This window comes from Ptiloglossa arizonensis, chromosome 1, assembly GCF_051014685.1.
Source record: "Ptiloglossa arizonensis isolate GNS036 chromosome 1, iyPtiAriz1_principal, whole genome shotgun sequence".
Classification (NCBI taxonomy): Eukaryota; Metazoa; Arthropoda; class Insecta; order Hymenoptera; family Colletidae; genus Ptiloglossa; species Ptiloglossa arizonensis.
In genome coordinates this window covers 6,244,268-6,363,914 of record NC_135048.1, presented here as the reverse complement: position 1 = coordinate 6,363,914, position 119,647 = coordinate 6,244,268, and the positions used below count along the sequence as shown (strand labels likewise).

General features: G+C 33.4%; 5 protein-coding genes across 10 annotated transcripts; 3 read left to right on the top strand and 2 right to left on the bottom strand.

Annotated features, from left to right (window-relative positions):
• Positions 1 to 4,852: 4,852 nt before the first annotated feature.
• Positions 4,853 to 19,864, top strand: Jeb (low-density lipoprotein receptor domain-containing jelly belly protein). The gene is made up of 4 exons (XM_076308729.1): positions 4,853 to 5,656; positions 6,531 to 7,865; positions 16,819 to 16,979; positions 19,183 to 19,864. Exons 2-4 carry the CDS (start codon positions 7,010 to 7,012, stop codon positions 19,240 to 19,242), a joined length of 1,077 nt encoding a protein of 358 aa, XP_076164844.1. The 5' UTR covers positions 4,853 to 5,656; positions 6,531 to 7,009; the 3' UTR covers positions 19,243 to 19,864.
• Positions 19,865 to 37,212: 17,348 nt separating this feature from the next.
• Positions 37,213 to 51,761, bottom strand: LOC143143798 (uncharacterized). The gene is made up of 11 exons (XM_076305506.1): positions 51,480 to 51,761; positions 49,880 to 50,038; positions 48,867 to 49,031; positions 48,348 to 48,518; positions 45,429 to 45,537; positions 44,631 to 44,787; positions 43,684 to 43,819; positions 41,925 to 42,077; positions 39,729 to 40,076; positions 38,059 to 38,323; positions 37,213 to 37,706 (listed from the first exon to the last, which is right to left on the bottom strand). Exons 1-11 carry the CDS (start codon positions 51,553 to 51,555, stop codon positions 37,670 to 37,672), a joined length of 1,776 nt encoding a protein of 591 aa, XP_076161621.1. The 5' UTR covers positions 51,556 to 51,761; the 3' UTR covers positions 37,213 to 37,669.
• Positions 51,762 to 55,028: 3,267 nt separating this feature from the next.
• Positions 55,029 to 60,157, bottom strand: Mus304 (mutagen-sensitive 304). Of its 4 annotated transcripts, none has more exons than XM_076307434.1 (14): positions 59,760 to 60,157; positions 59,477 to 59,679; positions 59,101 to 59,392; positions 58,769 to 59,013; positions 58,546 to 58,676; positions 58,379 to 58,479; positions 58,147 to 58,287; positions 57,928 to 58,073; positions 57,442 to 57,849; positions 57,221 to 57,309; positions 57,010 to 57,146; positions 56,740 to 56,787; positions 56,039 to 56,596; positions 55,029 to 55,444 (listed from the first exon to the last, which is right to left on the bottom strand). In XM_076307434.1, the coding sequence occupies exons 2-14, from the start codon at positions 59,576 to 59,578 to the stop codon at positions 55,230 to 55,232; spliced, it is 2,613 nt and encodes an 870-aa protein (XP_076163549.1). In that variant the 5' UTR covers positions 59,579 to 59,679; positions 59,760 to 60,157; the 3' UTR covers positions 55,029 to 55,229. The 4 variants fall into 4 exon arrangements, with proteins under 4 accessions (XP_076163549.1, XP_076163539.1, XP_076163557.1 ...); XM_076307424.1 differs by having other exon boundaries at positions 59,477 to 59,716; positions 59,818 to 60,157; XM_076307442.1 differs by having other exon boundaries at positions 59,818 to 60,157.
• Positions 60,158 to 71,457: 11,300 nt separating this feature from the next.
• LOC143149404 (uncharacterized) lies at positions 71,458 to 106,579 on the top strand. The gene is made up of 3 exons (XM_076316744.1): positions 71,458 to 71,655; positions 105,115 to 105,377; positions 106,213 to 106,579. The coding sequence occupies exons 1-3, from the start codon at positions 71,556 to 71,558 to the stop codon at positions 106,264 to 106,266; spliced, it is 417 nt and encodes a 138-aa protein (XP_076172859.1). The 5' UTR covers positions 71,458 to 71,555; the 3' UTR covers positions 106,267 to 106,579.
• Positions 106,580 to 109,674: 3,095 nt separating this feature from the next.
• LOC143149415 (uncharacterized) lies at positions 109,675 to 111,198 on the top strand. 3 transcript variants are annotated; one of them, XM_076316758.1, is made up of 3 exons: positions 109,675 to 109,988; positions 110,213 to 110,418; positions 110,500 to 111,198. In XM_076316758.1, the coding sequence occupies exons 2-3, from the start codon at positions 110,358 to 110,360 to the stop codon at positions 110,844 to 110,846; spliced, it is 408 nt and encodes a 135-aa protein (XP_076172873.1). In that variant the 5' UTR covers positions 109,675 to 109,988; positions 110,213 to 110,357; the 3' UTR covers positions 110,847 to 111,198. The 3 variants fall into 3 exon arrangements, with proteins under 3 accessions (XP_076172873.1, XP_076172867.1, XP_076172882.1); XM_076316752.1 differs by having other exon boundaries at positions 110,111 to 110,418; XM_076316767.1 differs by having other exon boundaries at positions 109,675 to 110,218; positions 110,294 to 110,418.
• The last annotated feature ends 8,449 nt before the right edge of the window (positions 111,199 to 119,647 follow it).

Below are 119,647 nucleotides of genomic sequence, written 5' to 3'. Positions count from 1 at the left end.
AAATTTCACGCGTTTCTGGTTGCACATGGTTAATTAATAAGTGTACGTGCATTCTGTGATAAAAGTTGCGCGTTTACAATGCAGTGTGATTTTTACATTTACGTTTGATAAATGGTGTAAAAATGGTATCTGAGGATACTACGATTGCCATAAACCCGACCATTTGATCCTAACGATGTGATCTAAAAGTGATAGGGTGCTTCTGGTTCGGAAGATAGTCACCACACGCGTATAAATTTCAAAGACAACGAATCAGTTTATCCAGATGATTAGAAATGTGTCGAATCACCACTGTCATTCGACAAAAAATGTCAAAACATGATACGCATGGCTCTAGCTCGGAATATATTAAAGATAATTATTTGTGACTATTTTTACAATCACTTGAAACACGACTACGAATCTGAACCAAATTTTAATGTATTCAATATTTTCTTTTCTGTTAATTAGTGAAAATAGTCACAGAGAGGACAATCTAGACTAAAATGCCGTTTTAATTTAGAGAAATGTTATTTTCATTCAGTAACGACAGTGGAGGTAGCTGTCAGGGAGTTGGGACATCGTAAAACAACGTTGATTACGTCATTGATGTCGTCGCTTCTTCCTTGAACGTCATTTTTGAGGTCGCGTAGGATGTTTACAGCATGGTTACTCGTAATTGGCACCCAAGACATTAGGAGGCTTGGATCTTGTCCAATTTCTTTCCCGGAGAGTATTACCTTAAAGATATGAAAGGTGTATACGAATCTGGAAATTCTCAGGTTTATTTGCGAAATTAAATACTTGTCCGATTTAAAGGTAGGTTATTTCTTTTAAAATTCTTTTTCTCAGTGGTGGATGTTTTAACTCCAATGATTCAGAATGAACGTCTAAAAATAACAAGAGTTATGGACGATGTAATTTCTTTTTAACAAAATAATCGAAGAGAACACCACGAATCTGGGCGCCCTTAAATTAATTAATAGACTTAGTCTGTTTCGTCTCGTACCACATTTTCGTGAAATGTTTGAATCTCACCGATGTTGAGTAAATTTATTTGAACTACAAGGAAGTTATTTGAACTTGATTAAAGCTCTTGAGTCTCGTATGAACTTGGTCAAAATTTGTCTGAACTTGTTTGCAACTGCTGCAAGTTGTCTGACCTTGCTTGAAACTGTTACAAGTTGTCTGAACTTGTGTAAAGTTGTTTGAAACTGCATGGAATTATTCGTTGAAATTGTTTGCATTCATTTAAAGTTTTTTCCCTGAATTCAAAGAAAGTATCCAGGCAATCAAAATATGTAATTTAAATAATAGTATTAAATAGTTGTGGTTGCCTCTTGAATTGAAGTCTGTGTTAAATGTTATTCAAATGTATTAATGTAAAACTAATGATTTTTAATTTTAGAAAGTTGTAAAGTTTAAAATCACATTTTTATTACTCCACGCAAAAATTAACAATTACTTTAAACATATTCTGTTAAATGGTTCGCGAGATAATTCACGTCGTTCAAATTTTTGCGCAAATTTTCCAGTCGTTCCTTTCTTTGTTTAACGTCAAGGAAAACCATCATTACTTTTCCTATGAATTTACGAGCAAAGTTAATTAAACTCCTGCCGCGCGAATTAAAATAGTTGAATACATAGTGTGCGGAAATATTTTGTGTAAAAATGGTGGACAAGCGGAATTTGCGTAAAATATGAATATTCCACAAATAAAATTTTAAAAAGTTACCAACGAATTTATAATTGTATAGTTAATATAATAATTTTCTGTCAAACAAGAAATATATTTACTTTATGTATAAGGTTGAACGTAATATAATATCATTATAAATCTGTACTAGATTCTCAAAGTTTACGTGCATTTCCTAGAAAAGGAGTTTTACTATATTTCTCCTACATTTTTATTAAAAATAAACGTCTTCGTTAAGCAAATGTAGAATATCGAATACAGAAAATAAATAAAAAGTACGGGAGTGTGCGAAAGGCGTGATTTAGCAGCAATGTCACTGTTATTAAAGTCTAATTTTATGTTCTAACGTATAATCAAATTGGTTACCAATACGCCAGAAAAAACAATATTTTACCGAATGGAGGTTACACATGAAATTTTAGGTGCAATATTGATGACTGATACACGCCCCACAGTGCCCGGGCCTGGGTTTGGTTTTCCCACCTAATCTTGAATCAAAAAACACCCCCAAAGCATGTAAATACACATTAGTCTGTACATACAGCATGTATATATATATATATACACTGTGTATCGAGAGAAACGAAACATCGAAATATGTATTTTTTGTATCTTGAATTTGAAGATAGAAAAAAATCTACAAAATAAAATTTGTAAACGTAATTTGATCACTTGTACATTAAAGTTCATATCAAGACGATTACAATTGTATACCGTAACACGAACTTGAAAGAACCTTGAACGTAGAAATTTTGAACGAGTCAAGGAGATAAGAAATCATAAAGTGGCAAACGTTCAACATAATTTTACTAAAATCATTTATATTTATTTACTTCGTATTTTCATTCATTTCGTTTGAGTCACTTATGACAACTTTTCTGTTCATGTACTACCTTCGAAAGATTACCTTAACGATAAGTGAACCTTCCACGTAGACTCCATATTGGTAAACATCGCCAAGTACTATTGCATCCTCACGAACGAAGTCTGAAAACGCGCGAAACAAAATTAATTTCACTCTTGAAAGTTTTTACAATTAAAATTCGTTCACAGTCATAATATGGTAACATTACTCATAGTGTGCAAGTGGTTAAGATACGCAGCATCGTTAGAAATAAACTCGAAACAAATGTTCTTAAGAAGAAAACGTCACGTTCGTTAAATTCTCACTTCGTCTCGTGCATTTTTTTCTACGTACGAAAATATATTTACATTCCAATTTTTAGTGTTTCTCCCTGTGCATGCAATCGGAAAATTGAAAGAAATATTCTTCAAAGAAAAGAATCTCGTTTCGTCTAGCGACAAATTGCTAAATAAGAGAATAATTCGCGCAATCCTCGTATTAAGTGCGACGCCAGGTTCAAAAACCATGAGAAAGCACAATGTAGTCCCTAGTAGTTACGTTCGTTAAATTCTCACGTCGGAACAAATAAATCTAGTCTCGTGATTTTCTTCTACGTACGAAAATAAATTTACTTTTAATTTTTAGCGTTTCTCCCTGTGCACGCAATCGGAAAATTGAAAGAAATATTCTTCGAAGAAAAGAATCTCGTGTCGTCTAGCGACAAATTGCTAAATAAGAGAATAATTCGCGCAATCCTCGTATTAAGTGCGACGCCAGGTTCAAAAACCATGAGAAAGCACAATGTAGTCCCTGGTAGTTACTTTCGTTAAATTCTCACGTCGGAACAAATAAATCTAGTCTCGTGATTTTCTTCTACGTACGAAAATAAATTTACTTTCAATTTTTAGTGTTTCTTCCTGTGCATACAATCGGAAAATTTCAAGAAATATTCTTCGAAGAAAAGAATCTCGTTTCGTCTAGCGACAAATTGCTAAATAAGAGAATAATTCGCGCAATCCTCGTATTAACTGCGACGCCAGGTTCAAAAACCACGAGAAAGCACAATGTAGTCCCTGGTAGTTACTTTCGTTAAATTCTCACGTCGGAACAAATAAATCTAGTCTCGTGATTTTCTTCTACGTACGAAAATAAATTTACTTTCAATTTTTAGCGTTTCTCCCTGTGCACGCAATCGGAAAATTGAAAGAAATATTCTTCGAAGAAAAGAATCTCGTGTCGTCTAGCGACAAATTGCTAAATAAGAGAATAATTCGCGCAATCCTCGTATTAAGTGCGACGCCAGGTTCAAAAACCATGAGAAAGCACAATGTAGTCCCTGGTAGTTACTTTCGTTAAATTCTCACGTCGGAACAAATAAATCTAGTCTCGTGATTTTCTTCTACGTACGAAAATAAATTTACTTTCAATTTTTAGCGTTTCTCCCTGTGCACGCAATCGGAAAATTGAAAGAAATATTCTTCGAAGAAAAGAATCTCGTGTCGTCTAGCGACAAATTGCTAAATAAGAGAATAATTCGCGCAATCCTCGTATTAAGTGCGACACCAGGTTCAAAAACCATGAGAAAGCACAATGTAGTCCCTGGTAGTTACTTTCGTTAAATTCTCACGTCGGAACAAATAAATCTAGTCTCGTGATTTTCTTCTACGTACGAAAATAAATTTACTTTCAATTTTTAGCGTTTCTCCCTGTGCACGCAATCGGAAAATTGAAAGAAATATTCTTCGAAGAAAAGAATCTCGTGTCGTCTAGCGACAAATTGCTAAATAAGAGAATAATTCGCGCAATCCTCGTATTAAGTGCGACGCCAGGTTCAAAAACCATGAGAAAGCACAATGTAGTCCCTGGTAGTTACTTTCGTTAAATTCTCACGTCGGAACAAATAAATCTAGTCTCGTGATTTTCTTCTACGTACGAAAATAAATTTACTTTTAATTTTTAGCGTTTCTCCCTGTGCACGCAATCGGAAAATTGAAAGAAATATTCTTCGAAGAAAAGAATCTCGTGTCGTCTAGCGACAAATTGCTAAATAAGAGAATAATTCGCGCAATCCTCGTATTAAGTGCGACGCCAGGTTCAAAAACCATGAGAAAGCACAATGTAGTCCCTGGTAGTGTACGTGTGAGATCCGATGCGGAAAGCGTGCGATGCAGGGGGTGGCCGGGGTCAGGTTAGCAGCAGCGACCGCGGGGCTGGAGGGGTTGAGAAAGGGAAAACGCCGGCTGAGTGGGGAGGGGAATGCGCGGTGTATTAAACCCGGTGACTCTTGCCGCGCAGCGTGGGAGTTAGTTCTGGTGAGGGCGCCAGCCAGCTCACTCGCTAAACTAACCCACCGTCCCAACCCTTCGATCCTCCATCCCTCGACCTTCGGCCAACAAAGCAACATCCACGGCCGCAACCTCCTTTCGCCGACTACGCTGTTTTACGCGACTTCCTGCCTGCGAAACGGAACGGTACGAGCCGCGGCGTACGTGTTGCGATCGCGTCGCCTCCATTCTGCCGGTTCGCGTCATCCGGAGTACACCTTTCTCGAACGAGCATGCGAGAATACGAGAGGGAACCCAGCTCGACGTAAGTGATCGCCGTCGCGCTCCGACACTCGAACGAAGACGCTGAACAAGGCCGAACCGTCGTCGATCGACGACGCTGCAACACGTCCGCCCTGTACGAGGTTCACGAGTAACCATAAAAACCATCGTCCGGATGACTGACATCAGGAGGCCGCCAGCAGCATGCTAGCCGACCGTTCGCACCATTTTGTGTTCGCGTGATCGAAAAGACCACGTTCGGTGAAGACTCACCCCCTTCCCCGCCCCTCCCCCCCTCTCCCTATCCCACTGTGCGATGAACATACTTGTCGGAGCAAACACCGCGAGAACCTAGTCCGAGCTAGGCAGCAACCACCGTCCAAAGTTCACCGTTTTGGACGAAGGAGTTTCCCCAGCTGCCCGAAAGAGAGAGAGAGTTTCGACGATACGGACGAAGAGTAGCATGTGCGCCGCGGTACAGGGGATTTGAGCGGCAGGGAAGGTTAACTGTTTAGAGTAGCGCATGAAAAAGGTTCCACGGTGGGAACGAGGAAGAGAAGGCGGAAGGTTTCGCAGCACCCAGACACAGAAGCAAGTATTTTGCACAATACGCACACACGTAAATGTAATCGTTCCGCAAAGTTCTGCACCCGTTTCTCTGTCCACGATCATTTTTCTCTGTATTGTGTATGCACACTGTCCTCAAATCTGTATCCACGCGTGTCGCCTGTGTTGCACATCACCCGCTCCGTCTCTGTATATCGATGTGTACTATTTTCTCCTCTTTCACTTGACTCGAGTTCGCCACACCTCTCCCGATGGCTCGCACTGTCGTCCAACGCCTAATTAATATCTTCCTCCTCCCCCGTCCTCACCTCCTTCCCACCTCCCACCTCGTGGAAGCACGGTTTTGCACATTTTTCGGGCACCTGTTGATCTTTCGTCCTACATAGTCACTTTTCCGCATTCTAAAGTTGTTCAGGGAGTTCGATGTCATCGTTGCACGCCGTGTCACCGCACGTAGAACACGCCTCATAGACACCAGCACCAGCTTCCGTCGGCCTCTGTACGTTACCAATGTCAGAGCCACGAGGACACACGGGGCTAACTGTGCACGATAAATCACCCAATGGTAAAAGTCTGTCACGGGAGCAAACGACTGGTAGCGTTTCTCGCTGAGAAAACCGAGGCGCGACGAGCCATCGGCAAGTGCCACTGCCATGCGGCGAAAGAAAGCAGGGGTAAGCGAAAGAACCAGGAGGCCTCCGGGGAAAGATACTTCGATTAGGAGCACGTAACCGTGACCGATCGATCCGGGTTTCATTGTTGTCCACAATGTCGAGCATCTTGAAAGCATCCACGACGCACCAGCACCAATGCATCGCTACACCCTGATCACATATCTCGAGACACACGTTTCCAGACGACGATCGCGCGCTATTCTTTACTAACCGCCTGATTTCAGAGTACGGTCGTGCCTCTATAACGGAAACGAAGCGTGGCTGAAATGCGAGACTAGCGATCTCGCGGGAGCAACTTGTCCAAAAGGAATTACCGAGGAAGGAACCCGCGCGTTCATTTCCCCGTGAGAAAGTTAGATACCCGATGAGAGGGTAGAGAGGATGATACTGGCCGAACACGTTCGAGATACGTGTTTCCTCGTGTGACGGAAGCCTACACGCGTATCGATTGATCCGTCGGTCATCGCTCATCGTCCGCGTATTTCTTCCCTTGTAGTCGCGCCACCCACCAAGTCGTTCCCTCCCTAACCCCAGCTAACGAAAAGTCGGCCTAAATCCAGAGTTGTGCCTTTCGACTGGCAGCGAAACGTGGAACGCGTAAGATATCGAAAGGTGAAACGTGAGGTAACCGAGAGGGAAGAAAATCGCTCGTGTTCGTCCGTAAACGACCCGCTCAATTCGGCGGATAAAGATTCCCGTATATATGATGGCCGTGTGCATGTTCTGGCTGCTCACGTACGTGGGACAGGGCCTGGACCTCGCCGTAGGGAATCGTCCGGTGATCATTATGCAAGGAGCACAGGAGCAAGACTATCGCCACGGGAGTGGCATCAGAAAGAAGAACGAGCTGAACTCGGTCGGCAATAACCTGTTGCACTTCAGGATATATCCTCCCGAGGCATCTCACCCGGACGACCTGTCCAACTGGCTGCTGCTCAACGACGAGCCACGGATTTCCACGTGGACACCAGCGGGTATATTGATCGACGATATGATCCGAGAACCCAGGGAGCTGCAAACGGTCTTCTTCGCCTTGTCACCGACGATGCTGAACGTACTTTACTCGGAGTACATGACCGCGAACCAACCCGGTGAGCAATTCCCGCACGAGGATCAACCCAGTCACTTAGGACAGCGTGGCAAGAAACTACGAATAGACTGCAGACACTCAAAGAACACCGTCAGCTTGCCCAGCAGGGTGTGCAACGACGCCACCGGCAGGAAGACCCATCACGAAACCAGACAATCGAACTACGACGATCTATTCGAGCAGAAACGGAGCGCTGCTGCGAATCTGAAGACTGATCTGACGCGGGGCGAGAAACCGCGGGACTACCAAAACGCGGATTTCGTCTCGAGGGCGTTCACGCTGGACGCCAACAAGCTTCCTGAAAAGAGGAGCCCGATGCCTACCGGACGCCGCTCCATCGACCTTCCCGGAGACTCTGCCCCGCATCAAGCTCAACCTCCGCCGTCCCTAGGGGCCGGTATCAGCGTGGCTTCTCAACTTATGTTCAGATCTACCAGGGGAAGCATACAATACGACGTCCCGCAAATCGGTGAGTGATACTTGCTTGTATCGTCTTAGAACGAGCACTGGGATGTTGTAGATCGGGGATGGGTTGTACCAACGACCATCAACATTTAGGCGTATTTGCATTTATGGATTTTAGGGTAGACGAGAATTTTTTACCATTATTTTTAGTATATAGAGTAATGTCGTATGTGGAGTAATGACCAGTGGATTCTGGTCTTTCTGAGGTAATTATTGGGAACCTTTGATTTGGTTCGGTAGATAGAGTATACAGTAACGTCGTGGTGAATATTGAGATTTATGCTTCGAGAGACGAGTGAAACTTGGAGACGGTTTCTCTTTGGATTGGGATGTGAACATTGTCTTTAAAGGTATGGTTAATTTTGGGATCAATAGTCTAACAGTACAGCATACTAGGTAAACAGAACTTGAATGTATAGTATCTTTGTAAAGTAGTTTTCAAGCTTTTGAATTGGTAAAAGTAGTCCTAACCATCAAACGGACCTTAGGAAAGTAGGCAAATCAAGTTTCAAATATTTAGACAAATTGTACAAATATTAAGACCCTTCTTTAGGTTCATAGTATCATTTTTTGAGGTTACTTTCAGGATTCGTAAGTGATCAGAGTAGAATGGAGGTCGTTGTTTCGACTGGAAATTGAAATTTAAGAGTATAAGGAGAATGAAAATTTTGTTCTCTTTTAATCAATTTTATCCTAAAGTTATGAAAACATTGTTGCAAGTTGCACTTGTACCAAAGGCAAACAATTCCATAAAAGTCGATTCCTATTTAAAATGATTAACCCTACTTTAGTGCATCAAAGTCTGATACAACTTAACGCAATATTGGAACATTTATATCAACCTTGTACCTAATCTCCTATTAACATTAAAAAGAATATATTTTTTAAGTATAATATATTCTTTAATAATACTATTTTTAAAGCAGTTCATTTCGATGTAGTGTAGTGGGAACTTTGTAAAGTTTCACTACACACTCTGAATCCAAATTATTATTCCGTTTCATCTTCTCTAAATTTGATTTGGTAAACTGTGAGAATTTGGTCTTTTTTACGTTCATTTAATGACGTCCCTGGAAACCAATTTCGAAGCTCGTGTTTCACCTGTTCGTCGAACACGGGTCGTATAAACGCAGTTGTTTTCGTGGCGCATCGTCCGTGACCGTCGTCACAACCCGCCCAACACCCCTTATTATCCCCTTTCCGAACCCAGCCCCTCTCAATCTGTTTACTTTAATTCAGCATACTCATTGCTGAAAGTAACTCCGTGGGATCGCTGGGAAAGTCCTAGAGAGTTTACTCTAAATTTTCCGTCTCGACTTTATTGGTCCAACGTTTCGAACTCGAAATTTCTCTTACAAGTTTCATCGAGGCAACAAATTGACCATTGGAAGGACTCGAATTAGCTCAATGAAACGAACATCTGGTTGCACTCTGAACGATAGAATCGTCGCTATTTGAGTAACTCTCAAATTCGACGAGAAGAAATCATTTCGAGAACTTTTCACTTTGTACTTAAAACGAGGAATTTTGTCGCTTGCGTGATAAATTCGGAGATGAAAAAGAGAGAACGTTGGCAAAAATGGACAACAATTTTTATCAAAGTGCTTCGAGTGTACTTCAGTGTTTCGTTCTTCGGGAATTAATTTCTTTTTATACGTTATCGATGCAAAATATCTTCTGTGCCTCGAATTTCGACACATACGCTATTTTTCCATTTTCCTCTTTCTCGTGCAACCTCGTTCACTTGAAACTGTCAAAAGAAATTTCTATAATTATCGTGTTATTCGTTAACATGATCGAGCAGTCGTAATTTTTTGTATTCGTTAACGTGCATCGATTTTCATACTGCGATAGTCAGCGCGTATTACCCCGATGACTTGAAACTTTCGAAAGAAATTTCTATAATTATTGCATTATTTGTTAACATGATCGAGCAGTCGTAATTTTTTGTATTCGTTAACGTGCATCGATTTTCATGCTGCGATAGTCAGCGCGTATTACCCCGATGACTTGAAACTTTCGAAAGAAATTTCTATAATTATTGCATTATTTGTTAACATGATCGAGCAGTCGTAATTTTTTGTATTCGTTAACGTGCATCGATTTTCATACTGCGATAGTCAGCGCGTATTACCCCGATGACTTGAAACTTTCGAAAGAAATTTCTATAATTATCGCATTATTTGTTAACATGATCGAGCAGTCGTAATTTTTTGTATTCGTTAACGTGCATCGATTTTCATGCTGCGATAGTCAGCGCGTCTTGTTTAATGACTCTTATCGTGCTCGCCGATCGCGATGGCACACCCCCACTGATGCCTGGATGGATTACGGGGAAGTGACAATTTAATCGCAGGGTTTCGTATCAGCATTGCACCGTGGCGTTTTCCACGGAAAAAGAAATGAAGAATGATAAACGCCCGGGGTCACGGAATTAATTTTACTTGAGTGACCTTTACACACGGCAGTGACGGCGGAGGGTAAGAGTGGGTGTGGGGAATTTATCTATCGAATTTCGATTAGTGTGTACATGATCACCTGTGGGACAAACGAAGTGTTGACGATTAAACAATCGTAGATTTTTCTTTCTAACCACTTTCCTTTCTCGTGCGTGTCAATTTTTCCGTGGTAGTTCCAATTGATATGGAAAACGTGTTGTAATATCTCGTAATCGGAGTGCGTGATTTCATTGTATTGCGTTAATACTGTGACGAATTAGTTTTTGTCGTTACGAGTGCTGAGTGGCTTCTTTTTCGTCGAAGGATATTTTACAACGGGACGTATGGTGATTGGATATCGATGATACATTTGAGAGAAATATATGTAGCTAGGAATTGAAATTTGTACGGAAAGATGTAACAACAAATGCTATATCAATTCCTTATTTTACGTAGTATATTATAGGGTACAGAATGATACAATGAACTATAACACTATAATATTATAATCATTGATACCATATTGGTCACACAAAAGTTACAATACATTATAGTATTATATACTTTGGCAGCATTCTTCAATTATTATGTACCTGTACTGAATTTATTATCATTATACTATTTCTATAAAATACCGATATTATGATTGCATTATTTAATGTCGCTACTGTAGCGAAAGATTCTATTGCAAAATTAGAGTATTTTCATATTATAGTGTTACTATAGTAGTATTAACATAAATATCGTGTCATACATCAAATATTATATTATGCCATTCTGTAACATTTTATGACAATAATGTAGCTAATACATTTCCCATAATATTGTTATGAAAGAGTGAGTACGATCGGGTAATTGTTTTGTGTTATTACTGCAGTAAAGTATTATATTTCTAACACAAGTGTCATATCATATTTTAGTTGCATTACGGTATTGCTATCTATGCTTATTGTCTTATTGTACGATATAGCATAAAATAATTCTATAATACTGTTTAATTTCTATACTTTACTAAAGTGATATAAACTACTTTTAATATCAACACCATATACGATTACAGTCATAATATTATCAGTATATGGTATTACAGAATAATCACACAAGAACGTATTATTATTCAGATTATGTTCTAACAGGATGTATTTACTGCATTATAGTGTTACTTCAGAGTAGTAATAGTATAAAATTTCTAATTTACGATTACATTGAAAGTACTCCTATATTATTGCAATATCTCTACAACATGCTACTAAAACTAGTATAATTATAGGTCTATCACGTCACTATAGTACAAAATACTGCAAAAATATCCTATTATAATACTATTATATAATAATACTAGTACATAGCACTGACATTATGGCATGGATTCTTATAGTACTAGTGCATATCATTGCTACAATACCACAGTATAATACTAGCATATAGTGCTACCACAATATTAAGGTGTTGTTGTAATACTAGTATATCGTACTCTTACAATGTTGTGGTAATATTATAATATTAATATACAGTAGTATTATTCACTGTATCATCTGCAGGACGGTAGCACTGTCGAGTACATGAACCTACTATTAACGTTATTACACGATACTTTCTCTTAATCTAACATTTTTATTTCTACGTAATGATGTAAAGCAAAAGAATATGCCTGAGTAATTTCATTTCTGGAGTTAATCCCCCCGAGTACCAAGGCGAAACCAATCAATGAAATAATCACCCCGAGATATTGAAATAATGACAATTACCGTGTTATTATTATCGATAGATAATTGCACCTGTTGCAGATCACACACGAACGCGGTTACGTGTATCATCACGTGATACCAATATCTGTTCCCACGTTTCTCCCGTTAGAAATCGGTACGCGCAGAAATAGAAAACACGCCACTTTGCGTTCGAGGACACGTTCCACTATACACAGGGTTGGAGTGCACAATGTATTACGATCTATTTTTCTAGAATTATTGCAGACACGGCCGAAAGAATTTTTATCGAAATTAAATATACGAACGTGTATTCGTTGTTCGTCGAATAAATTGATAATTAATAATAATTACAATTCTGAATTTACGTTGTAATTATACTCATCTATGTTTTTAAGGTTTTCGTTACGCAAGTATTGGAAAAGAAATACGTAACATAGAGACAGTATGACGAGGTGTAATTATAACGTTGTTGGTTGAATCGAACTCTATTTTTTTCGCGATTTTAGAATTCACTGGGGCCTCGCGCGCGATGCATAAGATAATGAACGAAGTGGCATACAACTTTTACGATTTCGTATTGTTCGCTTGGTAAGAGATAACATTCGTTGAAAACATTTCATGCCAGAGAAAATACGCGAAACATTTTATTTGCTTGAAATTGACGTTCTGCGAACCGTTTCGATCATTAATAATTCAAACGGTGCTGTCGAATCGTCGTTACGAAAATTAATAAATGTTCACGATGTGCACGGATGCCATTTTGAATATTCAATCAAATGAATCGTAACTTAAAACGTACCGGTTTTATATTCACTCCAACGCTCTTCGATTAAAGTTCCTCTTTCGTTATATTGTCTCTGGTGTGTAAAATATTAAAAAACGTTTCAAATGAAAGTTACTTGTTTTTAAAGGAGCTACAATCAACTGCAACAGTTAGTGTCACTTCATTGGTAAACAATAGATTCGTGTCTCATAGATCGCGTAAGAAATATTAAATTCTAAAATATCGAAAAAGTATTTTTTTAGTAATAGGTCCAAAGAAAATAATTTTAGCAATATTTTATGCGATTCACCCGGTATGTTCGAAGATTGTCAATCTCATGAAAAAGTTTCAAGGCGTCATTTTTTCAGACCCCTGTACTATATATTTTCCATTTATTTCCATTCTGTATTCGTTCTCGATTCGTATCGGTACACTTTAAACATTTCATAACGTTGTTACTGCATTGAACGCACCGCGTTACGCAATCATTACACGTGAAATTGACGAAATGAAAATCACCCCATTCGACCGGTTGAGCATTTTATTTTCAACTGGGGAACGATTGATTTTCGAAGAGGAACACGCACAAATTAATACCACTTTTAAATATCGGAACTCGTTTTTCTGCTTTTTCGCAAGTAGAATCGCACGATCCAGGGATTCTCGATTTTCCGTTCAGTGGTTCTCAATCGTTTCGATTGGAAAACTTTCGTAATAAAAAAGAGTAATTTTTCGTACAAATATTCTCTCAAAAAGAGCCCACACGGACTCACATTGAATTTGTCAATTTATCGACAAACATCAGTAACGGAATATAATAATAGAAAAAGTTCGTTAAACGAAAGTTTACACGTCAGAAAAGTCCCTTTAATCACTTCAATTTTCTTTCTACAATCACCTCCGTCTGAATACGATCGCACTCCCATTGATCGCTCGAAAAGTGATAAAAACACGGATTACGTGGCCTTAATCGCCATTGTAAATGCATCAACGATCAAAGGAGCTTTATTCCAATTAAACGAACCGTAGCGGAACGGTGATTTGAATAAAAAGAAAATCACCATTTCGTCGATTCAGAAAGCGTCAACACTATTCCTCCGTCTCTTCGTTCTCGTCTGCGACACCAATCGTTTTTTCATCGTTCACAGCTTCTCCTTAACAAAGAGGAATTAATAAATTCAACGATGAACTAATCGGAAGGGAAACAGTAGAGGGAGAAGAAATCGCAGGTAAAAGAGCGAGAGACAACCTTGTCGGACCGACCAACGATATTTCTGTCGATTCGTTTCGAGTGGACGCCCACACAGGGTGTGGCAATTCAATGCAACATACGAAGTTATCGGAAATAGTCACTCATTGTTAGCACTGTCTGAAGAACATTGCCCAGAATTTGCATTGAAAGACGTTGAAACTATTCTCGGACAGGAGAAGATGCCCTCCCACTTTTTATTCGACTATTGTTCTACATTCAACGAAAACTTCCTTAGAAATCTATCGATCGGGGATGGTGTATTAATGCGAATCTTCTATGCACGTATTCTGTTAGAGTGTTAACAAAGGATCAACTTTTCAAATTGGAGGGAAACTTTCAGAAAGGGGTAAGAATAAAAGGAAATCTACCTGTGTACACCGATATTTCTGGAAAAGAACAAATTAGGACAAAATGTATAGAAAAGTATGGGAAAAGAATGAAGAAAAAATATATAAGGAACAAATTCTTTTAATGATAAAAACAAGAAGCTACATGAGAAATGAATGCAATGTATCAAATGTAAAAATTGGACACATGAAAATTGCACCGACCAAAATTATTTATACATTTTCATATATTATACATAATATCGTATAATAAATGTTTATTATACATAAAAATTATAATAACACTTTCTCCGTCTTCTCATTTTTTTTATCAATAACTTAGATATTATTCGACACACAACGAAATTGCTATGACTCGATAATGTCAGATGTATGATAATATTTTTGTTTAAGATTTTTGATCGTAAATGTAATAATTTGTGCGTAATTGTATCAAACACAAGTATTAAAATCGTCCCGGTCTACCCTACATTAAGCAATTAAGAAAATACGGAAATGACGATATAACGAAATTAAAAACTAACAAAAGAGATAAAGTGCCAACATGAAATATAAAAGTATTGAAATAAGAATACATAAACATAGAAAGATAATTAAAAACGTGTATTGTACCAGAATAGAAGAATGGGAAAATAGGCAAACATTGGAATAGCAGAGTATATTAAAATAGAAAAAAGTTTAAAATAATACGACGCTAGGTAAATGTAAACATAGAAAAATAGCAAAATTGAAAAATATGGTAAATAGAAAAATTGCGAAATAAGAAATATTGGAAGAAGATACTGAAATAGAAGAACATTGATCTGAAAAAGTACAAAAGGGAAACTTATTATGAAAACACTAGAAGAAAATAACATTAAATTGAAAAATACTGAAATAGAAAATATTACGAAAAAAAAATACTGAAACGGAAAAATCGAGGTAAATAAATATCGTAGTCGCGAAATATCTCAAAAAATCGAAATACAAATATTCGAAAATAAAAGAATATGTAAATATAAAAATACGGAAACGAGTACGGAGTAATTTCAATTTTTCTCTTTTATTCGATGGTGGAACTATTCATGGATGGTCAGTTTTACAAAAATTTTGAAAATTGGTGAATTGTTCTCTTTAGTGAACAAAGGGATTCCTTACATTTGTAAAGTGGTTCCTCCTTTTTTATCGACGATGTTCGAGGTTTCGGGGATGATGTCACGTTCAAGGCTGTTCTAACCTAATCGATCTCGGACAAATAAGTTGGTGATGGTTGGAACGACGAGAAACCGAATCAACCGAATGTTTCGAAATAAGGAATAGTGTGTAAAATAGTCCTAATCTTTATTTATTTCACAGAAAATGTTAGCTCTTGATAGAAAATTATACTTTATAGTTTCTAATAAATAAGGATGTATAATATTTTTAAATGTTCGAACATTGAAAATTAAGTATGTCATATTAAAAAGAAGATTCAGAATTTTTCTAATTCAATTTTCTGTAAATAAATTTGAATAGATTTTATTTTTACTTATAGTTAACTAATTATTGGATATTACATTGTGAATATAATAATTCAAGGTTCAGTATGAAAGAGATATATTTTTAATAACGTTTTCTTACTCGGAGGGTGATGTATTTAAATATCCTGAAACTCGATAACATTTCACTCCCTTTCGATGAATCCGCTATAGAGCACGTTAATTATTAATGATACACGGAGTACTGTCAAATGCTTACCGCAAATCGATAGAAAGAAAACATTGATAACAACCTTGGTATTTTTCCAATAACTTTGAATTTCATACGGTGTAGCTTTTAAACTGCAACCTTGCAGGATATTTCGCATAAAGAGACGTTCGTGATCCTTTAGAGTTGCGTCGATTTGCATAAAAATAGTAGCGATCGATAGTGTGAACAATGTAATAGAAAAATTAAAAGTACCGTGACAGAAATTATGTTAAAGTAATGGAAGCGATGATCTGGTGCTCGTTAGATAGAAAATACTAGTTACAACGGGATAAAAGAATGGAAATCGTGAAACGGTACAATAACAAAATTATGAAATAGGAAACAAGTGAAATTGAATAAACAACGAAATGGAAAATTTTCGACTTGACAAAATACGAATAGAGATAAATACTGAATTAGAAAAATATCGATCTAACAATATACGGAAACGGGTAAATAGTGAAAGAAAAAAGGTATCGGTGTAACGAAATACAGGAGTAGTTAAACATGAATACTAAAAGAAAATATTGAAATCGAAAGGTGTCACGATTAGAGACAAATAGATACGAAGAGGAATAAACGTCAATGTAACGAAACAATCTATTAAAGAAATATTAAAGTAAAAGAATTAGTGAATTTTCCTGAAATTTAAACGAGAAGATAGTAGAGTACCAAAATAGAAATGTAATATGAAAAAAGCGTGAGCTCTGGTCTAACCTTTTTGTTGACTTTTTTTTCCAGAGTGTCCAATCTCGGAAGACGGGATGGAAAGGTTCGCGTGCCCTACTGCGGACAGAGTGGGTAGATACCACTGTATCGATGATCACGCCTTGTGCGATGGTTTCGTAGACTGTCCTGCAGGAGAAGACGAGGACAGACAAGCCTGCATGTTTTACAAAACTGTAAGTCTTTAATCAACGAACCTCGTCGCACATTTTAACCGTGCACGAATAACTCAATCAACGTTGCGACGCAACAGCCTATAATTTGCTGCAATTTTGATACGACAGTCTATGCAGCTACGATAGTTAACACTTGTAGAGTATTTCCTGAAAAACCGTCCCGAAATTATTTCCGTTTCCTCGAAGTGGTCCCAATTTCAGTAATTATTTTTTCAATTTATATCAAATACGAGCCTAATTAATTTATTCCATACGATTAATCGTACCTCTAAATTCTACATTCCAATTCGAATAGAAATTTCTTCGTCAATTAACATTTCGGCTGTATTCAAGCTGCGTTTATAATTTAAACGTAGACAATACTTTGTCAAATCAATAATAGTGTTCCATTTCAAATTTGAAAAGTTTTCGGATGTTGCATAAATGATGGTAATGGGAGTCTAACGGTATTTAATCTGCTTTCCTAGTAACTGTAGCCATAAACTATTTTAATTTGAGAATGGCGTCAAATTATAAATTTTTAAAATTTAATAAATTTAAAAAATTGCGGTAAATAGTATCTAGAATTCTATATAATCTGCTTTGTCATCAACTTTGCCAGTTTTGGTTACGTAAAGGCTTCCAGGAATAATCTCCCTTGGAATTTACCTTTCTTCTCTATCCTACGTCCCATTCCACTCTCCGACTCTCCAAAGTCACAGGGAACAAATCTCACCCCGAAAATCTCAATTCATACACTCGCCGGCGTGTCTGGCTTTTGCTTAAATCTCTAAAAAAAGCGTCAGCACCTTAATTTTTCCACTGGATGAAGACCTTTCCCATCGCGCGAAAATAGCATAACGTAGGGGAGAACGAAAGGGGAAAAAACAATTCCTTAGTCGGTTTCCACGAGAACCTCTTACGGTAAGACCGAACCTTCAGACTTGAGCTAAACGCCGAATCGCCTAAAGCCACACTTTCACTTATGAAACGTGCACATTTCAAGCATTTTTACGGATCTTCAATTTTTCAAATCAGATACTATTACTTCGACTGAAGTGTAACGCTGTTAAAGGAACCCTGCAACAATTAAAATGACACGATTATTATATTTACTATTATTTTTATTAAATATCTTTACTATATAGACATATGTGAAAGCCTATATAAATAAGGCATAATCAAAATACATATGTAGGTAAGAGGTGAGATAGAATTAACACAATGACGGTTCACCGAACTACTTGGTTTTTCTTCAATTTAATAGTTAAATGTATCTTTATTCTGAATCTCAAGAAATTACGTTGCATTTTCATCGATTTTTTATACCAAATAAAACGATCCGAAAAATGAACATCTAACATCTATTGGGCTACCTGAACATCACCAAGTAACCAAGTTTTTGACTTATTAAAATTATTACTACATTAAATAGTAAATCAAATAACGAATATATATATATATATATATATATATATATATATATATATATATATATAATATTTACAATTTGTATTTCTAATGGTACAACTTCATTTCTTTGTCACTTTTAGTAAAATATAAAAGTGAGTGCTCGATAAAAGGGTGACGTCACAAATGGTAACTTCCATTTCATTCGAAACCCATTGAGCCTGTCGGTTTATCGTGGACACCAGTGGTATTAAATGGTAGTCGCAGAAATGGGGATTAACCTTTATTTCCCATGCAATCCACTTCGCTCGCTTTATCACCCTCTCGGTCATTACAATGCTTCCCTATCACCCCAAATTTTAATACGAATTACAATAGCTGTACGATCAACGCGGCCATATCTGGCGTTAAATTACAGAGGACGGAAAAAGAAAAAGGGTTTTTAATAAGAACCTACGTGTACTGTTGAAACGTGTAATCGTGAATCTAATTGTGAAATCTGCCATAGGTCAAGTGAAGACAAAACACACGATCGCCTATTGTACACGAAAGGTTGACCGTATCGTATATTCGAATATGCTTCAACGTATCAATTTGAAGCGGAGAATCGTTGCAAAAACTTTGTCGGTTCGGTGAGGAACACTGTTACAAATTACAGACAAGAATAACATCCATAAGGGGGAATGTGGCTTTAAGCGACTCGACTCATCTCGGCTCGACTCGGCTTAGCTTTCGGATCAAATAGTACGCACTCGTAATGGACACACATACTACAACGACAATGCACGAGAAAATGTTATTCTTTCTGTTTCAGACGAAAGCTCACCTTGACATATTGGCAGATGCCATTTTGCGATGGGCAAGAGGACGCTAATTCCTTTGTTGACGATGAACCTCTGACCTATGCATAAAATCATAAGTCTGACGAGTTTACTTCTTTATACATTCATCTATATATAAATACAACCTATAAATATAAATACAAATATAATATATGATATATTCCCGTGTACGTGTACACACAGACAGACACACACAGGCACACAGATACACAGATACACACACACAGTGCACGCACGCGCGTGTACTCGACACGTCTGAAGGGTTTTCGTTTTATTGCTAGCGAGCATTTTTCTTGCAAGTGACAGATGCAACGAGATCAACGAAAGAGGATGCATTTTTCTTGATTTTCGCGGAAAATATGATCGTGTGAATCGAAATTAAAAATGTGAGACGTAATAGGGTAATTGTTTCGAATTTTGATTAGAAGAGGTCGAATCAGATGTGACAACATTTAAAGAATACGAATAATTGGAATTCAATGGGAGTTAAGATATTAAACGTTAACACTGCGCGGATTTTGAAAGCTTTAGACTTCGGATATTTTTGGATTTTTAGAACTTTAAATTCACGATTCTTTTGGCTTCGTGAAATTTAAATAGGTTTAAAGCTGAACTTATTTTTATGAACTTTTGGAATCGGAAGTATTCTTAGACTTTTAAAAGCTGCTCCATCTTTAAGAATCTTAGTCTCAAAATATTTTCGATTTTAAGAACAATTTAACATATTTTTCGTGTTTCAAAATTGCCTAAACTATCGAAACATTGAGCTTAAAATATTTTTGAACTTTTAGGTATTTAAACGTAGAATGAACCGTTATTCAAAAATCTGTTCAGAGGTCTGAAAATTTTTACTCGACAAATGTATCAATTTAAATTTTTTCAAATTTATGATCGTTAAAGCTGTTAAAATTGTTTATTGAAAATATTGATTCTTTAGAAATGAAAAAATAACCTTTTAAGGAACTTAACTAACCAAATCTTTTAACTTTTAATCTACGTTAATAATGGAAATTTTCTATTCAAAATACCTATTTTGTTTTTAGTTTTTCACTTCAAATTTTGTATGTCATTGTATTATAAAAATTGTAACTTGATCCTCTAGACCTTTACAAACTGTTAGCTAAATGTGGTCTTCCACTTTTAAAAATACCTAATACAATTTACTCATATTTTTGGAACATTGTATCTGCCGAATGAAAAAGTCTTTAAAACTTTAAGACGCCACTCGTGTCGAAACGAATTTAATTATTCCCAAAAATTGCAAATCAAATAAACAAAAATGGTATTTAATCTGCAAAAGAAAAGTTTAAGCACTATTTGATTTTAAGAACAATTAAGAATGTTGAATGCTTTAAAATTGACACTGACTTCTCTAACATTCATTGCTGATACTGAAAATAATTTCAAATGACGGAATTCCTCTTTCGTCTTCTTTTTGCAATAACGGCTTGCAAGGATACTATTGGCCGATAAAAAAACGAACACCCTGCTCGTATTCTCCCTGCTCTCCGGTATTGTCTATTTTGCAGAGAGTTTTCCCGTTCTCCCGCGTAACCATAAATACATAGACACAGAAGAGATAAATAGATAGATAGATAGATAGTTAGATAGATAGATAGATAGAGAGATAGTGATAGAGATAGAGATAGAAAGACAGACAGAGAGAGAAAGAGAGAGTGTGAGTGAAACAGAGAAAGAGAAAGAGAGATAGCGATATAAATAGAGATAGAAAGGTAAAGAAAGAGAGAGAGAGTGAGAGAGAGAGTGACGAAGAAAGAGAAATAGAGAGGGGAAGAGAAAGAGGAGGGAGAGAGTAAGAGAGAGAGAGGAGAGAAAGAAAGAAAGAAAGAAAGAAAGAAAGAAGAGAGAGAGAGAGAGAGAGAGAGAGAGAGAGAGAGAGAGAGAGAGAGAGAGATGTTAACGCGCTGTAACCAAACTCAGGGGAATGTAATGAATCGTTTCTCGAGCAGCACTCAGCCCAAAAGCGGCCAATCCCTGTTCGATTCTCGGAAGTGTGTGGATTCTGATGTGAACTCGCGGCAACGCGTTCCTGATGAATCGTATTGAAAAGAAAATCATTTACCGGGGGTAATAACTTGCTATACACTTACCCCAGGGGGATATGTACTTATACATTGGAGGTGACTCCAATATTGACAACGTCTTTCTGATAATTGTGACACTGATCACTGATCTCACGTTACTTGTTCTCATTTATCTTAATTTTCTTACACACACACGTACACACACCACACACACATACATTTAATATTAGAAGAAGAGAATTCAGATAAATAAGAGAAAGTAACACGGTTTTGGACACTGTGGATTTAATGGTCTTGAAATTCAACTGAAATCTGGAGTCAGAGTCTGCATTAGCTAGAGAAGGAGAAATGTTCCAAGCTGTGATAATCAGATCTGTAACAAACTTGGCGATCGAATTTTGCGATTAACACGTATCGTTGGGAGTGATGGGATCAAGTTGAACATACCCTTACAAATCTAAATCAATTTCAATAGTTGATGTACTATTCGTACCCACTAATAATACTACACTCGCTACAATTGCAAAGTGTTCACTCCAGACGAGTCGACAATGACCTCTGGAATGAATATTATCAGGATTCGTAAGCGTGTTTACAACTATTTTAATATTGGAAATCTCTTAGAACTGGTATACGATTTTGAGAGTTAGATCTACATTGAGATTTCACTGTGATCCTACAATGAAGAACCGCATGGATAAAATCAGAGTAATTAACTACTCGTGACTTCGCAAGAATGGTACGAGTGAATTAACGACATCTGCTCGATGAAAACGAGTCCGAACGCGAACCCATTCTACTTCCTATCGGACGTTATTCGAAATTTGGTACCTTCCAATCACGTATAAATAAAACTGATCCGAGCGTAGCCACATTTTGGCTCATCCTTATCGTCCGAACTTTACCAATTTATCGGTACTATTCTCGCAAGGATCTACTGAAAACTATCAAAGTTCCAAATTTCATTATTATCTTACAATCATCCCACGCGAACACCTGAACTTACAGCCTGAAGTTCGCTGTATCCCGTTGACCGAATAATTTCGATCCACTTTGAATCAATTTGCAATACACTTGATCCCATAGCTAGTAGTCGGTGTTCAGTATGATTGTGTTTGAAGTCAGAACTGGGGTCTGTTTATCCAAACCTGTCTCAGCCTTTTACACAGGAACGCGTTGTACGAGGCTCTCCGTCACGGCAACCAGGTATCCTCACGTTAAAGTACAAATTAAGGGTGTCCGAGGTTTCAAGGGGGTGTTTAGGGTGTTTAAGGGTCCGACGATCTCGACCCCGGTTTCAGTTCCCCGCTAGGCGCCGCCGACCGTTCCACGGACACTGTTGCGACCTTAAACAATCGAGCGATTCCCGCGTAATACCCGTGTAAACTCACTTTTAACTTTATTTTCGTACGACACGAACACTACTACAGGACTTTTCAAAGACTGAGAACGAGCTACTCGTTTTAGTTTGGTCCGGGACCGAGCTGGCCGATCCTTTACGGTTCAAGACAGGACACCCGAAGAGTTAGCCGTCTGTTTCTGGACTCTTGGTTGCCAGCCTGGTTCCCGGGCATGACCGTCAAGCCGATCGATGCTTGGGTCGAACAGTAGTAAAACCAGTTTGGAAAGGTCACCAAGGTGTCACCAAGGCATAACGATGACGAAGTTTCCAGGACTCGGTGACCCAAAAGTAACAATCGTGCGTATCGATAGTGATCACGAGTGGGCTGAATCCCTCCCCCTCCTCATTCCCCGGCCTTCTCTTGGTTAGCATTCCAAGATTCTCGCCTACCGGATCGTTATGTTTTTCATCCCTCTACTTCACGGTTCTTTTTCCTCCTCGTTAAAGGAAAATATTAGCTTAACGGTAAATATTTGACAGTGTCTCGAGCGACATCTCCCTTTTTCTGCAAATTGTTCAGAACGAATCGTAGAGGTGGAGTGTTTGAGTGCTCGAACCTTGTCGAAGGGAGAAATATCTCTGCACTCTGATTTCAGGGTTTTGGAGACTTTAATCCATGGGATTAGCCGGGATTGGCTATCGCATCTTCGTGGGAACACCGTCGATGAATCGTGGTCTTTTCTCAATGAAAATGTGTTTCAACGCAAATCCATACTACGACTACTTTCCATCGCGCATTATTCGAATCATTTTTAAGCAACTTTCGATTACGTAGAATTATAAATAGTCCGATCGTAGCCGTATTTGGACACATTTTCATTGGTCAAACATCGTCGATTCATCGATACTACTTCTACGAAGATACGATGAAAAAATAAAAATTCAAAATTTCATTAACGGATGACTCGTTCGCGACAATTTCGAAAGAAAACATTAACCGCGACTCGAAGAATTTGAACTTGTCGATGTAAAAGACCTTTCGAGTACCCAGAAGTCGTCCGAAGACTCCAAAATCCAATCTCGACAATCGATCAAGGTGGAAGCACAAACGTCGATCCTCTCGATTGAACGTTCGGGCTGATCGACGATCGAAACGTCTCGAATGCGAGACCCATGTCTGCTGTACTGCCGTGTGTTTGCTTATTTTAAGTACGACGAATGAGAACGCATGCGGTCCCGAGAGTTGCGCAGCCTTTAGACTCGTTGGAGTTGCTCGTTTCGTCGAATAAGCTGTAAAGTTCTACGATTAATAAAACGACTCTAGGATTAATGAACTATCACTAGGTAAAAAATGAAAATAAGAAAAGAAAAAGAAAAAAAAAGAAAAAAAGATTGGCAGACACCGACGAGGCTCAACTACGCAATACGTATAAGAAGGTGACGAGAGGAAGAGACTCGCGAACACGTCGAGCGAAAATCCCCTTATGCAAGGTCAATTCAGTATTACAGTGTCTAGACTATATACATTTGTAAAGTTTCGTTTCACGGTCGCGACGAGCGAAATCCAAACACGGCACGATGAACTCGTCCGTGGATCCGTGAATTACATTCGCGTCGGTATTCATGTCGACATCTTGAATGTTATCGAATAAGAGAGAAATAATTCAAACGGAGATATGTGTGACTTATTTCTTGAAACGTAAATGCGTTTCCTTTCGTTGAATATGGATGTAAACAATAGATCACCGTACGATCGAAATCACGCAATGGAATCGTGTAATGGTCACGTGTTGCGAGCTCACATAAACGGGGACCCTATTGGTCCACTGTGAATACATGTAACTGTGAACAGAAGTGCATCGTGGATGCACATCAAGTCGAAAGACGGAAGACGCGATGAATGATTGAAAAATAGCGAAGTTGAAATATTGTTGCAAACCCTTCGAAGAACTAACACACACATACACATACACACATAAATGGTAACTTCTCTATCTTTTATTGTATTTATTCAAGAACTGACCTTTGCCTATACGACTCTGGTTACGTGGTTTTATTTATTTGTTCATTATCTTTGAACGGACAATAGTCCTTTGTAACATAAATAATGAAATTGTCCCGGTGATTCAGATATATTTCTTTGTCTCCTAGAATCAACAAATACTTTTCATTGTAAATGTACAACTGAAGTACGTTTCGTTAATATTCAAGTGTTTTAATCTTCCATAGACACGTATTGTAATTTGGTATCGTACATAGATTCACCGATTCGTTTAAAATTGATCGATTCAATGTTAGAAAGAAGGTGTGAAATTTTTTCAAAGTTCCTCGAATTTCTACAAATTCAATTTTATTAATGCAAAGTTTTCGAGTTTTTCCCCAGGGAATTCAATGATCGAAAATCGACTGCTCTTTAGAAGTAATTCATTCAATCGGAACAGCAAATTTTCAATTACAAAATAAATATTTGTACAAACGACTATTTTAAAAAATAACGTTGCAGCATAGTACATACGTGCTTGATGTCAGCTCGACTGTACGTGTCATTCGGTGAGCGACCGAGGTTCGATTCACCCTTAATGTAAAAAGTAACGGAGAGTGAGCAAGATCAAATCAAAACATCACTGTACGAAAGTATGAAATTACTGAAATGCAGCACCGTCGACGTAAATACCAACGCGAGTGTATATGCATACATACGAGTATGTACCTTCGTTTTTAACGACTCGTCAAGTGCCAGATTCGTTCGTAGACGCTTTTCAGTTTGCGTAGTTTGGCATAATTCGAGGAAAAGGAGTACGTTAGTCGACGACTTTGTTTGATCGAATCATCTGAAAACAGGGTTGAATCCTTAACCCTCTGCGACTCATTGCGACTCTCTTGTTTCGTCGGTCGAGTTTAGATAGTTTCGTATTTGTTTCGAAAGTTATAATCGCGTCGTTAACCAGCATTCGATCTTCGGATTCGATGGTGTTGCTAATTTTTGCCTTAATTCGCGAACGAGACTGGGTCACGGAGGGCTAAGCGAACTGAACATATCAGAATCTACGTATTTTTCATCAGAACAGAATATTTTTAATATTCACCGAACGACGCGCGCAAATTTAAAAAGAGAGAGAGAGCGAGAGCGAGAGAGAGAGAGAGAGAGAGAGAGAGAGAGAGAAATAAGAAAAACACTTCCTGTTTGCTCAGAGGTTATTGTCTCTTGAAGTATCACCGACACGCAATTGCGAAATTGTTGTTCAGTGTGCAGATGCTTAAACTAATTGTCATGTTAACGCTTAACTGGCCGCGTCACCGACTCCATTTTTTGCGTCAAAGGTTTCGCGATTTTTCCGAAGGATCCAACGTTCGATTGTCTCCTTCGATAAACTGTAGCGAGATTGTAATTAAATCTACGCGAAGCATCTGTAAAATGATATTTCTTGGCAAATTAACCAGCACTCTGTGGGCAATTGAATATGTTTCGAGGCAAATGAGTACGTTTGTAAATAGGTGAGAATTATATTCCGCTGATGCGATACGGCATTAAGCAAGTTGTAACCGTTTATTGGAAGTAAAACACTTTTCTGACAGAATGGCAATGTTTTTCCATTTATTGCTAAAATCTGAGAGGAGTGAAACATTTTAAGTAAATTTTTGATCAATTTCGAGCGAGAATCTTAATATGTACACTGTTTGGTAAACTTTTTCCCTTGCCAACGCTGAAGTGGTATACTATACGTGACAAGGGCATACAGTAGGTATGTTTTTCCATGAATGATAATGTTTATCTACTTGATGTTACAATCTGAGAGAAATAAAATGTTCCAAAAACTTCTTAATCGATTACCAAGTGAGAATCTTGATACATTGTTCGATAAACTTGTTCCCTCTTCGTATATCAAAATGATACATGTAACAAAGACATATGGTGTATGTGTTGAAAAAATGGTAATATTTTTCTATTCAATGTAAACTTTCTGCAATCGAATCTTTTCGACCAATTTTGTTATTACTGTTACGCATCATACTTTTCCAAAGAATAACATTCTCGATGTTTCTCCACTTGATTTGAAGATTAGAATAAAGAAAAATAGAACCTTGAAAATGCAAAGAAATATGATCAAACAGCTTCCAACCGATTTTCAAACGAAAACCCTAACGTATTAATCTTAAGAATTGATAACACTTTTTCGTGTGACATTGATAGCACTGGATATTCGAAATCTCAGTACGTTAAACATATTTAAAAATCCCTTAAAGTTACATCCTCCTTAACAAAATTTTAAGAATTCTAGTTGTACAAGATTTGAACTCATACACCAAATCACTGAATACCATTTTTTCAAAAAAAAAAGAAAAGAAAAAAAAGAAGGTGAAAAAGCAGTGTCAAAAATAAATCTAAAATAGCGCCAATTCGAACAATTTTTCATCGAACATCGGATTGAATGTTTATGATTGCAAATTTGCGGCCGGTTGAGCGTGAGGGTGTATCAACAAGGCGATGTAACGGAGCGAAAGAGCGTCGAAAACAATCAGAACAATCACGTTAGACGACACTGGCAGTGAGTGATCGCATAGAAGATAAACAAAAATTAAAGATGAAACTATAACCGACAGAAATTAATATAATGCAACACACGCTCGCTACTGACAATGAGAACGTCGCATGGTTCTTAACAACTTCTTTTTGATACGACATCTAGCGTTAATTTCTCGCAGCCCATAAAGAGAAAAGAAGTTGTCCACGTGTGATTGTCACGTGGAACAGCCGTATAGAAAATACGGGCTACGAGGATTTTCAGATCGTGCGTTGCTAACCCGCGTTTTTATTGTCGCCAGCTTCGAAGATATATTTTTTAGACGAAATATCTGTACATACACGAATACACACACGTACACACTGAGTGCATTCTGCGTCAATTCTTCGGCCGGTGACCTTTTTTTTCGCGACGGAACTCGGCTGTCTTTTTCATGCTTCTTAAATAAATGTGCGATGCTTGTTCCATTAAAATGATCGACGATTTTTTACACTTCTTCATCCTCCTGACTGCTGTGGTTTTTTTTTCTCTCCTAGAGTTATTCGTTTTTCTGAATTTATTCGATAGCGCGAAACGAACCTGGCGCTAATTGATCGTCCATCGCGTCGAGGGAAAATAACAACCGCCAGGAATCTTGGGTAAATAATCATTTATCAACGATAGGATCGATCGTCCTTATCTTATCACTGCAGTGGAACTGTTTCAAAATTTACTTCGCTGTGTTTTGCAAATTATTTGTCCTTGTGAAAGTTGCTTACACTGGGAAAGAAAGAATTCCTTGCGTGCGAAATTTAATTGTTTACTTGAAAATTATTCAGCAACAGCAGAGATTCTTACACAGTACGTTATATTAGAGCAATATCAGATAAGGACGATCGATCCTATCGATCTATTGTTCCATTAAAATGATCGACGATTTTTTACACTTCTTCATCCTCCTAACTACTTTTTTTTTCTCTCCTAGAGTTATTCGTTTTTCTGAATTTATTCGATAGCGCGAAACGAATAACTCTAAGAGAGAAAAAAAGCAGTTAGGAGGATGAAGAAGTGTAAAAAATCGTCGATCATTTTAATGGAGCAATAGATCGATCGTCCTTATCTTATTACTGCAGTGGAACTGTTTCAAAATTTACTTCGCTGTGTTTTGCAAATTATTTGTCCTTGTAAAAGTTGCTTACACTGGGAAAGAAAGAATTCCTTGCGTGCGAAATTTAATTGTTTACTTGAAAATTATTCAGCAACAGCAGAGATTCTTACACAGTACGTCATAGTAGAGCAATATAACGCACGTTATATAGAGCACAATAGGAGTTAATAGGATGTTATCTGTGTTATCGTATTCTGTTAAGTATTACATGGAAGATTAAATTAGAGCTACATAGATTTAAGTGAATTTGAAATGATGTGATCTGTCGAAAAATTAGTCAATCCAGAGAATATAAGTTTACACTCAAAGTATATGTTAAAGCAACATACAACTCGATATGAAGTTTCTTGGTTTGTTGAGAACGATGCAAAAACATAAGTTATACGAGAAATTAAAATTATATTCCAGTCACAATGAAATAGTGGACCCTGCTGAGAATAAAGTTTAAGTAAATTCGTGCAGAAGTTAAATTTTTATCGATGAGGCAAAAAAGCGCCAGGTTAGAGCTGTATCTAAATTAAATTGAATTTATAACATTTCTTGATAATAGTGCGAATGTAATAACCAAGAGGGTGAATTTAATGACGCAAAAATGAGTCATCGAGTTAACACAAGAGTTGAGTTTGAGTTACGTAACTTACCGTATCTGGTGCAAGAGAAACTTAGGACAATGCTGCTCAACATAAACTCTAGGAAACACTGAAATAAGGTAAATTCTAACTGATGACGCAAGAATGTATCAAAAGATAGCTAGATCTAGCTCAAGTATATTGAAAATTACCCAGTGGTAAATTAAAGAGAGAAATTGTGATTTCTTATTAATAGAAATTATGAGTTATCGACGACGCGGTATTATTATGCCATTTACGTCATCGATAATGACGTAATCTCCGAATTGAGTTAGATTAATTCGTAACAATTACCAGATGGAAAACCTAAAACTAGGAAGAGTCCTTGTAAAGAATAAACATGATTATTTTCGAGGAAAGAGAATAAAGTAAGCCGCGAGTGTATTGACGAAGGGAAGAAATTAAATAAATTATATTGTAACAACCTTCTCCCTCGTGCTTGTCGGAAATGCATTCGACAAGTGATTAAAAGCATCGTTTTCTCGGCTGCGAATTAAACATTATCATTACATTTAACATTTTACGAAATGAACTGGTAAACAGCGGCTAATTAAGGTTGCCAGTATCGCGTTCCCATCTTAAACTGAATCAACACGAAGGCATTTTGACTGACAATCGGCGTTCATGGAATTCACTGTTACGTTTTAAAACATACTTTGCTAACTGATGTCTCCTGAAAAAGTATTTAACATCTTGGGTCCTGATTTTTAAATATTAATGCATACAAGTCAAGACGTTTAATCAAAATGTACGTAAACTCAGAATATGGATTTGTATAAACTTTTCGAAGCGTATTGAACAATATCAAATTGTAGTGTATAGGTTTCTCTGGAACAACTCAAGTAATACGATTACAAACAGGTCGAATTACACAATAATATTTACTCGAAGTAATGGTACTTGTAGAGTAGTTAAAAAAGTAAGGTACCGAAGAGGTTAATTGTTAACTTTCGCGAGAGTTTCAGCAATACGTGATAAGATCACAGGTGTATCACAATTGAAATTAAGCATTTGAAGGATTTTTAGCAGTATATTATTAGAACATATGTGTACCATTACACTTAAATTGGTTAAAGAGTATTGAGAGAATTATGCACATTGAGAATCACCAATTTTTCAAAGATTGCGTATCAGCATTAAGGCAGATTAACTGTTCTATGAATTAACAACTGTCACGTGAATCGTAATATATTGTGCGAAGTTTTATAAACATCGATATTTTTAATATAACGATAACGAAACAAAATCTAATGTTACAGTACTGTGACTGAATTGTTGATTATTATAACTTGTATGCATGCAAACAGTGAAGAACATTAGACAATTTAAAAAAAAAATGACGAAATATTATATTGAATAATATAGTTTCGAAAATACATGTATTCAGCAATACTCAAGCATCCCGTAATTACATCACGACTGAAATATTAGTTGTTGAAAAATAACAAAAGACCATAAACAATTCTAAACTAAACTCCAAGTCTCCTATAACGGAGCATTGCACACTGATTTGCATTAGTCCCCTCGAAAGACAGTAAGAAACGTTCTCAATCATCCTGACGTAATTCAACAAATCTACTACAGTAATTCTCCCTCTTACGATCCTCCAAAGCCTCCTTTAACATCACAATGAATTCTAAAACCACCCAGAGGTACACAGCCCCAACAGCATACGGACAACTTTCACGAAGTTGTGGTCGTCGTACCGATTTCCAAGCAAAATTGTTCACACCGAGGGACCCTTAAGTGTCGCCCTAAGCCACGAAGTGAAGAAAGAAATCTCGAGTATTTGACGAACAGTCAGCCGAGTTCTCGCGATTCGACAGTTTCTCCTGAATGGACCACGTGGCTGAGAGAACTCCTGCATCTTTAAAATAATCTCGATACTTGGACCAAGTATTGTCCGAATAGCAGGCGTATTTACTATTATCGATTGTTCGTTTCCGCATTACGAGTCACTGTGTGTATTTCGTGGATTTTTCAACGACCACTCAGTTCGAGCGACGCGACGGTCAGAAGGAAACGGACTCGGAAAATGGAGACGGTAAAGTGGGGGAGGGGGGCGTGTCTGGCCAGGACGATCGATTGCATCTGCGCAATGCGTCGTATGATAACGATAGCCAGACCATAGCTGGAACGCGTATGATAGACTGAAACAACGACGGGGTGGGAGAAGGAGCAACTGAGGGAGCCGTGACGCTTTCTGAACGTACTTATACGTACGTTTTAATCGTTTCGACAAGCAATTACATCGTACCTTAGATCGATTTAAGATCGACACTGAACGAACTCGCTACCTTTATTCTGTTTTGTATCATTATTTGCGAGTGAAAACAAACATTTGCATCGAATCGTCGCCGAGACTTATACAATCTCTTGTCTGTAATATTTAGGTTCTTTTTTTTAGAATCTTTATTAGGTTTATTGACATTTAGTTAAATTTTTAAATATATAGGAAAATCGTTGATTTTTTTTTTAAATATAGAGTGGAATAAATGTAGATTTCTTTTTTTTGGTTGGATTGAGTTATAACCTTTCTCTTGTCTCTAATATTTAGGTTCTTTCTTTTTAGAATCTTTTCAATGTTGATTTTCTTGAGCAATTTGACTTTTTATTAGTTTATTAACATTTAGCTAAATTTTTTAATATATAGGAAAATCGTTGATTTTTTTTTTAAATATAGAGTGGAATAAATGTAGATTTCTTTTTTTTGGTTGGATTGAGTTATAACCTTTCTCTTGTCTCTAATATTTAGGTTCTTTTTTTTTAGAATCTTTTCAATGTTTACTTTCTTGAGCGATTTGACTTTTTATCGGTTTATTAACATTTAGGTAAATTTTAAAATATATAGGAAAATCGTTGATTTTTTCTAAAAATATAGAGTGGAATAAATGTAGATTTTTTTTTGGTTGGATCGAGTTATAACCTTTGGCTATAATAATATATAAGCCGTGAGTGTTTTCTTTAAGTTTCTTTCTTTCATGTAACGCGTGTATATTTTAAAGGAAACACTTTGATTCATACTTTTGTTAATTCTAAAATACGATACAAATTTATCCTGGACAAGGTCTTCATCTTTGGCTGAAACATCGAGATCTCGTTGTAAATTTGAAAACCAGTATAAAATGATTTTTCTGTGATACCAGTTTTTATTTCACGCTGTTGGTTAGCTTTCGAAGAATTCGATTGACGACGAATGAGTTGAATCACTATCAAATAATTTCATTTTGTACCGTAATAATTACCTAACAATGATCACGCAAGTCAATGTTATTTTACGATTTTTAATTTTGCAGCACGACTTGCATTTATTTTCAATTTCTCCTGCATCGTAATTTAAACAGACCAGTGAAATCGGTTCACATACCATTGAATTTATTTTAATTAAAAAAAGTTCTGTAACTACAGGACCGAATCGTGATAATATTAAGCTTTAATTGTAATTGCAGGCACACGTTGACCTGATTTTATACCAAGTAGAATATTTCTTTTAATCTGCACTGTAATTTACAGATGGTATTGAGGTTTTCCCCTGAATCACGTTCGGAGCTGTTCAATCTCTCTATTTATTTTTCTTTTTTGAGGATTTCCCGGTTAGAAAATGGTACGAAGAGATTTAGTATCCCGCAATCCTGCAACGTGCGGAATTTCCGGTGCTATTTCGACATCCTGCGAACTAGCTACGTGGAATTCTTGATTAGCTTTAGCGTCTTACAGTTTCCCAACAAGTTCCTCGAATTCTTTACGAAATTTTTCAACGAATTTCGACACCTCGCTTTGCATACATTTTCACGAGAAGTATCTGTACGATATAAAATTTCGAACTTCGTCTTATTAAATTAATTTTAATAACGAGAAATTTTGTAATACCGGGCTGGAATTACGACGACATTAAGGTTTAATTATAAAGAATCGACGCGATGAAAAGAGTGCTTTTATCGCGCCAGATATTATCTTACAAGCTAAGTGAGATATAGCCCTGTAAATAGGAAGATGCAAATTGTTATACAAACTTTCCGCCTTCGACCAGCTCGGTCTTACAAAAAATTAACATTTTCTTCTCCGAGAACGAACGACCGTAATTAAAAAAAGAGCTGGCGTTTTTTTGATAACACGAATACTGTTGGTAAGTGTTAGAAACATAATTGCTGTGCAATGGTGACACTTTTCTCCAAACTGAAAATTAATAAAATAAACTTACGGCTCAGATTAAAAAACAAGTTAGTTTAATTATTAACACTAATATTTTACAGCCTATGAGATTTTAGTTATTGTTTTTTTTAATAATTTGCATATGTTACACTAATATTTATGCCAGTGACCTTGTCTTACAATGTTTTTCTTCTTTTAGTAAGTACAATTTTTATTATTTGGTTTTTTTATTTATTAAACTCTCTTGTTTCGTTTGATAAAAAATTGTTATTAAGTAATAAATTATTTTTTTTTTTAAATTGATGTTTAGTATTTTTTCAGAGTGTCTTTCAGACACAAATGAAAAAAGGGGGATTAGGATTTAAAAAATCCAGAAAGTAACAAATTGTAACATTAAATTGGAAATGTAGGAATGATAATTATTCGTATTGAAAGTTAGGGAAACAGTATCACGATTCTCGTAATTTTTAACACGTGTAGATTTATGTTACTACTACATTATCGTCGCATTCGTTTAATTATCTCGTTACTTTCCTTTTCACTCGCATTTGCACAACAAAAAGGTTAAATAGAAAAATAATAAAATAACAAATAACCATAGAAATAATATATAAATATTAAATTGCCAGAGCTTGAAAAGCTTTTATTCTCATATTCAAGCTCGTATTCTCTAGGTATTGATATTCGAACAATTTGATTTTTATGAAAATTGTCAAAATGACTGCTATTTGTATTCGAGAAGATGAATTTGAACGAAAAATTTCTACGTTTTTTGTTTATATTTTCTGGAATAATTAAAATTTGGAAAAAAATTGCTACGCCATTCCCTGACAAATGTTATAGTAAAGATATCTACAAAATATCAAAGTATAATCGGTTCGATAAATCTCGAGATATCTTGCACACAGTTTCTGAAAACACAGTTTCGAGAAAAACGAATTTAAAATTTCCAAACGACCTGTTATGCGTGGGCTAAGACGTTGCGACACGCGTGTACACGAATTTGTTACGCTCTAAAAATAGATTCTTTTAAAGACTGGAACCTTTAACAATTTATTCTAAATACTTGGTTACGTTAATACGTAGTTACTTAGTAACTACTATTTAAGACGACCAAAAAATCGATTTTTCAAAACTTCAAACCGAACTGCCCCCTTGAAAAAAGAACGAACAAAATGTAACTATTCAATTATAACTGTGTATGTCATCGATAAAAATGATTAATATAAAAAAATGCAAAATTAAAAGACAAAAACGACGTAATGCTACAGGTTAATTAAACAGTCGAATAATTGTGGTATTGCCACAATCGTGTTTCGTACTAATTTGCGTTTTATTGAATACGTGTTGCTTTTGCAGAACCGAAACTTATTACTAATTAAAAGCGTCCTCGGACCGGTTCGTCGAATACGCGTTCAAAGTAAATCCGGGATCACGATCAAGATTAAGGAACCACGATAAAAGCGCGTGTTTATCGCCTGGCATGCTCGTATTACAGGGTTACTCGTTCGAAACGCAACCCTAAATTTAGGGGCTGAAACGGTGCAAATTTTAATTTTAATATCATGCCGCTATTTTAAGCTAATTATCGATCAGCTTGAACTACTCGAGCTAAACTTCGTCTGAAAACTTTCCGTTCATCCCTCTTTCTCCGATTTTTCGTTAAATTTCCTTAGCAATTTTTTAGCCAAACAGGTAGTTAATCAAGACCTTTTTGGAATTTATAATTCATGAGCTTCACGATGACACGAAATGTGTTTTAAATACAAATATTTGCAAAGAATGTTATTCGTCTAAAAATATTTTAGAAAGAAAATTATTCATGTAGAGATATTTTAGAAATAGCGTTATTCGTACGGATATATCTTAGAAAGTGTTACTTCTATAGAAATATTTTAGGAGAAATGTTATTCGAATAGAGATATTTTTAAACAAGTATTATTCGCATAAAAATATTTTAGAAAATGTGTAATTCGTACATAGCACTTATGACAGAAATAAATTGTTTAGAATAAATTGTGGTAGTTTTCAGCGGAAACTGAAAAATTGCTCCAACAAGTATTTGCTATATTTGTAAAATGTACCTCGGTGCGCTTTCGTTTAAAACGAGTTTCATCGTGGCGTTTCATGAAATCATATAACGGTAAAAGTTGTGAAAAACGATAACCATTTCGAGGAAATACAATTTAAATTTTGTTTGCTGGTGGCGGTAAATTACTTGGAATTTCAATTTAGACTCAATCTCGTGTCGTTTATCCTTTATTGAATTCAATACTTAACGAAGCATTACGTGTACTATTTCAAAACCAGATCTAATCTTCGATGTTTCCGTTTTCTACGTGGAAGTAAAATGCTTTTTCTTAGAAATTTTTCTTCTTCTTTTATTTTTTCTTAGTACGTGGCTTGAAATAGACCGACGTATTTAATTTACAAGCTTGAAAATTCTGAGTGTCTTCTTTACAATCTTCTGTGAAATATAAACTGAATCGTAAGAAAACAAAACATCGGAATATCTCGGTTAAATGTAAAAAGAAATACGAAGCAATATAGAAACAAAATTTAATTACTTTTGAAAAACGAACACGAACGCAACTTATTTTCTCAAGATCAATTGTTTCAGAATTTTAAAGATCATCAGTGATTTTTAACAATGGCTGAATATTATAGCTAATGTCGAAATGAATTAAACTGTTTATCGTAATACGACTTTGACATGACCTTGATCGTAGAAATTTACAATTAATATCTACGTAGGTTTACTCGTCATTTAGATAACTTTTATAAGATTGTCATGAAATGTTCAAAGTGAGATACTTAAACTGCTCGAGAAGATTCAATTACAAATTATTTATTTCAACTCGTTCCTCAATTATTCGATTCGTTCGGGAGATAAATTCAACAATTAAATCGAACAAACAAAGTAAAAGTATAAAAAATTCGATACTCGAGGGAGATGTACCACAGAAAAGAAAATTGATTTAGCACACAAGCCAGATAGACCAATGAAAACCAATATTCACAAAGGAAAAAATAAACAAGATCGATTATTTATACAAACAGTACAAATAATTACTTACAGACGCCATAGAAGGATTTAGAGTCGCCTGATTATACAAACTCTCGGTACAAATGATTTCTGTAAGTATGTAACATTTGACATAGACAAACTCTGATAATTATTACTGTCATCCAGGAGTACATGCAGGATTCGTCAAAACACTTTCGTTTCCAGATGCAATCAAGTAATGGAATCACCACCGTTCCGTGAGAATCGATACAATTGTAGGATAAACGAAAAAGAAATTGGCGGATTACGTTTGCAAACGAAACCGTTGGAAAACCACAGTCACGTATCGTTTTACCATCCGAAGCTTAATTACGGGTTTCGAGCAGGCTGGATTGAAGTTTCGCGTTTAACTAACACAGACGTTTCATGCATTAAATATAAGCATAAACGAAACCTCGGTAGCCTCCAAGCTTTATATTTATATATAGTACATATTGAAATAGGGACGCAATTAAAATCTATTCTTACTACGCGAACACGTTCTCATGGGACAGACTGTAACTATGCAGATCTCGGTAGAGATTGAACTCATTGTCAGTCAACTGCTTGAATTTTCCTCGTTGTTAATTACGTCAGATTACTACGTTTACACTACGTCGGTTTCTATGTCTGAGATTTAGGTAAAACGAATTCTTCGTCAATTTAAATATTAAAACACGCGCATGACACGTTGCTTCGATACGATTGCTTTGGATACATGATTTTAGTACAGATTGTTTACGTGATTAGATGTTGGATTATTTTCTACTCGTTTATTCTAGAAACGAGTGAAAGTGTCTTGGAATTATCGTGCATCTGAATAATAGAGAATAGAGTGTTTGGTTGAGTTCTTGAAGCATATTGCAATAGTAAAGGTGTTGAGATATGTCTAAGGAAAATGGTATTTATAAAATATTGAAAAATATTTAAAAACACTGGTACAACATTCAATATCTTTTCCAACAAATTTCGACAATGTATCGATGCACTGTCTGTAGAAAACGTTAAAAAATGATAAATTTACAAGGTCAAATGTATCACTATTCAAATATGTGTGAATATTACAATACTTATAGTATTAAATAGTAAGGTGTTCCCGAAAAAGACGATTGTTAGATTAAATAAAGTCAATATTTATTTTATGCACTTCTCGTTTATACAACTCTTTGGGCATAAAAACATTATTATTATTATTATTACTATATACAATACATTAATTTTAAAATTACTGCTATCATAACTACCATAATTATCGGTAATGTACGTGAATTAAATTTCACCTCGGTATCGTAAACGTTGCTCATAATTTGTTAACCGTACACGAAACGACATATCAGTGGAGCCTGGACCAAGGAATAATTTTTAATTTTAAAGCAGACGAACAATGTATTGTACAATCCCGTTCGGAAACATCACAGAATTCGATCGATCCAATGAACAATAATTGCACAGTTAAATATCAATTGTGTCATTTGCAAATAGGCAACGCTTCCTAGAAAGAGTATGCACGTAGCTGCTGTATTTGAAAATCATTCAATGTACACGTCACCACTGAAATGTGCAAACGAATCGGAATTAAAGATCGTTTAAAGACGTCATTTGATACGTCTTCCTGCAAATGTTGAAACGAATCAGTTACTATGAACCAGCGACGGTGTTTCGCCATTCACGAAAGTCTTGAAAGATTTCAGGGACCCTGCGCGTAAAATACTTATCGGTCGCTCAAGATCGTTTTCCCTACTCTGACGAATCCGGTTGCAAGATACGAGGTCGAGGTACAAGCCAAACAGTATGGTGGGGCGAGCGACGCTGTGACCTCGAGCGGCCAATAGATTTGCTCCGAACCGTTGCATCGAATTGTCCCGAAACTTTCAAGGCTTTCAAAATTCTTTACTTAGCGGTAAACAATCTCTGATAAGTTTTTTTTTTTTTTTGTCGCGGGATGTAAAAAGAACACTGCTTACGTCTCGTCATTGTCGCTGGGTCTAGCCAAAGTGAAGTCCAGAATCTCGTCCGATGTCAGAAACCGGACGTCGCTGTCCTCGGAAAGCGCCGATCCGTTTATGCTTCGCTTGTAAGTTTTCCTCCTTCTTAGGATGATGATCGCAACCATGAGCGTGATCGATGCTCCCGTCAGGGTCCCGACGACCACACCGATAATTCCTGGCAGACTAAATTTCACTGAACCACGATGCACTCTTTCTGGATCTTGTCGGCTGACGTTGGGATCTGCGAGGAAAATATATAATCTCACTTTCTGTTGTCGCGTGTGTCTTACTTCCTGGGCATTCTAATTCTATGGGAGTTCGAGATCGTTAGTTTTAGAAAGATCACGGAGGTACTGTTGCAGCTTTTAGGTTAGGTTCACTTATAAGGGGCGTCCCAAAGTGTTAACTTAGCAGATTTGTGGTACAGTCAGGAGTATTCGGTACGTATTTTTTTGATCGGTGAAGTTACATACCGGAAGATTGAAAACAGCACTTAAAATTGGGAGTGAATGACAAAATCGATCCGAATAATTAAACAATTACTTATATAATAAATTCTAAACTTAGTTTCCGAGATATGGAACTGAATATGTTATTCGTATAACGTATGTTAGCGTATTCGTGTATGTTTTCATCCTTTCAAGATGAGATTGGACCGGTGAAGAAAATGTGCGTTGAATTTTTTTTACTGTTTTAGAAATTTCGTTAAATTTCATTGAAATCTTTGGACTAACACTTTGGAATGGTCCCTTGAGTCAACGTTTAGCTTTTTTTTTCTTTGCGACGATGAGATCTGCTTCGAAAGGTTCGTTTTAATAATAGTTTTTCTAACGTTCTTTTACTTTGTAGTTACAAACAAAGACGTTAGACAGTACAATCTGTCTCTGTATTTTAGAAATTAGTTTCTATTTATTATAAAGGATTAATCAGTTTGGCAATTAGGGTCACATCGATGATCCTATTGCTATAGCTTAACGAGCTACTTGGTAATCATAGCTTTCAACAAGTAACTATTATTAAACAATCATAAGAGTTAATTGTCACAGGTTTAACTCCTTGCCTTCTATAAGTCGGACAACGATTATGACAATTGGGCAACTTCGGATAAAGATCGTGGAACGGAGGATCAATTTCTTCTATTCACGTGTCTAAACTTTCCTTAAATACTTAAGGTTCTCCCCTTCGTCTATGTATTATAACCCACGGTTCACTAATATCAGGAAAAATAATAATTTAACTCTAATCGTTTGGGAAAAGAATCACAACTTATAGATCTGACATTGAATTCTTTCTAAACATCGAAACTTTCCAGAATTTAAAGTCTCAGGCCGGATATTCTCGTTAAATTTCATTGAAATCTTTGGACTAACACTTTGGAATGGTCCCTTGAGTCAACGTTTAGCTTTTTTATTCTTTGCGACGATGAGATCTGCTTCGAAAGGTTCGTTTTAATAATAGTTTTTCTAACGTTCTTTTACTTTGTAGTTACAAACAAAGACGTTAGACAGTACAATCTGTACTGTGTTCGTTAGCGAACTTATCATTTCCTAACACAATGGACAGGCTTTCAATTTGGTCAAAATTTCGAGCGCTCGCGGAACAAAACCGTACGACGAAACTTTGACATCAACGGAAACTCGTGTTACCGGGTTGCCCTTCCGGTTGCATGTATCTCCTGGTGGTCGTCTGGCCGAATGGCGTTTCCTTTGTTTGGATCGCTTTCGTAGTTGCCACGGACGTCGTAGTTGCACGAGTTGTTTTAAACGTTTTCGGCCTAGTTGCGTTAGTAACGGGGCTGACGACAGTGGTGGTTGTCGATGGCTTCAACGTAACGGGATCGATGTCGTCTTTCGGGACTATAGAGATAAACATGCCATCGATCTCTGGCGCGGCGGTCGATACATCGCTACTGTTGTCCTTCTTCGTTGGTGGCACCGTGGCTGTCGTATCGTAGCTCAAGGTCCACATTTCTGAGGTCGCCTCGTCGGTGGAAGCTGAAAATTATGATATATAACGATACAATATAATTATAATATATTACGATACGATATTGTTGTTTTCTTCTTCGGATCACTAGACGAGTGTGATTAGTTATTGATCCTCGTACGAGCCCCCAAATAATTGTTGTACTCGTGCGGTGTATCGATGTATATTTAAGAATATTATAAGCTACAGTGTTATTAGTATTAGACGTGGTGTTGGTGATTAGTTTCGCTTTACACTAAAGGTAGATCGACCGCGTATAAGACTAAGTTTATCGTCTCGATGCCCTGGGCACGCGTCTTTATCGTCTTTGTCGCTTACGTCTTTTACTGGTCTTTCGTCTTAGTGCGTCTTTCTAACTGTCTCGTCTTATTACGTCTTTTTACTCATACCGTCCGCGACGTACTCTCCGGACATACTCTCCGCGTCATACTACGACATACTGTGTCATACTCTCTACGTCATACCGTCTTATACCGTCCCAAACGTTCCTGTCGCACTCTATGTAGGCACGCACATTCATTCTCTTTCATTCTAATCCTCAGTCTCTCTCACTTCAGACATTCGGTCACGTTCGGCCATCCTAATCGTTCGTCTTTTCCAAACACTCTTCATTTTCTCCGAACCACGTGTATTCCATTTCGTCCTCATGCATTTTCACGCTCGGTCGTCTCGCAAGACCCCCTGTAAAGGGATACTTGTGCCTTCCACGAAACCTAGCGAACAAATCGGCGCCAAGTGTTTATCCTAACCCAGGTCTGTCCGCACACGCTATCTCTTCTAGGCCTGCGTTCGAAGCAGGCCCAAGCGGACACGGAAAATCCGATACCACACATATATAAATCGTTCGTTCCGCCAATTTGTCTTTGACCAAGTTCTATAAATTGAATTGAATACACTTATACACTTTACAAGGGAAAGACTTTGCAAGTATACTTTACAAGTATACTTTGCAAGTATAGCTTTCTGTTGGAGAGGTGTAAAACATTAAACGTAGACACTCAATAATTTTAGATACGAATAATAATTAGAGTTCTGTGTATCTTGAATTGTACGATGTATATATTATGCTATTGCAATCGCTGTGTTGCAAATGTAAAATTGAATAATTATTCGGTGAACTGACTAAGCTCTATAAGTTGAATTGAATACACTTATACACTTTACAAGGGAAAGACTTTGCAAGTATACTTTACAAGTATACTTTGCAAGTATAGCTTTCTGTTGGAGAGGTGTAAAACATTAAACGTAGACACTCAATAATTTTAGATACGAATAATAATTAGAGTTCTGTGTATCTTGAATTGTACGATGTATATATTATGCTATTGCAATCGCTGTGTTGCAAATGTAAAATTGAGTAATTATTCGGTGAACTGTACCATACCAAGGAGAAAAAGTTACAAAGGTATTCTTTTGTTTGTAAGAGAAAAATGTACTATTTTGACAAAATTGACCAATATTCACACTGAGCAAGTTACATTGTGTATAACTTTAATTATTTATAATTTTACAATTAATGTTTTACACATCCCACAAAAGCACGTAAAAATAGAAGTGGGACAGGTTGGATTCTTTTGTTAGACTGAGAGTTCAGATTGTTGAAAATATAAGAAAATTGTTTGGTATGAAAGGGAACGCCCGATACTAAGATTGTATGTTCTCTATTCGAATTATTAGTTGTAGAGATTCCAAAGTAATCGTCACCTTCGAGTATTAACAACTTGTAGGTTTAGTAATCAAAGGAGGTTTTGTAATATTATATAATATATTATCTTGTAATATATTATATAATATATAATATTATTAGACGATATAATTTTCTATATTAAAAAAATCGGAAACAAAAGTAGACTTACCCAGGATACAATACTCCGCATAATCCGGGCAGCAATTCGAGCGTTCAGCGCAATCGAGTGTACAAAGACATTCGGCGGACATCAAATTGTGTGACAAATAATTTTTACACTGTCCACGACAAGTCAACTGCGAATTCACTTGTTCGATTTGATCTGTAAAGCATTTCGTCAAATTTTATTTATGACATTGGATGTACGAATAATAACACCGTAGAAGAAAATGTATTAATATATTACACCGTAATCTAATTTAATTTAGTATCTACGACCATCTTTCATCCTTCAGATAGTTCTTCAGTATTTTCAATGCAGGAGCCTATTTTATTTGATATGTCTACTAAATATATATATATATATAATTATAAATATATTGTACATACGTAAGTGCAATATATCTTATAACTATATTGTCCATAGGTGTAATATATCTTATAAATATATTGCACACAGATGAAAATCACTGACAGTTAACTCTGGGAAAATCTCCAATTTAGCAATTTCAAAGTATAGTACGGGCTCAGATATAACGAGGCCGTAAATTAAATTGTCACAACAGTGTAATATGATAGAAATTCAATCTACGCTGGCTGATGTTACGACACATGATGTCAGGATGTAACGTTGAATTCCGCAGCGGAGCTTAGATACTAGTAGTCTTTTATTTCTCGAAGTGGGTACATATGGAACGGTGGAATTCTTGTTAATTGATCTTTCGTGAGTTATATGCATTTCTTACTGTTGTGCAATTTATATCTTCTACAGTGCGCTTTATTTGTTATTTTATAATATAAAGCAAATTAAGAAATTCAAGAAGAAAACATATAAGGAGATAAAGGAGAGTCTGAAAGAAGAGAAAGAAAAGAGAGAGAGAGACTCAAAGCATACAAAAGTCTAGTGAGTATTTACGGAATGAAAAAGGAAAAAGTTATAAACAGACTGGAAAACTAACGGAAGTTTCCATAACCAAAATTTGGACATTAGTCACATATGATGTAAGAAAATGAAGAAACGTAAAAATTATAGATAAAATAAACAATTGAAACGTAAAAATTGTGAGCAAAATAAAAAATTAAGTCTCTTCCTAAAAATCGAATAAAGAAACAGATTTATCTTTCTTACAAAGGAGGTAAAGTAGCTAATTATTTATGAGACATTTCTACAAATATAAAGAAAATTTTCGAGAACGTCGTTAAAAGAATGTTTAAAATACATGGAATTTCGGTTTAAAAAAGTTTGCAAAGGGACAGCAACAATAGATCGCGAAGGAATACAAAATTGGAAATGAAAATAGTTGCAATCAATTACTGAATTTCGGCAACAGAACAAAGCAATATATTACTTAAACGAAACTTGATTCGATACGCACGATAATGCAATAAAAGAATGGAAGATTCACCTTCGAATTTTATTACGAAGATACCAACTGATAAAGGAAGAAGATTTATTATTTTGCATCGCAGTAGCGAAGAAGAATAGGAGCCAGAGAGTCTGTAGGTAAGTGGTGTTAATTTAGACGATTATAGTGTAAATTATCGTAAGGAATGACAAAAATGTATAGAACCTGATGGAAATTATTTCGAAGACTGAAGTGTATGTTAATTGAATTATTTGTTAATAAATATTAAATTTATTTATAAAAAAGTTAAGAGTTTATTTCTACTCTTAATACTAAAGAGATAACCAGATAAATGAACGCATTAACGCAGCCATTGTTCCACCGCGTCGAAAAAATTCAAATTGCAAAAATAAAGGGAATTACCATCGTAGCTCTCGGTCGTCACGGTGTTGTTCTCCGTCTTGGTAGCATTTTGACATTTGTTGCCCTGCAAAATGGCCACGTCGTCAACCGCAATATCACTCACATAGCTGCTGCCTCGTACGCCTTCGATTATAATCTGAAACAAATATCGAGGTAAATATGCTTATGTAGCATAGATACGTTTCATTCTAGATTGAGTTCTAGAATCAGAGCAGAGTGTTGTCAGTGAAGAATTAATTCGCTTTTGTGCAAATGGACGGACAAAATCGTACTACTGGGCTTAAACGAAGAGAATTTGGATGTTCCATAACTAATAGGTTGCTCGATAAGAAACTGAGGTATCAGGTCCATTGTTTTATTTATCTAAAGATGGTACTGCTGTTTGATGAACATGTGTGAAGTTACCCACTACCGTGAGGTCCCCTTGTAAGATATCTTAATCCTAAAGTAATAGAGTGTGGAGAATAGATCGAGTTACGTTATTAATTGTACTATAATTAGTATAATTTCGGCGATTTAAAAATAGAAGAATTATACACGTGCTATAGAATGATTAGTATTCGAGTATTGGTGCGAGAGTACAGTATTCCCTCGCTAATGTTCGCATTTTCTCCCTCGGTATCATTCGCGGACTCATCCCTTCCAATTCCTGGAAGCTCGCTTCTACGCTTCGAAGCGAACGTCCGGGTTATTTATAACTTGTGATATATGATGACGCAACTCACACTCGCTTATGATGCAAGCAAGTAGATGAAAGATAACAGCCGGCAATTCCTGCAACACCTACCACCCTCGTTATTGTTCGAGACGCGGTCCCGGCCATGTAAATATTAGCGAGATAATATTGCAGTTAAATGAGACCGGTTGTGCGCTACTCGGTTTTACTTGTTAATTATAGAATCGTAACATCTCGAAAACGGTGAATATCGTGTATTCAATCCCATCACCTGGAAACCCTCTTCAGTTTTCGGAAGATTAAAAATACCATGCAGCCATACATTCCCTTGATTACCCTCTTTATTGAACATCAGCCGAGGCGTGGTGTCCTTCTCGCTCTTGAAATACACATTCAGGGCACCTATCGTGGCTCCAAACATGTGGTACCTGAAATTTCACGCGAATATAGAAAAAAGTTATCAAACGGAAGGAAAATTGGTAAAATTGGTCGTCGCGGTGTGATTCGAAAATATGAATAAAATAATTATTTCAAATACCGATCACCAAGCGTGAAATATGAACGCTAAGACGCATAACGATATTAATTTTGATCAATACCAATGGCTGTGTACCATAATTATGCAATTAAAACGAATTGGTAATTTTACAGTCTTCGTGTTTTCAATACGTATACGTAATATGTAGGTGTTCCATTCACCGTGAGTGAAATTATACGTAGTTAGGTGATCATCCAGAATACAGTCGTCCTCGATGAACTACCACCAATCAGACCGTAATTGCGTGTCCTAAGATACCAACTAACGCTGAAATAAACCGAAGGAGGGGCGTGTTTTTGCTCAGCGGACCGTGTTGAATTTTCATTAGCCTGCTATTTACAGATTTTCCTTTTTGCTACGTGTGTGTACGCGTTAAAAATAAGAACAACATTTAACGTTTCTCGAGTTCCAGCCCAGTGATCAATTCTTTTCGTTATTAATAGATTTTCAACGACATTGTGAAACTGTGTATCTAGGTACGATTGAGTATATTTGACTCGGAATGGAATTAGATCACGAAAGTGAACTCACCAGAAGGAGAAACAGCCTGCTTCTGTGTACGACGCATTGTAGATAGGGGAAATGATTCTAGCAGAGTCGTTCTCTAATCGGCCGGAAGCCTCGATGTACAGGTAATAGCCTGAAAGAATGAAATTTGAAAATTATTGATTAGAATTTTTCCAATTTTTTCGAATAAAAAAATTTGGATAATGAAATATAGTGGATTGAACAAGTTGTGAAGGTTGTTTAAAATTTATCTACGTAGAATTTTTCAAAATAAGCTTCAATAATTGTAAAGTGTGCGGTGTTCCTTTTGCTACAAAAGTGAACAAACAAATGAAAATGAAAGATAATAAATTACTGTGCGGAAAATGTTTTTATCAAGTATTATTTGTAAATACTATAAGTGAATAACCTGACGAGTGTTGGATCATCGAATACAATAACTATTCTATGAAAAGTATACCTAAAAGTTATTCACAACGTATGTTTGGTTGTAAAAATGTAAATGAACAAAACCTTTTCTTTATTAACAAAGATAACAACACAAATATTCGCTAAGCATCGTATAATTGTCTTTGAACGATCTCTATGTTGTTAACGCCACTTTAATGAAAAATGCATCAACAGGGAAATATAATAGTTTAAAATCTTCAACGATAAATACAGAATCAGAAAAATACTCTATTACCTAATGAAATCGTGTATTCAATTGACAACTTTTGTAATTACAGTGTTCAGGGTAGAGCGAGTCCGTAATATAACATTTTTAGTAACCTTAATAGCATATATATAAAAGATTGGACAAGACTTAAAAAAAATGAATTTTCTGATGTAGTTAATTTTTTTAATAAACAAATAAATAAATATTACTCCACATAGTGACATGAAGAATTATCATATACCATTTTTTAATTCATGGATTATTATTTGGAGACTTTCATTTATCCAAGTCTTCAGATTTATTAACAATCCTGCTTAAAAGTTTTGGAATAGATGCATCTTAAAAGAAATCGTATCTGTTATGTAATTGTTGCAGGAAACAACCAGTTGTATTATTTTGTCCTTAAGAAATATTATTACTAATAGTTTTGTAATCAGTCATTCAAATAACATCGTTCGTGAGATAATAAGGTATGAAACTATATATATAATACCTACATATTTTGTAATTTTTAAACGGAATTCAAGAAAATGAAGATACAATTATAATATAATTTAATCACAATGTGGGATGATAGATTTAATTATTTCAATAAAAGTTCACTCTATAAATGTCAAAGAACAACTACAATAAATGGTTATATAATAAATATATTTGAACCAAATCGATATAAGCTACTACTGTATCCCATACGGATAATTTTCAGTACCTTATGAACACATATTGATTTCAAGGATTTTGTTGAAAGTGAAGATAATTTTATATCAGATAGAGAATTTTTGCGGACTAAGACTCACACTGATTGTGGAAAAAGAAAACCTTCTCTGAAATCATTTTTAAATTACTTGTTCAAAGTAATTCAAAATTCTCATACTTGCATTGAAAAAGGGAACAGAACAATTATCGATAAAAAAAAACAAACTAAAGTAAATTATGCATAAAACAGAGATACGTTGTTAAAAGACTTAATAATTTTTGAAAAAAATTTCGATAACTAAAAAACTTCTTAAAAAGTCTTTATTTGTAGACTTTAAAAGAAAAACTGCAATACATAATGTACATTTTGGATAATTTCACACTGATAGCTATAATCCAGAAACAGCATTAACACTCCTAAAAAATCTATATACAACTCAACATAATTTTTACATTTGTAATTTATCAAAACAAAAATTTAAGGAACTCTTCGTATGATTTTACATTCTAGTTTTTACATTCTAGTTCAAAACAAAAATGAGGTAACCGTAAATACAAATTTTCTTCTTCAAATGCCTGAAAAAAAGAAAACCTTCTCTGAGAATCATTTTTAAAGTTACGAATAAATATAAACTCAATTCTGATTTCAATACATTCTTATTTAATATCTTATTTAGTTTCCTTTATTTTTTGTAACTCTTAATAGCTAGTCAGGAACATTATCAATTAATGTATTTAAATTTGTATTTGGAATATCTGCTCACAGGTTTTTAATAAGGTTTATGAACGAACTCAATCAGTACATAACATGGTAATAACTTAATTTTAAATTCTTAAAGCGACTGTTTGTAGGGGAAGCTGTATTGATAATAGCATTACCCTGCAGGAAAATTGACTTGTCTTCTATTACTATTATGAAAGCCAACAAATGATCGTGTAACATCTATTAATAATCAATAGCATTCAATCTACCATTTATGAAAGCTATTTTACTTTCAATTTTGAAGCGAGTCCAAATCATGACCGATCCACCTCCTTGAGCTCTTTGCGAAATGATTCTACTAGTATTTCCTTTTCTTAAACTGTGACAATAATAATTGAAGCCATGAATTTTTTTATCGTTAAATATTACACATCTCCACGTACTTCTTTTTTGAATGTATTTCTCAGTAAAATTGAATGTGACATTAATTTGACATTTCTATAATTCCTAATTTTCACAAACATTTTTGATGTTTAAATTTACTAGAGCTTTCGAATGTTTATTTACCAGAGTTTTACAATTTCTTTTAAAACGGATTACATCGTAAATTAAACCAACTCGTAATTTTAGACGAATAAACTCCAGTCGTTGATATTTCCCTTAAAACTGTACGTTTTGCAACAGAGGAAAATAACGGTCCTTTCTTAATAAATTTCGCAAACTTAAGTCACCGATGACCTATGAAAGGCACTTCGTTTAAATCAAATTAACGTTTTCCGTATTTTACTACATAAATATCTGCACAAAATGTTGCAGAATTGTACGTATTGAAACAAATATTGTTAAAGATACAATACGTGTATATTAATAAGAACAAAGTGAATACCATCGTTTCCTCGTCCCAATGTATGATCGTGCGAGGGGCCTGTTCCGATGTGATAACTCGGTGTGTCGAAATTTTGTCGTCGCCAATCAAAGTCGTGCTGAGGATCCTGCTCCCACAAACAAAGATCTGGTTTCTCGAAATCGCATTCCGTTGGAGCTGCCGCCCTCGTGTCTAATTAAAAATTAAAAACACTCTTTGAAATAACAGTTTCTTATATCCAGGAACTAAATCTCAGGAAGGTTCATTTTTTTTTTACCCCAAAAGTCAACTTTGATAGTTCAAATATTCAATTTTCACGAATCTAAGATTCTAATTTGTACATAGTGTATCAAGTTTGAAAACTTTCAAGATTTGAATCACGGAGGATCACAAATACTACAATCTGTGAAAAGTAAATGGTTGAGTTTTTATTTTTCTAACATTTTTCAAGATATTTCGTTTCTCCGAATTTTAATATCGTATTTAACATCTGCGTAATTATCTCTAAGGTCGAGTATAATTAAGAAAGATGGAAATTACCTTGACAATAGGGCTTTGTGTCATTCCACTGCTTTCCATTGCAATAAATCTCAGCCGGACCAATCAATACATAGCCAGGCTCGCAAAAATACATTAATATTGCTCCATTGTATTTTGGTACCACTAACGCGTGTTTCGGTGTTGGGAACACAGGACATTCAGCATCTATTTAAGGAACACAGTTAAGCAGGATTGTTAATAAACTCGAAGACTTGGATAAATGAAAGTCTCCAAATAATAATCCATGATTTAAAAAATGGTATATGATAATTCTTCGTGTCACTCTGTAGAGAAATATTTATTTATTCAATCATCAGAAAAAATGTAATCAGAAAAATTGAAATGTTTCAAAAATCATGGACTATTAAAAAACTATTTTGTATAAAATTCGGGAAAGGACAATAATTTTTCTAATTGTTTTCTGTTTGTCAAATCAATTACAATTTTCCATACAATTTATACCAAAGATATATTTGATTTAAATACATTCAAGGGGTACAATTATTTCCAAATTGAATACAACAAAATACAATTTGATTTCTACTGCGAGATTAGGTTGTGCATACACGAATAAAATTATTCGACTACTCCCACATAAATATTAATTGTGTGATTATTAATTCTCGATAAAATTCGAATATTTGCGTTTTCGAATATCGTTACTCGAATATTATTATACAGAAACTTTGATTCAGATACAGGTCAGTATATAAAATATTCGAATACTCTTAGTATATTTAAATATTCGAATACTTCGTATATTGATCAAGTATTCAATTTTAATAGTATTAAAATAGTATTCGTATTATATTTGTTGAATATTTGAATCACTGAAACGACTAAATATTAAAATATAGAAAAATTAAAGTAGTCACAATCTTATTTTAGGCACATGTTTAGAAAATTCTGGGACTTGAAAGTACCAAAAAACATAAGGCGATTAAAGTCGATAAATATTTAATTGGTATCCATTGCAGCAGTATTATCAAGTATAAATAAAAAGTTATTCTTACTGACGCAAACTGGAGCAGGTGTGTCCCACTGGCCTTGAAAACAAGTGGAATACTTGTACCCTACAAGAGTGAAACCATCGTAACAACTATATCTGACGAGTCTTCCTCTGGCTCTAGTTCGAACTCTTCCATTCGCTAGCGTCACCACTGGACATCGGTCTTTGAATTAAAAACATAGATTAAAATATTCGGTATATAATTTCAGTTTTATTAATAACATTTTGCGATAGAAATAAACGATATTCTAACACTACATGAGAGAAGAAATGAAGAAATAAAGAAACAATTATCGTTGCAAAATTAAGTGGGAATGAACTTATATTTTCGAGTAAATGTAAAAGTTACATTAATTATAGAAGAATACTGAAAAAATAACTGTTCGTTTTAATGAATTCCCTGATCGTTTTAATGAAAATAGTTGAAAGAAACGTGATAAAGAAATGAAGAAATACAATTTTAGAGTAAAAAAGATATTTAATAGTAACGGGGGGGGGGGGGGGGGGGATGTAGAAATAATTATCGTTATAATTACAGTAAAAAATATCAGTACAATGTTAAAAGAAGTAAAGTGTTTAAACTATCATTTCATTACTATAATAATTTTGATTGCTCTTTGATAAAGAGAAAATTGAGAAACCATATAAAAAAATACTATCAGTCGAATATTTCCGAGTGAATTTTTCTAATTACTTTAAGGTTATCTCAATACGCATGATTCACTGAATATGTCATGTGCGCCCCTATGTAACACAAACCACACCCCATCAACGAAGAAACTCTTGACGCACCATCTACAGTAGAATTAAATTATAGTTATTTTAATATATTTCAAAGCTGGTTTCCAAAAATATGTCTTCGTTTAAAAATTGTAAATGTGACTTTGAACGATTCCATAATTATTAATTTAAACTTTACACGTATACGTTGTTTATTGAAAGAATGCCCAAAAATTAGCGGATTCACATTGACTTCACCATTACTTAACCATTTGATAAAACTGTGACATTGTAAACGAAAAATTCGATAAAAATTCAGATTCGCTGCCATTAACTATTATTACCGGACGTCTTTGGTTCTTTCTTTATGCTTTCAATACCGAAGCCATGTATTGTTTTTAATAATAAGGAAACACTAGGGAAATTATATTTTCCTTCCACTACATAATATCCTCCATTTTTTCGTCTAGAAACTCCTCCCCCCGTTATTTTTCCAGTCGTTGAATACAATTAAATCCGAGAAAGCGATGAAAATCCTTGAATCGGCCAAGTCTGATCTCTTTTTAGCCACAGTACAAATATAAATCCAGAAACATTTTTAACCGCCTGACAGAATATGATGAAAGCTCCTATCTATTTCATCACCCTTTTCTTTAAATCGCGTTCGAATCGATAGTACACGCGATTATTTTAATTCTTACGAATTACTTAACATTCGGTTCGTCAATGCTAAAAGGAATCGTGACAATTGTCACGGTTTCGTTGAACCGTAATATTTAAAACCAATTAGCGAACGAATACTCCTTGTCACCGGAAAACAAACGACTGTGCTTCCCTATCGTGCAAGAAGTTGACTCTATTCTCAATATCGAAGCGTCACTTACTCAACATCATGGAATAGGCGATGCACTGCGCGAAGAACGCAAGAAGAAGAAGCGGTGCCACGGAAGATATCTTCATCCTGAGAACGAATCGCTTTGTCGAGTCCAGATTACAAATTACGCGCACATAACTCTTGTGAACGACGTTCGGTAAGATACCCCACGGATTAAATTAGCACCAGCATGTCAAAACAAAAGCACCTTTAAAGAGCAGAAAACTACACCCGTAATGGCGGACTACCCGAGAACCGGAGAAGAAACCGACAAGGGCGCAACGCGCTGTACGAGAAGTAAAAATGTCAAATCGGATACCGATCGTTCCGCATCTATGAATGAAGGCGGGAACATCACTTCCGTCGACGCGCCATGCTGCGATAGCCTTCTATCTGCATCCTGCCACGGTTATCGTCGTCGAGCATTACCAGGCCTTGACGAGAATTCCTACAAATTGCATTTTGCGGCGCAGATAAATGAATTCCGAGAGAGAGGAACACTGATAAACGGCCACCAGGCGCCAGGATTCTTTTGTTCGGTCAGCTATTGGAGGTTATCTTCGACCAGCGTGAACGGGGTCTTCTCGATCTCCAGAGAAGGACTCCTGGTCTTGGAACAACGATGCTCGAGCGAATCATCCCAACCCAGACTTGGACTTAGTTTCTGAATGGAACAAACGAACACGTAGAGCCCAAACAACAAATATCGAAATAGCAATTGGTAGCCATTTTCATGAAGGATCACCTCGAGAATTCAACTTTCGAAGTTGATTTCGTTTCTTGTTTAAATTGCGTCGGTGAAAGGAAGAGGCCAAACAACAAATATCGAAATAGCAATGGTAGCCATTTTCATGAAGGATCACCTCGAGAATTCAAATTTCGAAGTTGATTTCGTTTCTTGTTTAAATTGCGTCGGTGAAAGGAAGAGGCCAAACAACAAATATCGAAATAGCAATGGTAGCCATTTTCATGAAGGATCACTTCGAGAATTCAAATTTCGAAGTTGATTTCGTTTCTTGTTTAAATTATGTCGGTGAAAGGAACAACCCAAACAACAAATATAAAAATAGCAATGGTAGCCATTTTCATGAAGGATCACTTCGAGAATTCAAATTTCGAAGTTGATTTCGTTTCTTGTTTAAATTGTGTCGGTGAAAGAAATGAAAAAGACTTACGGTTAACGAAATGGAAAACAGTTGATTTATTGTACGAACTTTATCTCTGAAAGAGATATTCATGATTATTTATATGTTCATTAATAGGGTCACCGTTCCTGGTGCATACAATTTTAAAGGATAAGATTCCAAAGCATGTTTCAAAATTAATTTAATTGGTCATCTTCTTTTAAAAACTGTCCTGTGTCTTATATGTAGTTAATGGTAGCCATTTTCATCAAGGATAGCCTCAAGTATTTAAATTATGAAATCGACTGTGTTTCTTCTTTAAATTGTCTATTGGCGATAGGAATGTGAAAAACTTCTAATTATTATTGAAGACATGGAAAACTCTTAACTCTCTATTATATAAACTAACTGATGCTAAAACTGAAAAATAAGTGGCTGAACCTACAGAAATAGTAGAAACGTTACGAGCAAGTGTCATAAAACATCCTCTGCAAGCTTTACTTAGGGACTAATTTTATTGGTTACTTAATTGGTCTCACTGTGCAATAGAGGATTAAGAAAGTACGAATTAGATGAACAAGTGAGAAAGAAACGAAGCAGGCATTAATAGTGAAACAAATGGAAACAATAAGTTTTATTAATAAAACTGTTACATTAAAAACCCATTAGTTGAAGAGAAAAGAAGAAATGAAGGATCTACTATAAGGGTCAATAGTAGACTAACAAAGTAACCTAAGGGTAACTTCTGAAAGAGGGGCGGGTATTGACGCGGATAGGCTTCTAGCATGACGGTTGGGATTAACATACCGGCACTCGTGTAACTTACGCAGCCGTTTGGGAAGCACACCGGATGTGGTACAGGGGACTCTACCATTACCGACCATCAACATAGGCAAAGACTTGGTCCTGTAGTTGCACCCACACTAATGTGCAGAATCTCCGTCGAATTACGTACCAGTGACGAAACCGATTATGTACTTGACAGAATCGCCTACTAAAGCGCCCACAAGCTGACAACACGACACTGTGACTGAAGATGACCAACTGATCCCTTCAAAACCCCAGGCTGTTGGTGACCTCGGACGAACGGGAGCTACTGACAGACAGAGCCCGGACTTGCACAAACTCGTTTAGATAAAACGGTATGGGGAACCCCCTATCCCTGTATCCAGGGTGTAGGTATGCATATAGTTATTCACAAAATTGAGGGTACACCAATCAATATTTTGTAGCATAACCTTTCGTACCTACAGCGGCTTGTAAATACCGTGACACAGGCGGAATTAAACAAAAAAAGATCAAATACCATTCCATTTTTATTTCAACTTAATCGTGAAATTCTTTACATTTTTTAAATTATAATTACTTTTTCTAGATTTTGTCCCTCCCTAGATATTCTCAAGGGGTATCGAGATCAAGTAACTGGGGAGGTCTTTTTAATCATTTTGGAAAGTTATAGAGCAACCATAGTTGCGCTGTGTATAAAAATAATAAATTCGTGGGATATTCATATTCTCTGCCGAAATTTCAAACATTATTTAATGTATTCGTATACTTTACTTTATTCATTGTTCCATCAATGTATTGTATACTGCGTGTGTCATTGGCACTTAAACAATTCAATAACACGATGGAACCTCCTCCGAGTTACATTGTTAGACATATATTTTTAACTTTGTTTTCTGTATTTTGTTCTCTCAAAACAATTTGTTTACCTTCATCTCGTACAAATAAATTAATTTCACTCTCGTCACTGGAGCATGGAACAAAGATGAACTTCGTTACCAAAATGACAGAATGAATGTTGAAGCGCATAAAAAGTAACAATGGCTAGCCGACGCATTTCGGATGGAATACAAATCCAAATAAATGGACTCAGGCCTTTGCCCAAGGAAATGATGGCTCAGGCCTTTGCCCAACGATTGAGGCTCAATAAAGCTCGGGATAATAGTAACACGTAGAAGAGTCAGCAGTAAGGAGAGAGTCGTGATAGACGTAGCGGGTGTTGTGTGCCTATCCGTTCATTACGAGCTTAATGTTTATTCGGTCGATTCCGATTATACAGAAGGGGAAGAACCCTACAACGATTGAATGCCATCCCCAAAATGGGTTCAATGAGTTTACCGTCAGCATGGAAGAGTACCTGTTAGTCATAGAATCGAGGTGTAGGTGGCGTTGGCTATTCGAGACCAAGCAGACAATCTGAGAAGCGGTAAGTGGAATCCAATCTCGAGTAACACGCTTTATACGAAACCTAAACCTTTATGGTGGTCAGTTCCTAATTGGAGAACCGTTCTCTACTCCCATGACACATTTACTAAGTAACTACTATGGGGATTCACCTAATTTGAAACTAGGGAAAAGAAATGAACTAAAACTGAATCAGAAGGTGTTTAATACGTCACATTGAATGAAAAAGCGATTCGTAATAAAATATTACAAGGTACTTTATTTGTATGATAAAACGATACTTAGCAATTATTATCGAATGGATAGCAGCGTAATATGTACAAAAATTGATAACATTGAAGATATTTCCATTTTTCAGAAACAGAGTAATTTCTGTTACAATAATGGCATAGATAATTTTATAGCATTATGTGCAGTATATTTAATGTTGTAGAAATTCTTAATAATTAGAAATCTCTATTATTGTACAGAGATTTTATCGTGATCAAGAACTTATAATTGTCATTGTTCTTAGAGCTCGTTGATGCAGGTTGAACAGTCCTCTTTTCAAAATTAGTTAGCATGTTCAATTGTTTTGTGTTACCTCTGTCAAATAATTCAATCTCAGATTGAGATGTTTTGTCGAAAATGAATGTTTGTTTTATTCGATTCATAGCTTCCTCTGTAATAAAATAATTTGAATTGATATTATAAGTTAATCTTTGAAGCATTAATTAACAAAACGCTTAGAGTTTTATTATTTTTACTCTTCTGAAGAAAATAAAATTAAGGAACATAATTATCGCATAATTTTCTATTGCATTTATTCTATTGCGTACAAAACGATCACGACACGAGTCTGAGCCTAACTGATAACGTAAGAGAACGGCCAGGCGGAAATATAAAAATTCCCGTGGCTCGTATCGTGAAACGAGTGTAAAAAAAAAACAAAAAAATAAAACGAGCGTATTAATAAGAAGGAAGTTTTAAAATTAGCACGAGCATGCTGCTTGCAGGATAATATACACCCATTTATCAAGCACACCATAAATATCTCTGCTGCTACTGAAGACATATATTCCAATAAGGGAAAATTACAATATAGCATTAAAATTGCCATAAAAATCCCTTACATGGTTATTTAAAGGACAACCTTTTTTATACAGAAATATTTGTTACTGATAATATGACGCTTGAATATTTGTTCATATCTTCAATTACAGCAATAATGTTTAAGGTGCTCGTAACTGATGGGACATCTTTTACACACACTTACGTTCATTTTCACGAAGAACAAAGTCATCGAAGGTACTTATGTTCCTCATGAACAAATGAAACGAATCTTCAATATCCGATAGTCTAATAACGAAGTCGGGATCACATATCGCCATGTGAGACAAGAATCTTATTCCGTTTCTCAATATCTTCATCTGTTTTCTTTTTACAGATGTCCAAGAATTCGCATCTGAAAATTGGTTCTGATAGATCTCGCTTATGCACTTTTTGTTTGTCGCAACATGAGGCGCTGAATGTTTGGTGCAAATACTCTTCAAACAGCAAGAGTCTTTCTGCTTCAGTGGGAAATGATCCAGATCAAAATCTTTAATTGAGCTCAAATTTATTTCTGCACACTTGCATAGGGTTTTGATCGTGAATCGCAGTAATTTCATGCAACAATTACATGACTCCAAGGTCTCAGATCTCAGAGGAATTACGTCCGTTTGTAAAATGTACTGCGCGAACTGTAACAATGCATCTGTAATATCTATTGCGGCTATTATGTCAAAACGATGATTCTCCACCTGCGCCAAAAAGATTTGTAACGGACAAGCATCTGAAATGAAAATAAAATATAAAATATAATGCAAATAGAAAGTTTCTGTTAATAATTAAAGTTTCTTTTTTAAAATTAAAGTCTGATTTGTAGACCTAGTAATAGTTAGGGAACAAATTTATCACAATAAAAGTCATTGGTACCTGGAGTGAAATGTAAGGACCCTTTCCAATTATTCACTGCCATTGACTCTATAAAATACACAATTTCATTACATATAATTCTACAAAAGCTATTAAAAATACAAACTTTAGTAAAGTTATTAGCAATTTAATATAATAATATCACAATTAATTCATTTTAATATTAAGCATTAAGAAATAAATTAATTAATTATACAAAAATATAAAATACGAATGGAGTATAAGATTACATTTGACACAATGTAAATATGTGCTACAAATATTACGTACGTGAATTGATGCAAAGCTTTCGCAAATAAGTAGTAGATTTGGTGAAAATAATCATCATATTAGTTAGTAACGCGTAGCAATACGGTAAAGGCCTAGAGAACACTATTTCCTTAAATATCTGATAAACATATTCTATCCTGAAAGACAGAAATATACAATAAGAAAGTAAATTTTAAACTGATTAACTACTAAACAAAAATTGTTTATATACCCTTGGGAACAATATTCAACTTTTTTATGCACATTGCATATAAGCATCATGATTGCACACAGAAGACCACTAAATTGATAGGATCTTCTCTGAAAACAATAAAATTCTGATGTTAAAAATGTTATTTAAATATGTGACAACTTCTATAGACTACTCAAAATATTTAATGTCTTAAAAAGTATAATACACTATAAAAGTTTGACACTCAATAAAAATATTACCGTAGATCCAACTAAAACAACAAACTGCAAAATCATCTTAAGCATTTCAAATCTTTGATCTTTCTCTGGCCATGTATCGTAGCGTACCATCTGACGCGAGTAATATTTGTAAGATTCATCCCTCTCAGTGAGTAATCGCGTCTTTCCTGCGATATATTTACTAAGGTACATCGATTCTAGAGTCACGTATGACAGTATACCAAAGACTCGTCTGGTTTCAACACCACGTTCGCATTCGTGCCATACGTTTGCATCACATACGGATTTTCCATAGAAATCACAATTTGAATACAAGTCAGAAAAATAAATGTCGTTCATGTCTCGAATATCGTCGTTCCTCATAGCTTGAAAGATTGTTTGAAGAAGGAATATTACATTCAGAATTAACTCCCTTGCGGTAGAAATGAACTAAAACATAAATCATTTATTAATTGCATGTTTGTTTAACAAAGAGATTTAATTTGTGGAAAGTGGATTAATCCTCACTTTATTTATTGTCGATATCGAATTTTCTGACTCAAGCTCCAAGTTAGTCTTTTGCTGAAGGGCAGCTATTTCTGGTAAAATAAATTCCACTGTTAATCTCTTGTCGTTTATTATAGTTGTTACAGGTTTCACTAATTCTGGGTTTTCTGTAATAACGATTATGTGGTTTTAGTTCAATTGTATACAACAGATTAAGTATGTTGAAGTATCAAATTTTACCAAATATTCTGAACATATCTTCTTCTTGCAAAATTGGCAAATTTCTTTGCCCAGTTTTTTCTATCACTTGTATATCTACTATAGATTTTTCTGGCTGTGGTGTATCATATATTAACTTGGAAATCTTTGCAAGAGGATAGTCTGCAATAAGCATCCTCTTATTACGTTGATTGTCATATATTGGCAATTAATTTCACATGCTAATGTCTTATTTAGCTCATAATTTACTTACATGAATTCCAAGTTTTGAGACAGTAACTGCTTTTATTATGCATGTTTGTTTGAACACAAGTTTCCTTTACTTTTACTTGCTTCATGTTTGAAATCGCTGGTCTGCAAATAATAATGTAAATATATATAAAATTCGAGTAATAAGAATTAAATATTTGAAAAACTTACCGTTTTGTGAGTGAATTAAATTTATTTTTATTCGTAGAAACATTTAAATTTATAGAATGTGGTTCTATTAATTTAATACTTCCATTCTCTAGTAATTTACAGCGTTCCATTAAATTTCCTACTTCAAATGTCTATGGAATAAACAGAGAGGAAAGTATTAAGAATTACTGTCATGAACAAAATCTAAAAAAGTCCAATTCAATGTTAATTAAAATATACTAACTTGTAATTCAAGCTGAGTTTTTAAATACTCCTTTTCTTTACAAATGGTATGCATTTCTGTTCTATGTCGATTTTCTTGTTCCTCGATAAACCGAGTTTTCTCCAATCTATCATTCTCTGCACGTAATTGAGTCTGCTGCAATTGATTACGTAAAAAAACAGCTTCTCCTTCTTTAGTTATAAAATCGTTTAACAATTTTTCATTTTCATGTTTTAATTTTTCCAATTCTATTGTGTATTTCGATTCTGAAAATGCAAATTATATATTTCATTAATATATCAAAAATACCATGACAGATTATAAGTTTATTCTGTGATGTCCTGTCACATTACCTGGAACAATAAAATTTTCATCCAACTTAAACGTTGAATTATATTCTTGTTTATTTATTAATTTATCTTCAAACTCCTTGTAGTCTGCAGAAACTACATTACTTATGTTCTTTATATTTTGTGTTTCTTTTTTCTGAGTATTGTATTGCGATATATATATAGGTGATCTTAATATTTTGTTGTTAGTACTATTTACAATTGAAACAGTTTTACTAGTGGATGGCATGCTATAAGATCTTTGCATACACAATGATTTTTGTTCAACATGGGATTGAGTCAGAACATGGTCTTCCTAAAAGAATATAAATATTATAAATAGTCAAGATTAACATAATAAATCCCAATTTATACAGATAACAATTAATATGAATGTCACCTGTAAACAAGCTTGAGTAGCTACAAAATCCATCTCCTCTATATCTTCTTCCGCAAAATCATCACCCCACACATCATCAGATTTTCCTAACTTTTTATGCATCGATTGTCTAACATTTGTGGAAGTGCTCCCCAAAGTTCCTCTCTTTGTATCATATTTTGGCCGCTTAGAAGGCACATGATAGTCACTTTCTCTATTATTTTCTACTCGTTTAAACATTTTACATTCCTTTATATTATACTGTGCAATATATACATATATATATAAATTAATTTAAAGTTACACTTTAAATCCTTCTTAAATGTATTCAGCAAAGTATGGTTACAATTTTCAATATTTACATCATTTATGGAATTCACACTAATATTCCTTTTTTAGCAATAAATTTATCACTACAAATAGCAATTTCTACAAACGTTTCATGTTATGCTCAACCTGCGGCAATTTGACAAATAATTATTGTGAAGTGCCATTTCTTTTTTTGTAGTACAAATTCATTCTCAGCTAGTGATATCTTTACAATATCTGCTTTCAATTAATGACATAATAATCATATGAAAATCTGAAAGAAAAACAATATCATTGCTCTTCATGTTACACGTAAATTTATTATGAAAACTTGTTAGCGCAATTAACATTGAAAACATTCATTTTAATTAAATTGCTTGACAGAAGATTGCTTTCAAAACGTACAACACAAACGTGGTCATCACACTTGCATAGTAACATGAATTTCTGCCACACGAGGGCAGCAAGGTAATTCACCAAATCCGCTACCCCCTCATTGCGGAACGTTTCAAATTGCACGGATGAAACGTTAGATGGTGTTATTTAAATTTTATAACAAATTATTAATCCAATAAACAGATTATTGTTTATTAAATACATATAATTGCATTTTAATCAATTTGAATATATGTAATTTAAATTAAATATTCGAAATGTTGTTTCCATTTATCAGAAACAATTCTTAAAATGTATTGGGTGCAATGTCGCTCTGATGATTGTAAATACTTCGAATTAACGGAGTATATCTGAAGTTATTGTAGAATTATAACTTCAATTAGTTGTTTTTAATTCAGATTAATTAGTTGTTCAAAAAGTTGTAGAATTACGACGAGGTAATTAATACTGAATGTCGGTTTATTTATACGGTGGAAAGAAGAGAGCTTATCACGATTCGGTGGTTTTGTTGTAACTAACTAATTTTGCGTCTGTTGAAAGCTCGGTTGCTTAAATATTTGTGTGATTAGTGGATTCTGTTAGTAGAGATATCGAGGACAGGTATTTTCATAGGAATCGTCACTCATGTTATATATTTAGTAAATAATAGTTTAATATTTGTTTAATTTTAAATATGTATCGTAAAACCGTTTATTGAGTATTGTTCTTATTACGTAGACATTCGTGTTTGGTAAGTCCTGCATATCAGAATTTATTTTCAACACACAATAATACATATTTCTAATACACATTGTGCTTAAATTAATAATCTACAAAACTACTAGGGAATTTATATGACGTTTATATGAATGCTTAGATTTATAGAGAAATAGTTTCCATTTTTGCCGTTAGATGTCACCACCAAACTGAAACTGATATATTTTATAGAAGGGTTAACCAAAAAAGGCAAATGCGCCATCAAATAGAATTTAATTTGTTCAATCTTTATTTACTCAAACAAAGGGACGGAAAGGGAATCTGTGCCAAATTTCAATTTTCATTTGGTTGTCAATAAAGGGCAACAAACGAAAGCCAGATTTTTCTTAAATTTCTTCTGTTCTGTAACTTATGTACTATTGTATTACAAGAAAAATTTTTAAAAAAAGTCACATACAAAATGCCGATTTTATATTACCACAGTCGCAAAACTATGATTATATTTTTATAGTAAGTTTATCGTTGCTATAATTTTTTTGAAATTTATTATTTTTGTGCATTATGATAAAAAGAATCAAAAGTTGACTTTTTCGTCGCTTTTTGCATGACAGAGTAACTTACATATCGAATTTTCGTACAGTATTTATCAAATGAGAATTTTATGCGATTTTCAATGTTTCAGAAAAATAATATAGTAATTAAAGGGACTAAATAAACATAACCAATGAAAAATACGCCGAGCAATTTACATTCTGAAATATCTGCAATATTTTCAATGGCGATGATGGCGGCAGTGCCCAACTACTGATAATAGAAACGGTGACACAAAAAGTGTTTCAAAATTATTTTCATATATATTTCAGGTAAACATTTTTTAAATATTTTTCATTGGTTGTGTTTATTTAGTTTTTTAATTACTTTGCAATTTTTCTGTATGTAAATACATTGCTGACTGCATAAAACTTTTATTTGATAAATATTGTACGAAAGTTCGACGTATAAGTTACTTTGACATGCAAAAAGTAATGAAAAAGTCAATTTTTTTGTTACTACAGCTCACCAAAATAAAACATCTGAAAGAAATTTTATTGCACAATATAGACTTACTGTAAAAGTATGATCGGAGTTCCGCGACTATTTCAATAAAAAATCAGTAATATTCTTGAATTTTTCTTTAACTTGCATTTTCTCTCGAAAGATCTGAAACAGTTCCTTAAAATGTAACCTGATTTTTAAAAAGTAAGAGAATACGACCTTTCTTTTAAAAATGTCCGAATATGCACGAAATTACGAAATTGTGACCAAGTAATACATGGTTAATAATCTTTTATTGTATTCTTTTCTGTGCAAGTTAGTGACAAATTACACACAAACTTATGGATTATCTACATTACACGCAGTTAATAAACTTTTATAGTTTACTTTTTTCCAAGCGAGTTGGTGGACGGTTTGAATAATCAGAAATTACTTCTTCATCACGTGAATGGAACTGATAAACCGATGAACTGTCCAATAAACCGTGAGAATATACCGCGTGTCTTTATAATAATGCTTCGATTCGTTATTACGATGCATATTCCTAGAAGTTCTGCGTATAAAAATACTAATACAAGAAAAATGTCAAATTTCTTTTCGTATTCTCGTTTTACTATTTTACTGTTTTCTTCGATTGAAAGATAAGTTTTTATAAAAGTGAAAATAATTTTAATAAAAATTTCGAAAATATCGTTAAACGAGGGGTGAACGTATTATTTTGAATTTTTCTTTAGTTCTTTATTTATTTAACGGTTTTACTGTACCGTAACAGCATACAGATTCTTGGAAATATATTCAGTAAAGAAGAGAAAACAAAATTGGAATATCGGTTATGACACGGTGAATGGATTACGATTTAGTAAATCTTACTTTGCAATCTGACCTTGGGATTTACAAACATTTAATATTATTGATTTTTTTTCAAGTTGAATTTTCCCACCTCCCGAAACGTACAAATAATCCGTTGAATACGAAATAATTCTACAGAAAAATATCATTGTTAGTAGGTATCATTATTAAATATTTTCTCTATGTACGAACGATATTATTGCAATCTGTATTTTTTATCATCGTTAAATTATTACAAAGATTTAATAATTCGAATTTCACGTAGTTATGAATTGAAGTTAAGTTAATTCTACCCTTTAATTTTAAAAGTTGGTATAGTTTATTCAAGTGTAACGTATTTTAGTTTCAGCACAAGTATCTTGTTCATAATCGATCAATGTGTACCCCACGAAAGAATTCACAATTAGAGGAAACCTACTGTCACAAGTGGAAATTCGTTTCTACTAATGATGCTCATTACAGATCATAATTGACAGGGTGATACTGGAAAATACAGAACAGCCGTGTTCCAAGCGACATATTTATCCAAATGAAAATCCCAAACAGAGATTTTATTTCAAAAGTTCGATCCCATTCGTCCTAGGAATTCTCAGAGGTATATAAAATTATGTAAAATTATATTTATCAACTTTCTTTGTAGTGCGTTGTCCGGAAAGTTCGTGTCGATTTTTAAGGAAAATCGATCAATTTCAATTTCGGTATATATATTTATTGAATTATATAGATACCATTTTGTGTCACAATTTTTCTGCATTTTTCGCGTAACTTGAAGATTCATTCCATCCTTGTAAAACTTTTCGAAAAACTTTTCAATGTGATTTTTTATATCGACAAAAGTATTGAAGTTTTTACCACTAACAGAATTTTGTAAGTACCTAAATAAGAGGAAATCTGAGGGTGCAATGTCTGGTGAGTACAGAGGATGAAGTAGGACGTCCCAACCATGCTTTAACAACTTTTGTCGAGTAGTCAAAGACACATAAGTCCGTGCATTATCCTGATGAAACACGACGCTCTTCCGATTCGCTAGTTCTGAACGTTTTTCTTCAATTGTTGTTTTTAATTCGTTTAATTGCGAGCAATACTTTTTCAAATTTATCCTCTGGTCGTTTTGTAGACATTTATTATGTACGATTTCTCTTCAGTTCCATCGGACACAAAGCATAATTTTTTCGGGCGAAGACCAGCTTTTAGGAACGCTGGTTCATTTCGTTTTCCCCAGAATCATTTCCGCTCGACATTAATAAAAATAATCCATTTTTCATCTCTCGCCGCTACTTCTTTTAAAAATTGTGTCTCCTCGTTGCGTTCACGGATACGAATCGTAAATAGGAATACGGTTCATCTGTTTTTTATTAAATTGTAGAGAACCCAAAAATCAAACGGTTCACGTATCCAAATCTTCACAAAATGCTCGTGGATGGTGGTTTTTTGATGCTTTTAACGTTTCTGCTCGTTCACGTGTCGTGTAAAGTGGATTATTCTCGATCAGTGATTTGATCTGATCGTTATCAGTGATAGAGGATCTACTTAGACATTCTTGATCATCATGGTTGAAATCACCAGCTTTAAACCTAGAAAACTACTTCCACACAGTTCTTTCAGCTACAGTACCTACACCATAAACAGCACATATCCTTTTTGCTGCTTGTGTGATATTTTTGCTTTGCCGGTAAAAGAAAAGCATGAAATGTTTATAATGCACTTCGCTTCCTTCCATATTCGGAAGCGTATGAAACTTACAAAAATTAATGTATTCTGACCAAAGTGTTTTTCCAAAGATACTTGAATTATCACCGTTTAAAATATGTACGCACATCACTTTTGTGTCAATTATTCTAATATATTCAGATCCGTTCTGATTTTGATGGCATAAACCAGATGGTGGTTGAAATTTTGGAAACAGTTTCAAATATACTTATCCTCCAAGATCGTGCACGAGTATTATCATTTCTGTTCAGAATACGTAGATAATTTAGCAAACTAGTGAAGAGTTCGATCGGTTTGTTGAAATAAATGATTTGTTTTTCGTAAATGTCTTTCAATGATCTGGAATATTCCTAGAAACCTTCATTGGTAGGTAAATGAAAAAAATATGTTTATTCGTTCTAAAAAAGTTGGTAACCTTAAAATGTATTCGACACATCCACGAACGTTATTAAATACGACTACGAAGAAAAAGAAATATGAATCTTTTGTTCTAACATAATACAAAAATCGGTGAAAACTTTAGATGTATTGTCATTCATTACAACAGGTGTATACATATAAAGATAGAATTAGGTTAGAATAGAATTAAAGATAGAATTAGGATAGAATTAAAGTTTTTAAAAGACCAATCGTACAAATTTCAAACATTTGTATTAAAATATATCACTTTTTTTTACAATTTACGCTTATAATGTTGTTACATCGTTTCTATATTGATGATAACTTCATTCCCAATATTTTATCATACATGTAACTGCAATACCTGCGCAGTAGTTATAACAACAGAGAAGATTCAGTGCGTTTGTAGCTGATTTATGTATGTATATCCAACTAACTTTTGCATCAGAAAATATGTGAGATCCTTTGTCAGTGCCGAGCGAAGTTCTACATTTGCATTACGAGGTGTTTCGAAAGTAAACTGTGTATAAAAATCGCATTGTGGCGCGATTACGCGATAGCTTGAAATATGTTACCAAAGAGAATTTAATTATTGATTTTGAACGATCCAAAATGAAGAATTCATTGTCTGAAAAAATTTAAGGCATTTAAAGGATTTAAATAATGAAAAGCAGAACAGTTATTGAACTTTTGAGATAAATCAATCTTGTCACTTGAAAGGGAGCATTATTCAACAAAGTAAATGTAACAGAATTTTCTGTTTTGCATTCAGCTGTCTATTTCAGGAAATTAAAGGAGAGCTTTCGTTGAACCAGATATTTTTGGAAATTTTATTACGAATAGTCAGTGTTCAGGAGAGTTCGTTTCTCAGTATTTTAATTAAATATTCGACTTTATGTTCAATGTATCAATAGATCGTTAACCTTAAACCTAGTAGTGTTTCTATAGAAAATGATTGTTTATGTATTTAGAAGATTAGCTTGGATTGTTTAATTTTTCAAATATTTATAGTTTGTTTAGACGATTAAGAAAGTAATGTAACAGTCTATCTGAATTAATGAACTTTTCATATTGAGATTTGTAATCTTTAATAGAAAATATTAATTAAAATTTTTATTGAAACATATCAATTTATGGTTTAAATTAAGCTAATGTCCTCAGCTTTTAAAAGGCAGAACTCTAATGAAAAAAAGAAAATCAAAAAGAATCTGTCTGTACCACACATTAAAAAATATAAGATTAAAATTGGGCACCCAATGTACGTAGTTTTGTAATTTTTCGTTGTAATAATTAAGGATATTGACAATTTCTTGCGTACACGAATACTTTTATACACGATTCTGTGAATGTAATTTCTGATAAATCGATTTCGCAAAATGGGGGTGAATTGATTTAAAAAAATCAGAAATTGATTATACGCAATAGAAACGCAGTTAAAACCTTCAATCAAATTGAATGTCCCAATGAAGTTTTCCAACAGAAAATTCGATACTGTATCAGTGAACAGCCTGAAATAAAAACGTAAATATAGTATGAGACGTAAAAGTAAAAAGTAAAAGGCGGAAAAAGTGACGATTGCAAAAAGTGATCTTATGTATAAATCTATTATTTTTATATATAAACGCAGAGTAAATTACAGTAATATTTATTAATAACTCTTTACGAAAGGAACAAACCAATCTTTTTTATGGATGGCGATTTTGAAAATTAATTTTAAAACATGTTCACTCCAAGTAAATTTATTTTAAGGTATATAATTTACATGGAACGGATAAAAATTCAAATTGTTATAAAATAGAATTTCGGAAAAATGATAAAATATTAAAGGTTGAAAATGTACAATCTAAAAACTTAGAACATTAATAGTATTTGTCAACAATTGTCAAAGATTGACAAGGTTAAATTTCAAAGGTTGATAAGTGTTGTGAAGTAACGAGATCTAGTGGATTTCGATTTACCAGACACACTGTACGTATACGCAATATTTCGTTCCAAATAGCGTACAATAGAAACAATGAGAATAATTTTCTGTGGATATATGTTTGGAGTTTCAATTTAACGAAGGAGCGGCTTATCAAGTAAGTTCTCTACTATGAAAGTTTCGAGTGTCTTCGTCGATGAATTTTCCATCTAATTCATGGCGAAAATAGTGCTCGAACTTGGTTCAATCCTATCGTACAGTTATTTAAACTTCTCTGGATTGACTACTCCGTTGATGGCCAGAATTTACTGTATTAGTTATAGACAGCTTTATACATACGGTTATCACTATCATCATAGTATTTTTTGATACAATATTTTCATCATATATTTAAAAATTTTCTCAACACGAAGATCGATATTACTTTAAATAGGGCTACATATTTTCTTTGTACGGTGTTATAGTTGACATCGAAAAAAATTCAATCATCGTTACATGACCTTCAAATGATCTGCAGTATGAAAATTTGCTAGCGTTTGTGGTATATATTTTTGTCTCTAAGGTCATTTGAAAGTTATACTATGGATCCTTTAATTTGTATATAATTTCTTGTAGTGATAATGTAATTTTAATTTTTAAAAGTATTGGCAACTTTTAAATCTCAAAAAATCTGACCTTCAAATATATAATCTACCGATTACATATGTTTTCTCTCAATAAATAATTTCTTCTTTAAATATTATTTTCATATCGTAAAAAGAAATAAACCTTTTTGGGGTGATAATTATACGTTAAATATTATTACAATTTTCATTGAAATGAATAAACAATGTCAACTGTAGAAAGAACAAATTTATTGAACATTCGCATCTGACATTTCACAAAAATCATTTTGTGTTTATTGTTTAGTAAACAATTTTTTCGCTGTATAAACAATATTACCATAATTTCTAGTTTTATATTATGATAAATGTAAATTTATATTGTATTTATATAATTAAATTGAAGGATTACGCGTGAATTATAGTTTGAAATGCAGATTTCTTTCACTTTCTACGTTTTGTTGCAATGTTTATTTCACAAAATATCGTGAGAGAAAGCAGTACATAAATAGAAATTGTATTCGTTTACATACCGTATGCTATTCTTTATAGTGTTTTACAGGCAAAGAAGTCTATTTTTCACATTAACGAAAACGAACAAAGGAAATTATGCAACATAAAATATACAAGATTCAAATATTGAAAATTTTACTATAAGTATTTATGATAGTATTTTATTATAACGCAAAATGAACTATTATCGTGGAAAAATACTATTTCTACTTTGTCATTTTTTTCAGCTTTTTTTTCTTAGACAGAGGATCTAAATTTACGTAATATGAATACCAGGATTAGTGATCAGCTGTGGACTTTACATTTTTTCTTAGCGATGATAAACAGGGCTAGTGGTTTTGACGTGATAACAGGTCGATTATACAAAATTATATTTAACGTTGAGTTTTATCGGACGAGTAATGTATTTTTTCTTTATTTAGAGAATTTTAAACTTTATTTTTTATGTATATGAATCGTCATTGTATTAAGATCCATTTTTATAATCAATTTAGTTACTATTTTTTGTCATATTTTGTTTACTCAGTTCATACGTGGCCTAGAATTCGATGATTTTAGTTTTGAATTGTTATTTATCTTCCTTGTAAAGATTGGACAAAGAATTTTGTGAAAATCATCACTCTTTGTTGTTTTGGTTTTTCTTTTCTGTATTTTTAAATGAAAATTTCTATTTACAGAATTTAAAGAATAAACTGTAAGAAATAAATGTTCAGATTTGGAGAACAAAATACAAGATAAATAATTAGATAGTAAGTGGTACAAGGAACGTAATATGAATGTTTTTTAGTTCTTGTTCTTTATTGTTGAATAAAATTTTTGTTTCGATAATAATAAAATTACAAATTTATTTTTAAACGTTTTGTGCCTATTCAAAAATGGTTTCTTTTGTGCGATATAATTTTTTAACCTTTTGTGGTTTTTCTTTTTAACTTCATCTTTCACACTTACTGATTGAAACTCTTTTCTTACTATTTCACTATTGCAAATGGGTGTTTATTATAAAAAAATTTGTCTATCAACTTGAAGTTGTCACGATGAAGTAACCCTTCCTATTTGTCAAGATTGTCTTACAGCCTTTATATGTTTTTTTATTAATTAAATATTCAGTTTAGTTTTCAACATTTATCTTTGCAAATCTGTAATCTTTTTCGCAGTTTCTCTAATCAAATAACCTTTATCATAACTAGTGAAAATTATTAACTTTTATTTCAAATTACTTTAATTTACTAATTTTGTGAATTTTAACTAGCATTTAATATTGAACGATATTTCTACAAACTAATAGTTAACAAGTAAAATATTTAATCAAGTGCATAAATAATTTGTCATATTTGAAATATAAATTTTGACAAATATGGTAACGTCAAGCGTAGTTAACACTATGTATTTTATTGAAATACCTGAATGTCTCTGTTGTTTCTTTTAACAAATACTGTATTTACTCCAGAAGACTCGAAGCTCTAGAATAAAAATGTTTAAACAAATACGCTGTTTAAATTTTGAACAATGCTTATTGTTCCTATATTTGTTGTAATTCATAAGTTAAGTTAATAATAAGAAATAAATAATAAATAAATAATAATATTCATAACAATTAAATTAGTAATAAGTAAGTTTTTCGAACAAGTTCCAAACTTGTGGTTTTTACTTGTGGTTTATGAACACTTACAATTTTTACTGATATTCTTCTGTAATTGAACAAATTTATGATCACCCTGAAAATTGTGCATTTATCTAATATTAACTTTGACAGAGATGCATGCGGCTACTTGTTTTTCTCTTGTCCTTGTTGCAGTGTTATTACTGGTTTAAATTGCCTTAATGTCAATATAAAGAAGAAAAACCTTCACGTTTATTTGCAATTTTGTTTTAAAGTAGAGAGTAGTTAAACTTCTGATATCGCGTTTATTATTATAATATTGTATTTACACAGTGTTTTACTATTTCAATTAGTTGTACAAACGTAAACAGATTCTAAATCTGATGTAATAGGTTTGAATTAGGTTTATATACCGACGTAACACAGATGAGTCGAAGAGAAAAAATAAATGTTTGAATACCAGCTTTTATTTACACTACGTAGGGTTTAATGTCCGTCATACCTAATATGCTTTTCAGTTTAATTTTAAAGTTACTTGAAATTTTTGTTATATTTTAAGATACAGGATACACACACACACACACACATATAATATTATATTACCAAAATTAAAGTCGTAACGTTTAATTATTTTTGTAAAGAAAGTTTGCGTTATACAATTGTACAAACGTTAACGAATTTACAGCTATTGTCGATAGGTCAAAAATTTGTTAACGTTAGAATATCATAAGTACACGTATGTCTTCGTAAGGTTTAGAATAGTTTGATAAAAGGTTATTAATTTCAAACTTAAATATACGTGGTATCGATAGGTCAAAAATTTGTTAACGTTAAAATATCATAAGTACACATATATCCTCGTAAGGTTTAGAATAGTTTGACAAAACGTTATTAATTTCAAACTTAAATGTACGTGGTATCAATAGGTCAGAAATTTGTTAACGTTAAAATATCATAAATACACGTATGTCCCCCGTTAGGTTTCGAATAGTTTGATAAAAGGTTATTAATTTCAAACTTAAATGTACATTGTAAATGTATCAAACAAATGTAAATATACATGGTATCGATAGGTCAAAAATTTGTTAACGTTAGAATATCATAAGTACACGTATGTCCTCGTAAGGTTTAGAATAGTTTGACAAAACGTTATTAATTTCAAACTTAAATGTACGTGGTATCAATAGGTCAGAAATTTGTTAACGTTAAAATATCATAAATACACGTATGTCCCCCGTTAGGTTTCGAATAGTTTGATAAAAGGTTATTAATTTCAAACTTAAATGTACATTGTAAATGTATCAAACAAATGTAAATATACATGGTATCGATAGGTCAAAAATTTGTTAACGTTAGAATATCATAAGTACACGTATGTCCTCGTAAGGTTTGGAATAGTTTGACAAAAGGTTATTAATTTCAAACTTAAATGTACATTGTAAATGTATCAAACAAATGTAAATATACATGGTATCGATAGGTCAAAAATTTGTTAACGTTAGAATATCATAAGTACACGTATGTCCTCGTAAGGTTTGGAATAGTTTGACAAAAGGTTATTAATTTCAAACTTAAATGTACATTGTAAATGTATCAAACAAATGTAAATATACATGGTATAGATAGGTCAAAAATTTGTTAACGTTAAAATATCATAAATACACCTATGTTCCCCGTAAGGTTTAGAATAGTTTGACAAAAGGTCATTAATTTCAAACTTGAATGTACAGGCTGTCAAAAAACACGTCTCAATGTCATCACTACTTACGAATGTATCTTTTCTTCCCATCAATGAGTTTTATCACCTTCCGGGTACAATTTGTTAACACCCTGTATATGATCAGCGCTATGCGTATACACTACCCCCAGTATCTGCGTACTCAGCATGCTCCACGACGATGTTCGACTGCCCCACTCTGGTTTCCACTCCTGTAAAAGAAGGAACGCGGAACGTCCCCACCGTTCATTCACAACCACCTGCTCGCCGAGGAAGCATCGGACCTGGTTCATCTAACTGTCGAGCCGCGGGCTACCAAGTTACAAGGAACCGACTTACACCGGAGCAACAGGATGCGGAGCAACACAACTTCCGGTATCCCGCTGCCGGTCTGCATCTCCGTTTGCGCGCTGATGGTGATATTTTTCGCCAGTGGCACAGCCCACGCTAAACGTAAGTAATTGTTTGTTAATTCATTTGAGATTTAAATTTTAAAGAGAATGAAACATGCGTAAGCTACTTTTTTGAAGAACTATGCGACTTGTAATCTCTAGAGTGGGATATTGTTTGGAACTTCGTCTAAACGAATATTTAAGACTTGAAAAAGGGGAAAAGATAAATAATTGGTCATTTTATGCCTCGTATACGCTAATCTTCCTTAACTAGTTAAGTCTTTGACAGTTGTGTGAATTCTAGTGTGTAGAGTAGAGGTGTTGTTGTTTTATTGTTTTGTAGTAAATTTAATGATGGTAATGTTATTCAAAAGGTTACAAGTGTCAGAGTCTATTCATTATAAGTGTTTTAAAGAGCGTCCTAGGTTCGAAACGCCGGGCACCGGTGACCACCATGACAGTTGTGATAAAAGACATATTTATATTTATGTGTTCGTATTTATAATACTCGATATATTAATTATCATTGTATTACTGGTGTTAAGTAACTGAAGTTTCAATACCTTTCGTTGATAAATACACCAAATTTGAACATAAATATTGATACATTGAAATGGTTAAAAATTTCAGACACAAACTCAGCACAATTTAAAATTAACTCCTATTTTTTTTTACTGTTTAGTACATTTAATTACAAATATTCAAAGTTTCAATAACGTTTGAATAAATCGTATTTAATACTTCCGCATTCTAAAAGAGACTTTTGCCAACAAACGATCGAGGAGAGCAATAGAAGGAAAAAATAAAATAATTACTCTTCAATTTATATGAAACCATTTATCTTAATTATTTATTATATCTTTGGACAACATCGAAAATACATCCCTCGATTTTACGTTCAATGTTTTCCAACATCGGAATCTCAAATTTTAAATGAAAAATTTCTGAACTGAAGAATTTTGTATAGAAGTGTATAGAATATATTTTCACTGTACGGTTTTTCTATAACGACAAATCCAAGCGAGGGAGAAATTACAATGAATTGAATGACAAAAGAGACTTGCTCGCTCGTATTATTACATTTACAGTGTCCCTTTCCCCATTCATTTTTCAATGTCTGCCTTTTGATCGTGTCATTTACTATTTTACCGTCAATCTACGAGGTATATTACACTTATCATAATTACCTTTCTCCGGTTTTGCAATTTGTCCTCGTGGAAGCTTAACCAAGATTTTAACCGAACAATATAACGCATTGTTTCGCTGTCTTCGAAGAAACATGGTCTACGTTTAGGGAATAATCGATAGAGAAATCGGGGCAAATACGCCTTTCCTTCTTGATGAAGACATAAACGAGAGGAATATGAAAACCAGGTGTGTCGTTGTTATGACTGAGAATCTCTGATGTTCGTCTTTTGTAGCGCGGAAGGCGAAGTTCAAGAGGGACTTTATTCCGAAGAGCGTAACACGTAGTACGGATACGCAGGGTACATAAAAGCAATCGAATGAATAATGGTCGTTCAGTGTTATCTGAACTTAAATTGGTTTTCTCGTGGCGACAAACAAAAATGATCCACTTAGTGTTAGGCGTTAATCAAAAATTTTAAGTAGGATTGGAATTGCTCTTTGACGTTCAGGGAAACTATTGTATTTGTCGACGCGCTTTAATCTACCGGATTAAATGAACAAAATGCATCGTAGTTTGCATTTTAATTAATAAAATAGAGAAGGTTATCGTCAGGAACTTTATTAAAATTTTGAAATTATTGTTTGGACTCTTCTTTAGGAAGGAATTGTTTGTCAAATCTGTAATAAATAATTACATCCAGATTGAAGCGATGTTTGGGTAGAGGAACTGTGGATCCATTTAGTAATTTTATTTATTCAAGGGATGAGTATGATACAAGTTTATTGTACGGTTTACATTATATTCAACCACGTACATAAATAATGTCTTTCAAGTGAATCTTTTCATGTACAGTTTCGTTGGACTAATAAATAACTTTTCATATATGAGTGTTATTGTATATTATTGATGTAAGTAGAAGGTTTTTTCTAAAAAACATCATAAATAGTGAATCGAAAAAGTTCATGAATTATATTACAATTTATTAAAATCAGTTGTATATGTATTTTTATAATCATTGCAATTTTATATTTCTATAATTTTATTTTTTTACATTTTTATATTTTTATATTTTTATGTTTTTATGTTTTCATATTTTTATATTTTTATATTTTTATGTTTTTATGTTTTTATATTTTTATATTTTTATATTTTTATATTTTTATATTTTTATATTTTCATATTTTTATATTCTTACATCTTTATAGTATTTGAAATGCACATTTTTTGGGTTAGATTTGAGAAAAAGAATTTTGAAAATTCTTAAAATAAAGATTTAAATAAGCACTAATAGGAAAACGGATCAATACACTAATTTCAACTAAGAATAACATTTTACGTAGAACGTTAGATTAAGAACAACAATTTAGCCTTCAAAAAATGTGAATTGTATTGGAAATTAACAAAGAGAGACATTTTAATAGAATGCAGAGAGTAGTGATATTATTATCCTCTTCGTATATTATTATGAAGAGGATCTAAACTATGATCGTAAACAGATCATAACAAATCAGTTTACAAAAATTATCAATGAATCAAACTTTTATTATGAAGTATTCTTTTCTCTCTATTCACTTTATTAATGTACGATTATTAATTATTCTCGTAGGTATTACATTTTACCCAACCGCTGTTTATAATTGTGGTAGCAACTATAGTCACTTTTAAAACGTCGCTCTTCATTTTTTTCAAAAAAGATCTTTCATCTCTCATGGTTAACTTCACTGGTTGGCTAGATCAATATTTATGAATTACAGTTTATATTCTTTTATTTATATATGATATACTGTACAGTAGTGCGACCTTTTTTTCCGGTACCTGACTTATTTCATGCAAGAATTTATTTTTCTGGAGAAATTTAAATATGAAACTAATATTGTTACTTCTTTGGTATTTACACTAGATCGAATAAAATGGATATTACTGATGAATAGTGAATAAATCTTTATTGAATTGAATAAATAAAGTGGATGTTACATTGTGTTTTATATCATGCATACTACACAATTTATAACACACATACACCATGACATTGAAACAAAAGGTTATCGTTTGCATAATCGCAGCTAAGTTTTATTGTAATAGAAAGTCATTCGAGTAAATTGATAACTAATATCCAAAACGTCTTAAATCTAATAAATACGAAGCTGAGAAAATCTTCTATGTTATTATTATTAAAAAATGTACCTAATAAATTATCATACTTAATTATAAAAATGTGGGATTACATCAACACTGCATAATACGTACTTAAAGGAATGATTGGATATTCAAATAATTAAAATTTGATATGCTACGTTAATTAACATTAGTTTGTTACAAATATCGTCCAAAAAACGTATGAATGAAAAATCTATATTTAAGATTTTGTGATTTCTTTAGTTTCAACGATCTAACATTTAATGATTCGTGTCATTAATAGCATTATTTACTTGTTTGATCCTGAAGGAAATACTCTAATAGAATATCATTCTAGAGTGATTTTCATTCATTTCCAACTGTACTACAAAATGTATAAAATTGACAATTTTGTCTATATTCATTAAGTTGGCATGTAACACTCGTCATAGACAAAGATTTAGTCATTATTATTCTAGCTGTACAAACATATCACTAGAAAATTATCATCATATTTGTTCTGACACACAATTTCCTCTTCTGTAACTTTTCTACATTTTGCTTCAATAGTTTTATAATACATTTTTAACTTGAAATGGTCTTTGCTATTTTTCTCTCAGTGATAGAAATATCTACGAGTATCTAAACTTTGACATTTCCAGTATTTTCAAATATTTTCTGTAACCTTCCAGTAAAGGAATTTGTTCATATATGCTACTCTTGTCAGTGCTAAGTCACATCGCACAAAACTTGTGTTTATGAAATTGGATATGACATTTTGAAAATAAACCTCCTTTGGATTTAAGACACATGAGAAGCCATCATCTCTTGACGAATCATTCTGTTTTTTTGCATAGAAAAACGTTTTTAATATTACAAATAAAGATATATATTCGAAAACGTTATTTTTTAAATATATGGATCAGTTTAAATTTAGTGTCGCACCATATAGATGATTATTAACGGATATATCTTTAATTTTGAATATTTTAGGAAGAGAGGTGTAACACGAATCAAATTTCATTCAGAAGCATTGTATTTTTAAAAAATTGCAAAATGATACTAACAAGCTTCTACTAAAGTATGTAAAAATCGTAGATATGTTACATGTCTTTGAAATACGATTGGAAACAACGAAATCTCATGCTTGCCAGCTTAATAGATTATATGTACTTACGTAAAACATCACGTGAACGAAATAATCGTGTAATATTAAAGTATATTCCAGAGTTTGTATATAAATGAAATTGTTAATTAATCACGGATTACCTTCGATCAATTCGATACTTCGTTTTTGAAGTGCAGATTGCGACAACTTTTATTGATATTACAATAACCTCTTAGTTCAATTCGATAGGAAAAAAGTAATGCCACAAGTAGAAAAATGGATTAAAAAGATTTTGTTCGATGGTAGGGAAAAATAGGAACTCCTGAGAAATCTTCTCCGCCTTAAATGAATTTACACGCCATGTTTTTCATTATTTTTAAGCGTGTCGAAACAACTATTAGGTCATTCTATAAATTTGTGCCGTGGTGTGTACATAACATTTTTATAAGCACACAGAAATAGAAGGACTTGGGTGACTAAATTTTTATGCTTCTGTTTAGTCTGTAGAAGGTATTCGAAAACCATAGATCGTGAAGTTAAAAGAATTTTATATTGAATAATCGATAAAATAATGAATGAAACACATGCCTATTTTCGTTATCTTATGTTGTATGAATTCTGGAAAGGAAATGCAGCAAAATATGCAGCAAACAACATTTGTGTCGTTTATGGGAAGGTGTTTTATTGGCTCGTGCTTGCATTTAGTGATTTGATCGATTTCGGAAGGGAAATTTTAACCTGGAAAATGAGCCACGAGCCACTGTACGTGTAAAAATCATCTGCGTATAGACATTTGAAGAAAATGAGAATGATACCAAAGCTGGACGTATGGATAACGTAGCAGCTCACGGAGCGTAATTGCCTTGATCGCGTGGCAATATGCACTTGTATATTGTTGCTTGCACGTAATGAAACGGAATCCTTTCTGAAACTCATAGTAACTGGAGATGAAAAATAGATCGTGTAAAAATCTCCAAAGGAAACGAACTTGGACCGAAAAAAAAAATTCAGTAAAACGAGTTGCAAAATCTGGTTTATACCCTTGCTAGGTTTTTTTCTTTGTGTGGTGGAACTACCAAGGAATTTTGTTCCTCGAGTTGCTTTCGCAAAATCGGACAATTAATGCCGACCTGTATCGTGTTCAGCTTGCAAAATTGAAAGAAAAAATTGCAGAAAAACGTAAGAACATAAAAAACCGTGGTAATGTGATTTTCCATGATAACAACGCTAGACCTCATCTTGCACAAAATATGAAAAAAAATGGCACGAATTTGATTGGGAAATTTTATACCATTCCAGAGAGGACTTCTATTTGTATCGATCATTACAACATTATTTAATTGGCAAGAAATTTGACAATGTGAACGCAATAGAAAGTGCTTTAAAAAATATTTTAATGACAGACCATGATGTTTCATTAGTATAAAGAAATTTTATACTAATGGGATTACGTCGTTGCTTAAAAGGTGGGAAGAGGTTATTTAAGGAGAGGATGATTACAGTTTTTCGTAAGCTTCATAGGTAAGATTAAAATATTACTTTACATGGTAGAAAAATGAAACGGTACGAACTTATGGGACGTTTTTATAAAAATGTAAAATTTTTTATCTTGAAGTACATAGATAATCCTTTAATTATGTAATTACAAGCAGATATAGTTTGCTTATGTTTTCAATTCTCAAAATGATTTTGATTTTAACATTTTTCACTTCTTTTTGCTGTTTGAAACAAAGAATGCTTGCCAATAATGCCTGTAACAAAATATTATTTTGAGAAAAGTACGAATCTAATTTTATAGACATTTTTCGTGTAACTCGAGTTATTTGTAACTGATCTACAGGCATTACGAAGAGAAAAATTACAGAAGAAATATGAGTGAGCGCTGAAAAGTCGTGACCGATTATTGTTACATGTAATGGTCTTGTCAGATAGATTCTATGTGTGTACTGTGAATTGTTCTCTGATCGAAAAGTGTAAAATCGAGTGATCCATTATCCATTACTCTGGGTAATTCTTTAATTCGCAGGAAACAGATATGTTTCTTCGGTGTCTATTTATATGTTGAAAGCATGATTATTGGATTATTTATTATCTCCTTTTCATAGTAGAAAATGAACATCATCCAATATATATTCCCTTCTTATTGTAGTCCGTAATTTCTGTTCAACAAAATATAAGACACGTTGTCTGAAAACTAATAATATTTCTCGATAGCTTTTTTATATTAAGAAACAAATTATAACGTACTTAGTGTACAGTATTTGGAAACAATTAAATCTGAGAGAAGATGAATGTTAAATTATACAGTTAGCAATTACAATATGCATAATAAATTATTTATTTAGTACATACTCGAAATGATTACAACATAGTAATTTGTGAATAATAAATTATTAAGTATACTACTATTAATTGAGGTGTTATATGCAAGAAGGGCATGAGGTTATCTCAAATGTTTTTTATGCATATCCGTTCAATACATTCTACATTTGAAGAAGTATACTCTCTCTCCAAGTTTCATTCCAATATTTTTAAAATTGAAGAAAATGGAACATTTTCAAGTATAGCTTGGTCGTTTTAATTATCATCTACTCGATATTCTGATTCTCTTTGCATGTTTCGTTTAAGTAGCATCATTACTGTAATTATTGTAAACGTGCTTGTAATGATTATTTTTATTGTTGTATTTCTATTAATATAAGAGATCTGTTATTAATAAGATAACATTATTTGACATATTGATGTAGACTTTTAACGTCAAAAGTAGACAAAATAAATTGGTCTGTTAGAAAAAAAGGATTACATGCAAAAAGATAGTGAGACAGTTTTAATTCTTGCTAAGATACTTCAATGTTACAATTGTTATATATTTTTTTATATAATACGCAATTGATTCATTATTATAAAATTACTGTATTTTATCAAATTTGGAATTTATAGAAAATAGAAAGCGTAGTAAATAGTGATAAATTATTATCTACTAAATAACTACAAAGCATTCACTAAACGTTGAATTAAAACGTGTGTTTAAATTAAAACATTTTTTTATAATATTTTGAAATATGATAGTATTTTTCCTTTTATTTTGATTTACATCGATAAATATGTACAGTTGAGTTGCAGGATTTCTTTTTTAATTTAAATTCATAGAAGTTTGCACATTTTTCGACTATCTTAAATAATTATTACAGAATTAAAATTTCAATTGTTTTATTGTTATTGTTATCTAGTACTGTTTATCATTTTGCTGATAGTAATCTTTTATTTTCATAAAAATTTTGGTAAATTTTAATTTAACGATACCAGGTCAGAAGAATATGTTAAGATAAAAGATCCCCTTTCTGTTGATAAGTTTTTTATTTTTAAGAACAATGCTCAGTATGTGCAATTGTTGACAAAAGTGTGAAAAATTCAAAAGTTGATAATAGACTGGACCATTTCTGTCACAGTTAACAATGTATAACTAGTATAATTGTAACTTCATTTAAAATAATAATTGTTTAAAGGATATTAATAATTTTACTATCAATTATTCAAGATTTCTTCCGGGAAAACACACTGTTTACAGTGGCGATGTAAGCTCTGAAAATATCTTTCATATTCCTCCTTTGAGATGATGGAAGGAAAGGGGGACAAAGTCTTTTGAATATTCAACATTGTGTCAAACTGCTCTCCTTTTAACTTTCTTTCTTACTTGGAATATAGAAAACAGTCACAGTCAGCCAAATAGTGCAAATACAGCAAGTGGTCAAGCGCTACGACACTTTTTGAGGCTTTATAAAAAGGAGTGTTGCAGTGAAAAAGAAATCAACTTAGACAATTCTTTGTTAACGATTTTGACTAACAGATCTTTTACAATGCTGATGTGGTACACGTTTGTTTTTTTTCTAAATAATTTGCAACAATTTAAATGTCTCTGTGGATATTTTTCATTTTGTCACAGGGTTTAATGTCAACTTTCTGTGCTATAATAACTTCTTGAAGTATATGATTTGACAATAAATGGCTATCATAAAGTAATTTCCAAAAAGCTGCATTGAACACAGATAGAAGTTAGTTGTTACAAAATTAATATTCGTTTATCTGAACAAAAACTCGACCTTCCCCGGATAACTGAAACGTTATAAATCCCATTGCATTTCACTGTATTTTAATAAAACATGTATAATTTTTGTCTAATTTTTGTAGTAAAAATAAAATAATAATACTAATACTAAAAATATATGTATGCATTTTCGATTTAGGAAATATTTCTTGATGGATGTATGACACTTTTTCACTAAAATAATATAGATGCTCTGATTTTTTGAATAGTATAGAAACAATTTTTTTATTCGAAAATATTTCAATTATATAAATTGTTGTACTTTCAAAAACGACCGACCTTTTAATTTTTATATACTCCCTTTCATGTCCATTACTATGTATCGTACATATTATAAGATTAAGAATTTGTTCGCCAAAAATCCTATAAAAATTATTTTTCTTCTCGCGAGATTTCATTACTTTCTTTAAAATCGCCTTACTGGCTACAATTTCATTCGTTTAAAATCTTATTACTCACGATAATTTGATGTATGGAAAATATGATGGGAACGGGTTTTACTCACCGATGGTTCAAAAGTACTTTATATCCGTTCTATAACACTATTACAGTTGATATTATATCGACTTATAATACGTCTAGCCCTTCACTGCACTCGCACTCGCACGTTTCAAAATATAGATAGGAATCGATACTTGATCAAGTATGAATTGGTTTAAATAAGAAAAGCAGTAAGTCTATCTTCGAACGCAATTTTCTTCCTCTCTGTGTGAACACGTAATACGTTCGAACGTTCACACGTGTTTCTGACTCTTTTGTAATAATATTTCTGAAAAATCTTCGACCAATGTAACTCTGTGTACGTATGTGTGTGTGTGAGAGTCTGATACGATCTAACGATATTTTGAATACCATGTTTGATGGCGTTCTTCTCACTGTTATATAGTGTACTTATAGTAATAATAGAATCTGTTTTTTTTTGTTGAATTTAATCAATAATTTTCTTTAACGTCACAGAAAGAAAAATTGTCACATTTAGGAAGCAATGAAAATCAAGTGATTGCAATGATTTTTTATATATGTTTAGAAAAAATGTCAATGAATTTTTCTTAAACGTCAAAATTTGAAATTGTGGAATTCGAAATTGAATTTAGTTCAAACTTTCATTTTGATCCATTGAGCTCGTTTAGTTAGGAGTTCTATAATATAAAAGAAATTTTGATGGTAATATAAAAGTTTCGGTATTGAAAAACAGTGAACAATAAAGAAGACATGGAGGAACAATATGTTCAGATATTAAAATCAAAAAATTTAGTGTATGAATGACAGTAGAACTTAAAGATTCCTCCTTCTGTAATAATAATTTTACTGTATCAATTTTAATTAAAAAAAATTAAAGATAATAGTTAACAGAATTAGAGTAGCGTTACTATGATTACAGTAACTAATTTTAAAGGAAAGCATCAAATGTAATATTTAAAATGTAGGCGTCAATAGAAAGACTTTTATTTTTATGGTTCGATCGAGAGACATTTCCTGAAGCCAATTAACCCTTTGCGGCCAGAACGGTTCGAAGCCGAGCAACAACTCTATAGAGCTGAGTCGCTGTAGCGAGTCATTTCAAATTGTCAGCTGATGTTTTTCTCACTGCACAGTAGGTGTATCGACCATTGCACTTCAAAGCAGAGATTGAAACGGTATTATAAATACCGATAAAATACCAGAATTTTTAGCTAGTTGCTCTATTCGTTTCTCTAAAGATATCGAATGTTTATAGACACGATTAACTAGTTGTTCTTATTTCTCTAAAGATATCGAATGTTACGAATATCGGTATGAAGTCAACGAAACGACGTTAGACTGTTTCCCCTCGTATAGACGTATTTTGATATAATAACGATATAATACCGATAAATATTCTTTTACAATGGAAAAGGGAATCTTAGATTAAAAGATACGAAAAATATAGTTTTACGAATATAGAATTGATATTATTAATTTTTAAATATAGAAATAATGAAAGGAAAATCCATTATTATAGAATCACTATTTATCTTCATTTTAATTATTCATAATACAGTTTTCATTGACGTTGAAAGTATGTGGTTCTTTTTTTATAATGTAAGTTTTAATTAAAACTTTATACTGTATTTTGTTAAAAAAATATTATCAAAATGAATTTTCTGTGCCTTTAACACAAATCTTAGAATTCCTCCATGTATGATAAATTTTTATTTTCTGTCTCTAATTCGTCCATATATAATGAAACTCGCCGATATTTAATTCCTCCACCTGTATGTAATTTCTTTGTAGCAATGCGTGCTGTCATTGAACTGTTAACTATGTTTTATGAATTCCAAATTTCTGATATTAAATGTAATTCTTAATAAAATTCAAAGCAGATTTTAGTTTCAATAAGCGTTGAAGCATGTCGAACGTAGAATGTCGTCACATAATGTAATCTACTATGGATATTCGTTGTTGCGTTTTGCTTTCAACAAGTGCCTTATTGTTAGCGTACGCAATACTCTACGGAACTGCCGCGCTTTTTCAATAATATATTCAACTGATTTCGTATGCATTATAAAAGTTTAATGTTACATCTTTTATAGTTAAGGTATTATGGCTACCAAATAATTTCTTAACTTTAAATAGTCACATGATAATTTTTAAATATTTGTCAAGATATTATAATAATAATTTCGAGAAACGATCTATCCATGGATGTATGTCCATCTATGTCTAGACAAATCAGTTCCTATATATTTTACAGTGTATTTTTTACGAATCTTATTAATCATCATCACTAAAATTCATTTTCAAATACCATGTGAATTAAAGATTTCTCTCATATAAGCAATTTCACACACTTTTTCGTTAATTTCTTCATCTTATGTTAGTCTTCTTATCAAAATCACAGAATCAAAGAATCTTCGGATCTTCCATTATAGGACTCTTTCTTTAAACGAACTTTCGTAAATTCATTTGAACGAGTATTACTTAAACGTATTTTTAAATTTGTAGTATGTTTACTCTTTTATAAAATGTTTACAATTATTAGTATCGAAACGACTTACATTTTTAGCAGACCGAGAAAATATTCATTGGTAATGCGTGTACAACGGTTTGCCGCCATGTGCTCCGTTGCTCGCTTGTTTCGATTCGGCAGGGTCGTAGTTATGCGTAACCAACGCCGATGGAGGGGTTCAATGGGGCATCCACTTTGTGTAAATAATATTGGACTCTTTCTTTATACTTCAAGGTTCTGCCCTTCTTTTTCATACATACCTATGGATATCGATCGCCAAACTATAATGTACTTCTTAATCAATTTCAATTAACAAAAATTTCATTAATATAAAACTCTAAATTCGCAGCCAATTAGCTCGGTATTATCCACAACGAATAATTCTTGTTCGTCGCGAATAATACCGATTACCAGGTCTCACCACGTGGAGGTTGCTGCGAGCGGAGACCCGGAGAGAGATAGATGGAATCAAAGTTCCATCGATCTCCCTCGATACGCAGTACAAACGAAATCACTAAATCGAGGAGATGGTAGGAATCAAAGTTCCTTCGATCTCCTCGTTTAATTCTGCCGAGCAATTACATTATGGAAAAATTAGGCAAAATTGGGAAATACGCGACACGAACCGTGGAGTTGCTCCTACTAGGTCGGTCCCGTTTCCCCTCAGTGGGCCCGATTAAAGAGGAAATGCACGACGCCGTCCACTCATATAGAGTGCCCCGTTTCTCCCAACTCCGCGTTAGGAACCACGCAAAGCGTGGACCTAACTTACGAAGGATGACGAAGAGAGGGTCTTATGGCACAGGGCTTCCACAGGGACCGATGCGAACACCTGTCCCTGTGTTCGCAGCATGTTCTCTCTGGAAGCGGACGCACCAGAAGAGACGGCGATCGACCGTTCGGACCATCTACACGGCCGGTCACTTGCTTATGCAACAAGCAGAGGTGGCCGGACTGTGAGACGAGGAAGCGAGCAAAAAGAAGCTAAAGATTGGATAATTGCTCGGCAGAGCACAAATGTTCGTACATGGTGGCCTTAAAACTAACTTAGTCTAGGCTTAAAACTAAACTGAAGGTCCCACGGCGACTGCGATGGCGAAGTCCTCTTCGTTCTTCGACGTTCCTCGATCCCTCGATGTTCCTCGATTCTGATGTACCTAGCTAAGAGAAAGAAATTGACAAATGACAAAGATTAAGCAAGTCAAGACACGATAGAAAATTTGGATCCGAAAACAATGAAGTACATGATATAAATTAGGTGGCATGCAGTAACAATGAAAATAAACGAAACAGTGACAAAAACAAATAAACACGGAAAAACAAGTACAAGTTAAAATTGGGGAATAAGTACAGATATGTCAGAACAAATGAAATAAGCTGAAACAAAAAAAAAGCTGAAAAAAAGAAACAGGGAGTGGTCGCCAGTACTGACCACCGCCTACCGGCGGCCAGTACCGGTTACCAAGGTGGGGGGTCCCCCTTCCATAAACCTAAAACGAAGAGATCCGTCCACCTCGGAGGCTCCAGGAAGAATAAAATTTTAAACAACCGGGGGCTCCTTATATACCCTCCGCAAGGTCACTTACCGTTACTTCCATTGTCGTTGTTCGATCTAACCAAATATTTCAAGAAATTGATGGCTTTTTAGCCATTATTTATACTAGAACATTGTTAATAATTGTTTAATTTACGGTCCTACGACGGTTGTTAATAAATATGATAAATAAACATCAAGATATTGCGAAATCTTCGAAGGCGAACGGTTTTTGTGAATCGATAATCGATACCTGTAGCCTTTGAAAATGTCAGTTGGATCTCAACGAAAAATTCCTTCGTTAACAAAGAATATTTCAACGAAATGATATTTTTAGCCATTATTTATACTAGAACATTGTTAATAATTGTTTAATCTACAGTTTTACGACGGTTGTTAATAAATATGATAGATAAACATCAAGATATTGCGAAATCTGCGAGGGCGAACGGTTTCGGCGAATGTTTCTTCATTTCCGCGATTGTTACTAACATTTATGCACGTTCCGAATATTAATCGAACAATGTGCATCTTATTTATGCATTAAAAATGATTGATTCGCATGCAGCAATTAATTTTGATCGAGCTTCGAGGTATAAACGTGTTTCTTAATTTTTCAAAGCATGGAAAGTAACAATTGTTTCTTAGATACATTAATTTAACATTTGTTCAATTCTTATAATTTACACAATACGCGTAGAAATTGTATTCCTTACTTAAAACCGGCGAAAATTAATTAATCGCTTTTCTAGATAGAAAAATCTTCGCGATGAACACTTGTGAATCGATAATCGATATGTGTAGCCTTGACTGTGTCAGTTGAACGCCAATTAAAAATTGCACCGCGGACGAAAAATACTGCAACAGAATGATACATTAAGCCATTATTTGTACTGTGACATTATTAATAATTGTTTGAAGTATGGTCCTATGAAATTTATTATTTATCATGATAAATAAACATCAAGTTATTCCGAAATCTGTAAAGGCGAATGGTTCCTGAGATTGTACCTACTTCTACGAGATTGTTATTAACATTCACGCATGTTCTAAACATTTATGATACAATATCCATCTTATTTATGCATTAAAAATGGTTGATTTGCCATAGCAATTAATTTTGATCGAGCTTCGAAGTAAGGAGATGTTTCTTAAAGTTTTAAAACTTGAAAAGTAATAATTGTCCATTAGGTATATCAATTTAACATTTGATTAATACTTGAAGAATCGAAATGCATACCTCCTCAGCGACAGTGTTCTCCTGATACCAAAGGTTGAAATTCAGGCATAAATTTTAGAAAATGTTCGATTTTGGGAGTCTTGGTGTCAGGAGTATACGATATGCGAGGAAGTGGCACGATTTCGCGGATTGTTGGAAATGACGTCAAATTCCAAGAATTTCCACGACTTGAGATTTTCCGACCTTTGCTCGATTTTTCGTCGATTTTGGACTTTGCTAATAGGAGAACATGATACTCGAGAAAGTACTCTTATTACGCAGATTCGTAGAAATGACGTCAATTTCCAAGAATTTCTGCTAACTGAGATTTTGCGGGATTTTCGAACGAATTTCTGAACTTTTGCTAGATTTTTCGTCGTTTTTGGGCTTTGGTAACAGGAGAACATGATACTCGAGAAGGTACTCTTATTCCGCGAATTTATAGAAATGACGTCAATTTCCAAGAATTTCTGCGAACTGAGATTTTGCGGGATTTTCGAACGATTTTCTGAACTTTTGCTAACATTCTTCAACGATTCTGAAACTTTGACATCAGGAGAACATGATACTGGAGGAGGTATTCCTTTTTCGACGATTGTTGGAAATGACGTCATTCAATCGTTGCTTAAATGATTCATAGCGAAGCAGGGTAGGAAAAGGAAAGTTATAATTAAAAAAACTCGAAATATTCTGAATATATTTGGTTTATTTAATATAACATTCATATTTCTTCCAATTACAAACATATTCCTACTTTTCATTGTCATACTTCAAGTATCATACATTCTTATGCGTCACAAAAATTTCTTCATGATAGAGTATACAATTTATTCCTATATATTATATAAACTAACTAGTGTAAACACAGCCGATTATCTCGGCACTATTTGCGATGGACAATTTTTCCAAGTAGAAAGTTTCGGGCATATTTCTTCGCGCCAGGAAACATGGAAAGTAATGATAGTTTATTCGATAGATTAATTTTACATTTGTTTAATTTTTCTAATGTAAACGATAAAAGCTATTCTAAATTCGCAGCCAATTAGCTCGGTACTACCCGCCACGAAGAATTATCGTTCGTCGCGAGTAATACCGATTACCAGGTCTCACCACGTGGAGGTTGCTACGAGCGGAGACCCGGAGAGAGATAGATGAAATCAAAGTTCCATCGATCTCCCTCGATACGCAGTACAAACGAAATCACTAAACCGAGGAGATGGAAGGAATCAAAGTTCCTTCGATCTTCTCGTTTAGTTCTGCCAAGGAATTACATTATGGAAAAAAATAGGCAAAATTCGGAAAGACGCGACGCGAACTGTGTAGTTGGTCTTACTAGGTCTATCCCGTTTCCTCTCAGTGGGTCCGATTCGAGAAAAAACGAGCGACGCCATCCACTCCCCTAGAGGAATGCCCCGTTTCTCTACCTTTACGATGAGAGGGTCTTATTTTGGTGGCTTTCGCAGGGACCAGCATAAATGCCTGCTCCTGTGCTCGCAACATGCCCTCTCTGGGAGCGGACACACTGGAAGAGACGGCGATAGACCGTTCGGACCACCTACACAGCCGGTCACTTGCTTATGCAGCAAGCAGAGGTGGCCGGACTGTGAGACGAGAAGCGAGCAAAAATAAGCTAAAGATTGGATAATTGCTTGGCAGAGCACAGATATTCGTACATGGTGACCTTAAAACTAATTTAGTCTGAGCTTAAAACTAAAGATTCCGTGGCGGCTGCGATGAAAGTGTCCTCTTCTTTCTTCTTTCGTCGATGTGCCTACCTAAGAGAAACCTAAAGTCAAGACACGATAGAAAATGGAAATGAAATTGGTTAGTGATTAAATACAGTCATGCTGTAACAAAGAAAATAAACGAAGTAGTGACAAGAAATAAACATGGAAAAATAAGTATAAATTAAAATCGGAGAATAAATAAAATAAATTAAACAAAGAAAAAGCTGAAAAAGAAGGATGAAGAGAGTGGTCAGTACTGACTGCCGCCTATCGGTGGTCAACATCGATTAAGAAGAGGACAATCGGCGTCCAGGTACCTAAACCGGTTTTCGGCAACCGAGAGGTCTATTTATAACCCTCCAAAGATGACTTGCCATTACATCGATTGCCTTTAAAATATCTAACCGAATATTTCAACAAGTTGATGACTTCTAAGCTATTATTTATACTAAGCTATTGTTAATAATTGTTTATGCGAATCGATAATCGATACGTGTAGCTTTGACAATGTCAGTTGGATGTCAATGAAATTTCCTTCGTGAACAAAGAATATTTCAATGAAATTATATTTGAAGCCATTATTTATACTAGGATATTGTTTATAATTGTTTAAACTATGGTCTTATGGTAGTTGTTAATAATTATGATAAATAAACATCAAGATATTGCGAAATCCGTAAAGGCGTACAGTTTCAGTGAATGTTTGTTCCTAAACGCAATTCTTATTAACATTTATCTATGTTCTGAATGTTATTGTTGCAATGCGCATTTATTTATGCATAATAAATGTTGAAAATAAGTCTACAAAAATTAAAAGGTGATTTTTGATATATTCGAAAATCTCTCCTCTATTCTTAAGGACCAATTAGAACTTCCTATGGTTTTTACCCTTCATGTTATACTTTATCTTTGTTGAAAATTCTGGGTGGTAAAAAACTCGTGTTTTTCGAAAACTGGGGGTGATACAGTAATCCAACTTCCGGATTCTTGTTTGAGGAGTGTGACTCTATTGGAAAACAGAAGAAAAGTTTCAATTTATCAGACAGCGTGGTAAAATCATAAATATTTGAATAATAATTTTTTTTTTTAAGATCTTTTCTGCCAAGTTCGAAATTTCTGCTTGTTGACTTGAACATTTTGATATGAAATGTTTCTCTCTTAACCAGAAAGAGATATCGTCAAAATCATTAGTATAAATGTCCGATTTACTTTAACATCTGGGTATTTTTGCATAACTTTTTTCGTCAACAGAAGATGAAATTTGTTAAATTTGTCTTTTTAACTAATAATTTTTTGATAAACGATGTGCGCACTGTATCGTGTAAGTCCAGTAAATTGAAAAAATAATTTTTGTGCCACTTTATTGATTTTCTTAGACGGTTGATTGTAATTAAAACTACATTGATTTTACCAAGAAAACCCATATTAAAATTGTAGCCCACAATATAAGTTGGTCATTTTTTACGTAATTTCGTTTGAATGTCTATTCGGTCAGTTTCAATTTCTTCAGCACTGTGGGATGTTGACAACATCCACACCTCTTTTTTATCGAACCATCGTATTGTCAGTAATTTATCCCGTGATTCATATTCAAATTTTCCACGCTTGAGATTTTTTTTCATTTGCGCCATTCCAATTTTACTCTTCAAATAATAATGTCGATTTCTTATAATGTTTCTTTAATTTTTGTTCTATCTTTATTATAAGTTGCTTTTTCATTGAAGACAGTATCTATATCACTGCTGTCTTCTTTGCTTACATTAAAGAGTTTCCAGATGTTTGGGATTCAAAAAATTTTAGAACAATAACTTTGTCTCGGCAGCAACTATTATAAAGTGTAAGAAAAATGATTATCCTATGTTATAAATTTTAAACATTTGTCTAGATCATTGTATTGCTTATAAAAACGACAAAACTCTTTCTTCTTATACTTTTTCCTAAAATCTATCATTTGCAAGAGAAATGTTGGGAATTAGTAACGTAAACACCCTATATATGCATCGATTGTCCTCAGATAGGTAATCTTGTCTGTAAAATTGTTTTCATAAAAAATAATCATATTGTAAATGCTAATGAATGATTTACTTTCTTTGAGAATTCTAATTCAAAATTTCAACCAATTTTTGAATAAGTAAAATTATTGTTAGTATGTTTGTAGTAAAAACGATTTTCTTCTTAGGCAATTTTCAAATTTTCTTCACAAAAAATATTAAAATTGTAAATAATATTTGTGCAGCTGAAATACATTTAACAAAATTATATGTTTCAATTTAGTATTATATACTTTCTTTGTCTGTAGTTTTTAACATTAAATCATTTGTGGACTTGTTTTTCGATAAATAAAAATATTATGTTGTTATGTTACCGTTATTTCAATACTCTCAAAATGTAAAAATATTTACAAATTAGTATTTGATGTAATACTTATTAAGTATGAAACTTAACTTTAATCTTTGATTTAAAAAGAGTTCGATTATTGTGATATAGTGATTTTTTTAAAGTTTAACTGTTTTAAAAATGATAATATATTAATTCCCTCTGCATTCAATTTCAATACAAAAAAGTAGACTTCCTCTTCAATTCATAATAACCATAATGTTACGATTCATTAAAGAGTTTACAAAAGTTATAAAACGTCATTTTCTTTTCGGAGACCTTTAGATTCTTTCAGTAATATACCTTAGAAATGTAACGATAATGACTTATACGTATAATAAGGTTGTACATTTTAAAGACTTTAATTTAACACGGATTTTAGATACCTCGGTAATGATCTAATTTAAAGCTTGATCCAGTGTTATAGCAGTCTCACGATGATGCTTCAGAAGAATAGTTCACTTTTATTCTAAGTTATCCGCGACAAACTTTCTTAATTAAATTAATTATCTTTCCGGTTGTTTCTTTTTCATATATAATACCTCAGAGAATAAGAAGCGTTAAAGCACTAGTATAAAAGGTGCGTTGGATTTGAGTGAATTATGATAGAGAATATTTTATTTATCACAGAAAATGTTAAGTAAAATCAAGAAAAATATCTTTATTGTACAAGGAATAAAGAAATAATTATTATTTTAACGATTTATGTATTTCAAGTTATTAGATGTAAATTTTCGATAACACTCATTTTATTTCTATTAAATGTGAATTTGGCAAATATTGAAAAAATTGCGATTATTTGATTTTCTGTTTAGTTAACATTCTTTAGTATGATTTTCAATTAAAGAATTTAATAAGAAAACAATTTTTATTGTACAAATTTATGATTATGTAGTATTTATTTTTATACATTATAGATTTCTTCACTATCCTTTTTTCTACCTTTACTTCAAATTACTTCAAGTGTTTTATATCCCCATATAATGACAAACGGAATAAAAGAAGACGTCAAAACATTTCTAATTACTTATAAAACAATTTAGTACATATTCTTCACAATCGAACTTACGATTACAATTAGATTTGTTTGGATAGGTTCAAATTTACTTTATTTTTGTTCTTTCTTTTAATTGCTTTTAAACTTATTTTATTCTAAACAATTTTTTTCAATTCACGTATTTAATGCATTAGAAAACACGATCTTGAATAAAATTTAAAGAATTTTGAAACCATTCAACGGAAAATGTTACTTGTTGAAAATAGGAGCTCCTTTGACCCTTAGCCAAGAAATTAAATGTCTTTCTATCTACTCCGGGCAACTTGTTATCCTCTAAACAATTGGTTAGCGCGTTAACAATCGTTATTGTAACCGATTATTGGGAAACTAGCACGAAACCACCGTTCCAATTAGGTGTACGTTTAGGTGTGTCTGATATTGGCACACCTTTCACCTTTGGTTGAGTAAATGTTACGTCTATCGTTAACTGAGTAGTTGCTCATCAAAAGTAAAAATCTATTCAATTTTTCAAGTAAGGATTCTTTTAACACATTTGTTGAGAAACATTAGTGTATTTATGGAAGAATATTAAACACATTTTAAACAAATTGTGAGGAAATGTATGTCTAATATATATCTCTGTTAAAGGTTTTATTAAAAGGTAGTGAACAATCTTGTATTTTGTAAAGATTTTAATAATTTTATTCAATTTTTCGAAAGTAAGGTAAAGCTACTACTAGTTGGACGTTTCAACATATTTCCTACTTCTTTATAAAAATATTTATCTAAAATGTTTTTTATATATATAAATTGAAAAACACGAATATTGGTACCGATTAATTAAATACTATCAAATTGTTAAATATATTATATATGTAGGTATGTATGTAGGTACATACTTGCTGAAAATTTGTAATATTTTTCATTACACTCTTATGAGTGTATTATCAATGGATTGACGAGGTTTTTAGGATGAAATGTGTCCAAACGCATCATTCGGATTATTTTTAATCACACCTAGTTAAAAGTTTTTCAAAAACGGTTCGAGTAACGTATAATTAAAAATAGTCGAAAAAAGATCGTATTTAAACTCGTTTCACTGGTAAAACTTTGTCAAATCATTAGAAATAAAATCGTAAAGATGAACTACAGAAAAATATAGAAATTTTAATTTTCTCTGGTAAATGAAATTCGATCCTATGTATAATACTTATCTTATAGTTCTTGTCTGAGATCGTTTGCCGTTTGATTCTGTTACTTAAATACGGTGTAAGAATTGTCACTTGAAAGTGCGAACTATTGTACTTTCAACGAGGCAACATCTTCGAGGAAATGTTTCTTAATAGAGACTCTGAGCTGTCTTGAAATTTGCATTAGGTTATTGCTCCTCCATACGCGCAGTAGGTATCTACCTACTCGACGTTAAAATGAATTGCTATATTGATAAACGTTATCTTCACTATAAAGTGTTTAATGTATATATATATAGAGAGAGAGACTGATAATTTTCGTACTTACTATGACCTACATTGACTCGAATATCGAGTTGATCCATCCTATCATAAGTACTATCTTAGTTTATGCGGAAAGGAAAAAAAATTAATACCGGTACTGTGAAGAGATGAGATGTTGGTGCTCTATCAACAAGCTGAAACAACACAGGAACAAAGAAAATCGTTCAATCATCACGTTACAACGTTACAATGACATACTGTCATTATTGACTGAGTCGATCACATCTAGTAGTCTATTGTGTAACGAAGAAGGCAAACGAAATAGATCTCGATAAAGGTTGATGTAACAATTAATCGTTATGCTATATTTCAAAACGAATCGTTTATCCTTTTTTATGTGAAGTCTTTATATATGTATATATGTATTTAATGTATCAAATCTATTGCTATATCTTAGCACTACATCAACGCTATACTTTAAAACTAATACTTAGTATTGTAATTTATATGTATCTACATTAAGTTATAGTATAATTAATACAAAAAGAATTCTAATACTAGGTATAGGAAAAGAAAAGTGAAATTAAATACGTTTAACGATGTTCACAGGAACATGCTCAAAAGAAACTGTTGTTTTGGGGATTGCGAAAAATCTTTAAAATTCCATTTGTTTATCTTAATCCTTCTTTGAACCCTTAATAAGAAAGTTTCTTTATCTTCAAGACTGTAGGCTGACGTAGTACCTTAAACTTCGCCGGTACAAAGCAATCAATCTTTGGCAATCTTAGTAAGGATATGATTTTAAGTTACGATACTAAAAACATTCTACGTAAACAAATTTAATTTTCATTGTTTAATAATCACACATTTAGATAGGGGTTGCTCTCGTTTTGATTGGGTTTCTATTAAAAAAGACTTTCCATTTTTTTAAATTTATGTGAATAAAATTATTGTACATCTTGCTAATATAGTGAGATTCCATATCAGCGGTTATGTATATCTACGAAGTATAGTTATCTCGTTACACCAGGAATACAGAGACTCTATGAGATCACTATCCATTATAACTGCTAAAAATTTAAAAGTAGGATTTTCTAGAGGGGTTTGGATGGAGCGAGTAGATGATTTCCCTTTCCTCTGGGCCCTTTCAATTTGTAGATAATGTACCAACATTTCATTTCTCCACAGTAGTTGTAACTTAACTTTTAGCAGGCGTTCTTATCAAACTTCATCATGAATAAAAAGTCTTTCTAACCAGAAAAGGAAGAATTTTAAGACCTGTAATTTATATTACAGCTTTTTATCCCTTAAGTAAAGTTTAATCCCTTGAGTAAAATATATTTCTAAAGTTTGACCAATTGTTTTGGTTACTTGACCAATTGTTTCCATATATAGTATTTCATATCTACATGGAATATCAGAACTCCTAAAATATTAAATATTTCAATGAACGATGAAGATATTTAAATAGGTGAACCTTATTATTTTGAGCAGTGCACATTATGAAAAAATTCGATACTACTATTGTACAAATACTTTACAAACGCTCAAAATAATTACTCAAATATTTGTTTATTTCTTGTAATACATTAAAATCCCTCAAAATATTATAAATTATAGTACTGCTATCTATAAATTGGATACTTGATGAAAATGTTATTATAGGTATTAATTAAATAGTGATCTCTACATATTTTACATTTTTGGTCCATTCTATAATTATATTGTAATTAATATTTATTTAATTTTAGTCACAAAATCTAGAGATCATTTGTTAATGTGCAACGAATCAGTATAAAAAGAAATACTGAATGTATTCGGTGGGAAATAAACGAACCATAAGAATTTATGAACAATGAAACTATTTTCCTTGTCCAAACGAAGAAGTAGTTGGAGTCTAATAGCAATCTCGAATGGTCTAGCAATCTCGCAATGGGGTAGAAATCACTCTTGGAAAGTTGCAGCTAGTTAGAAAACGGAAAACAATGGGGCGCACTCTCGTTATGCAATAAATGAAAATAGTCATTACACAGCACCCATTGCCCGGAAAATACTTTATATCCACGAGTTCGTTATGGTCGTCATTTAGTAACCCACTGTTATTACATTGATTACCGAGTGGATTCGTTCGATCGTGGAATTAATCAACAACGCGCATGTTTTTTCGAACGATACAGTTATGCAATCCGCGATAGCACGTGATTTCGGATGATATTCCTTTTTTTTTATTTTTTATATAGAGTCATTTTTTGTACAGATTGATTTCTTATACACACCAAAGAATAAAAATCTATTTAGATAACTTTGAAGTTGAATTTCTATTATTGTTTTCTTTGCGTGGGACGTTTTTTCTTATAATTTAAATTTTTGGGGGAAACGGATGTTGCATCTGGTGGAGCAATAAAATTTCATGAAATTTTTGCGAAATACAGTTCATTTGTTAGAATATTTTCATATTATACTTGTTTATGACGAAGTGTGCAACGTTTTAGGTAAACGAGGAACATTATCAGCGTCTTTATTTCTTGCGTTAAAAATTGCACGAGGAGAGTACAAAAGAAGCATATACAAAATATGATTTTTATCTTCCAATAATTCTTGTCATAAACCGAGCTCTTCTTTCAATTGTTTATAATCAACGTTTCTTGTCTCATGCATAAACAATGAATTCGAACAATCACTGGTACTTTTAAACGAATGAGATCTCTGATAAAACGTTTTAAAGCTTACATTCGAGCCGAAAATGATCATTTCGAACAATTTCTATGACGATAGTTGAAAAATCTACTGAGTAATATCAAAACAGCTGTAATTTGAAAAACAATTCAAAAATAATGTCGTATCGGACATGTTTATATGAACTTTCATTTTATTTTAGTGTATTTAGTGAAGTTGCTCCTGAAGTTATGCCCATATGTTTTGGAACACCCTGTATATACTGTTAAAAATCACGAGGCATTTTATTTTATAATCAAATTTAATTTCTCATACACCAAAGATTTGTCATGTGTAATTGTGGTTGCTCCATTCATTTATTTTTTAAATGTCAATTTTTATTAAAATTTTTTGTTTTGAAGATTTTAATAGAAAAATATGCTGACATAATTTTCATCCAATAATGAAGTAGATGATAATTATCATTATTATTCTAATGCATGTAGACTATTTAAAACTTAGCAGCTTCACTCAAATAAAGTAACGGTCAACTGCGTGATTTCATTAAAAAATTATAAGTATATTAACCTAAAATTCGAAAAAGCAATTTTTAAATCACAGTATAATTATGTATAAGATATTAGTTTCGAAATTCTATTAATTAGAATTGGACAAATTGATACATTTACAATAAATACAGGTGAAAAGCTGTTTGTTAACGTCGTTATGATATAATGCAATTGTGAAGCATTAACTGTGCGCGTAATCAACTTTATTGCACTCGTAATTCTGAATTCACAAATTAATATATTGTTACGTCAAGTTCATTAAAAGTTTGATATCTTTGATCATTAAACGTTTTGTTAAGTGAAATAGAAAATAACAATTATCAGTATTCAATTTTAATTTTGTACAAGAAAGCTTGAGTTGTTTTTAAATTGCATGTTTCCTCGATAATTGCTCATATCTTTCTCCTTTATGAAGAAAATTTCTTGATATGAATATTTCCTTTATGTTATTGAACATTAAAATTAAAATAAATTTTAAGTGATTCTTTAAGAATTAATAAAATCGAACAAAAGATTCAATAAATCTTAATACAAATTCAAAAATTAATCGCTTTTATATATTTTAAAATTACACCTGTACGATAAATGGACATGATTATTAATATTTTAAGAATAATTGATTTTTTTATAAGTTATAGCCAACAATCATGATTAAATGACAAAAGTAATTTGTGTAACTGTACTTACCGTTTTAGTAAACGTCTAGAACTAATTATTTAATTTTTCATTATTTCGTATAAGAGTATTATTTGAATTGCTTGTTGATACGATTATCATGTAATTATCTAATTATAAGTTACTAACTTCATTTCGTAGAAATAGAAAGTAGTATTTTCCCTACAGATTCCCCTTGTATTTTCCCTACAGTTTTTCAAACAGAAAAACAAATATTTTTTCGAATTGAAATATACTCGATTGTAATAATAAATATTTTAAACACCGCGTAAAGAAAAAATATCATACAATATTATAAAACATTCCATCGCAACTTATGCAGCAATTTCAATTTATTTCGTTCAACGAATAAACTCTGAAAAATAAAACTGTAACAATAAATTCTAAGATTTGGATATATTCAAACAACTTTCTTAAAAAATTAAATTTGAATTGTTTTTATTTACTTAGGATTCATTTTCCATTTTTGGTACCAAAATGATACTTTTAAATAATGTGAATATTGTGTAAACACAAAGATAACTGATAACTGTTAGAGTAAAAGCATATAAACGGATATTATTAAACATAATGTTCAAGAATCAATTTTGAGCAAACAAGTTTTGAGCAAACAGTATTTAGATATGTCTATATCCAATATCTGTTTGATTCAAGTAATGATTCATCAATAATTTATTGATTACAACAACGTTAAAGTTATTGACAAAAATAAAATTTTTAAACTACAATGTTCTTTAGAATCTCCGATCTAATGAAAGTTAATACTTGTAGATTATAGTAAAATTGGTATAGTTTATCATAATGATTATAAAATTAAAATACAATCTGCGATATATATAAAATAATATTCTTTGTATTGTTTACTCCAGTCTATCGATTGAATAAACATAAAACAAGATAAGCATAAAAACATTCGGCAGAAAATTAAATTTTATAATAAATTGTATGTACAATGAAATAAAATATAATATAAATATATAATAATTATTCTTAAACACATTTTAATTTATAACAACCTTGAGACTAATATGTTATACTTGGAAACACATCATTGTCTTCATTCGAATTTTTTAATAAATTAAATAGTACTTTAATGATAAATTGTAAAAAGTTTATATTTTCTAAGAAGTCTCTAAAAGTATTATGTACATATATATAGCATCCCGTGTATGCTATGTAAACGAACGATAGGTCTGAATATGTTTAGAGAATCAAAAAAATTTCAGCACGTTTTGTTCCTAATTCAAGTAATCGGAAAAGAAGGTTGGATAAAATCGTCATAATGTTGCGCTTTAAATTCAAATAGCATTCGTAGGTTCGTACCGAGATGAACGTCTTTTATTAAATCACTCGATCCCAGGAATAACGTAATTTCTACCTACAACGAGGTCGGGCAACTTGCTGTTCCTTTACTTTTGCTTTTGCTTTTGAAGAGCGAGGTTCTATCCGGCTCGATCTGCAGCCTGATTTTGCGGCTTTGAGATTTGCATAACTTGGGAAATTGAATACACATTTTCGAAATACTTGAAATCATCGTTCGGAACACTATTAGAGCCCTAACTAAGTAAATATATTTGACAATAAACATTGACTTTGACACGAAGTGTCAACTTCTATGAAACAAAATCAAATTTATGCATCGATCTCATTAGTTATTCTCCTTATACTATTATTTCTGGAAATTACAAAAGAAGGAATGTTTCAAAATACACATTAAAACCATAGTTACACGAAATTGAAGTAAGTTTCCCGTAACCAAACTGACGATGAGTACAATAATGTTATTTCGAATGAAAGATCAATTTTTATACGATTTAAAAGAATAATTATAACTATATTTGTTGATATTTCCACAATGACAACTTTTTCTATACTTTAGTGTTTCTCTATCTATTTATGTTTCTCTATCTATTTTAGTATTTTTCTATCTTTAAAACTATACCAGATATAAAACAAAGATTGCTTCTATCATTTTTCTCTTCGACCGATGAGTTGAATTCAAGAGTAAGCTGAGGTAAACAATAGTAGCCTAAAATTCTGAGAATGAAAGCAATGTCAACAGTTCATACTTGGTACCAAATATGAAGACTAAGGCAGAGTACTCTGGTGGTACGAAAAGGAAGTAGAGCCCAATGGTGGAAAAATTATGATTGTCGAGTTCGTGACTACAGTTTATTATACTAATTATATATGCATTGTTGAATTATACAGTACAAGTGTTTGCACGTGAAAAGTACCGTAATTATGGATTCTTAAGATAAAAATAAGATGTTCATATAAACATATGCTCAATATGACTTTGTTTCTAAATTACAGCTTATTTTATGTTACAAGAGTCCGTCTTACGTATAAGGTATATTCAATATAAATATTGGTTCAATGTCAAATGAATTTGTAAATAGTAATCGATATTGTACCATAAATTCCTGACCACCTCGTTCCACGAATCTAAATCTAGTCAATTTTTACCGAAGACTATGAGAATACTTAAAATCAGAAGTCTAGAAAACTCCAGTTCTGATTCACTATGAAACCTTGGGAATTTTGGTCTTTTGGTGTATTTCTTGGAAATCTGAATATGTTTTCAAACCCCCTCTTTTTTTAAAACATACATAAATACGTATATTGTAACAAACTAAGACTATCGATTCATTTAACTTATGCCAGGTTTGATTAGTTAATAGAAAATAACTGTCTTAAATTAAATTTTTACGAGAAAAATTCTTACCCTCTTTGGCGCGTTATACTTTCGCTGACATTTACAATGTCGAATGTAATTCTATTCACAACACTTACTTCGTATATTTCATTGCAAAACGTTTACGGTCGATGTAACATTTTCTCATCGAAAACGGACTTAACGTCTGTGAGTAACAATTTATGAATCTCATAATGTAGAGATTCGACTTAACGTTGCAACGAATAGAACGGGGAAGCAATAAAACACCGTTCTCGAGAAATACAGATTCTTATAAAGCTGCACCATTTCTCTCGCGAACTTCACTTGTTTGTCAAATACTGGGTGGTTGAACGGCGAAATTTATCATTGTTTACGACGATACAATGTGCGTACACCGTTTAAGAAGGAGATGTATACTACAGAATTTAAAAAAAAAAAACTACAATAGTATATTGTTTTATTTTACGTAATCGATACTTCCAACGAACAAGTTCCTTAAGGTAAAGAAATCCGACGACTAGGTGTACATAAAATCGTCACCATTGCACGCAGCTTGAGCAAACGACAGATGTTTCTCGTTCCAAATTTATTGCATAGAAAACGATTCGATAACGATAGTAACGAGGGAATTTCGTTAACCCGAAAATTCTATTTCTTTTTTTAAATTTTGTAATTTTGTAGAGGACGTCGAAAGAAATATATCGGCCATTCTTATTTATCGATCAAAAAAAACCTTTAAAGAAAGATAGGTGTTCGTCTGCCTATTTATGTGTCTTTGAAACCGTAGTAGATATAAAATAACGATTACAAAGAAATTTAGCGGTTTTCTATACTTTATAAAATTACGTAGTTAAATTGATAAAAGTCTTTTGTTCGAATGAAAAAGAGTGCCCCACCATCTCTTTAAAACATTTTGAACTTTCTGTTACGTCGAAAATATATACGTAAGCCCATCGTGAAAGCACGTTAAACTTATTGGATAATGCAATATTTGCACCATTGTACTTCGAATAATGTATTATAAGTTATCGAGTAATATTTTTATGTCAAGTATGTATTCATTGAATGGCGCAAAATGACAATTTTTCGGTTATAATGGATCCCTTGTAAATCAGGTGGCGGAACATAAATATTTATAAAAGTCTATTTCAAGTGTTTAATTTTCCGCAGTCTCGTCCATTACAATAATAAAAGTATATAAAAGGTCTTGGTCCCTCGAAAGTGTTTGCAAAAGGTGTACATAATGTAATTTCGAATCGTTAAACAACCTTCAAAGAGATGACAATCCTCCCACCACTGTACTGTCGGTACATATGAAGGGACGCGTTTTGTGCAATAAATTTATAGATATTTAATTGCGTTGTTTAAAGTCCGGCATTGAAAGTGTTTGAAAAACATGAATCGCCACAATAAATGAAAATATAAACTGTGACCAAACGGGACGTACCGTGTCGTTGTACTTCGACGAATACAGAATACGACCTGCCAACACCATTTACAGTTCGAAAATAACAGAACCATTTACAATCGACTGCAATTATGATTGGAACAACGAAGCATTGCGTCGGTAATCGCGAACATAAAGTGCAACCGAATGTTCGTCGAAAATGTGAAATATTTCTGTATTCATCGACGTGGAAAAAAGATTGAGAAGAGGGGAGAAAAAACCAATTTACAGCAAAAGTGGATCGTTAAAAGCTTGCGAAATCAAAAATTGCACCGTGGTGCAAGTTGTTTGCGTAGAATTTGTAATAACTTTGTCGACATCCGTTGTTTTTGTTTCTTCGGATTCTTTTTTCACAACGATTGTTACCATTGAAAAAATGTCACACCTGTAATTACATTTTTAGTGGATCGTAGAAACTATTACAGTTATCACGATGACAAAAATGCTGTTGATACGATATCACTCTTCTCCGTGTTTCTGTTGGTAAGGTAGACAGTTATTTTGGAAAAAAAATAACTCACCTGTTACGTTTTGTTACAGTAAAAATAAATAAGAAATATTATCGATGTTTTACAGTGTATTGATACATTACTCACTTACAGAATGTTTCTCTAGAATTACATTTTGTATATCTCCTTTGACAAGGTTTGAAGTGAACTATGGTGGTAGTTTGGGACATATGAAATTTTATTTATTAACATAACTTGTGTACTTTTCCACCAAGTTTTAATTTTTGAGAAAGCTTTAAAATATTTGAATACACGGGTAAAGTATACAAATGAATATACAGAAGAATATACAGGTCATTCAAAGTGAACCAAGTAACCTTTTATTCACCTCAAATCGGTCGACAGTTTTCGTTCCTGATGGCGGAGATTTGAATAAAAAGTTCACGACATTTACCACCTTGTGGCTCTTCTCAAGAAACATCGACCTTCCGGGATAAATTTTCCATTCATTCGGAAGAAACCTGTTAATAACATAATCTATGAATAATTAACGGAAGTTCTTCTCTTCGTTGATTTTTCACGCTAAAAGCACTAAGTTTCAAGTCGATCTTTCGTTTTTTTTTATGTTTTCCTTTAATCGCATTCCGCGGCTGCACCAGTCGCCCGAAAACGAAGAAAGAAACAAAAAGAGAATTCGTTCGCGTAGTTGCTGTATTTATGTCGAGGACAGCCTTTGTACGCTGAGAAAATCACTTTTCGTAAGAAGTTTTCTTACGATCTGGTCCCTTTAGAAGGCATTTCAAGCTTTTAAAACGCGTTCAAACGTCTAGGGCAGGAAACTTGAAACCAACGATCGATTAAACCAGGCTTCGTTTAAGATAATAATTGAGTGAATAAGTTCGCGCGCGGGGCTCTCATTGATTTATTCGTTTTTCTATTTTTCCTACCGGTCACGTACTACGAGCCTTTTCGTTCATGAGGTGCATTTTGTTCATGCTTCCTTCAACGTTTCAGACTTTAACAATTATATTCGTAATCTATTGTAATGTTAAATCTGGTTTTCAGAAATTGAGAATATATTACTTCTTCCTTCAATAACCGATTTATAGCTTTTATAACTTCTAAATGTAGAAGTTTTCAATTATCTTTTTATCATTAATAATAATGGAACCATTTATCTAATAGTAAATGTACTATTAGATAAATGGTTCCATTATTATTAATGTAAATATATCATTGAAAACAATTATTTTTTATCGATATCTACGAAAAAGTTATATAAAATATAAATTCTGTTTAGGTTAAATTATAACTTCGATCTCAGTTTTTACAACCAAATTGTATCGAAACGAATGTTTCGTCTCTTATTCGTCCTTTTTACCAACTATTTAATTACCTTCCACTTTGAATTCTTGTAATCTTTCCATTCGGTACAATAACAGTAGTATGTATAACTTTTTAAAGAGAAACTAACACTTTGCCTTCTATTTAATTGTTAACTGTATCATTTCTACACCTAGCAGCAAAATTAAAGCATCGTTAATTTGGGACGGAAAAATTGTCAATATTTGAACCGCTGTAACATTCTGAAGAACAATCATACAACAATGTACCTAAACTCGTTTAAAAGAGAAAAATCTCTCCATTTTTTACAGAGTTTAATAAACTCTTTGCAAGTTGTTTTGCAATGTATTCGAAAGCGGAAGCCTCTCCTCTACAGCGAGTTGTTCAAAGTTGCTATACAATCTTTTGTTGTCGATTTATTGCACATTGTACAAACAATGTGCCGCTGGTATTAGAATAATCCAAAATAGGTACATCACGAGGAGGTTGCATGGTCGAATTTGTACTTTGTGTGATGTGTTTGATGTAAGATTAGCATGCGTTCGATTTACTCAAAGAATCATGATGATTGTGAGTTATTTTAAAAATGGCGGCACATTTTTCGTTCAAAGTGCGATAAATTGGTGAAAAGAAATCGTACATCAATTTTCAATAGGTCTTTGTACAGAGAAAGCTTCCATCTTTAAATTCATTATATAATAAATTGTAAAAAAAAGTGATTAAATTCCATGAAAATTTTTCGAGGAAAACACATTTTTAATTTCTCGTCCTGTATTCGAGTATAAAAGCATTTCAGAGAAAATTGAATCGAGGAATGAAAAAGTAAAGGCTCTCGCTTTTTAAACGAACCAAAGTACACTGCCGAACAAATTTTTTTCACAATGTTACGGTAGTTTAAATATTGACCATTTTCTCGCCCAAAATTAGCTATCCGTAATTTTGCTACGAGGTGAAATAATTGCAATCAGATATTCTACAACGTAATAAACATCTAATATTAAATGTAATTATTTTTATTTATTTCAAACAAAATATACCCTTGAAGAGGTTATAAACACCTTGCACACAGAGTGAGTTACGAGAAAAGGAAGATCCGAAATTTTTCCGTTATTTATCCTTGTATCGAACAATCTTTCAAGACAAAGTTTTACTATGTACTCAAAGAGATGCATACAATGATGAGAAAAAATGTTTCTGAAGATCATATTTTGTAGACAATTTTGAGGTTATCGGTGGTTTTTTCAAAAAATGCAATCATTTTCTTTTATTATAATATGTAGTAGTCAATATCGATACAAATTCATTGACCTAGCATTTTATGACATTTAAATTACCTGAAATTGAGAAAGTTCGATTTAATCAGCAGAAGTATTAATGTTTAAAAATACCTTCTTTCAATCAGACTAATTGTTCAATATGGTAAAGTTTAACATTAACACATGCATCCTCTCGCCCTGTAAAACTTCGAGTAGCTCTATCAATCATTTTTGATGAAATATTCGCACAAGGTATCATTATTCGTTTTATCATGTACTCTGTAGTGGTTAGTTCCTTGTGGTAGACATCATCTTTCAATTTTCTTCACAACAAGAAATTGAATGAAGTAAGATCAGGTAAACGTGCTGGTCAAGTTATTGGTTCGTTACGTATAATTCAACAATTGGATATTTAATGTTCAAAACTATTGTAGCTGCCAGCTTAATTGACAACTGGCATGTTTAGACCACATCGCTTGGCGAATATTTAAAAAATATTTTCTAAAAGGTTCGGCTAGATGTCTTGTAACAGAGTTACATATCTCGTTACGTTTGATGTGCTGGGAATAAAGTGCAGCCTAATTATTATATTATCAAGAATTCTGTACAAAATACTGATACTCCGGGATGTTTGTTTATCCATTTGTCGTAACTATTGACGATTATTGACAGTCTAATAATCCATATTTTTAAAAATTATTTGAGCACTATTTCTAAAGGCAGCTTTATCTTAAAAAATACTTTACTGAAAAATATTCTATCATTGTTTGTTTCAAAGTCCATAGTCAAAAATTCTTAGTGTTTCAAACTCTCTTGTAAAGCTTCTGGTATAATGATGTACGATCTGGGTAAAGTTTATGAAACTACATTATTCGCATAAAACTGAATTGGTTAATGCTACCAATCGCACGATTTATCTAGTATTTGTACGTTATGTATTTATGTAGCAAGAACATTAATTGCATTTTCTTTATTCGTCGCACTTTTTAATCTTCACAGGTTTCTTAGATTAAACATTTTCGGTTTCACGAAATTTTTCAATTAAATTTGAATAAACTTGTCAGGCTGCTTGTTTAAGACACTCACTACTTTCACCATAAATAAAAATCAAATCGATCTTTTCTTTCTTTAAGTGTCGGTATGATATCGATAATAGAATGTATTGTTTTAATAAATCGATACTAATAATATATGTATGTGCCCATAGTCTGTCAATAACTGTAATAATACTAATATTAATAATAGCACACGTGTTATGTATAATCTGTAATAAACAATTTGAGAAACCATTTAGTGAAATATTTCCTAGAACCATTTAGTGAACACGTTAATACTTTTGTTCAAGGTCATTTCAAGGTCGTAATATGCTAGATCGATGAATCAGTATCATTTAAAGGAGAAAACTGATGACTTTGCAATCAGATAAAGAAAAATGATTTTGAGAACCTATTTTCCTACCATTGTATATATATCTTTATAGTGAAATTTTATCCCGAAAAGTTTTTTGATACAATGATAAATAATGCAGATATTTTGGTATTATGTTTCTCGTGATTCATATAAATATATTATATATATATATATCTGATAGTATAGTTTAGTATTTTCCAAAAATTGTCGTCTCATTGTATTCTCCCTTTCTCTCACTAATAAAATAAACTAATAGTTTTAATAATGTTGCCGCATTAGTTAATGATTTGTTGTTCCTGGTAGGTGGTTGTTCAGCATTTGGACACTCTTGTTTCGGTGGTCACGGCAAGAGGTTTGATCCACATTTACGGATCAATGCACTTCAAGAAAATGGAGCAACAACCAGCGACAAGAGCCAAGAACTTAGAACAATGCGTTTAAATAACGAGTTCGCTGTTCCTGTGCAAAAATTTGAAGACCAAGGAGAGATACTTCTTCCGCAGACGCGCCGTCAAGATTCTTCGAGATTCGACCCTAACACGTTATCGTTTATCGTTGGACAATGGGTATAAACATTTTTAATCTTACCTTGATTAATTGCAAGGATGGGAAAAATGAATGAACACCGCTTGTGAGGAGTTTAAATTGCAAATATTATTTAAATTTATTATTTCTTTTAACAATAAAAATAATTAGTTGTTTATTTCTGTAGTCTTGATACATATTTCGAGTCACATAAACAAAGAACGAAGTGATATATAAACTTAAAAATTTGTAATTGATTGTTCGAAGTATATTATGTACTTACAAAAAAAGAAGATCAATAGAGCATAATATGTAATAAATATTCTAAAACTTTTAAGAAATAGCATATGACAAAAACTTTAGGAAATATAAGGTAGAGAAATGAATAAAGTTATTGTACAAATTTGCTATCGAGTTTTCCAATTCGAATTTCACAAATTAATACAATAATACTCAAAATAATAAAGTTAAATCAGTACATGGAAGTTTCTTGCGTTAAATGTGAAATTGTGTTCACATTCAAAGTATAAGTAATTCAAATTTCGCGGTTCTTCTTTGGGCTCACGATATTTAAATGTCAAACCAGATTACTTATGTATACAACTAAGTGCATAAACAAAATTACGATGTAAAGTAATTAAATAATAAACATCATCAGGAATCATATGATCGCTGCTATTTCATTTTGCATTATTAGGATATGGTAAGTAATATTGGAAAATAATAAAAATGTTAAATAAAATCAAAATTACTCTTGTATAAATCAAGTGAATTACTGAATTCGTAGAAGGAATTCGATAAAAAGTGTTCATTCATTTTTAAGTGTACCTATCAAAAGTAAAAAATTTAATTAATTTGAAAAATTAATGATTGCAGTTAACGTCGCACCGTCGACTTCATCAACCGGACCCAGAATTTAATAACAAATAAACGGATAGACGTTTCTGTTGCACTTTGAAGTTAGACAAGAAAACATGTAAAATTGATAAATGCAAAGTTGTAACGAAATTTGTTTGTTGCTGTGTTATAACGTTTTCATATATTCTTTCAATGTATAGGTAAAATAAATTATTAAATAATTATTGGTAATGTGTATGTATTGTTTACAGTCGTTTCAAAAAGTAAACAGAGGTAAAGAATTTTGATATTTCTGCATGCATTTGCGATTTCTTCCGACAATGAAGTACAATTATTAATATTTCACTGGAATTATTGTAAGCATAAAGTAGACCGAATAAAATGTTATTCCTTAAATGTTTGTGTATATATTCTATTCAGAATTGGTAAAATGACTGGGTTTAAGATGTGAACGCAACTCCCTCGTTATTCTTATACTTAAGAATGTTTGTGCATATTCTTCGCGACACTCGTATTTTTAGTAAACTATACATAGTAAACTTCAAATTCAATTCGGGATTTGAAACCGTTGGAGCTTTTAGCGATTACCGTATTACAAACTCACGTTTTGAACACATCTCTAATAGAACCTAACGGTTCTGTGAAATTTAAGAGCTACATTATGCAATAGAGTGGACGGGAACATTGCAAAATTTGATTGGTTTGATTTGGTTTGATCATTCCCCTAAAGAAATTTTCTCTTGGCGGTGTTAAACAAGAAGAAAACACAACTTACGTTTTAGGAAACATTGTAAAGGTGAAACATATTAAGACTTCGGGCGAGTTTCCTCGCGAGAACAATCCAAAACTCGGGACAAGTCTTCAAGTATTCTTATCTGGGGTATGAAAGAGTAACGAGTTCCTTGGTAACATAAAAGGAATGGATTTGCACAAGCGTACAACTAGAATTACTTATACAGCTGTCGAAACATTACTTATACATAAGTAGCTCTCCCCTTCCCCCAAATCCAGTATTAAAATGTAAGTTGTTAAATATTCTTAATGTTTTCTTATAAGTGATTGGGTGGTTCTTCGAATCATTCATTTGAATCGCAAGGCGACTAATACAATACGCACGACCTTGCGTGTCTACGAAATATACATATATAAGTGTTGCGATCTAAATATACTCCAATTGTTATTCTATGTTGCGTGAACTACTATTGATAACCAAAATATAACTGAAAGTTCCATAGAGCCTTATGGGTTACACAAGTTTTCTATGTAATGCTATTACATTTATTCTTACATTTTAAGAAATTATTCCAATTAATTGTAGCTGATTACCAAGTCTCATCACGAGGGAAAAGTGGCACTAAAGAGTACATTGAGATTTAATTCTTAATATATATGGAAAGACGGATGTATAGGATGAATGTCACTAAAGAAATGTAATGGCAATAAATCATTATGCAGTTTATGCTGACAAACGTTGTTCTGGTATTTTAGTGTGTCCGCAACCTTTCTACCTGAAGGTAGAAGGTTCCTACTCTCGACCACCATGTTTATCAACGATATTATTCCAGGTATGAAGTTAATGACAAATAACAATTTTTCCTTTAGAAATACAAATATTAAAGAAAGGTTAGACCTTTCCATGCCCCTTGCCTAATTAAAGTAAGCAGTAATAGTTACTACTGTTACTATTCTTACTACTGCTACTTCTGTTACTACTGTTACTTCTGTTACTACTGCTACTACTGCTACTACTGCTAGTACCGCTACTACCGCTATTACTGCTACTACTGCTACTACCGCTACTACCGCTACTACCGCTACTACCATTACTACTGCTACTACAGCTACTACTGCTAGTACCGCTACTACTGCTAGTACCGCTACTACCGCTACTACCGCTACTACCGCTATTACTACTACTACTGCTACTATTGCTACCACTGCTACCACTGCTACTATTGCTTGTTATTACTGTCATTACTAGTATTGTTATCCTACTACTGATAATACACTATTAATACACTGAATAAAACTTTATACATTTTAAAACTTATTATTATTGCTAATTATTAATACTATTGTTATGTAGTAAGATACCTGTATCCGTGGGAAATGAGTAACGATCGCTATATACTGTCCATACTTATGTATTTCATTATTACACGTATTATTATTATCTGTTGTAAATTTTTTCCCAGAAGTCTTTTATCTACGATGTGCGCGCTTGTTTCTCTTCCGTTTCCATCCGTTTCCAAGGACACACGTGCATTGTTAAAAAAAACGTTCAGTTTGTCATATATATGTATAAAGTGCCGTTGAGATGCATGTATATCATTTACCACATAACTCTAACACTATCAATTATTAGTAATAACTAATAATAGTGTAAAACAACATTTATCATATAGTAAAACAATAGAAATATAGTAATACTGAGAATGATACATCATGATAGAAGATAATATGTCAATGTATATGAGATAAGATAAAATGAATTTTACGTACATAGGCATATATGTACATATTTATCATATTTATTATAGATTTACAAAAGGATCATCAGCTTTGGGTGATTGTGATTCATCGTGCAATAAAGGTGCAAAGGATTGAGGTTGAATTCACTTTTGAGTTATCTTCTAAAGGAACATCGTAATTGGCAATTGTCGATTCTTTCTTTTTGTGCATCATTATTCATACGGTTAAGTCTAAGACTACGTTCCATTTAAAGATCGTATTGCATAATTTTTTAATTTTTAAGCTGGAAGATTCTCAGAATTTCCTTAAAGTACTCTTGATACAGTCCTTGTGGATTTTGATAAGATTACCAAAAATATGACGTAACGATGATAACAATCGTAATAATACATAAGGAAAATCTGGAAAATATAATAATTTTTGTCACTTCCATTAGTATATAATATTAAATTTAATTTCATAACAGTTTAAAAGACCTAATGCTACACCCAATAAAGTTAACAGTTTTCTGAATCTAATTTATACAGATGCGAAATAACGAATTGTATAAAAGTAAACATTTAAACAAATTGATATTTTGCAAAACTGTTTGGAAGTTTAAATTCGTTATTCAAAAGTATGCAATTTTTTTTAAGCAACTTTTTTATAGGGCACATCATTTTCGAAATATCGAAGAAAATGTTTTTCTCAAAATTTGAGAGCTGATTTCACTTCCTAGATATGAATAATAGCAGATACAAAAAATACGTGTCAAATATTTTTCTAAGAACTATATTATATGTAAGTTTCATTAAAAGCAGCAATTTACAATTAAATGATGTCCCTTGTCAGACATTTGTACTTTAAACTTGTGGCGGTTATATGACAATTAAACATTTGAATTTGTCCTTCAACAAAGCAACCAATAGACTTCCGACTTCATCGAAAGACAAAGAAACGAAGTCAGAAGCCCCATCTATGCTTTATTTGTTACGAATGAGATCGAAGAGAACAAGTGGATAGAAAAGTTATAACTGAAGTCTTTATGCAATTCTAATTATTAAGTAAATATATTTTGTAGCAATTGATGTTAATTTACTAGCCATAGTGGTAACCCCGATTAAATAAATTATGAGCAAAGCAGAAGAAAAAGAACGAAGTGAAATCGATGGCGAAACACGTGGAAAACATAACCTCATAAGCCAAGTGACAGAGTTGAACGCTGTTAGTTTAAAATTGCCACCTTTTTGGAAACAGAGTTCGACGACTTGATTATTCTAACTAAAAGCATAATTTAGAACTAAAGGAATCATAAAGCAAGAGACAAAATATAATTTTTCTTGGTAAGAAACCAATCCAGATCTCTTTCAATGGATCCAAGTTGATCAAGATCCAGTTTTTATTATTTCAAATTTGGAAAAAGATTTATCAATTGTGTTCCACTTTGTAAATTCAATGAATTTAGGTTCAAGAATGCAAATCACACGTTCCAAAGATTTATGGATGAAGTGACAAGAGGCATGGAATGTGTATTTGTTTACCATGGTAATATTTTAATTGCTTCCAGAGATTGGTAAGAATATTTCCAGCATCTTAAATAGCTCTCTAAAAGACTTAGAAAGTTTGGTTTAAAAATGAACCGTTAAAGCGCAACATCAGAATAGAACTAATTTTTCTGGATCAACAAAGGACTTAAACTGCTGCCAGACAAGATGAATCGCATTAAAAAGTATCTCAAGCCTAATAGCATTAAAAAACTGAGGAAGTTTCTAGGTATGCTGAATTTTTGTCATCGGTTTTTGCCAATGATAGCCAGAACTCTTATTCCATTGAATAAATTATTTCACCAAAAAGATTTCAGAAAGAAAGGGCTGATCAAATGGGATAGGAATTTGAAAACAGCTATCACATGCCATGAGAAAAAGAACAATTGGACAGACATACTACCCATCATAATGTTAGCTATTAGAAATATGCAGAGAGATGATATTGGAATCTCGCCTGTGGAAATGATCTATGGAGAAACACTATCATTACCAACAAACTTATTTACGCAAGTAGAAGATACAAAAACGGAAATTTTTAAATTTACACGGAAGCTCAAAAAAATAAACGAATTAAGACCAATAAAAGCTCGAAAGCACCACATCCAAAAGCTATTCATTTTTAAAAATATAGATACATGCACACGCGCATTATAAGAAATGATATGGTCAAAAGTCCTTTAAAGCATCTTATGATGGCCTTTATTTAGTCCCAAAAAGAAATAAGAAAGTTTGCACTGTTCTAGTTAATGGTAAGCAAGACACAGTATCCATCGACAGGCTTAAGTCAGCCTATGGCGGTTCGACGGATAAAGAAGATGCAAATAACATATCGAAAAAAATGTCGTTTACACTGGAGGGAGGCTATTGTGGCGGTCATACGACAATTAAGCATTTGAATTGGTCTGTTAACAGACAGACCAATAGGCTTCCGCGAAAGAGACTTCCAGCTTCCGAGACTTTAGCGAAAAACGAAGAAAAGAAGTCAGTAAATTCTTTTAAGTTTCAGCTTGCAACCGTACTTCCCTCGTAACCCTAAAGCTTTGGTTTCTTGGAAACGTTAACTTGGCGGAGCGTTAACTGGCGTCGTTTATGGTTAGAACTAGGACAGTATCTGATCGTCTTCAAACCTCTAACTTTCGTTCTTGATTAATGAATACATTGTTGGCAAATGTTTTCGCTTCTGTCTGTCTTGCGACGATCCAAGAATTTTACCTCTAACGTTGCAACACGAATGACCCCATCTGTCCCTCTTAATCATTACCTTGGAGTTTCGAAAACCGACAAAATAGAATCGAAGCCTGCTTTAAACACTCTAATTTGTTCAAAGTATACTTACCGGCCCCCCTTGACACTTAATAATGAATACCATGATAGAATATTGGTTGGACCACCCAATCGAAAACTAAGCCTATCGATAGGACCACATAATGCCAGTTAAGTACTGTTAGCGATAAATCGACACTGTGACATACAGATTTAACAAAAAGTTTTTAACTGCAATAATTTTGATATACACTATTGGAGCTGGAACAGCGGTTGCCTCACATCCGATTTGTCCTCCAATGGATCCTCGTTAAAAGATCTAAAGTGTACTCATTCCGATTACAGGGTTTTGAGTAAGTCTCTTATCGTTATTTTTTGTCATTATCTTCCCATGCCGGGAGTGGGTAATTTTCATGGTTACTGCCTTCCTTGGATTTGGTGGCCGTTTCTCAAGCTTCCTCTCCGGAATCGAACCCTGATTCCCCGTTACCCGTTACAACCATGGTAGGTGCAGAACCTACATCGACAGTTGATAAGGCAGATATTTAAAAGATGCGTCGCCGGTGCTGGAAGACTGTGCGATCAGTACAAAGTTATTGAATCGCCAAAACAAACGATGGACGAACGGATAACCCTCTGCCACCGATTGATTTTTATCTAATAAAAACGCTCCTTCCATCTCTGTTTGGGACTCTGTTTTGCATATATTAGCTCTAGAATTACCACAGTTATCCAAGTAAATGTGGATAAGATCTGAGGAACCATGACTAATTTAATGACCCATTCGTGGTTTCACCTTAATATGGCGTGTATTGAGACATGCGTGGCTTAATCTTTCAAACAAGCATATGACTACTGATAGGATCAATCATGGAGCTTTGAAAATTCTTTCTTGTGTTCTTCTTCTTCATTGCCGGTTCACTCGAAGACCATTCGATGGTGTCCAAAAACTTTACTCTCATTTCGTTCGATACTGTTAGAAATAGTATACCAATCGCGACATCTGTCGTAAGCGAGCAATATACTGTACTGTAATATGTAATTTATGCGACATCTATCGTAACGTTCGATTAATGTCGAACATTAATGTCGAAAGTAATTAGAGCCTCAGTCGTCAGAGATACTTCGCACGTGTTGTATCGTGCTAGATCCATCAAACGAAATATTTACAGTAAGAAATTTCCAGTGCCTCAATTTTCTAAAATTACAAGTTCCAACAGGTTATGGATAGAGTATTTTATTAAAAGGGACTAATCTATGAGAAATAAATGACGATAAAAGTCGTTATTTAGACTTCGAAGAATCAATGGTGAAGCAAAGATTAACGGACCACGTGGCAGATCCCAAATTTGTAATTGCAAAAGTTTCTTATTGTTCCTGTCCTCAATGAAATATGCAAGTGGGCATTGGGGAACAAAAAAAGGATGTTAAAGTTGAGGCACCTTGTAAACAGTTTTTGGCAGCTTCTAAGGTAACGAAAGAAGGAAAAGGAAGGAGAGTAGCTTTTTTTATTCTGAGCCTGCTAGTAGTAGACTCATCGGTAAGGCATCTTAGCAGTCCCTGTCTTATACACCAGGACATTGGGAGATCGGTGAAGCATCGTATATATACCGATTAGAGCGGTATAATATACACATTAGAGCGTACAAGCGTATGGGAACTTGTGGAAAATGGTCAGCGGTTGGTTGCCCTCTAGTGGCGAGTATGGGAGGTGCCGCCACAAGTTTTTGGGTACGCGTTTAGAAGCGACAATATCCAGACGCCGCGACCAGGAATGTAGCTTAATTTATGAGTCTCGAAATTGACATCAGACATTCATAGCGTCGAGTTTTCCCAAGCTATCGACTTGCCCTTTTCTTGGTGACAAAAGTAATGCCTTTAGGAACGGATAGGGTGAAATTGAGACCAATAAAAGCCCAATTTTCTAAAACCAAATCATGACTCCACCCTTAGCAATCTTTGTCATGGCGTATTCGTTCGAACGAGATGAGAGCCTAATGTAACTTTGTAAGATCACGATCGCACTAAAGATCGTACAAGAGTGACTAATGTAACTTTGTAAGATCACGATTGTACAAGAGATCGTACAAGAGTGCCTAATGTAACTTTGTAAGATCACGATCGCACAAGAGATCGTACAAGAGTGCCTAATGTAACTTTGTAAGATCACAATCGCACAAGAGATCGTACGAGAGTGCCTAATGTAACTTTGTAAGATCACGATTGCACAAGAGATACAAGAGAGTCTATTACAACTTTATATCCTTTGAATCGCACAAGAGATCCTGAGACAATTTGATACCATCACGATCATAACAAGATCTTATACAATACGCAAAATACAGTTACAGTTATATTTTAATCCGGTTCATCTTCATTCACAATTCATTGCTTGAAAACCTCTCCTACGTAATCAATTTATCGCTGAAGGCGTAGTCTTTGGGTTCGCACAAGGGTACCAACTACGCGCACCTGGTGCAATCTTTATTGAAACCCGTGACAGACAATGCATTTACATTATATTCTTTAATCAACGTAATAAGAATATTGAAAAGGAATAAGTTTAAATTGAGAAACGTATCCGTCTTAGTTAAAAATAATAAACAGTTTCCAAATTTCCTTTGTCTACGAAGAACATTCGAGAAACGGTAGTGCCATACTAGAACGTTCGTTAAAGTAATCTGTTTCAAACGAACAAAGAATATTGCAAATGAAATAACTGGGGGTGCGTCTGCCACGACAACTACCGTTAATTTATTAGAAAATATATCAATGATTGAACTAAAATTAGAAGGTTCAAATAATTATTCAACATTAGGAAATTTCTAACGAAAATGACTTTGATCAGCATCGATTTATGAGAATTTAATAACATAGATGCTAAAAAAAATCAAAAAGCGTAAGCTACAATTTGCCTTAACGTGAAAACTCATATTCATTTAAGAAACGTAGAGACTACGAAAGAGGTTTGGATTAAGCTCAGTGAAGCTCACGAGGATAAGGGTTTATCTCGAATTTTAAATTTAACGAGGTCGCTCATAAGAATCGATTATAGTGATTTTAATAACACGAATGAATATGTTACAGAAGCACTTACATTTTTACAAAAGCTTACAGATATAGGCAGTCCGGTTGATGACAAGTATTTGGCAGTAATTATTTTATCGAGCCTGCCGTTAGGCTTTAGATAGTCCAGGAATTCAAATTTCGACGAAATTAATAAAAAGCAAGCAACTCCAAGAAGAGGTGAAAGCTGCCTTTGCTTCAAAACAATTTCATACTTCAAATAACGGGCATCGGGCACATTAATGTTAAATTACAGGGCGATTCATAAAACAGAAAAATTTTCAATGACGATTAATCAACTCAAGCGTGAACAAATCGGCAAATGCCATATAGTACAGCTAAACACATAGACGTGAAGTTGCATTTCGTACGAGAAGCAATTGGTACCTCGCTTATTAAATTAGAAAATGTGAACGCAAAACAAATGATCGTGGATATTTTAACAAAGTCATTTTTAGTAGCGAATAAGTACATATTCCGATTTTCGCATCGTACGAGGTGCAGGAGGGGGAAGGGTGCATCAGGATGCCATGCTGATGTAACCCTAACCAGACCACTGATAACCGAAATTCCTTTTGCACACGTTCCCATAACAACGCATAACACTCCATACGTCAGATCACTGATAACCGAAATTCCTTTTGCATACGTTCCCATAACAACGCATGACACTCTCCGTTCCCATTTTAGCGGCCCTAAGGGTCGAAGGTAGGAAAAGGAGAGGGGAGAGCTTTCATCCCGGGCCTGCTAGTGGACTCACTAGTAAGGCATCCTAGCAGGCCCTGCCTTCTACGCCGGGACATTGGAAGATCGGTAAGGGACCGTTTATATACCGATAGGTGCAGGTACGGGAACTTGCGGGAAACGGTCGATGGTCAGTTTCCCTCTGGTGGCAAGCGTGGGTAGCGCTGCCACACCATAATAACTCACGTATGACACTCCTTACATAACGCATGTCACTCAGAATAAGGGAATGTACAGATATAAAAACCCAATCCATAGGAGGCAGTTCAGCCTCGACCTGTGATTCGATCCGAACGAATCTATGACCAACAGTACGGTAATTATAATTATAGAGTAAAACAAGTGAAAATAATAAAGAGTTCGTCTCCTGTTGGAGATCAACATTTTTTTTGTGTCAAATACCGAATTATTACGTGACACTGACACGCCGTATCCGGTGTTTCTCCTAATCTCGTGTGGCGCGGTATTGCCAGATGCGGGGAATCCCATACAACCCCCGATCTCGCTTCAAGAGGTCGGGAGGTGTCTTAAAAGATTACCCCACATTAAGGAAAAGGTCAGGTTAGATCAGATTAGGTTTGGGGTTAGGTCAAGTTAGATCTGGATGGGTTTTAGGTGGTTTAGATTAGATCAGGTTATGTCTGGGTTACGTCAGTTTAGGCTTGCGTTATGTGAGGTTAAGTCTGTGTCAATTAATAATGTCTTAAAAGATTACCCCACATTAAGGGAAAGGTCAGGTTAGATCAGGTTAGGTTTGTGGTTAGGTCAAGTTAGATCTGGATGGATTTCAGGTGGTTCAGATTAGATCAGGTTATGTCTAGGTTAGGTCAGTTCAGGCTTGCGTTATGTGAGGTTAAGTCTGTGTGGAGTGCAGGTGAGGTTAGCTTGGGCAAGATTAATTGTATTATTTGCCATACGGATCGTTTTAATTATTGTTTATTATTGTGAATATTTGAGAAACCTCTCTCTGCTAAGACCTCTTGAGGATAACATTCCTTTTATCAGTATATACAAGTGATACGTAAGATCGAGAAACATGAAATGTATCTTTTCGAAACGATGGTAAAAATATATGTCGAACATTTTCCGAAAAAGATGAACTCTAAGTGAAATTATAATATAATATATGGAAGAAAGAAAATAAAGTTCAGTTTTGAATAGTAGTGACAAATATCGTTTAATTAAATTTTTTTTTAAATAATTAGAAAAAGCTGTAGTAGGAAAAGTTGCAATTGCAGAAAAATATCGGACGAATAAGTTGAGAACATAATAGATAAAAATTCTTTATAGAAACTTTTTATGGGATCTCTATGTTTGCAGAAAAAGTTTCACAAGACATATTCAAGTAATATATAAATTTTCATCTATGAATTCACATAATCTTATATAGAATATTTTTGACATTTTCAATTGAAAATAATGTTATGTGTACAAAAATATAAAGATTTTCGAAACTATATTCAATATTTTTCATTTATTAAACTAGTGGATATTTTACGAAACTACTTTTCTAATTTTAGATTTTTAATCATTTTTAAAATAATACAAACAAATTCTGTACTATGTATTATATTATATCTATAATATTCGACACAAAATGTTTTCAAGCTACAAAATTCTGTTCATTGAATTATTGTAATTTATTTGTTTTCTCAGTGTTTTGTTATAAACAGTTTATCGAGTTTGTGTTAAGTGGAGACGAAACACGTATAATAACGGTATAAGTAATGACGATTTATGTGGTTCTATGTTTCGCTGCATTTCCTCATTTCACTCGAGAGGGCAAATTTCAGTAGTACGAGTCTGCAATCAGTCAGACAACTCGGTTTGCCTGAAAAGACGGCGGAAAGCGCAAGAACAATGTGGCTTAATCCCAGTACGCGTTTGCTGGTTTCTAAAGTAGCTGGAATGAAAAGCACGAGGGCGATTGAATTTATAGACACATTGCGTCTATTTGTGCGAAAAATAAATTTCTTTGGAAATATTTTTCATTCTTTGTCTTCCCTTAATCGAGATTGCTAATCGTGCTGAATAAAATGATTTATCGTGGTTGAAAACAGAATTGTGATACGAGTTATAACAGGAATGAGGTATGAATCTGATGCGTCGAAACATTATTATACTAGGCCAATGTTGTTTGAACTTTATGTTTGGGGAAGTTGGAGTAACATACTTTTGGACGGAGTTTGAGTTAGATTTAATCAGAATTAAATTATACTTGAACCGGAGTTATGTTAAATTAGATAATTTTAAATTATTAGCGATACAGATTTGAGACGGACCTCGAATACTTTGAGATTAATTTTTAGCAAAATTTTAAGTATTTTTTAACTGTAAGTGCGATTTAATTTTTAAGTAATATTGAGTTATGTTTAAATTTAAGGCCGAAGTAAATTTTACGTAGACTTCGTGTTATTTGTTAAATATACAATTAGGAATGATCCAAGTCTGAGGTAATTTTGAACTGTGTGTTAAGCATGAAATGTATTTGAGTCAGGTTTTTAAAGTCGAAACGTATGTTTGAATCAAGTTTTAATCTACTTGAGATAATATAGAATGTAGCTCAATGTTATCGGTTATTAAGTTCAAAATAAATTCGAAGCCATACTTTTTCAAGTTTGAGATATGTATGAGTTATGTTTGAACCAATTTTGTGATAAGACAATTCTAATTGATATTATTTATAAAGAAAATGCGAAAGTTCTGAACGAATGAAAGATGGAATTCAGTTGCAAATGATAATGGTCGGTGTGATAAATTGTACCGTGTACTTTCAATATAAAATTTTGATGAATGGTATTTGAAAGTTAGTTTTACAAGAATACTCATAGTCATACATCATCCTACAAGAGAGTAATTGTTACGGAATTAATTGATCCAAATTTGTGTAAATTGTACCACGACGTGCTACATATTTTCCTCACGAATAATTAAAGTACTGGTTTCTCTAAAGAAATAATAGCTTTATGGATATTGGTCGTTAGGTAGGTGGGGTAATCATTTTGTGTACATTGATTTTAATCAAATCGGTTTAGTGAATGGCTTACTTTATGATTCAAAGAGAATAGCCGTTTAATTCTGCAACGTGCTGGTATTAATATTACAACATGTGATTAACATAATATTGGATCGACGAAAAATGAATTTAATTACTACGTGAACATTAATTGTTAGTGATTTTAGTCTAGGAGGAAATTATAATAGTACAAATATTTTCTATTATTTTAATACATAGCAATAATAAAAAAGTGTTTATTTATTGTGTTAGTAATATAAAAATTTATCTGGGTAAGTATGCAGAAAGCATATAGTATATACATATTAAGTGTATTAAGATAATGCATTATTTTTGAAGTATTACTTATTCCCATATATATAACGAAATGCATTTTAATAATTTGATTGCATTTCTAGTAGCAAGTTAACAATGTGTGATTGTGTAAAATAATCTGTACTGTTATAATAATAGAAAAAAATAATCGCTACGCACAAGTACAGAATGTAGGTTACATGATTGCGATTGGTGCAACAAATTTGTGATATTAGTTGAAAATCAGTAAGTTTTCATTGCGAGTTGTCAAGGTCGGATGAATGAATGCCGCAAGAGTCAGGATTCAAAAGAAAATTTGTACGCGTACAATTTAAATTAATGTATATTTGTGTATGTGTGTTGCTTATGGCGACTATTAAAATAATTAAAAAAAGAAAAAACACAGTAATTGCATAAATACGTAAAAATCATGGAAAATAAGTTTCCTCGTAAAAAGATTCCTCGTGCCGGAACCATTTAAATAAACTAAAGTTTATCTCGTACTCGTACATTTCTTCGTGCAACAATAAAAGTAAGTGTCTATTCGTACACTTGAATTTAATCGAACAATCCTACTATTTATATATCGGATATTTTCAACTAATATCACAAATTTGTTGCACCAATCGCAATCGTGTAACCTACATTCTGTACTCGTGCGTAGCAATCATTCTCTTCTACGTTCGACACGCGTTACGCAATAGCAATTTTTCCAACGAATTCGTGAAATTTCTCGACAACCAGTAACCTTTACCCTTCGTATTAACGCCAGGGGAACGATCGCACATTACTCCGCGTACCTCAGGGTTCCCTAACCACCGCAATCTTTCCCCCTAAACCGAAAACTTTCTCGTCTATCAACTCTAAACGACTCCTAAGCCACGTTTCTGTCGCAGCTGTTTCCACACACTCCGCCAAGCTCCCGAACAGCCTCCGTTTCAACTCTCCTCCGTTATCCCCTCCCGAAAATTCTACCTTTCAAGAAAAAGAAAATCCCAATAAATCCCCCTAGATAGCCCCTGAAAAGTGATCCTCACTGTCAGGGGGTGAAGTTCTGTCACGAACCAACCTC

Coding starts and splice junctions, on each gene's coding strand:
- LOC143149404 (XM_076316744.1), top strand. CDS start 71,556: ATGCGGAGCAACACAACTTCCGGTATCCCGCTGCCGGTCTGCATCTCC. Junction 71,656..105,114: donor TGGCACAGCCCACGCTAAAC/GTAAGTAATTGT, acceptor TGTTCCTGGTAG/GTGGTTGTTCAGCATTTGGA. Junction 105,378..106,212: donor CGTTTATCGTTGGACAATGG/GTATAAACATTT, acceptor TAATGATTGCAG/TTAACGTCGCACCGTCGACT.
- LOC143143798 (XM_076305506.1), bottom strand. CDS start 51,555: ATGAAGATATCTTCCGTGGCACCGCTTCTTCTTCTTGCGTTCTTCGCG. Junction 50,039..51,479: donor CGCCTATTCCATGATGTTGA/GTAAGTGACGCT, acceptor TTTAATTCAAAG/ACCGATGTCCAGTGGTGACG. Junction 42,078..43,683: donor GACGACCGAGAGCTACGATG/GTAATTCCCTTT, acceptor AATGCTTTACAG/ATCAAATCGAACAAGTGAAT.
- LOC143149415 (XM_076316758.1), top strand. CDS start 110,358: ATGAATCGCATTAAAAAGTATCTCAAGCCTAATAGCATTAAAAAACTG. Junction 110,419..110,499: donor AAAACTGAGGAAGTTTCTAG/GTATGCTGAATT, acceptor TTCACCAAAAAG/ATTTCAGAAAGAAAGGGCTG.
- Mus304 (XM_076307416.1), bottom strand. CDS start 59,695: ATGTTTAAACGAGTAGAAAATAATAGAGAAAGTGACTATCATGTGCCT. Junction 58,677..58,768: donor AAACTCAGCTTGAATTACAA/GTTAGTATATTT, acceptor TTTATTCCATAG/ACATTTGAAGTAGGAAATTT. Junction 58,074..58,146: donor AGATATGTTCAGAATATTTG/GTAAAATTTGAT, acceptor TCGTTATTACAG/AAAACCCAGAATTAGTGAAA.
- Jeb (XM_076308729.1), top strand. CDS start 7,010: ATGATGGCCGTGTGCATGTTCTGGCTGCTCACGTACGTGGGACAGGGC. Junction 7,866..16,818: donor ATACGACGTCCCGCAAATCG/GTGAGTGATACT, acceptor TTTTTTTTCCAG/AGTGTCCAATCTCGGAAGAC. Junction 16,980..19,182: donor CCTGCATGTTTTACAAAACT/GTAAGTCTTTAA, acceptor TTTCTGTTTCAG/ACGAAAGCTCACCTTGACAT.